Source organism: Zeugodacus cucurbitae, chromosome 3 (assembly GCF_028554725.1).
Source record: "Zeugodacus cucurbitae isolate PBARC_wt_2022May chromosome 3, idZeuCucr1.2, whole genome shotgun sequence".
Classification (NCBI taxonomy): Eukaryota; Metazoa; Arthropoda; class Insecta; order Diptera; family Tephritidae; genus Zeugodacus; species Zeugodacus cucurbitae.
In genome coordinates this window covers 15,555,750-15,682,444 of record NC_071668.1, presented here as the reverse complement: position 1 = coordinate 15,682,444, position 126,695 = coordinate 15,555,750, and the positions used below count along the sequence as shown (strand labels likewise).

The window sequence follows — 126,695 nt, the reverse complement described above, 5'->3', positions numbered from 1 at the left end:
AAGTTAGGTGAAGTTATGACCGGTATTTTAGGCACGGAGACATATTATTAAAAGAAAGATATTCCCTCCGAATTTCTTCAAAATATCTGAGAGGCTTACCTATATCTATACCTATCTTCAAAGTTCTGGTCTGTGGGAAGTAGGCGTGGTTGTGATCCGATTTGGACTACTTTCACAACACATCATTTCGAAGCTAAGAAGATATTATAAGCCGAATTTCATTGAAATTGGTCGAGTAGTTCCTGAGGTATAGTTTGTAACCCATAAGTGGGCGGAACCACGCCCATTTAAAATTTTGTGTACCATTTTGAGTTCAGCTTTTCTAAATCACCTTTATAATAAAATTTAAGGTTTCTGGTGGCTTTCCTTACTGAATTAAAGTATTTTTAGTAGTTTTCAACATAACCTTTGTATGGGAGGTGGGTGTGGTTATGATCCGAGTTACTTCATTTTTGGAATGTATAAGGGAGTACCGAAAAGAAACGACTCTAGAAAGTTTCCTTGATATAGCTTTTGTAGTTTGCGAGATATGTACAAAAACTTATTAGGGGGAGTAGTAAAATTACATCCACATATGCCCCTTCATAGTGCGATCCTTCATATAAAATTTTACTTCAATAGCTTAATTTATGGCTGAGATAACTCATAAATATAATAATAACTCAGCTTTATATATGTTTTCGGTTATTGCCATTTTGTGGGCGTGGCAGTGGTCCGATGACGCCCATCTACGAACTTAACCTTCTTATGGTGCCAAGAAATACATCTTCCAAGTTTCATCAAGATATCTCAATATTTACTGAAGTTACAGCTTGCACGGACGGACGGACAGACAGATATCCGATTTTGAACTTTACCTGTCACCCTGATCATTTTGATATATATAACTCTATATCTAACTCGTTGTGGACAAAACTATAATACTCTCTTAGCAACTTTGTTGCGAGAGTATAAATAGTTTAGACTCCCTAGAGAAAGGTCAAACAAATTAGGCAGTTCTTAAAGGTTATGTACAATGTTAAAATGAGCAGAAAATAATCTATAACTATAGTGTGTCTCTTTTATTAAGAACAGATTACTTTTTAAATAAATATTTTTAGACATAATTAATAATTTATATAATTAATTTATTTAATTCAATAATTTTTTGAATGTTTATGCCGCCCTGAATTGACGGAAATTGGAAAACAATACTTTTCCTTAAGGCTATTTCATTGGATTTCTGTCGGAAATGTCAAATTTCGCCGTTCGAAACTATCGTACGACTATACAATATTAAGGGGTTAGGGGCAGTCAGAGACACAAAAAAAATGAGAATTTTCAGTACTTTTTTGCTATTAAATCATGTTATTTTACAAAAGTAATAATATGGCATTATTACAATATGTTTTGACTTGAAGTCACGAAATTAAAAAAAAAATGTATAATTTTCAAAATTACAGCTGTTTGTGTTGACCTAGTTCAAAAAAAGTTCCTTGCGGTGACAACCATAAGTCCTTGGAGATTCTTCTAAAATCAATCGGATACATAATGACGGCGTCAGGCAATTTTTTTCTAGATTTTCGGACAAAAATCAACACTTAATAAAATGAAATTTTTGTAATACAAAAAGAACTTCAACGCATTTAAAGTTTCACACTAGCATTTTGGAGTGCCCGAGCGCACATTGTCATTTGTCAAATAAAGGTGTACCATTTCCTACAGGGCAGATTTTAACTAACGCATCCTCTGCTCGTTTACCGAAACAGCACATATTAACTGTCTATTTTGTATAATGTATGTAGATAAAAATGTATTATTATCTAATCTACTAATTAAAATGTGTCATTAACCCTTAGGTGAGTTCGAAGGGTTATTTATATAAATTAAAAAAAATTAAGACGAGTTGAGTTTTAGTAAAAATTAATTGTTTTTAGCCTATATATTATACATGACGAGATTATTTTGTGTTCTCTGGATCGTAGATACTAGAGAATCTAAAATTAAATCAACTGTCTATTAAACATGCTATTTACTAACCGGAGTGAGTCTATTATTTCGATGGATGCTTGATATTTAAGAACTGGCATACAAATTAATCTTCTATGGGTTCGAACCGAGATACATATATACTCTCAAGTATAAAGTGGCATATTTATTTTAATTTTCAATTTGTCTAAATTTAATAATTTCGTTTTATGAGTTGTAAAAGGTTAGTTTGTTTATTAAGAGCACGAATAAATCTCCCACAATATATTCTATAAAGCGTTATAGCAATAATGGACACCACCTACCTAATATATGTCTCCAATTCTTGTTTGTTTTCGAGTTTTATCAGTCAGACAAGGTATAAAATATACGAAACAGCTTGTCAACACACTTAGCTAAGGGTTAAGTCAAATGATATGACCTGCCGAAGTAGACGGTAATTTACTATAAACACCTATGGGAATAGGTGGTAATGAATTTAGGGACCAGTGGGATGTTTTACAACCATTTTATATAGTACAAAGGCGTCTTAATTTACATTTATTTTTAAGCGTGTATGTAATGACATCTCCTACACCGTAAGGTCCTTTATATCAAAATTTAGCAAATAATTACGCATTTAATTTGAATAAGGTGGATTAGTAGGAATTTTTATTATAGATTATATAATTATAAAATGAAAGACAAGTCAGTGTATTGTGGGTTGATCTCCTGGACTAAAAGTTGAAAATTATAGAAAAGTTTCGATCATCCCACTTCGGAATTGAAAAAGGTTTTTTTTTAAATAAATTAGTTATACGGAGCTTAAAGCTTGGAGGAATCTTGAATTTGTCGGAGAACAACAAAACTTATATTCGAAATAGAAGAAAGAGATCGAACAAATCGAATTTTTAAAATGTTTAAGGTCCGTTATTTTGGAAGATTCCTTTAGTTGTAAAATTAATGTTAAACTGCTTTAGAAGAAATTTTCAATACAGGAAAAATTAGACTATCAGAAGGAATACACTGTCTCATACCATATTCAGTAGGTCTTATAGAGCAACCACGAAACCACAACGTACATTTTGATGCACATAAATCAAATTAGTGCCGAAAAAGCTTTGCGGCCACTTGTAGGTCGAAGCAAAAATGAAAAAGAACAACAACCGAAACCGGCATTACTTTTCAAAGAGATTTTAATATGGTAATTATCCCCAACCACGACTAAACGCACTCCAACACCGAAAGCTTCGTCGCATTCCACCGAGGGGAGCGCGCCTTCAAATTGCCAATATAAAAACAGAAAATATAAACCACTCAATAGCCCGCAAACTATTGAAAGGCAATATTGTAGTAGCTGACGCTTAGATTGGAGACGCGCTTTCCACCCTGCATTTGCATTGTTGTGTTTTTTATGCTGTTGTCTACTATTAGGCGAACCCAAAAATAAAATAAAACTGGGTGTGTTTACAAACACTTTTGTACTTTTCGCTGTCGTTGTGTTTTGTTGCTGTTCTTTCCTGGTTTTAGAAAAATGCTTTGAATGTTAAAACATCCCCAAAGTTCAAGAATGAGTTACATTACAGATGATGGGGAATTTGGTTTAGAAAAAAAAAACAACAAAATAAAAACAATTTTCAGACACTCAACATTGAATTCCATTACATTAGGTATTGGCCACATTTGCATTCCATATTTGATATTTAAAGATTCATAATTTTTGGTTAGTTTGTCTTCAATGAGGGATGTTTTTTTGGATTGCTTTTATTACTATTATATATTCCTATAAAAAATCTTATAGGTACTTGGGTTGTGAACGCTTTTTTTTACATTTTATGGATCTAATAAAGCCTTTTGAGCCTTCTAAAAGAAAAATTGAGTGTTTGTGGCTTCCACTTCGGTAAGTGGACTTTACGACGAATAATTCCACCAGCTCTCATTTGGCTCAAGGGTCGATATATACAATTATAAATTTTAAATTTTGAAAACCGCTACTGTTACTAATTTTGGAGTTGTCTACGAGATACGCCGTGTTCTCAGTTTTTCAAATAATGAAAATAAGTCTAATGGATCTTATATTGAGACCTGTCACTTGATATTACCATGATTTGACTTTTGACTTTGATCATAAATGAAAATGAGGCTACCACAAGATATTAATTCAGTTAATTGAACTAGAAGTAAAAACATTTTCGTTTCGTTTAACATCAGAAATAAATTGATGGAAGAATTTGGAAGCAGGGTTTAAGGTAAGACCTGAAGAAAATAAAATAATGAAACATTCAGAATTAAAATATCGAATTTTGAATGTTTCATAATTTAAAGATTAAATTCTGAAAGTAACAGCTTTATCCTTATTATCTCACCGCGGAATGTCTTCTCAGAAAAAATCTTTTACGACGAATTTTTACCTCAGAGAGAGCGGGATGACACAAGAAAGTAAGATATTGAGGGAACTCACTTTGATGACTAATTTGGCAAGGTATCCGGTCAATATGATGCAAATTTCTTCAAAGTAAATCCGTAACATAGATAATATAGTACGTGATCGTTGTAAAAAAACTCCATTCTTTCTTAATAGTAAATGCTTTTATCTCCCTCAGTGCCGATGGAAAGCAGAGGGAACATAAATTGTCTCAAATATTGACTAATTAAATAAAAACTTAAGTTCACATAACATTGGGTTTATATTGACTCTTCAGAAAAACATGCTTAGGAATTTATAAAGGCATTTAAGGATTAAAAATCTCATACATACATACATACATACATATATTAGTAGATATAAAAAATATGCTGTGAACGCTTTTACATAAAAACTAGCAAATATCGCGTATAGACGCTTTCTAGAGACAATGCCAACATTACGCTGCAGCTTTTTTGTTGTTGTTGTTGCAAAAGTAAATTGGAAAAATTCCACGCTCTATGCTGGCAAATTATTTCTAATGCCACCAACAATGTGTAATTAATATTTTATGTTCTTCCTGCAATTATGCTGCGACTAAAACTAAGCATTTACACCCCGTCACAAACGCAAGCGGCAAACGCCCCACCCACTTCCGTTCGACCGACCGACCGACCGCCTGACTGCACACCCGCACACCCGCACGCCCTTCACCTATTTATGCGCCGCTCCAGTTTAAGTAAAAGTGCAATTAAATGCGAATACGTAAAAGAATCCGAGAGCGCAAGCAAAGGAATGTCACTATTACTATTTGTCGCTTGCGTTATTATGATGATGTCCTGCGTCCTGCGATGTTGTTTGCCACGCATAATGGAGACCCATATATAGTTTTTTCGCTCATAAATTTGCACATTCCACACTTGTTGACTTGTTTTATAATATGTATGTATGTAATATAAATCGTTGGTACTAAAATACTCGTTGTACTACATGCCACAACTATAATTGTACATACGAGTCAATGAAGTGTGAATGTGCGTGACTTAGAAATGTATGAAAATGTGTGTGTATGTCTGTGTTTGTACTTGTAATAAAAGAATTCAAGTATGTCGCCAACACTTTATGAATGATCTCCCATGGTTGGGGATACTCTACATACATACATATATAGGGCATGATGCATCCTTACACATATATACCATAAACATACATAAATGGTATATATATACTGTGTAAAATCAAATATGAAAATTCAAAATGTTGTGTGTATGTATGACGAGCTATTTGTTTTCAAAGTTCAAAGTGGTATGAGTTTATATTTGTAAATTGAAAAGTGAGTTCAAGGATATTTTCATATCGTTAACAAAAATTCAACTATTATATGTAGGTACCCCATTTTCGTAAACGAGTGTATTATTTGCATGGGTGACAGCCAGCAACAAATCTGCGATATCAAATGTCAAAAGTTCCCGGTTTTCTTTTTCTGTTCTTGATATCAGACCAATCAACCGAGTCGACAAATTACGGCAGTAGGTCATTAAAATCCACTTTTTTAAGACCTGTCCAATTCATATCAGATTTGACTGTTCCTTTTCCAATACCATTCGTTTAAGTCCAAACAACAGTTCTATAATAATTTTACAAATATGTCTATTTACAAAAATTTGTATACTCTCGCAACAAATGTTGCTAAAGAGAGTATTATAGTTTTGTTCACATAACGGTTGTTTGTAACACCCAAAACTAAACGAGTTAGATATAGGGTTATATATACCAAAGTGATCAAGGTGAAGTTCAAATCCGAATGTCTGTCTGTCCGTCCGTCCGTCCGTCTGTGCAAGCTGTAACTTGAGTAAAAATTAAGATATCTTGATGAAACTAGGTACACTTATTTCTTGGCTCCATAGGAAGGTTGCTTTCGAAAATGAGCAAAATCGGCCACTGGCACGCCCGCAAAATGGCGAAAACCGAAAACAGTGTCATAACTAAGCCATAAATAAAGCTATGGAAACAAAATTTGGTATGAAAGATCGCACTATGAAGGGGCATATTTGGATGTAATTTTTTTGGGGATGTGGGCGTGGCCCCGCCCCTTACTAAGTTTTTTATACATATCTCGCAAGCCAATAGGGCTATATAAACCAAACTTTCTGAAGTCGTTTTTTTAGCCACTTTCTAATACAGTCCAAAATTGAAAGAAATCGGATCATAACCACGCCCACCTCCCATACAAAAGTTGGGTTGAAAATTACTAAAAGTGGGTTAACTCACTAACGAAAAACGTCAGAAACACCAAATTTCACATAAGAAATTGCAGATGAAAGCTGCACTCAGATTTTTTTTACAAAATGGAAAATGGGCGTGGCGTCGCCCACTTATGGGTCAAAAACCATATCTCAGGAACTACTCGACCGATTTCAATGAAACTTGGTTTGTAATAGTTTCCTTACATCCCAATGATATGTTGTAAAACTAGGCCAAATCGCTTCACAACCACGCCTACTTCCTATATACCAGAACTTTGAAGACAATCTGAATCGTTTACTTTTCAATGTATGAAGTAAGTACTAGTGAGGATATCGGTGCAGAACTTTGCACAAATACTATGTTAATAGTGTGGCAGCCCCATTCTAAAAATCGCCGAAATCGGACCATAGGTTTTTAAGGCCCCATATATCGAACACGAGGACCTCGGTGCTTCTAACCTAATATTATGGTTTCCAACTTTCAATGGACTTTATACAATATATATGACGAATATGTCGGTCAAATTGTGTGTGTATATTACATAATATAAATAAAGTTAAATAATAAATTGCGAGAGTATAAAATGTTCGGTTACACCCGAACTTAGCCCTTCCTTACTTGTTATACATATTTTGGTAAATAGACATCTATCTCCATTTGACCTTTGCGTTTCAATGCACTCCAAGTTCCATCCATTCTCCATTTCCTTGATCTAAGCATGTCAAAATAGGTCTTAAGCCAAGTTTGAAAGAGCCTATTTAACTTAATGCCGGAAAGTCAGAACCTACCTTAAAAGAATTCACTGTTTCTGAGCTAACTTCTCTAACCAAATGAATTCATGAAATGCGGTCCAGTTTTACTTAGGGTTTCCGAGTCAAAAGCGAACTAACCATTGTCTTTACTAACCTTGACCTTATAACTTCATTCACCAAATGGGTTCAAGTCCTTTTCAGCTTGGGTATTCCAAGACGAAAGAAGTTTCTTCTTTTTTAGACAACCTATCTATTGAAGTTCTTCCAAGAAAAATGAAAAAATGAAGTATTTTTGAGTAAAAATAATGCCAACCGTTCTCTAACACAAGTTGTTCCCAGTAGTATTTATCCCGACCTTTACTGTGACCCTAACGATCTATCACTTTATTATAAAAAAAATAGGTGTTTCCATTTATAGGAAATAATTTATGTTAAATGAGGACTACGATGTTAAGATCGAACATTTTTCAGGACCCCTGAAACAATATTAACGGTATTTCAGTAGAACTTAATTCAATCGAAGGCAGCGGCCTAGAAATTATGGGAACGTCTAAAAAGAACCATATCATAATAATAACCTAAGACTTCAGATTTAAAACCATGAGATGGGTGTATCTCTATATTGACCTAAGGCCAAGAACTTCCAAATAAAAATTTCGAATTCGGGGTCTATGTTTGCAAAATATTTTAGCGCTAGGGAACACTGGAGTCGAATTATTATAAAAAACCGAAGCTATGTAGTGGAACAATGTTCACTGTTACGATGTTGATGATGGATGGCTAATGGAAGCTGCTTTAAAGGTAGACCAAGTGCTGTGGAGTGGTAGAACGCACATCCAAGCATTATTCAATGAAAACTAACATAAAAATCTCTTTCTAGCTAGTGAAACAGAGTAAATTTTGGCTGCAGAACTTATGAAGCTCAAGTGCCTGTGGCGCTTCAGTTCAAAAATCTTGCCAAATCTTGATAAAAAAGAGTCACCTTCTTATTCATAGAAAGTGTGTGATGAGTGGCCACTGCTGTGTTATTGTTACAACGAAAAAACAACCGTTATCGAATGCATACTTATGACAAATGTGAATTTATGACTTTGATATCTACACAGCAAATCCTTCAATAAGCAAAACAGATAAATAGATTTGAACTAACAGGATATGATTGACTCACCGCATGAAAAAATGATAAGGGCGGCGGTGATTGCAGATGAAGACAAAACAACAAATGAATATCAGAATATCAGCGATTAGCTGTGTGGGGGGAAGGCGTAGGCGACGAAATACACGCAGAGCAGCAGCAGCAACAATGCCGGCAACAACACACACCGCTGCTAGACAGACACCACAGTGGAGCGATGTGATGACGTGACGCGCGGCGCAGCAACAACAACAACAACAACAACAGCAATACCGGCAGCAACAGCAACTATAGTGAAGAGATAGTGCGCGAGGGTGGTTGATAGCCCAACCACCGGCTGCTGCTGACAGCCACGCACGGCACGAGTCGCGCTGACTGACTCTGACTCTCGCCGCTGATATTAGCTAGTTGTGACGTCGCCTACAATATAGCGCGCTTGGACAGACACACACTTTGGAGTAAGCGACGCGTTTCAGTTGAGCGAAATATACCACAAAGAAATGTTGGCTGTGCGGCGGCAACATCATTTCGCTACGAACAGCGCTGGTGTACGGAAGTAAACGCGAATAAATACGGATACATGCCTTTCGGTGGCGATTATAACGGCATAAATGACATTGCGGATACGCGTAAAGTACGGGTTTGGTGAAATTGGTATTTTTTTGAATACTAAATTTTTTTTGTGGGTGTAAGTTAAAAATTATAAAAAAATTCAAAAGATAAATTTCAATTGGAAATTCAGTGTTTTAATTTAAACTGAGTGTTTGTGTGATATTTATAATATTATAAAATATTTTTACTAAACGAAACCGCAATATTGAAGCAAAAATTTTTTCATAAATATGGACATTGAATTGAAAAACTGCAATGTCAAATTAATTGTGATGTTTTTGGAAGGAATCATGTTGTGTATTATATAAATATCAAAATTAACAAAAATATAAAAATCCTAAAACATGCTTAACAATTAAGAACCAGTGAATGGTAAAAAAATTAAAAAATATATTGAAAACTGTTGAAACGAAAATCTAATAAAAAATAAAAAAAAATTTTAACACGTTTTGCAAACAAAAAACAGAAAAAAGGTAAATGACAATGAATAATTATTAAATAAATAATTATAAAAGTTAGCAAAAATTCTATACTTTTAATTTACATATAATATCGAATGCAATTTGTTAATAAAAATACAATAAATAATAGAAAATAATGAACTTAAAAAAGTACTTATTAAGGAATTTGAAATAATGTTCATGGTTTAAAAAAAATCAACTTTATTAAAAGAAGATGAAAATAAATGATAAAAAAATTCTGCTTATTGTATTTTACCGTTAATTGAAAATCTTTAATTTTTTTAGAAAAAAAATGTAATTGAAAGTAGCTGATCTATATTTGAAAGATATTTTCGCATATTTATATCATATTTTATTTTATCGCATTTATTTTTATTCTTTAAAAAAAAAACAAAAACTGTTAATTGGTCGATCACAATAATTTTCCCAAAAAAAAGTTATCAGAACACCTAAAAGAAGATATGTCTCAAGGTGAAAATGTTTTCGTCTAGCCTAAAAGTTATCTTTCAAGGCGCAAATGCCATATTTTTAATAAAGTTACTTTAATTAGTCATTAGATATCAAATAAAAAGGTTTATTCAATTAAAATTCTTAAGAACTAATTCTAAGTTCATTTTTATCTCATTAATAATAGAATAATAGAACTTGGTTTAAACTTGATTACAATTACTAATTCAAATAAATTAAATTAATTCTCATTACATTTAATTGAGTTGTCAATAAAAAATAATTTAATTGTATTTTTGTAATTTTTCTGGAATACAAGCTTGACAATATGTAAAATAAAAAAATTAAAATATATATATATATATAATATATAATAAAACATTTATATTAAAACTATAACCAAAGCAGACCGAAAGCATAGCTTCATTTAAAGTAAGAAAAATTAAATTTATTAAATGTGAAAAATTCTCAGTATATGTATCTCTCTACAATGCTGCCCTTTAGTGTTAAGAGATTAGGTGGGTTTCAAAGGTTGAAAAAAAGCGTATTTTTACAATGTTTTTTTTTACATATGCTATACAATAAGAGTACTCACAAGTTGTCATAAAGTTAAAAATGCGATTTTTGTGAGCACCACGTTATAATTTGTGATAAATTTGAAAAAAAAAAACTGTTTGACTTAAAGGCAAAAAAATTCAATATACAACGAACAGAACACATAGCGCACTAAGTCGTAATTGTGTAAATTTATTTTGTATTTTTTCAATAAAAAAAATTTTAAACAAGTGTAGAAGTTTTAAACTTTATGATTTTTCGACACTTTCCGACAACTTGTGAGTACCCCAATCATATATTTCTTTTCAATAATTCAGTACCTCAAAGATACGTATTTAGACAGTATTTTGTAAAATTTTTATATACAAATTCCCAAAACTCAGTGCCCTATCTCCCTGGAAGTCAAAAAAAAAAATAAAATAAAATGATTTTGCCGTGGACAGCATAACTCATTATTGATTAACCTGAAATCAATAAACCAAAAATATTTCGATAGTACATGGATAAATCTAGTTAATGACCGAATAAAAAAAATATATGTATATAAAAATATGAATTTTTGAGATTTTTTAACAAAAAAAACTAACTTTTTTGGTCAAATTTCCGACGTTTGTAATAAAAATAAAAAAATCCTTCCTTCATTAACTAGATTACGTTATTTGGAAGATATGTGCAAAATTTGAACAAAACCATTTCATAACTTTTCAAGAAATCGTGTTCACCGACTTAAAAAAATGGAATTTAATTTGAAATAATCGCGTTTAAAGTTGTAAATTGAAATTAACGTGGCCTGATGGGTGGAACTTTGAAGGGTCTATCTTTTAGAATTTTACTCGGATGGATTTGAAATTTTGTAGAATATTTTAAACATAATACATTTGTTTGAAAATTTGGAACCCACATAACCCCTTAATGCAAATTGTCAAACCTACCCCAATTTTGAATTTAACAATTAATACAAATAAAAAATCATGTGACCTAGTCTTCATATGTCAACTAGTGTTACAAACTGCTTAGGAATTAGTCGTGGATAATTTTTAGATAATCAGTTCCTGACAGCATGTGATTCTATTTCAAAATAAAGCGCAATCCCAACCCAACCAATATAGCCATTGCAGTATAGAACCTAGTGGGATATGTTTCGTTAGTTCGTTTCAATCCCTTGGGCAATTGACAAAACGAAATATTTTTAATAGCATATTTCGGGAAATAAGGTCTAAATTGATATTAGTTATTTACGCAGGACGTCTAGACTTATGTGACAAACGGGATGTAATTCAAAATAATCTAAATGGTCAGACACACTTCGACCATTCTTCAGGACGAAACGCCATTCGATATTCCACAAATTAAAAAAATACTCATGAAAATTCGAGTATGACAATGTGGTTCAAGTTTAATATTTATTAAAAAACATATTTTTCGAAAAAAAAGTTGCAAATAAAACCCTATATCCAATGCTCTTGCGTCGTGACCTTTCCTAAAAAGAAAGCTACTACTCAAATTTTGCAAGAAAAGAACTTAATCAAGTTAATTGAGGTTACGTATACGCCGCAAAAGCCCAATTGTATAGTTTCACAAAATTCCCAAAGCGCAACCGAACGCACTTCAATGGAATTCGTTGCGAAATAATTAGTTATTGCCACAGCTAAACACTCGCGCTTTTTTATTGCACTTACGCTGAGAAGCCTTGGGAGTCGTAATTATTTTGGACAAATTCATGAAAGCAATAATTAACTGGTTAAAATTACTAAAAAACAACAACAAACACACACTGAGGTACAACAAACAACAATGCGTTGACAAGTTAAGACCGAATCAGTATGCAGGAAAACGTTTGAAATTTCCAAATAAATAGTTAGAATTTAGCTATCCTGCGGGCAGGACGTGTCGGACTTGACGTCTACCAGCAATTGAAGAGGCGTAACGGCGGGGCACACCTCAAAAGTGGACGAAAGTGGATATTGGTGGTAAAGAACGCAGAGACAGTCAGCTGAGCGTACAACTGTGTGTGTGTGTGTATGTATATATGTGATTAAAAAGTATGGAAGTTATACTAGAAGTGGTGAAGTGACCATTTGCACCATTTGTCCAACACTTAGCCACGTTTCAAGCGGTCAAGCGTTGAGTGTATAACATACAATGAAACAAAAAAACGCTTCTAACTTAAAATACTTTAATGCATTACATTCCCGTTATTCTCGTACATACATATGTATACCCTCGTAGATACATACAAACACTGAAATTTGAAGTACAATAAACCTGAGAAGCGCCTGCGAAAGAGAAACGAAATTAAATAGCGCAATAAAAACAAAAGCGCCTGTGAAGTAAAGCACTAGTTGCTATGTGAAGCGTTACAATGTTAATGCTTAGCAGTGCGATGTGCTGGTATTTTTGATTCTTATGGAGAATTGCAATTTTTTTTACTACCACACAGCGGGTTTAATGAAATTATCAACGCGCAAAAGCGTTCACAGTTGGCATTTGGTGCTAAGGATAATTCAATAACGCAGTAATCTGGCAATTTCAGCGTTTCGGGACTAGTGTGGGCGAGGTTTTCGGGATCCCGATTTCTTCGGGATTATTATTATTTTTAAATAAATAACATTTTGCGAGTATATACCAAATTTTTTTTGTAAAAAAATTTCGGAATCCCGATAAATGGGTTTCGGAATTAGTGGGCGAGGTTTTCGGAAACCCGATTTTTTTCGGGATTATTATTATTTTTAAATAAATAGTATTTTGCAAGTATATACCTAAATTTTGTAGTAAAAAAATTTCGGAATCCCGAAATATGGGTTTCGGAATAAGTGGGTGAGGTTTTCGGGATCTCGATTTTTTCGAGCTTTATTATTATTTTTAAATAAATAGCATTTTGCAAGTATATACCTAAATTTTTTAGTAAAAAAATTTCGGAATCCCGAAATATGGGTTTCGGAACTAGTGGGTGAGGTTTTCAGAATCCCGATTTTTTCGGTATTATTATTAAATTTAAATAAATAGCATTTTTGCAAGTATATACATAAATTTTTTAGCAAAAAATTTTACGAATCCCGAAATATGTGTTTCGGAATTAGCGGGTGAGGTTTTCGGGAAACCGACTTTTTCGATATTTTTCTATTTTCAGCAAAATAATAATTTGCAAGTATTGACTAAAATTTTTTGGTATAAAATTTTTCGGGATCTCGACATACTTAGGGATATACTCGTATGTTTGTATAACAATATAGCAATAAACATGAAAATTTCATTCGTAGAAGTATAAGTATGCAACTGTGTCATTGCAGTTAGCAGTTGCATTGTAGTTTAGCCGCTACGTGTTTGCGCGCCTTAAAGTGTGCTACAAAATATTGTTGCAAACAACTTTTTAGTATTAGCTTTTGTTGTTAGACACTACGAATATCACTCAATTTGTTGGCCAGACTTTTGTATGATTTTATGGTGTGTGTAATACGGTGTACTTGAAGTAATAATACCGTTACAATGTGTTAATTTTATAGTGCAGCATTAGGTGGCGAGTATTAACTGCTAGCTTTAAATGTTAGATTAGTCGATTTTAATAGGGGATTAATGCCGGTATTTAAGGAGTATTCATTGACATTTTAGGGATAATCATAATAGCTTAGTAGTAATAAAGACGTTAAAATGATATGTGTGGCATATATGAGTTTCTCACAATTTCTATTATACTTATAATGATTTTTATATAAATTATATTCACTTACCACTTTCAAAATTCTGCAAGAATAATAAAGAAGAAAATTTATTAGAATATTTTTTAAATATAATTAGATAAAGAGTAGTAAAGTAGTAAAGTTATAGATTAACAAGAAAAAACTTTAACTTCGGTTGTACCGAAGCTAATATACCCTTGAATGGTGCATTTCTTTTAGTAACTATGTGTTTAAGCAAATCTAAAGACGTAAGAAAAAGTAAGTAAAAAAAGGAAAACATTTTACTAATTCTTTTTAGCCGGGTTGTTTGCTAGAAACATTAAGGTTATATAGTTAACCGATCTGAACAATTTCTTCGGAGATTATATTATTACCTTAAGCAGTAATCCATGCCAAATTTCGTGAAGATACCACGTCAAATGCGAAAATTTTCCATACAAGCCATTGATACCGATCGTTTGGTTTGTATGGCAGCTATATGCTATAGTGAACCGATCTGAACAATTTTTTCGGAGATTAAATTATTTCTATGCGCAATAACTGACACCAAATTTCGTGAAGATATGTAGTAAAATGCGGAAGTTTTCCATAAAAGCCCTTGATTTCGATCGTTCAGTTTGTATGGCAGCTATATGATATAGTGGTCCGATATCGGCAGTTCCGACAAATGAGCAGCTTCTTGAAAAGAAAATAACATCTGCAAAATTTCAAAACGATATCTTAAAAATATATACAGACAGACAGACGGACGGACATGGCTAAATTGACTCAATTCAACATACTGATCATTTATATATATACTTTATAGAGCCTCCTACGCTTTCTTCTGGGTGTTACAAACTTCGTGACAAACTTAATATACCCTGTTCAGGTTATAATAATATTTTTTGGTTCCCACATGAAGAATGAGAGTACCTAAGATGGTAAAGAGAAAAGCTATTTTAACTGATCCTATACAGAGTTCTCAATCAAAAGAAGTCTTCTCCGCCATTTAATAACGGTCCGGGTACAAAAACTTGCTCCTTTGGGAATATTTCAGATATGACAAAGCTAAAGCAGTGGAATTCTTGTTTTGTTTTTAATTGTTCATGGAACCAGTATTATTAACGTTATTCGACAATTTCCCTCTAGTTCGAGTAAAGATCACCACAGAAACCAACAACAACTTATGATTTTTTAACTCACATATTCGGATTAAATACTAATAAATAATTTATCCAAAATTCATATATGTACATTTCAATCCTTCCTCGTAATTTCGGCAAATAGTAACGCTGATGTATTCTTTAAAGCTCTAGAACACAAAGATACTTAAAAAAATAATACCTAAAATCTTATAATACGATTTCACGTTTCATATTCTACTTTTTGTGTCACAAAAGATATTTTTGTGTACTTTTGCGAGTTTTTTAGCGCGTGTCATAACATGATTGAATGATACGTAATTATTGAGTTACCTGTCAATAGTCAGATACTTATAAGCTATATAGGTAGGTAGATAGGTAGGTGCATACATACAGACATATGACAAATTGGTGTATGTGGGTGGGTATAAAGTCCACACTGGTCTTTTAAACTGGTCTATTTATTATTTTAACTTAACCACAAACATATTTATATTTTTTTAAAATAGTCAGATGTAAGTCAGTGATATATTGGCAATAGTAACATATATATTTATGTCGATTCAAATTCATTTATGTATGTATGTAAGAATATATCGATTTAGCATTTCTTAAAAATAAATAAAAAACTACAACTTCATATTCACAAACTCTTCTTCAGTGGCCTTCCAATTTAATTGAACACTACAAAACAATATCACAAAGTCGGCGAAAGTTCACAATGCGAGAATTTTTTCAAGTTTTTCTTTCATTATGTACTCTTATTGTTTACTATGTTGTATTGGTTTGCTTCGGTGCGATCGCAATCTATGCTAGAATTAATGATTGTACAGTGACAATATGTTGTAATCTTTTCGAACGCAATTTAACGGTTATTGTTGTTGTTTTTTTGTGAATAATTGCTTCAAAGGCTTAAGTGCTAATGCAATTTTAATTGAACAGCTCGTTTGTTAAATAGATATTGTCTCCAAATTGTGTTGTTTTTCTTGTCTTTCAAAGTGCTTAAAAGATTTATCACAATATTTGAGTTTCAGAAAGGAAGTAAATTTGCAATAAAGAATTTTTGCAATGAAAGTTATAAAAATTTTTTTAATAAAAAAAAAAAATTAGTTTTTTTTGAGGTTTTATTCGGCTTTTACTCAAAATTTGACACAGAATAATATGAAAATATGTAATTTATTAATAAAAGTTAAATATAATTATAATTAAACAGAAAGTATGCAAAATATTTCCTTCGATAGATTATCTTTAACCCTCTCATGACCGAATTAAAATTTGACGGAGATAACAATTGTTTTAGGATAGATACATATATATTAGCCTTAACTCAAATATGAAGTGATAAAAAATTCAAAACACGCAAAACCCGCTGGTAAAAAAAATTAAAAAAACGAGAATTAGAAGTACAATGTTGCCTATAGGCATGAAAGGGTTAAAGAGTATCATTAGCTAATTGTCAATTATTCCTACTTCTTTCGTGAGGTATTTTAGAAACGACTTACGAAATATGTAATTTGATTTTTTTTTTTTATTTTTACTAATCGTAATTTTCAATACAGACTATGAGACCTTTCATAGATCTCAAGATCTACATCATAAAAAGTTAAACTAACAACATTTGTCTATAACACTATGCGGCAAACCCGATTTTTTCTGGGGATTGTACCAAGCTAAATTTTTCCAGGAGATTGTGTCATAAGTAAAAAAAAATGTATTCTCCGATTTTCGAAGTTATCCTCCAAAATCGAAATATTTGGATTCAATGTTCGAAAAAAGGGCTTTTTAAATTAATAATTATTATTTACAGGATATAGTTCTAAAAATTCAAAATATAGTTAAAATCAAAATTGTTTACTTAATTTAATCGTGTTCCCTTAAGCTTTTTAAGGGTCAAAGTTTGATCTTCGGAAAAAATAAAAAATTATATATCGAAAAATAAATATCGTCTGTCATATAAGCTTGACGAAAAAGTTATATACACTAAGTAGTCCTGTAATTAATACACTTCTGGAAAAAATTAAGGGATCAAAAATAAATTCAAAATTTTTGGGCGAATTTCACTTTACGGCCTCAACTTCGAAAGAAATGGAAAATTAAAAAAAAAATTCGGCGACAACCTTTTGTCAATGCGAATATTGTTGCACGAAACTTCCCCAATCGCAGACAACTTGTTCCTTAACTTGTTTTTTTTTTTTTTAAATTTAAGCTTTTTCGGAAGCAAAAATGTGGAAAAAGATAGGAAAAATGATTTTTTTCTCATTTTGTTAAATTATGAGCTTTTCAGAGCAAAAAACGTGATCGTTTAATTTTTTCAAAAATTTGATCGAGTGAAACAATAAAACGGCTGGCTTGATTAATTTGATTTTTGTGGACATATTGAACTGTAAAAGGCACACTTAACATTAGTGGTTTCCTCAATATTTTTGATCTAGCGCTCGATTTTCCAAAAAACCACCAAAAGCCCTTTTTTTGTTAAATTTTCAAATTCATGTGACAATAAGAAAAACATATTTTTTCGGAAAAGCAATGACTAGTCGTTAATGAGAATTCATTCAAGTTCTTGAAACCCAACTTTAACTTTCTGTGCGATAATTAGTTGCTGAGATATCGCTAATCAAAGACCAAAAGATCCTTTTCCATTTGAAGACCGATATCTCGGAGAGAAGTGGACGTATCGAGGTGTTTAAAAAACCAAATTAAAGCTAAATGAACAAAGTATCCGATCCTTATGGATCTGAATTTTTACACGCCCGTAGACCAAAAAAAAATTTTGAAAAATTTTTTGTTGCTGGTTTTTTTACGCTTACTCAAAAACCGCAGAGGTTAAACATTTTTAAAGTTCTTTAATTTCCTTCTTTACCTCTCCTCGTCTTTCTTGAACGACCATTTCTTTCGAAGTTAAAGCCTGTTGAAATTTGCCCAAAAATTTGGAATTTTTTTTTATCCCTTAATTTTTTCCAGTAGTGTAATATTCTGTAATTAATCATATTTTTTTCAAACTTCGAATCCGAATATTTCGATTTTGGAAGCTAACTTCGAAAACCGTAGAATGTAATTTTTGTACTTATAACACCTCCCGGAAAAAATTAGTTTGGTCCAATGCCCACCCAAGTGTTGGACAGTGTAATCATAGGTTTTGCATAACCTCTCACTACTAGAAACATACGAAGCGTGTTCAAACATATCGGGAATTTTAAAATTTTTAATAGTAATTTTTTTCTTCTGTGATATAAATGCGCCTGAAGTACGATTAAATTTTCTGCTATATTCATTGCTTTCTTTGGCGATTTAGGTTGGTTAAAAGCTCACAACATTAATGTAAACGAATGAAAAAATATTTTTTTATAGTGAAAATTCCCATTATTTTTTGAACACACCACGTATACTTAAATATACTGCTAAGAATTTGTCAAAATTTTGCATTATTCTCCACATGGTTTCTACAAAAACCAAATTTTGCTATGTTTTATTGAAGACACTTAATAATTCACACATTCACTTTATTTATCAGCTTCACTATGTAAACAAACAAACAATTAGCTACATACATGAGTACAGCGGATACATTTGCACCTAGTGTACATACCAACATAAGAAGGTACATGACCTTCTGGAATCTTTACAATGCTGTGAATGAATATTGACAACTACAGCATAGAATAGAGGAAGTGATAAGTGTGTGAGTGAATAATAACAAAACAATTTTGTAGAACAATTTGCAAGACACACTAAAAACTAATAGAAAGCAAATAACCAACAACAACAACAACTAATTGATAAAAGTAACATATAGACATATATGTATATGTATATGTATATGTGTGTATGCTTAAGACATGTACGCTTGTAATTGAAATGCAAACAAATTAACAATCGACACATACAAGAATAGCAAGTGCAAAAACAAAAAAAGATGAATACAACAACAACCATAAATAACTACATAAAAGCAATCATGTGCGATATTTAAAAACCAATAAGTCAGCGTTAAGAAAACATAAACAAAAACATAATAAAAATAAATAGAAAAACAAATACAAATAAACAAAACAATCAACAACAACAACAAGCAAACGTTATTAACAATAACAATTACAACAACTACATGTATTCTTGTGTGTCATGTGCACATACTCATATGTGGAAGTAACGCTTTAAAACACTATTCTGTACTGTGAAAGCACGAGAGCGGCATATGTAGTTGACAAAGTGACAGTGTGACAACAAGTGATAAGCAAAGAACGGAAAGAAAAGAGCAAAACAACACAGCGGTAAACATTCCTTTAGCTACCCTGCAGGGTTGCGGCTAATCGTACACCTACTCCGTTATAGACACACACACACACACACACACTCGCATACTCAGTGATCCAACATGCCGGTTCCTGTGAATTACCGTTGCAGATTATGTGCCGACAGTCTAATTGCGGTTATTGTGGTTCTGCGGCTGCTGCTCTTCCTGACTCGTGTCGGTCATGGCACCTGTCAAGGTGAGTATTTGTTGTTGTTGGAATACTATTTTTCATTTATTGTAAGATCAATGTATTATATGTAGTTCACAAGACGGTGGGAAGGCGTATGCGTGTAAGCATAGGTAGATATTTATTTGTAAATATGTAGATATGTACATGTGCATTTGTATGTTTTTATGAGCATGTGTCATTTTATGATTCCATTGTCAATCATGACAAGTTGTCATAACATTCCGACGCAGGTAATTCCCAAATAACATATTTATTTACAATTGAGACTTTATGTGAACACATATAATATTTGTAAGGAGATTATGTGAGTTAAAAAAATAAGAAGTTGTTGTTGTTATTACAAAATTTTTCATAAGTTTTTCTGTGAATTGATCGGGCTAGATAGGGTTCGAATTGGACCTCGAGCCTTGTTGGAGGTTAGATTAGGAACATCAAGATTGGGATTATCTTGCATACCATAAGTAGTTATGGTGGTGATCAGAAACTAGACTGAATCTTGTTCTCAAAGAAATAGTCAGCGCAATCTAATATACGATCACTCGTCACTCGTGGGAGATCAACTTTGAGTTGTAACAACAAACTTTTTCTTGCCAACGAGAAAAAAGTTCCTTGAGTTCAGATGATAACAGATCTCTTGAGGATCAAAACTTGGACTTATTAAATAGGCCCTATGCTGATTTGTATTTTGTTTTGGGTATATGGTATGGTTAGGTTAGTTTAGGTTAATGGGCTGATCCACTAGATCTCACTTAGACAGCTACAATCGCCATTTCTTTGTGAAATCCCACAGACCTTAAAACATCGACAAACGCTTAACAAATTTGTTAAGCCGGTTAATATCTAAACGAGCCAGTTCATCTGGTTGGTCGCAACAGTTCTGGCAAAATATGATCAGCGAAGCAGAAAGTGTCTAGCTGTTTCAATCTCGTCTTCCTCCATGCAACATCTTACATCCTGATGAATGTTTTGTCTCACGGCAAGTGAGCCCATTGTCCCTGAAAAAAAGGAAAGGAAAAGAAAGGAAAGGAAAAAGGAAAGGAAAGGAAAGGAAAGGAAAGGAAAGGAAAGGAAAGGAAAGGAAAGGAAAGGAAAGGAAAGGAAAGGAAAGGAAAGGAAAAAGGAAAGGAAAGGAAAGGAAAGGAAAGGAAAGGAAAGGAAAGGAAAGGAAAAAGGAAAGGAAAGGAAAGGAAAGGAAAGGAAAGGAAAGGAAAGGAAAGGAAAGGAAAGGAAAGGAAAGGAAAGGAAAGGAAAGGAAAGGAAAGGAAAGGAAAAGAGAGGAAAGGAAATGAGGAGGATTTGACTACTACTATATACCAATTGTAAGAGTATATGAACGAACCTTGGTTAACTAATCTATTATCAGCAAAATGCTTTCTCTGCCGATACTAGTGTTTTTGATCTTTTCGTAGTCTATCTGAACTATACCAACGATAAAATCATATCTGCATAGTTACTTTCCTAGTACTTTTACCATTTAAACACAAAATTTAAAGAATAAAAATATATATGTATTTTTGAGGTGTGTGCAACTTCATTTGCGCTGAAATATTTTAAATGACATGTAATCATCATCAGCTTGATAACAGCTACGTCATAGGCGTGTACAACTTAGCACGTTAACAGCTGCGTCACAACGCAGAGACTCTGCTGCATGGCGACATTGTGGGGTGTACCACGAAATATAGTTGCAATGCATGGTGGTAAAGCGGCATACGATACATACTTATATGCCTCAATGAATATGAAGAATGTCTATCTTCTGCATGTCACTCACTTCTAACAACACAAGCATACATACTGTACATACTCAGCGCTAAATTTCCCTAAGTTACCTTGTCTTTGCATATTATGAGCTGGGTTTATTTATCTATTTTGGTTTTTTTATTATTCTTGTTTAGTTGCACACACCCTCCGGCGTATTCAATTTCACCTTTCTATTAGGGGTTGTCCATTTTGTACGTTTTGATGAAAGGTCAGTCATAAAATTACAAAAAAGAAAGCAAATAATAAAGAAAATAAAATTAAATTTCATGAAAACCGCACAACATTAGAAAAGCGAACACTGAAGGCCTAGTCAAGCGATGAAATTTGTGTTTCTCTTCATGCGCATATTGCTCAAAACGTAATTGCATTTACTGTTTGAAAAACAAAAGTCCTCATTGACCATATTTTTTCCTACCATATGACTTTTGGCTTAGGGAAAGGGCCTAACAGAGCGCTCAAACCACTCTCACAATTTGTTTAAGCCAAAAGAATTCATTGCCTTGGAAGATTATTTGAGATTCGTAAATATGAATATAGTGGCTTCTTTGCTTAATTGAGAAGTTCTGTTAAAATTGATTGAAAGCGACCCGGAAAACCGCTGAGTAACGAGTATCGAGTGATTCCGATATTTAAAAATAGCGTTCGAATTTCGAATTTTTAAAAACCGACACCGGATTTGAAATCAGAAATCATTAGAAAACCCCCGAGTAGCGAGTTTCAAGCGAATCCGATGAAGTTTTAAAAACGCTGTTCGCCATATTGATTATCTGGGGTTATGTTTTGACTGATCTGATGGGGTTAAGCGGGATTCAGCGACCCCAAAAACATAAGGCACACATAGTAAGACCCCCAGGTCATGAGAAACAATTTTTTTTTTGTGGATGTGTATCTCTTATTTTAATGTACTATGATTGCCATATCTTCTTCGAGATGAGATCGTTACTTGGAATAAAATATTGATGACTATGATACTCTAATTATAATTTTAGAAGCTATAGGATTTCAGATTGATTTGTTCCCTTTTCAGTTTACACAGTTATATAAGCGGTGTGTTAAAAAAATAATAGGAATTTTCGTTTTTAGATTCATTGGTATTGCTGAGAGAACTAAGATGGTCATAATACTTCAAATATTAGGCGATTTCAACACTTATTCTTATATGGACTCTAATTCTGACTCGAGTTCTCGACTTATTAGTAGACTAAGTCTTGTTAAAGTACCAAAATCATAAAAAGGGTAAAAGGTAAAGCCACAATATTATAAAACAATTGATGTGCTCAATAAAATTATCATTAAAAGCTAAAAATTTGGTGAAGAGTTGAGACTTCAGGCTTCGTTCACTAATATTAAGCAACGGTTTACATTCCTATCAAAAAATTACATTCGATATAATGATATTAGTTGGTCAAAACATAATATGTTGCTAGAGAAACATGCCTTAATTGTTATGACATGAAAAATTAAGCTTGATCTTCGGAATAGAGCTCGAAAGAAACTTTGGTTGTGGTATCATGCCGATTTTCATGTAGGGACCATAATCTCCATCGACCATATCCTGATTCTAGGAGCTGGATAGCTCCAAAACATATAAAATTTTTCTGGTTTTCGGATACTAAATAGCTATTTAAAAGAATAATTTCTATCGGACGCAATATTATCTCCATTAGTTCAGTTGAAAGTTTAAATTAAATAATAATTTCAAAAAAAATATATATTACTTTTTTCCCACAGTTCATTTAATTCATCTGTCTTTAAATTAAATACAAAAAAAAAAAAAAATAAACGAAATATATAGGTAAATTTAAAAAAATTTTTGTCAGTCCACAACAACGCGCACCAAAAGTCATGTTAACCTTTTGACCTGACATAATAGCAAACAAAGCAATTGATTGATTTTTGAATTACAAAAACAAATTGGCAATCAATTTAATTTTGCCATGTGTGTGTAGAACATACATACATATGTACACAAGCAAGTTTATGGGCACCTCAGTCTCTGCCGTCTGCCGTTTAAATTTTTTGTTTTTAGTAATTTTTTTTCAGACTACAATTAAAGGTCTTTGCCGATTTACGTTGAAGAACAAAGAATATAAAGAAATTAATTAAAAATGCAATGGTGGATATGCGATCGACAAAAAAAAATTGCGAATATAAAAACACAAAAGCAAAACAACAACAACAAAGTAATATATAGAAAAAAAAAATGCAAACAGCTGCAAATTTAATTCATTCGTCATTATTTATTTGGCGATAGTGGAGGCGTTTGCCAGAGTGGTGATTACCACGACGATTAATTGGCAGCATGTTTACCTATTTATTTTCAACACACACACACACACATACAGTTATATATGACTCTGCGAATTTCCGTTTGTGGCTATATTTGTGTGCACGCGCCTTGCAGGTGTGTTTGTGTATGCGGGTGTGCAAGCGCGCTATAGTAATGCTTAATGTATTTACTTTGGGAGCAATCAACTGCATTTGCGTTTTCCCAACTAATCCTTAGTGCTAATATCAATGCTCTTTCATACGTGATAAGATAATGTTGTTATGCTTCTACATACATACATACACTAATAGATTCATACATATATATACATATATTTTAGTATGAAAATGCAAGTCGCTTTTTATACTATTTACCCCGAAATATGAAGATAGCATTTAAATCAATTATTTTATTTATTTACCATATACGTACATATGTATGTATCTAATTATAATTATAAATGCATATAAATGAGTATGAAAAATCTGTTCCATCACTGTTATCGATGATAGACGATTCGTCATAATTATAATAAAAAGTCGAAACCTAATTCTATTGATATACCATAAACGTGATATGTTCAAAAAATGATGGGAAATGGAAAATTTAATATTTCACTGGCTTGGAGAGTTCAATTGTATACCTTTTTTACGTTTATACTATATATAGTATATTGATATACATGCCCCTGAAATAAGATATTTCAGTTGTCAGCTGTATTCATTGCTAATGTTGCCTGTAGCAACCGTTACGTTTAAGACGTGTTTTTATCAGCTTGGCGATTTTCGTTTCTTAAGGGGTTATATACAGTTAGAATTTTCAAAAAATCGATTTTTTTTTATTTCATTTTCTTAATGAACATATATTTAAGAATACACATAGAAAATTTCATATCGTTCCGGTGAATATTTTCAAAGTTACAATCAAATTTGAAAAGGCGTTTCAGAGTGCTCGGAAGTACAAGGTCCAAACTTTAAACGCGTTTTTCTCAAAATGGTGTTTTCAAAGTCGGTGACCAACATTACTCGAAAACGGCTAGACCGATTAGTCTCAAATTTTAACACGACCTTCTTAAATATATTTTTTAGTAATTAATCGAAGATTTTTTCTCTCCTATAAATATTTTTTTTTTATAAACAATTTAAGGCCGCAATTTTGGTGAAGAATCGATTTTTTTTTTGAGAAACCGCCATTTTGTCAAAAAATTTTATATTGCTTATTCCTTCGATTAATTACTAAATTTAACATTATTTTAACGAAATCTGTTTGGTTTTTTAATTTCATATGATTCAGTTCCGAGATATAGTGGTCACCGCAAAACGTCTTTTTTGAGAGGAGCTCCTGGAGATCAGCTGTAGCTCTTTTTCAAATAAATATTTTACTAGTACTAAGTCTTAAAATACAGTTAAAAGATACCATAATATGTGTATAAATTTTAGGATCAATAAATTAAAAAGTTTTCTCAGAAAAAATTCTGGAAAATTCACTTTTTTCCGGCCGTCTAACTGTATATAACCCCTTAAAAGATCACACTTCCTTCCAAAAACAATCCTGTAACGCTGCCCCAGCCTACATATTCCCCAGGCATGCCTCTATGTAATTTTGCCTTATTTCCCAAATTAAAGACAATCTTAAAGGGCCTTTGTTTTACAAGCATACGAGAAATGGCTGAAAGAGCTAAAGGCCATTCCAAAAATCGAGTTTGAGAAGTGTTTCGACGATTGTAAGAAGCGAAAAAAACCAAAAATTCCTGTTAGTTTTTGAACACACCTCGTATATCTAACTCGATGATCATAAAGTTTGTTCACACTCAGTATATGGATCAAGAGACGTTACAGAGTTTAGCTTTATATTATAAATTATAATTTTATGAATAGGGAAATTGTCCAGTACGCGTAAAGAGTGTTAGAAACGCTGAAAATACCCATAAGGAACGGGCGTGTGTTTCTTTAGTGTTATTGATAATGTCGCTCCGTTTGCGCTAATGATCCAATTTTTAAGATAACTTTTTTAAAGATATAAAATGGATGGTAAATATTAGTCGCGAATTAGTAAAATCGTATTTTATATAAATATTACTGAATATAAATATTGTGATGTTTTACTGATATTTTAGAATTTTTTTTCTACGACCAGTAAATAGATAGAAACTTAAGTTTATTATCTTTTATTAACATATATTTCGACAATATAAATATAAATTTTCAGCTAAAAATATTATGTCAAACATGAGAAAAAATGGGCTCGCATTTCTCCACAATTAGGGCTGATTGGCTTATCGGAAACAAAAAAAGTTAGCTGACTATAATCTATAGGCCTAAATGCATGGAACGCACTACATTAAGTGAATATATCAAAATATGTACTTTTGTTAGATATTTGAAAAAAAGACAATTTTGCGTATTTTTTAGGTTTTTGTTAATTTTTAAATTATCATAGTTTTTGGAATTTTTAAATAGTAATAAAGCGTTCCATGCGTTTAGATGTGCTAAGTATACCCAACAAATTTCAATTTATTCGTTCAAGCCGTTTTTGAGTTACGATGCAGGAAAGTTTGAGAAACACAGGCTTGAGAAAAACTCGTTTACAGTTTCCAGTTGTTAACTGAGCGATTTGAACAGCTCCTTCTTCTAACTGCTGTATCTTTCAAACAAATTTCAAAAAATCACTTTACTACCGTATTCTAGACATATTAAGAAAGCAATTTATGATTAAAAAAAAATTTTTTTTAGCCCATCACAAGGGGTGACCCTCTTAATGAATAATCAGATAGAGGATAGAATGAATAATCTAAGAGGAAAATAACAGAGCAACAGCGTTCTTTTGCAACTTAGACTCGACGCAGATCTTCTAAAAGGGTAATACTCGAACGAGAGATCGATAATGAGTTCTTAGACCAACAATCAATAGCAGAGATAAGAAGAAGACACAAAATCAAACCAATAAAAAATGATTGGCGGCAAAGTTGTATGGTCAAAGAGCTGAACGAAATAATTTAAGTGTGAAAAATATTTATGATGTCTCTTATGCATACAATGTACATATGTACACTTACATTTACAAGCTTCTTCTTATTTTTAAACGACGCTCATAAAGTAGTCTCTATATTTGTTCTTAACGAAATTCAATTATTATTATTCGCTTGACATTTGCCGCAAGTGACGCACACTGCAGACGTCCAACACTTACGACCTTTGTTTACATTGCAGCAAAATCAGAAATATGTAAAAAATACAAGAAAAACGAAAATAAAACACATTCGATTGACACAAGCAAAGTCATACAATCACACATACCCATTTATTTGTAAATTTATTAAGCTGTGCGGCGTGTGGTGTGTGTGCATTGATAGCAACAATCAGCGCCAATGTTGTCGCTTCCTTGTCTGCAATATATTGACGACGCGTCGACATTGCAACCCACACACACACAGACATATTTATATGCACGGCAGTAAGCACAGCAACATTGTCCTTTGATTATCCTTCACTCTTTCACCTTTTGCCTATTTGCCTAGGCAGTAAGTAGTAGTAGTCTATGTTGGTCTTTACCACCCGCCCAACGGATATGCTTTGACTTTCCTGTCTAACGGTGTTTAAATGGAGTTGTTGATTTTAGTTAGTACTCCGTAGGACTTGTGGTTGCACATTGTTGTTGTTGTATGTGTCTGACTTGTGGGAATTTTATGTTTATCACTTTATTATGTAATAATTGCTTACAATTGGTTAAACGGCTACAATAACAAATATGTTAGGCGTTGCATAATTGAAATGCAAATAATGCCGAGTAGAAGAAGAAAGCATTGCATTTCATACATACAAACATGTATATATACACACCTACATATAGATAGCTGCACAGAGAAAGAGATAGAGTGAAAGAAAGAGATCTAAGGCCAACAAATGATTTGTGCCAAGTGTGTAGCTTTAAATCAAACAATGCAATTAGCTTTTGTGCAACAAAATTTATAGTACTCGTCTATAGCAATGGACTCTACAAGTTACGTATGATTAATGAACCTCTTTCGAAAGCAGACAACAACATCAAAGGTAATTTATTAGAGATAACATTTAAGATTGGAAAATTATGAGCAATTGAGCACTACATACACTTTTTACTGTTATGGATCATAAAACATCGCAAGGAAAATTATTCAGAACGAATTGTGCTCTTAGGTGTCTGAGAAATGAAATTCAAAATTGGAAGAGAGAGTTCTGTAAGAATTATGATATTTTTGAATATGCATAACATTTCGTAATCAATCGATGAAATTTTCCGGTATGCAAAGAACTAATGTGACAGCATTCCCAGGTGTTTAATCGTAATCAATCTCCCATATGTGGTGATCATCTTGGACCTATATACCGAAAAAACAAGAACCGTCGAATAGAAGGTTTCATATAACAGAAATAAAAGACTTGGTTTAATTGTTGTTCAGAGTATAAGCAGACATTACTTTCAGTATTTATATAAAATCACATTTCGAGTTTTGATAGATGAGCCGAATTTATGACATCCGCAATAAGGCGATCTTCGATATATTGCTTTCAATAAATAGATGGCGCTGCAAGCGACACATGAAGTTAATAATGATCAAGGTACCATGATTTTTGTAAGAGCTTTTATTTAGTTCTGCTCTGCAAAGGACCAACAAAGTGCGTTTGGTATGTTATGGAGTCAACACGCACTAAATGATAGTTGTATCCTTAACGGATTCAGATATTGGAGAATTTAGTACCTATTCAGAGCACTCTATAACTCAAAAACTCGTAAGAACTCTGCTTAATTTTTTTTAGGTTATTTTTTGAAAAAAAATAGTGGAATTTGACCTCGAATTAATTTAATCAAATTTAAGGTTGTAAACATTTTCTTGCGTTCGAGAACATCTGAGTTTTATTATCGAGTATAATGATGGAGGTTTGAATTTGTAAACCTAGGCATATCCAAAATGCACTGTTCTAAAGGAGGAAGTTCTTATTATATTTCGTTCGATGCCTTTATGTATGGCCAACGCTTCCATAAGTCCAGTCGCTGAACCCAATTTTCGAAGGTTTTCAAGTATAAATCGGCCGATACTGCTGCAATTTCACGTTCGATATTCGTACGAAGTTTATCAATCGTCGCTGGCTTGTTGGAATAGACCATATACTTGACGTAGCACCACAGGAAATAGTCTAACGACGTCAAATCGCAAGTTCGAGGCGGTCGATTGACTGGATGATTTCGTGAGATAACACGTTCACCAAACTTGTGGCGTCGTCCTATGGGAACTAATGAGCCGATCATAAATTGGACGTAGCGCTCTTAAAGTTGAGGACACTGATTCCGAATTTCGTAAATATTAATAATTTCGACTAATTGTTGGATCGTATATCTTTCATTGATGAAATGGCAAACCTTACCGAAAAGAAATTTAAAAAGAGAAAAATATGAGGCGTTTGTTGTCTCCATCGGTTTACTTTTGTAGCGTCCCTACTGAAAAATCTTTTATGTAGATAGATGCTTTATTTTCCTATTGTCAACATATTTCAACTATACAGCTGGAAATTAAATGAATTAGGCGAAGAAATATAAGCAAACTATGAAATTCTCGGGGTTTGAGGGATCTTTGGGATGTTTCGAACCACTTGTGGTGTAATTCTTGAAAAATGGACTTTCTGATGATCAAAAAATGCCGATGTAGGTCGTTTCGCACAATTTGGATATTGGTGAAAAAGTGATTTCGAATGATGAGTGACTTTTTTTATTGTTTGGGGTATTACGGTATACCATTACGTTGAACCACTCAAACCTAACCTCACAATAATTAATAAATATGTATTTTATTAAAAATGTTACCAAAAAGAGGTCGAATTTTACTATATACATATATCATATACTTGTGTATATCTTGTAAACAACGGCACCTGTATGTAAATATTTCCACTATAACTAACCAAATTCGTTATGACACCTATTCAATCAGTTGCTTTGAAATAACCTAAAAAAGAGCTGAGAGGTCGTAAATATTGAACCTGCGCTTATCTATCAAAACTAATTGATACTTTATATATAAATCAATCATGTACATTTGTATGAGTGTGAACAAAATAGCTAATTAGCAACAACAAAGTATATCGTATGAATGGAAAGGGGTGTGTTCTACACTAAGATTCCGTTTGCAAGGGCGCCGTTTGATTTTATAAATATAAATTATAAACTTACGTTAAATTTAACTGCCACCAATGCTATTTTTAAAAAGCCCACCAACGCAAATCAACCACATATGACGGCAGAAAAAAAAAACAATTGAATTCTAAAATTTAAAAAATTTCGCAGTCAAACCAGCCTTTGATCTTCAATGTTGTCTGTGTTTATAATAAAATTCGAATTGTTTGCGTATTGAAAAATTAATATAGAAAGTGCGACCAACATGCCACATTGAAGCGTGCCACTAAATCAGAAAGTTCATTAAAATTGTACGAAATTGGAATATTTGGCATTGTTGTTGAGCAAAAATTGTGCAAAAATATCAAATATGAATTTTAAAAATTTTTATAGCACATTAAAAAGCGGAAAGAAAAATGCAGAGCTGCGATAATTTTTTTTAGCACAAACACTCATTGAAATATACATATACATACATCTATTCATGAATACATTGTATTAAACTCTGTTGTGTATGCCAAATTGTAATAAAAATTCTTTGCACAGCAGCAAAGATCTTTATATTGCTGTGTACATTGTAGTATTGAGTATATTTACATACAAACAGTCGATTGTTTATTGAAAAATTTAATTTTAATTCAATTAAAATGTAAATTGATACTAAATACACGAAATAGTCTGCACTGTTTACAAACAATTATTTTGCCCAATAATAATACCGTTAGAACGCTTTTAATTAGGCCACAAGATAGTTAATGAACAACTCACTAACCACTATGCGCAAGCTAAATGACCTAATGGCAGGTTGTGACTGACTAATTGATATTAAAAGCGGTGAATAAACACATATACATGTATATAAATAAACAGTATATCCCTTATATCATATCCTATATATGTATAGGTAGAAATATTATATGTACAGCCAGTAGAAAATGTGTGGCAATGAAGATGGAAGATGATAAAATATCTTTAAAAATTATTTCGATGTATTTATAAGGACTCGATTCACCAGACCTTATAAATATATCGAAATAACAAGTGACTGGTATAAATATTATAATCTGGCATAAATTCAAAATATATGTTCCCAACTCTTTGGGAACGGAACTATTTTTGGGATTAAAAACTAGTTCGAAAACTGCATTTGTTGAGGATAAAACTGAAGACTGACCAAAGAGTCCATAGAGTTATCTCACAAATGACGGCATTAGATATTTCACAATTATTTCTTTTAAAGCCAATGCATTTCAAATACTGAAAGTGAGCTGCAGATATTATAGACGATATATAAGTATGCTCTAAATCTCAGTTCGGAACTGCAATTTGACCAACTATGACTTCATGGAATGGAGAACCGATTCTATGAAAATTTTTAAGCTATTCGTGAGATACCATATAATCAGCCAAATCAAAGAATCTTTTTAACAGTTAGACGCGATCGTTATGTGAACTAAATGGCACTTAAAAACCTGAAATCACTAGTCTACAGAGCTCACATTAAACCTAAAGGAAGAAATCTAAGTTTTGTTTACTTTTCCTGACCAAAAGAACATGAAATTCGAGACAATACGAACATAATTATAAAAAAATAATTAAGTAAGGGTATTAAATATGAAATTTCACAAATATTTTGACTTAATTGTAAATCCTTTTACGCAAAATTATATCTAATATTACTCATTTACTCATTAACTCCAAATTCCACACTAGGTTTGTTCTAAAAATAACGGTAATTTTCGTTCTTTGAATAAAACATTTATTCACTTGTCATTAATGTTGTCCGCCTTTAAAATAGTACCTATTCGTTATTTTAAATTTATGCCAGCGCATCTTCCAAGCGTGGAAACACCTCTCAAACTCTATTTTTGGGATAGCCTTTAGCTCTTTCAGCGATTTTTCGTATGCTTGTTTTTATTTTTGGAAATAGTAAATTTACAATTCCCGTTATTTTTTGAACACACCTCGTTTGAGCACCCGTAAATGCCAGTACTTCTTCCAATCCTCGAAACTCTTCTCAAACTCGATTTTTTGGGGTAGCCTTTAGCTCTTTCAGCGATTTTTCGCATGCTTGTTAAATTAAGAATCTTTACAGTTCTATTAACTTTTGGAAAATTTAAAATTTTACAATTCCCGTTATTTTTTGAACACACCTCGTAAACTACGCAGTAAAAACCACCTTACTCCAATACATTTTTAATTAAGTAACACATATTAAATGCATGCATATATATGTAAATATAATTTGCACATTGCACCTGAACTTGTTAGGTGAAAACTAATTTGTTGCTTTTATACACACTAATGACAGTTTTAATAGTTAGAATGACATAACTGTCAACACAGCGTAAGCAAACAGTTGTTAAACACTAATTAAAGGATGCGCAAACAACAACAAATGGGTGTGTTCATGTGCCTTTAAGCGTCTAATTGAAACACTTAATGACATGAGAAAGTACTAATTGAATGCGAAGAAATTGATTTGTGTGTGATGATAGCGAATTACAAGCTTTTTATTGAACATTTCCAGGGAAAATTATACAGGAGAACAAAAACTATAAAATGAAACGTATTTTTTTTGCCTTTGATCTCTTGAATGCCAAAAATCTATTCAATAAAAATACAATTTAATACAAAAAAAAATCCAACAAAGATAATAAAAATCATAACAAATAGAATTTAATAAAAATGCAAATTGCAATCCTGCTGACCTCACCTAACCACCTTGCGAATTTCACAATTTACTGAAATGCCTTACATTTATACAACAACTAAAAAATCAGCATTTACTCAGCATTGCTGATGACTCATTTTGGGATTACGTTGAAAGTTTTCACTGTCACAGATCTGCAGACGCGATTTAATAAAAAAAGAAAGAAAACTTTCACGTCGCTACACTGAAGGATTTTATTTTCATTTTTATTTCGAAACGATTAAATTGTATTTTTTGTTGTTGTTGTGCGTTAGATTGTTTTCCTTTTCAGTTGTCTGCCAAAAACTGTGCTGCTGCCAAAAAAGTTGTAAGCGAAAGAGGAGCGAAAAAGCAATAAAAACGTAAAGACGTCTCGTGGCATTCATATTGCGTATATTTCTGTGTATGTGTGTGTATGTGCAATATATGCGGCAGACAAATTTTGGATACAGCAACTGTTGAATCACTGCCTGATACATGCATTGTACATATAAACATATGTATGTAGGTGTTGCTGTGCGAAAACAAAAATGAAAATATGAAACTTTGGAAAATCCGCTCACTTTGGAAATGTCACTCATACCACCCGGTGCGTCAATGCGATCAAAGTGACGCTTGCAGCGCACACACATGTTGGTTTGTTTGTACTAGTAGATTGTACATCCGTTGCAATAAATGCTTAAATGTTTATTGCTTATATATTTAAAAATATTTTTTTTGTTGTTGTTACTTTTCCGATACAAATATTTATTTTTTGATATTTTTCATTTCCGACCATTTCAGTACCTCTCTTTCTCTCTCTCTGAAAAATGTTGTTGTGTTTAAACATTTGTACTCAAGTTTTTGTTTATTTATTTTATATTTTTTGGCAAGCGGAAGCACTATGCGTCCGAGCGTTGTGTGTATACGCGTTAAAGGACAGTGAAAACGTTTAGCATGATAAATGGCTGTCATTGCTGTCGTACGTATAATTTATTTATTTTATTTTAAAGTAATAAACGAAAGTGGTTTTGTGTTGAGTGATTTATACAACTTGTTGTTGTTTTGGAGTATATGAAAATGTCAGAGAAATTTCAAGTTGAATTCTATGTTGATTGTCAAGTAATTTCTTTTATGATTTATTGGTTTTATGGAAAACTATTTGAAATGTTTGAATTTTTAGACACTCAGTCAAAATCATTGTGGCATATTAACATTAAAAAATTATATTTAATTTTTTCATAGACGTATTTCACGGTGAACTTATTAATATTTTGTTTGCTTTTGAAGAGGAATTTTTATTAGGGTTGCCATGGAACAAAGAAATATTATTAATGACTGATTAATAAAACTAATAGCCTTCCTACACAGCCAAATTAATTGATCAATTAAAATTTCAATTGAGAAACCAATTTTTGCCCTTCGCACTGCCGGCTACTCGATAATCGATCAGCTTTTTTTTGTTTTTGCTTTTCATAAGAAGTTGGTAAGTTTCATCAGCTGATTGTCATTTTATTGTTTATATCCAGCCGCATCTACCAACTCGCATACAGATTTGCAATTACATATTCCTTTTTTGTCGCAGGTTGCAATGAATATTAAACTCGATTATAATTCGATTAAAAATGTATGTAGAAAAATTAGATTTTTATTTTGTATGGTGAATCGATCTAAATCAGTGCTTTAATCGATCAATAAGTCGTTTAATTGATCAATTAGCTCCAGTGCGAAAAGTCTATAAGATCACTTCCACTAATTTACATAATTTTGGCATAATGAAAATATCTGCGGGTAAAGTTATATTTCAGAATTTTTTGAAAATACCGTTACATAAGAAATATTGAAAATATTGAAATATTGCTCATTTCATCTATATGAAATCTATATGAATCTTAACAGGGCTTATTTACGGAAAAGATTTGTTACTCTATTAAGACTTATTAATCGTGTCATCCACGGACATAAAAAAATCGTAAATCAAGCTAATATACAAAACTGTTAAAATCTCTCTCGATCTTATTTCTATCGACCATATTTAAAGACTGAGAATACAATAAGGAAGTAAGACAATGTAAACCTAAAGATAAGAGACAAAAATCTCTCCCAAAGTTATATACATATTTCGAATTCTCCAAACTGAGTAGAGGTCTACATTCCAGTCGACACAAATGTTAAAGTTGAAGTATGTGACTAAAAGAGGCTCGAATGAGTTTTGGTTCAAAATTGCCTTTAGCAAGGTTGGATGAGTTATAGATGCTTATTAGACTTAACAAGCCATAATGTTAGTATTGACACTAGGAAAGGGTAAATTCGGATGTTATTTTTCGGAAAAAGCCCCTACTAAGTTTTTTCAACATATGCATTGTGTAAACTACTAAAGCTATATCAACCAAACTCTGTATGATGGAGGAAATCGGATTATAACCATGCCTACTTCCCCATACAAAGGTTATGTTGAAAACTACTAAAAATGCTTTAATTCAGCAAGGAAAAATACCAGAAACCTTAAATTTCATTGTAGAGATGGATGAAAGGACGGCTGCATTCAAATGTCTATAAAAAAATTTAAATCCGTCCACGTCCACTAATGGGTGAAAGACCATATCCCAGAAACTGCTCGACCGTTTTTAACGAAAGTCGATTCGAACCATTCTTCTTGGCAACCCAATTCTACTATAATTTTAAAATAGGCGAAATCGAATCACAACCACGCCTACTTTCCATATACCACAATTCTGAAGATTCGTTCACTTTACAATGAATAAGTTAAGCATCGGTGAATATCAGAAAAAACTATGCGTGAATACTTTGTTTCTAGTGTGGCATATCCCGCATTAAATCATTGAAATCGGACTATAATTTTTCAAAGTGCCAACTATCGAACATGAGGACCTCGAAGTTTGGGTTAGTTTTTTATTGAAAATATGGGTAAATCTCTCAGATATTCTAAAGAAATTCAAAGGAAATATGTTCCTTCTAACAGTGTCCAGGAATTTTCCAAGTACTATATAATGATTTTTGTTTTCTATTGGACTTTAATCCGTATATGTGGGTCAAATTGTGTGTTCTCATAATAAAATTAAATAAATAAATTGCTAGACTATATAATGATCGGTTGCAACCGAATTCTACTTGTTAATCTAAATATTACTACGAATTGTTCTCGAAGTCTATTTATAAGTCCTTGAAGACTAACTCATTTGTAAAATAAATAATAAAAACTCGAATATAAAGATGATTTTTATCAATGCACAATGTAAGGTTAGATGAGTGAAAGTTTATAAATCTGGCCTTTCAGTTAGGCATTTTTGCTCAAAAATTTAGAGAGCAAGTAGTGTAAAAGTTTTGACTGATAAATATTGATTTCTATAAGATTAAATATTGCAATATCCCTTCTAGTAGATCAATTTTGTGAAATAGTGAGACAAATACCATGTTAATCTCTCACTTCAGTGTAGATGTATTTATTTATCCCTGCTTTTTCAAACATAAATGTCATATTTATAGATTGTTTATCGCTTTTCCTCTACACTTCTTTTCCCATATGTTTTATTGGAAGTCATGCAGCATAATCGCCTTACAGTTTGTTTATGTGATAAAGTATGAAATGACGTAAATACTGCAATTTATGACAGTTAGTTTTGAGGTAAATAATAATATATAAAGAACTGTGTGTGGTTCGGCATGTGAACTCTTTCTGTTTTTAGCAAAACAGTTTGGCAAAAGAATGGAATGTGTGTGTGTGTATTTTAGCAACTCACTGACGTCTGAGATTTTATTGCGAATATCTATTGTTATTTGATAAATACGAAGATATATAATATAATATACAAATACATAAATATATATGAGGTGTGTTCAAAAAATTACGGGAATTTTGAATTTTTGAAAAAAAAAATTAATATTGTCGCATTCAAAATAGTCACCAGAATACATACTTCTCAAATTCGATTTTTGGAATAGCCATTTATAACACATACTTTTTTTTTGACAATTGGACTTTTTGAAAATGTGAAATTTTAAAATTCCCGTTATTTTTTGAACACACCTCGTTTATTCGTATTTGACATACTTACTATGTAAGTAAGTTATACGTATGCTAATCGCTTTCTATATTTATCATGCGATATTGATTTTTTACCATATTTTTATCTAAATACTTGATTCATATAAACATATATAGTACATATATAGTATATTTACATTAGTTTTTACGCTTTGTTGTAATCAATATTATTTATTAGTTTAATAAATAGGTTTAATTAAATTGTGAGTGCAATAATGAGCGCGCAAGAGTATGAGTGATATGAATGCATTGTTGCGAATGGGGAGCGATTATTAAGTGGCAAGGGCAGTAGAGTTGGGGGAATCACAAAACCTATACATACATATAAGTATGTGAATACATCGTTAACTGCATTACAACAACAACAAAATGTCGTATATAAACGCTTTCCCAAAGCCTAATGTCTGATGCGCATTGTTTTTCACTCAACCATCAAATTATGCAAACATTCGCAGCGTAAATGAAATATTAATAAAATATACATACATATATGTACGTAAATATGAATGTATGTATGTGTGTTTGAAGGTAAATATAACGTTTTTTTATGGCATACATATGTATGTACTTCACATGCTGGTATTATAATTTTGCCAAGCATAAAATACAAATATGTCCAGTAAGGAGCGTGCCGGTGAAGCCCCCAGTTGAATTGGCAGCAACATAACTCGCTGATAAATATTATATGAGCGCGCACATAAGTATGCTATATTTTAAGCACATGCGCTTAATATGGTTGTATGTTTGTGTGTGTTTGTTACCATTTTTATTATTATGGAGGGTGTGATATTACTAACGATTGTAAACACATTCATAGTCATATTTGTATTTATCTTTAAATATCTACATATTTATATGTAAATATGTATATACATGTGTCTATAGATAGTACGTATGCGTGTGTCATATAGTAAAACAAAGCTGTCGTCACAGTGTCGCCGTTTAGAGGAATGCGCTTAACGCCAGTCGGGACAATTGCTGCAGCTACGAATAATATGTACCCAGTAAACCAAAACTTGCGGGATTACAAAAAAATCACTCATTATAAAAAATTTAATGAAAATGTCACTCAGCCACTTATGAAGAAATTTTAAAAAATACGTGGTGTGTTCAAAAAATAACAGGAATTGAAAAATTATATTCACCCTTATTGTAAACTTCATGTGAAACGATATTCCGAATGAAAAAACTCACACATTTCTGTTTTTTGTATGAAGAATTTTTATTTCCACACGAAAGAAAATTTCGTATCATGAATTTCGTGTGAATTAAAATTTACATTCGAATTTCGGCATTGTGTCACAAATAATTTTGTTTTGATTTTTTGATTACTCGTATTGGAACAATCAATGAAGATTCCGTTCATAAAGCCAATTACGCGACTGTTTTAGCACAAAAGCATAAATTTTCCACCTAAAAATTTTCAGTGCTGGCCCGACTTACATCCCCACCACGGAAAAATATATATATTTAAAGAGATAATTTAATAAAATAACTTGAACGGACGTACATTGGCCCCATGATATCCAGGGAATCATATTACTAATCCAAAATGCATGCACTTTCTCCTTATTTTCTATGTAAAAGCTGTTTACTATATCAGGATTTTCTACTAAAAACTTCAACTGTGTTTTGTTAATGGCTGTTTCCAACAAGAGGAGGAATACACTTAGTCTATAAGGATATCTCTTTAGAAAGTCAGAAAAAAAAACCTAATAGATATTAAGGCTCGAAAAAATGCAGTGAACCTACTACAAATCTGCATATTTTTTTTACTTCTAAATTCGCTTATTCGACAGGATAAAGTTTTTAATGGGTCAATGACCCATTAAGTACCAGAAGTATTACTGAGGGCGAAGAGGGCGCCCTAGACATCTTACGATTTGCCTTGGGCCAGAAGGATCTTGTGACTGACCAGCTTTTATCCAGCTCAGTTGAAGCCCAACTGTCCAGTAGACAGTAGATCACAAGGGCGTAGTTGGTGCTCGTATTTATTCGCTTTCTACTGTGGTTAGACTTACGTGCCTAGCCTTGAAAGGTCATTAGCCTTACCTTATTACCTAGGATATTAAATCCAGTGCTATTTTGATAGCAGCCAGTTGCGCTTTAAAAACACTAAAATAATCGTGAAGCATTTTGAAGCATCCACCACAAAAGAATCCCGCTGAATATTAATTTAACTTTGGGTTCATATAGCCAAAGAACTACTTAATATACGTAGATCTTAGTTCATATTAAAAAAGTTTTTAAAATTAATTAAATTGTTAATATTGATACTTGTTCCCAACAATTTATTTTGTGAACAAATTTTGCTGTTTCACATGAACAAAATTACATTTACAATAAGGGAAAATTTCCGAAGATGTGAGATTTTCCCCATGTGAAATACATGATACGAAAAACAAAAATTTATTAGTTTTTTCATTGGAAATGTCGTATGCTAGTTCTTTGGATATATGAAACCATAGTGAAATTATTATTCGGTATGATCCTCGTGCGGTGGAGGGCGCTTCAAAAGTCTTCAAGACTATTTTAGCGTTTTTAAAGTGCAAGGGGCTGCCTTAAAGGTAGCAGCAAATCTACTGCTTCGAAGTGTAGCGTCCTTTAGATTAATGACAATTCAGGAAATTTTAGGACTACACATGTCAGTCTTATCGACAGGAGAATGGAAACAAGTAGGAGCACTACCTATCCTATTGTGATTTTCTACTGAACAATTGGGCTTCAACTGAGCTGCACAAACGCTAGTCAGTATCAAGATCCTTCTGACCCAAGGAAAATCTCGACATTTTACGAGTTCTCGAAATCTTGGAAGCTCTTTGTCCTCAGTAATATTTTTTTCTTAGTTGAAGGGGTTATTGTCCCTATAAAAATTGGAACCAGGCGCTAGCTGCAGAAGTTGCCTGGAAGAAGATGAGGTGGAAACATATCAACACTTCCATATGGAATGATAATTTATGCTTTACAACAGTCTCGTAATTGGCTTTATAAACGGAATCTTCATATTTAGCCCCAATACGAATCATCAAAAAACCAAAACAAAAATATTTGTGACAGAATATCGAATTTATGTTTTAATTCACACGAAATTCATGATACGAAATTTTCTTTCGTGTGGAAATAAAAATTCATGGGAATGCTTTATTCACCTGAAGTTTACAATAGGGCTGATTATTAACGGCGAAAACAGTAATTTAGTCGAAGAAAGCAATATTTAAAAAGAAATATAACTCAAAATTAAAAATTCCCGTTATTTTTTTAACATATCACATATAATCGATATTTTGAGAAAAAGTATTATTAATGATACTATATATTTTTTTTTTTGAAAATATCTCATAACCGATATTTTGAAAAATAGTAATTCAGTCGAAGAAATCAAAATTTTTATAAAAAAAAACTCAAAACTAACAAGTAAGGAAGGGCTAAGTTCGAGTGTAACTGAACATTTTATACTCTCGCAATTTATTTATTTAACTTTATTTATATTATATAATACACAATTTGACCCACATATTCGTCATATATATTGTATAAAGTCCATTGAAAGTTGGAAACCCTAATATTAGGCTAGAAGTACCGAGGTCCTCATGTTCGATATATGGGGCCTTGACAACCTATGGTTCGATTTCGGTGATTTTTAGAATGGGGCTGCCACACTATAAACGTAGTATTTGTGCAAAGTTCTGCACCGATATCTTCACTAGTGCTTACTTTATATATTGTAAAGTAAACGATTCACGCTGGCTGGGTCATGTTGTTCGAATGGATGAAAGTGCCCCAGCTCTGAAAGTTTTCGATGCAGTACCCGCTGGTGGAAGCCGAGGAAGAGGGAGACCTCCACTCCGGTGGAAGGACCAGGTGGAGAAGGACCTGTCTTCACTTGGTATTACCAATTGGCGCCAAACCGCCAAAAGGAGAGATGCGTGGCGCACTGTTGTGGACTCGGCTATAACCGCGTAGCGGTTTCTACGCCAGTTAAGAAGAAGAACGATTCAGATTGTCTTCAAAGTTCTGGTATGTAGGAAGTAGGCGTGGTTGTGAAGCGATTTGGCCTATTTTCACAACATATCATCGGGATGTATGGAAAATATTACAAACCAAGTTTCATTGAAATCGGTCGAGTAGTTCCTGAGGTATGCGCCCCTATTCCCGTTGTCGTTATCGTTTTAAAAGGACTTAAGAACTCCTATTTGGCATTCCTGTTGGCGTTAACGACATATATCGAAAATAAATTGAGATTCCCCAATTTGAAACGACTACAGCAACGACATAGAAACAGTCGTTTTTTGTCGTTGCTATAATTGTGAGCGACATAGAAACGACGCGGTTGTTTGAAGGAATATTTAAAGTGAAGATGAAAATTCCAAATCGGAAACAGTTTGAAAATTGAATTTCTGAAATGGAAAAATATCCTGCGTATGCCAAGGACTTTAGAAAACGGATAAATCCTTTAAATTTCGATTTTTTGGAAGGATATTTTTTTTCTAAAAAAAAAAAACTAAATCCATTCCACCGCCATCTCGCGTCGGAAATTGTTGGCATTAATGAAATAGCATTTTTATATCTAAGAATATATTTAAGATACGAAAGGTCTTAAAATTCAAAACGAAGAAAAAAATAGTACTCCAACAAGACGAGGAGTTAATAAACAGATACCCAAACCTCCTTTGGCTGGACCACTCGGTAGAGTAGTCGGATTAGCCAGAAGCAAGGAGCATGAGACGCTGGAAGTATAACATATTTTAGAAGAAAGATTGGAGGACGCAGATGTCACATAAAAAATAATTTTTTATATGGGAAAAGAGCGCCTTAAAGTATACTATATAAAATATGTAGACAAATTTCGATAATTTTTCTTAGGCGTTACGATATACTTCAAGAATACCAATTTAGGAACGAAACGACGATAAGAACGACGACGATAAGAACGACGACGACTTAGAAACGACTATTAAAACGACAACGACAACGGGAATAGGGCCGATGGTTTTTGACCCATAAGTGGGCGACGCCCATTTTCCATTTTGTAAAAAAAATCTGAGTGCAGCTTCCATCTGCCATTTCTTATGTGAAATTTAGTGTTTCTGACGTTTTTCGTTAGTGAGTTAACCCACTTTTAGTAAGTGGGCCACGCCCACCTCCCCAAAAAAAATTACATCCAAATATGCCCCTTCATAGTGTGATCCTTCATACCAAATTTTATTTCCATAGCTTTATTTATGGCTTAGTTATGGCACTTTATGTGTTTTCGGTTTTCGCCATTTTGTGGGCGTGGCAGTGGTCCGATTTTTTTTCGAAAGCAACCTTCCTATGGTGCCAAGAAATAAATGTGCCAAGTTTCATCAAGATATCTTAATTTTTACTCAAGTTGCAGCTTGCACAGACGGGCGGACAGACATTCGGATTTGAACCCCACTCTGCACTCTGATCACTTTGGTATATATAGCCCTATATCTAACTCGTTTAGTTTTGGGCGTTACAAACAACCGTTATGTGAACAAAACTATAATACTCTCTAGCAACTTTGTTGCGAGAGTATAAAAATACCCGTTAGAAGAAATCAATCTATTTAACAAAAAAACTCAAAATTAAAAATTCCCGTTATTTTTTTAACAGATCTCATATTACCAATATTTTGAAAAATAGTAATTTAGTCGAAGAAATCAATATATTTAACAAAAAACTCAAAACTAAAAATTCCCGTTATTTTTTAACAGATCTCATATTACCAATATTTTGAAAAAGACCATAAAAAAGGATTTTCACATCATGTCTCATGTCGTATAAGACATTGAAAAAATGTTCAATAAAACTTTTTTAGTTGCTTTTTCAACAAATACTGCTACTATAGTTTACTGGGTATAAAGTTAAATGCTTTCACACACACTTGCGTAGGGCTGAGCGCCTGTAAGTAGACTTTATATTTTCTAACAGGGAATATGTGAAAGTGTGCATTACAAAGTTTTTCATTACAAATACCAAGCAAATATTCTATGCTTAATAAGTGAGCGTTGGAATTCATAATTAAATAGCCCAGCAATTGTACTTTATAATTTAGTCTCTGAAGATTTCTTTGCAACGAAATGGGCAGACTAATGTATAATGAAGTTTTTTTTTTTAATTTAGTACATACTACTGCGCTCTTGTTAAATTTCATGTTAAAATTTTAATATGGTATGATGGCCGGTTATTAAGAATGTTAAATGTGCCATTCCACCGCTAGTACAGTTTCAGTAACCTAAAGGAAATTAAATTTAGAACCGGTTAAGGACTATCATCTCGGTAGCGTAAATAAAATAAATTTTTGGGTAATGATTTGCTGCTACAACAACAACAACAATATCAAATATATACGAGAGAAACATAACCTTAAAATGATTGATGCGATATCAGTTACCATGCTCATACCAAGTAATGTTGATTTCGACACATTCATTTTATTTGACTAACTGTTATTTTTAAAGATTTCGAAACTTCATCAATCAATTTGTCCATTTTGCGAAGAGCCACTTGTACTACACTTCAACTGCCTTTCCTTCTTCGTCAGCATAAAATATTTGATTGTTTATCTTAAGGATTTCATTTGAGTTTTCTTTGGTATTGTTGTTGACACAACGAATGCATTTAGTTTGAAGAGTTCAGAATATCTGTATAGTATATGTATTATGATATATGAAAGAATGAAATCGAAAATTGTTTAGATTGTCGCTATGAATACGATAAGGTTGATAGTGAAGAAGAAATTAGTAACCGAATGTTATGAGGTTGATGACCAGATCGATCAAATGAAAATTGTTGCCAGCAACTTTTTAGATAGCATATAATCATTTATTAACATACTAATTTTGATAACCCCCATATAAAGTAGTGAAAAAGAGAGCAATAAGATCCTCTCAACTGACAAAGCCATATTTTCTAACAATACAAGAACTATCGTCTCAAGAGTATAACCGTAAACTATTTGGGGAAGGGTTTTCATGGAAGAAACACTACAAAAGTAGACCAATAGGAAGAGAAGGAGACCGATATAGATATACGATCCAACAACAAGTCGAAATTATTAATATTTACTACCGAAATTCGGAGTCAGTGGCCTAAACTTTAAGAGCGTTACGTCCTACGTAGCAATGAGGCTTATTTCTGGCTGAATAGCTTCGTCAATAAGCAAAATATGCGTTATTGCTCAGGCAGCAATCCACACGTACTCCTTGAGTCACCATTGCATCCCGAAAAAATTACGGTTTGGTGCGGTTTATGGGCCTGCGGTGTCATTGGACCGTACTTATTCTGTGATGATCAAGACCGGCACCTTAATGTGAATGGGAATCGCTACCACTCAATGTTAACCGAATATTTTTGGCCTGAATTGGATGTTATGGACTTGGACAATATGTGGTTCCAACCGGACGGCACCACAAGCCACGCAGCGAATGTCACAGTCAATTTATTGAAAACTAAGTTTGGTGAACTTGTTATCTCACGAAAAGACCCAGTTAATTGGCCGCCTCGGTCTTGCGATTTGACGCCGGTAGACTATTTCCAGCGTCTGGACTTCTGCCCGTGGTGGTCATGCAAAAGATATCGAATTCCAAACATAATAGCATCGAATTTACTTTCTCAGGAATAAAGAATTTCATTGATATCCCAAACCGTTTTGGTTTTATTTAAAAAAAAGTAGCGCTCTTATTGAAATTCGTTTTATTTCCGTGTTCATGGCGATTCAACTTTAACAAAATTACTGCTGTTGTAGTGACCTCAAAAATGACCCAAATATTTTCCTTGAATACTGTCGAGTTGATAGTTCTTGGCCATATAAAATCGCGATTCCTTACAGTTAAGTAGAATTGATTAAAGAGAAATCTACTAAGAAGCTCGCAGTTAGTATAGCCTTAAGCAGATTAGTACAAAATTGTTCGAGATAATACCATATGTTAGATGTTAAAGACACATTTATACATTATCTAAACAAATTTATTAGTAACATAACTTCATTCCACTTCCAGACCCTGCTGTCTACTTCCCCATGTCGGCGGTGAAACTAAATCTGCCATTTAATGAAAAGTCACAGAGCATATTTTCCAAAATACCAATTGGACGCTTTCAAATATTGCACTTAGGGAAGGGACATAATGACGAAACTACAGAATATCTCTACACTTTGGAGAATAATGAATTGCTGCATGTGAACGGCAGCACTGGAGAGGTCTTCATGAAGAACGACTATCAAACCACACAAAAGAAGACGAAAATTATCTTAACCGCCATACCAAGGAAGGCGCACAAGGCGTTGGGTAAAATACCACAAATGACATTGGAGGTGACGCCACAAGCGGAAGCTGAGTATTGTGCGAATTTGGAGAATGTCTGCTTTTGGGCTGCAGCACAGTATACGATAGTGGAAGATGCCAATGCCGCCGCTAAGGATGCCGAGCAGTTGAGTGCATTCGAACCGTTGCGTGTGGGCACTTTGAATCCGCGTGCTACACGCTATCTCTGCCCCACAATGGATGTGAAATATGCGCTGGCGAGTGGTGGCAAATATTTTACATTAAAAAATAATGAAATCTACACTAAAGTACCGTTGGATTATGAGTACTTCAACACCACGGAGGTGGCGAATTTAGCGGTCACTGTCGACTGTACGATTAAAATGAGCGAAGCAAAAACGGTCGCATTCAATAAGACGCTACATGTGGCACTGCTGGATCGCAATGACAACGGACCGGAGTTACAAAATGAGGACGACTACAATTTCGTGCTGGATAATCCACATTTCAAACAGGTGAGTTTGGGGTAATTTACGCACAGTTTATTAAGCAATGGGTGGTAAGTGGGGCGTTGGAGTTTGACGAAAACTTATCGATTGTTTTTGCTTGTTTGTTGCGGCTTATCACACAATGCTCAAGTTGGTTTGGTCATAAAATGGTTTTTTTTATTTTATTATTTTTGGCTGTTGGTATTATTACTTTTGCTACTTGTTTTCGTCTGCCAGTTGGTCTAACGTCTTTCGTGCATTTTCCACCGCTCTTATTTGGCTTTTATTGCATGATACCGGCAAACTTTTTTGTGGCAAACTAATTCGCATCACGCAACCGGTATTCGTCTTGTCGGGCGACGGCGTCTATGCACGCATTCATTATGACCGTCTGCCGTTCGTCTGGCTTGGTTGGTCGGTTGTCTTCCTTGTAACGCGCCTTCTTTCATTTGTCTAAACTGTCTGCCGGTTTTGGTGGTGGGGGTGGAGCAAACTTAATTTGTGAATTGCCAGTCATTTCCTGCATTAATTCTTGCTTTAAAGCAAATATTACATTCCGTTACATACTAGTCAGTCAGCATTGATTTTATTTTGGTTTCATTAGTGGGATTAAAGTTTGATACGAACATAAAGAAATCAGTTTCTGATTTCTGCCTTCTTGACTGGCGTAGACACCGCTTACGCGGTTATACATCCGAGGCTGTTTCTTCCTTTTCAATGGGGGGTCTTTTTATGTGGTGGGTCCCAAACCCTACGCACAACCGCATAAGCGGGTTTCGCCTTCTCACTTTAGGTCGCCTCCAAACGGATGTCTGTTGGCTACCCAGAGGATACTTGGTCTAAGACCGGAAATCGTGAGCTGCTTGAGCCACATGTAAAAGAATCGTTCCTGGCCACTTCCAAGTGAATGACAGTCAGAAACTTTCCTCACTTACGTGAACTTCTACATATGACTCCATCCTCTGATTTCTGACTACGCAGGATTAAAGATATGAAAACAGAACCCCGTCAGACTTTTATTTCAGAAAATCTGTCTAGTTTTTTTCTTCCAGTTCAAAGAGAAGTCTAAGTCCATTGCGGTTTTGTAAAATAAACCAAATTTGGTGGTAAATATTTAGTCCTCAATAACTATTGTTGTTGTGACAACGTTAAAGATTCTCCAATTCCTCTGAAAGACTTTCCAAAAGAGTTCAGAATCGGGTTAAAAGTTAACCGTGGCAGTTTCGGTATGATTAACCTCAATACCTTGGTACATATTTGTATTAAAAACTGATGCTAGAGTCCAAAGAAAGCAATGGAAATAGCTAACGGTTAAAAATGTTATTCGAAATTTCCGTTATGTCGAATAATTCTGAGGATGGAGGAGGATGGAGTCATATGTAGAAGTGGAGGATGGAGTCATATGTAGAAGTTCACGTAAGTGAGGAAAGTTTCTGACTGCCATTCACTTGGGAGTGGCCAGGAACGATTCTTTTACATGTGGCTCAAGCAGCTCACAACTTCCGGTCTTAGACCAAGTATCCTCTGGGTAGCCAACAGACATCCGTCTGGAAGCGAGCTAAAGTGAGAAGGCGAATCCCGCTTATGCGGTTGTGCGTAGGGCTTGGGACCCACCACATAAAAACGAATAACCAGTGAATAAGAAACACAGGCCTCGGATGAGAAACCCCCCTTTTGATGACGACCACGGCAAACGTATAAAGGACTATGATTTAAGGGCATGCACCTGGAATGTCCGGACCCTTAATTGGGAAGGTGCCTCTGCCCAGCTGGTTGATGTCCTCGTAAGAGTAAAGGCTGACATCACCGCAATCCAGGAAATGCGATGGACGGGACAAGGACGGAAGAAGGTGGGTCCTTGTGACATCTACTACAGCGGCCATATAAAGGAGCGCAAATTCGGTGTGGGATTCGTGGTGGGAGAGAGACTCCGTCGTCGAGTCCTGGCATTCACTCCGGTGGATGAACGTCTAGCCACAATCCGCATCAAAGCGAGGTTCTTCAACATATCGCTGATTTGCGCCCACGCCCCGACGGAAGAGAAGGACGATGTGACCAAAGATACCTTCTATGAGCGCCTAGAACGTACCTATGAGCGCTGCCCCCGCCACGATGTCAAAATCGTGCTTGGCGATTTCAACGCTAGGGTGGGTAAAGAAGGTGTCTTTGGCACAACAGTCGGAAAATTCAGCCTCCATGACGAAACATCACCAAACGGTCTGAGGCTGATCGACTTCGCCGGGGCCCGAAATATGGTCATCTGTAGCACTAGATTCCAGCATAAGAAAATCCATCAAGCTACTTGGCTGTCCCCGGATCGAATCACTCGCAACCAGATCGATCATGTTGTGATAGATGGACGACATGTCTCCAGTGTTTTTGATGTGCGTACGCTTCGTGGTCCCAACATCGACTCGGACCACTATCTTGTAGCAGCTAAGATACGCACCCGCCTCTGTGTAGAAAAGCGCACACGTCAACAAACACAAGGAAGGTTCGACATCGACAAGCTGCAATCACAACCGACAGCCGAACGATTTTCTACTCGACTTGCACTCCTGCTCTCTGAGAGCACTCATCAGCATCTCGGTATAAGGGAGCTGTGGGACGGCATATCAAACTCCTTACGTACAGCTGCAACCGAAACCATTGGCTTTCGGAAAAGCCAAAAAAACAGCTGGTATGATGAGGATTGTCGTCTCGCAGTGGAGAGAAAACAGACTGCCTACCTCGCAATGTTGCGATCGACCGCAACACGAGCGGGATGGGAAAGATACCGAGAGCTGAAGAGGGAAGCGAGACGCATTTGCAGAAAAAGAAAGAAAGAGGCAGAAATGCGTGAGTATGACGAGCTTGACAAGCTGGCCGACAGGGGTAATGCTCGAAAATTTTACGAAAAGATCCGGCGACTAACTGAAGGTTTCAAGACCGGAGCACACTCCTGTAGGACCCCCAGCGGTGATCTAGTGGTTGATGACCAGAGTATACTGTGTTTGTGGAGGGAACACTTCTCCAGCCTGCTGAATGGCAGTGAAAGTACAACACCAGGAGATGGCGAACCCGATTCCCCAATCGACGACGATGGAACAGATGTTCCATTGCCCGACCGTGAAGAAATTAGAATAGCAATTACCCGCTTGAAGAACAACAAGGCGGCGGGGGCCGATGGATTACCGGCCGAGCTATTCAAATACGGCGGCGAAGAGCTGATAAGGTGCATGCATCAGCTTCTTTGCGAAATATGGTCGGAAGAAAGCATGCCCGACGATTGGAATCTCAGTGTACTCTGCCCAATCCACAAAAAGGGAGACCCCACAATCTGCGCCAACTATCGTGGGATAAGCCTCCTTAACATGGCTTATAAGGTTCTATCGAGCGTACTGTGTGAAAGACTAAAGCCCACCGTCAACAAACTGATTGGACCTTATCAGTGTGGCTTTAGACCTGGAAAATCAACAACTGACCAGATATTCACCATGCGCCAAATCTTGGAGAAGACCCGTGAAAAAAGGATCGACACACACCATCTATTTGTCGACTTTAAAGCTGCTTTCGACAGCACGAAAAGGAGCTGCCTTTATGCCGCGATGTCTGAATTTGGTATCCCCGCAAAACTAATACGGCTGTGTAAGTTGACGTTGAGCAACACCAAAAGCTCCGTCAGGATCGGGAAGGACCTCTCCGAGCCGTTCGATACCAAACGAGGTTTCAGACAAGGTGACTCGCTATCGTGCGACTTCTTTAACTTGATGCTGGAGAAAATTATAAGAGCTGCAGAGCTAAATAGAGAAGGTACAATCTTCTACAAGAGTGTACAGCTCCTGGCGTACGCCGATGATATTGATATCATCGGAAACAACACCCGCGCCGTTAGTTCTGCTTTTTCCCGCCTGGATAAGGAAGCGAAGCGAATGGGTCTGGTGGTGAACGAGGACAAGACGAAATATCTCCTGTCATCAAACAAACAGTCAGCGCATTCGCGTCTTGGCTCCCACGTCACTGTTGACAGTCATAACTTTGAAGTTGTAGATAATTTCGTATACCTAGGAACCAACATTAACACCGATAATAATGTCAGCCTTGAAATCCAACGCAGAATCACTCTTGCCAACAGGTGCTACTATGGACTGAGTAGGCAATTGAAAAGTAAAGTCCTCTCTCGACGAACAAAAACTAAACTCTACAAGTCCCTCATCATTCCCGTCCTACTTTATGGTGCAGAAGCGTGGACGGTGTCAACATCCGATGAGACGGCACTAGGAGTTTTCGAGAGAAAGGTTTTGCGGAAGATTTACGGTCCCTTAAACATTGGCAACGGCGAATACCGCAGAAGATGGAATGATGAGCTGTATGTGTTGTTCGACGACATAGACATAGTCCAGCGAATAAAAAGACAGCGGCTACGCTGGCTGGGTCATGTTGTTCGAATGGATGAAAGTGCCCCAGCTCTGAAAGTTTTCGATGCAGTACCCGCTGGTGGAAGCCGAGGAAGAGGGAGACCTCCACTCCGGTGGAAGGACCAGGTGGAGAAGGACCTGTCTTCACTTGGTATTACCAATTGGCGCCAAACCGCCAAAAGGAGAGATGCGTGGCGCACTGTTGTGGACTCGGCTATAACCGCGTAAGCGGTTTCTACGCCAGTTAAGAAGAAGAAGAAGAATAATTCTGAGTTCGGTTGCAACAATCGCTAAACGGATACGATGGTCCGAAATATCAGAGTGTATACGATGTATCTGAAGCTCAATTAAAATGTGTGTTAGAACAGTCCAATTCCTGGCCAATAATGAAATGATGAATCTCTTAGAAATTCATCTCTAAAACATGTTCTTTAGTACAATAGCAGTAATACTCGGTTAGGTTAGGTTAAAGGGTAGATCTCCGCAGCTGCAGAGTACCTCACTTAGACAGATTCGACTGTTCATTGTGACATCCGGATCTCTGAGACCTTTATAATGCGACAAAGCGCTTAGACTCTGTGATAAAGTTCTTAAGTCGGCTAATGTCGATTTCAGTCACTTCACTGGGTTCGCCGAAGATATGTCTACCGAGGTGCTTTAACCTAAGTCTGGCGAATGCTGGAGATTGAAGGAGGAAGTACTTGGATGATTCCTCTTCGCCTTCCTCCAAACAGCTTTGGCAACTTGGGTTCGTAAAACTAAGCCCTTTGATAAAAATCCCACTCTTTTCAGGACGATCCCATTGGCAATAAGATTATATTCACGGACAAGGATTCGCTTACATCCAATACACATTTGACTTATCAGATTTTTAATGATACCAGCGAATTGGTGCGCCCCGATTGCACCGCCTACGAAGCGGATCATACTGGAAAAAGGAAGTCCATATTCAGTTGTCGTAAGTACTGATGAGATAAACTTGAATACAATTGCAAGTTCCCTTCTTAACTTTTTCAGAGATTTTATTTGCGCGCAATGGCATTCTAAGTCAATCATCGTATTGCTTCAGTTTAGTGGCAAGCGACAGTACTGTCAATACGAATACAATAAAAACAGTAAGTTGTTCGTTGATTTTGATTTTAAATATAAAGGTTAACTGAGACATTCCCACAGGCCAAAGCAAACATCTGCCTACGCACCGATCCCAATAAGATACACGAGGCTGATCGTCCGCGCGTCTTGGAGTTGCGTCAACAACGCGGCATGAGCCGACGTCTGACCAACACGGCAGATGAGATATTAACTAGTGGAGATGTAGGTTTCTTGGCCCAGAGTATATTAAGCACATATCCCAAGGACGTCTCCATTCATCGCACAGCCATGGCATATAGTCGTGTAGCACAACCAGAAAACTATCAGAGCTTGATGGAAATGTCAGAGGTGCGTTTCACTATCGCTGAAGATCGTAGTGGTGCTTTTGGCATAACATCGTCAGCGGGAATCGTCTATGTGAAGGATACCACGGCATTGGAGCAATCACCAGAGACAGTTTACTTGTGAGTATTAGGTTGGATCTTAATATGTATCCCAACTTCTTCTAAGATCACTTAAACCAGCATTTAAGTTGGTCCTCCTTTCTGAAAACTGAGCTCTAACTATGAGTCTAAACTCGAAACTCTTCAATTAATAGTTGAGCGTAGGAAGTAAGTAGAAGTAGTAGAGTTCTAACTGAGTCTAACCTCGAGATTCTTCAATTAAAAGTGGAATGTAGGACTTAATTAGGGAGGATTAAGACTATTTAAACCCATCTCCCTTCTCTTGAACTATAAAATTAATTCACATGCTATTTCCCTCGCAGCCTTAACATCACATGGCACGACGCCTACCAACGTTCGTTCGTCGTCAATGTGCATCTCGTCGACGGTCAGGCCAACAATGCAACCTGCGAACATAAGACCAAATCACGCAGTCAAACTTGCGCACAAATTAAATACCCAAAACAATGTACGAAATTTTGTGGACTCGGCACAAATGGTGGCGCCTGTATATGGCGCGGTTCCAATGCGGGTTTCTTCGGACGCAATTACGCATCCTGTGTGCCCGACGCCACATACTGTCCGGACAATATTTGCGATCCATTAGAAGAACTGAATACATTCATTTGTCCACAGGACTGCGTGGGCGCCGGTAAAATTATGGGTCCACACACATCGAATAATAATAAACGCGGCATCTATTCCGCTTCGGGCACTTGCACCTGCGAGGATAACGGCAAATGCTTATGTGCGCCACTCGACGATGAAGAGCCACGTCCGAAGCGCAAACGGAAGAACGAAACCAAGTCGGTGGATGTCAATAAATTTACTAAATTTGGTGGTTTGGATGTCACGCAGACAGCACACAATAATCTAAATGGTGGAACCATCGAGCAGGATGCTATGAGCATACATGTGGCAGGCTTTACATGCGGCAGATCGTGCATTCTACTCGCCATCACATGTCCAATTATACTGATCGTCTTGATTATCTGTTTAATTGCTTCACAACGAAGTCTTAAGCGTCGCACGCGTGGCAAGGAAGCGCTCTCGCAAAAGCCATCAGGTGATTGTGATATACGTAACGGCGATGTACCGTTAATGCAGTTGGAATGCGGTTTGGCTAAATTCGATACAGCCGACTCCAAATGGGAGTTCGAACGCGGAAAGCTACAGCTGGACGTGGTACTCGGTGAGGGTGAGTTCGGCAAAGTGGTTAAGGCTTATGCATCCAATATTGCTGACATACCCGGTGTAACTACGGTGGCCGTGAAGATGCTTAAGAACGGCGCCAATTCGGTCGAATATATGGCATTGCTTTCGGAATTCCAATTGCTACAGGAAGTCTCACATCCAAATGTGATTAAGTTGCTCGGCGCTTGCACGAAAGGCGATACGCCGATGATTATTATTGAGTACGCGAAATATGGCTCGTTGCGCAGTTATTTACGTTTGAGTCGGAAGATCGAGTGTGCGGGTGTGGATTTCACAGACGGTGTAGAACCGATAACTGTGAAGAATATCTTATCGTTTGCCTGGCAGATTTGCAAGGGTATGGCGTACTTGACGGAGATTAAGGTAAGGAATAGAGATATGATATTTAAACTAAAAAATGACGAACAAATACGAATCTCGACTTTCCTTACTTCTAGCTGGTACATCGTGACTTAGCTGCCCGCAATGTCTTACTGGCCGACGGGAAAATCTGCAAAGTATCCGATTTCGGACTGACACGTGATGTCTACGAGGACGATGCGTATTTGAAGCGTTCGCGTGATCGGGTGCCCGTGAAGGTAATTTATGTAGTATGAGCAATTAAAAACAATAGCTAATAAATAACACTTATATTTCCCTTCAAAAGTGGATGGCACCCGAGTCTTTGGCCGATCATGTCTACACGACCAAATCAGATGTGTGGGCTTTTGGAGTGCTCTGTTGGGAATTGATTACGTTGGGCGCATCACCATATCCTGGCATACCACCACAGAATCTCTATCATTTATTGAAAACTGGCTATCGTATGGAGAAGCCGGAAAATTGTTCGGAAGAAATGTGAGTAGAAACAGCAGAATTAAATAAAACTGAAATTTATTAAATCTTTCTATACTCCCAAACACACAGTTACTCCATTGTGCGCACATGTTGGATCGACGATCCGAACTCGCGTCCGTCCTTTAAATATCTGGCCTCACAATTCGAAAAGTTACTCGGCAATAATGCCAAATATATCGAAATGGAATCGAGCGCTATTTCGAATCCCATGTATTGCATCGATGAGGCCAAACTGACCGGCACATCACAACCGGATTTAACTGCATGCCTCGAACAGCAGCTGGGCGAACCCGAGTCGTTGGATCATCTCTGGCAGACACCGAAAATTTGCTATGACACACAAGAATGCCCGAGTAGCCGCGAATTCTCGACAAATTTCAGCATGGAATTTCAACAACCACCACCACCGCCCGGCTATGACGTGCCACGTCCACTTATCGAGGCGGCCACCACTGAGCAGACCTTACGTTATGAAAATGATTTACGTTTCCCCTTAAATATACGTAAATCGGTGTGTAATGCCAGCATCACGTCGAATAGTCAAAATGGCAGCAGAGCCGGTGGTGGTGGTGGTGGCGATGTAGATGGTGATGGCAACAATGCATTGGCGGCACACTATTCGGTGCCAGTGAAACGTGGACGCTCTTACGTGGATATGACAAACAAGACATTCATACCCGATAACTTGGATAGTGATGAATTTGAGAAACATCTCTCGAAAACAATCTCATTTCGATTTTCTAGTCTACTGAATTTGAAGGAACAAGATTTGGGCGCGGTTTAAGACTATACAAGAGTACTAGATGTGTATTTGTAAGGCTTGAGGGGTACAGGGACGGTTTTTTATTTAGAAATTTGTTTACTTATAGCATCTAATAATGTATATGTGTATGTAAAGTAAATTGTTGATTAGTTTTAGTTCATGAATTTATAAAATTAGTTAAATTATTTGTGTTTAAGGAATTTGGAGGTGTTAGAGGTGGAGAGGCTAATTTTTTATAAGAAATCTCGATGTATAAATGTTTAAGTGTGTATGTGTGTGTGTGTATTTATAATGACTTTAAATTAGGTTTGGCCGTATTAGTTGCCAAAGAGAATACTCTGGTAGTAAAATTTAAATATATTTTTTTAAATAATTTCTAGCAATTTTAAGCGTAAATGCCAAAAAAATTTAAAAAAAATATAAAAATATTTTTTTTATTATACAAATATTTTTTTTAAATTTGTATATAATTTTTTTTAATATATAAATATTTTTGTTTAAATATATAAATAATTTTTTTTAAATATATTTATTTTTTTATTAAACTTTAGCTAAAAATAATAATTTTTTTAACTATTGTAAATTATTGCACAAATAAATGATTATTTGCAACTTTTTATAATATAGTATAATTAAATATTTATACTAGCTGTATGTATTAAATTATTTATTATAAAGTATGAATTATAAATATAATTACATACAAATATCTACTAAAACTTATTAAACATTCCTATCGTTAAGCACAAAAAATTATATAAAAAATATATAGCGGGATTTTTACGCAAAAAACGAAAGTCCGGCAAGTCATGATTTATATGCCCTATTTTTATTGATTAAGCTTTCCTATTGTACCTACATTAAAATAAAAGTTATATAAGATAAAATAAAGATATGAGAAATAAAATTAAATTCAATATTTTATTAAAAAGTTAAGTTATGTTCGACTGAATTATGTTATGACCGCAAAAGTAGAAATAGATAGTGAAATGAAGGCCAAAGTCTGGTTGAAAATGCATATCTCGCTTAACGATATAAATATTAGATAAAATACCTGAGCAAGGATAACCCAGAAATAGTTCTGAAGAGTGGGATCTACCAAATGGACTCAAATAGCCAAGCTCTGAAAGTATTCATCTATTCGGGTATCTTAAAATGTGAAGGACCTATCTAGTACGTTTCAATATACAAAGTCCGTATATCTACATATGTAGAAAGAATAAAACACAAGTTACTAAAGCCATTTTAAACTCTTCGCCCATCCGTGCCATGTACAAAAAACCTATATGGGGACGGGGCCACTGCCACTTAAAAATAAATCAAAATATGTCCTTCCTTACCAAATTTTACCTTCATTGCTTTATTCATGGATTAGTTTTGACACATTTTAGGTTTTCGGTTTTAGTCATTGTGTGGGCGTGGCAAGGATCCGTTTTTCAAAAGCAACACTAATTTTTACTGCCCAGTTTTTATTCCTTACGTACAGCTGCAACCGAAACCATTGGTTTTCGGAAAAGTCAAAAAAACAGCTGGTATGATGAGGATTGTCGTCTCGCAGTGGAGAGAAAACGGACTGCCTACCTCGCAATGTTGCGATCGACCGCAACACGAGCGGGATGGGAAAGATACCGAGAGCTGAAGAGGGAAGCGAGACGCATTTGAAGACAAAAAAAGAAAGAGGCCGAAATGCGTGAGTATGAAGAGCTTGACAAGCTGGCCGAAAGGGGTAATGCTCGAAAATTTTACGAAAAGATCCGGCGACTAACTGAAGGTTTCAAGATCGGAGCACACTCCTGTAGGACCCCCAGAGGTGATCTAGTTATTGATGACCAGAGTATACTGAGTTTGTGGAGGGAACACTTCTCCAGCCTGCTGAATGGCAGTGAAAGTACAACACCAGATGTTCCATTGCCCGACCGTGAAGAAATTCGAATAGCAATTACCCGCTTGAAGAACAATAAGGCGGCGGGGGCCGATGGATTACCGGCCGAGCTATTCAAATACGGCGGCGAAGAGCTGATAAGGTGCTTGCATCAGCTTCTTTGCAGAATATGGTCGGAAGAAAGCATGCCTGACGATTGGAATCTCAGTGTACTCTGCCCAATACACAAAAAGGGAGACCCCACAATTTGCGCCATTTACCGTGGGATAAGCCTCCTCAACATCACGTATAAGGTTCTGTCGAGCGTATTGTGTGAAAGACTAAAGCCCACCGTCAACAAACTGATTGGACCTTATCAGTGTGGCTTTAGACCTGGAAAATCAACAACTGACCAGATATTCACCATGCGCCAAATTTTGGTGAAGACCAGTGAAAATAGGATCGACACACACCATCTCTTTGTCGACTTTAAAGCTGCTTTCGACAGCACGAAAAGGAGCTGCCTTTATGCCGCGATGTCTGAATTTAGTATCCCCGCAAAACTAATACGGCTGTGTAAGCTGACGTTGAGCAACACCAAAAGCTTCGTCAGGATCGGGAAGGACCTCTCCGAGCCGTTCGATACCAGACGAGGTTTCAGACAAGGTGACTCACTATCGTGCGACTTCTTTAACTTGATGCTGGAAAAAATTATAAGAGCTGCAGAGCTAAATAGAGAAGGTACAATCTTCTATAAGAGTGTACAGCTACGGGCGTACGCCGATGATATCGATATCATTGGAAACAACACCCGCGCCGTTAGTTCTGCTTTTTCCAGACTGGATAAGGAAGCGAAGCGTATGGGTCTGGTGATGAACGAGGACAAGACGAAATATCTCCTGTCGTCAAACAAATAGTCAGCGCATTCGCGTCTTGGCTCCCACGTCACTGTTGACAGTCATAACTTTGAAGTTGTAGATAATTTCGTCTACCTGGGAACCAGCATTAACAGGCACTAGGAGTTTTCGAGAGAAAGGTTTTGCGGAAGATTTATGGTCCCTTAAGAATTGGCAACGGCGAATACCGCAGACGATGGAACGATGAGCTGTATGTGTTATTCGACGACATAGACATAGTCGCTTTCGCTGATCGCTTTGATATATATAACTCTATAACTAACTCGTTAAGTTTTAGAACTCACAAACAACCGTTGTGTGAACTAGATATAGTACTCTCTTAGCAACTTTGTTGCAAGGGTATAAAAATCATAATTATTGAAATTAAAGGGGTACTGATAATTATTTGGACCAACCTAAATCAAACTTTTTTGTAAATAAATAATGAAGGGTAAACCGAATAACATTTTTTTCAATTAACCATTAGTCCCGTTTTAATTTAATAATTTTAATAATATTTTAATAATTTGAGTTTTTTAATAATATTTTAATAATTTTAAGATTTTAAAATATTTTAATAATTTTAAGATTTTAAAATATTTTAATAATGAAATATTTGGCTTTTTCAACTATTCTATAATTCCAATTCACCATAACCACCCTGTGTTCTTAATATCTCTCCAAATATTTTTAATTTTTTATTTCAACCCCCAATCAGACAGCTGTTAGCAAAGCATGTATGAAAAGGTTCTTTTCGTACTTGGCTGATACCAGGAGCGGCAACCAACAATAGACAACAACATAAAAAGTCTAATAAAAATTAGTTAAAATGACTATTTTAACGCGTATCATTACCTCAAACTTGCCTAAACGCTTTGGTGCACTTAAAACATTGCAACAGGTGAGTAAATAGTAAAATACTATCAAAAAATCATACAACAAACCCAACACTAGGTTATGTAATTTTTTATGTTATCAATATTAATTAATTTGCTTTTCAATGAAAAATTACAGGTTGGCTATTGTACGCATCTGAAATATGCTGAACACAAAGCGATTGAGAGAATACGTAATATTGGTATTTCGGCACACATAGACAGCGGTAAAACTACGCTTACCGAACGTATACTCTTCTACACCGGTCGCATTGCACAGATGCATGAGGTGCGCGGCAAGGACAATGTTGGTGCTACTATGGACTCTATGGAATTGGAGCGTCAACGTGGTATAACTATACAATCGGCAGCCACTTACACAATATGGAAAGATTACAACATCAATATCATTGATACACCCGGTCACGTGGATTTCACAGTGGAAGTGGAACGTGCATTACGTGTTTTGGACGGTGCTGTGCTGGTGCTATGCGCTGTGGGTGGTGTGCAGAGTCAAACTTTGACTGTGAATAGACAAATGAAGCGTTACAATGTGCCGTGCTTGGCTTTCATTAACAAATTGGATCGTACGGGTGCTAACCCATATCGTGTGCTATCGCATATGCGTTCAAAAATGAATCATAATGCCGCTTTCATACAGTTGCCAATCGGTGTGGAAAGCAACTGCAAGGGTATCATCGATTTGGTAACTGAGAAAGCTATCTACTTTGAAGGCACACACGGTATGGAGCTGCGTTATGATGAGATACCGCAAGATATGCGTGCAGAATCGGTGGATCGGCGACAAGAGCTTATCGAACATCTTTCGAATGTAGACGAAACACTAGGTGAACTATTTCTGGAGGAAAAAACACCAACTGAGGCGGATATAAAGGTGCGTAGTCTTACATTTATGATTTGTGTGTTGTTGAGTAAAATATATTTACTTTTCTAGAGCGCTATACGCCGTACGTGCATTAAACGTACATTCACGCCTGTTATGGTGGGCACTGCATTGAAAAACAAAGGTGTGCAACCCTTGCTAGATGGTGTGCTCGATTACCTCCCCAACCCTGGTGAAGTTGAAAATGTTGCTTTCATTGAGAAAGAAGGCGAAGAACCCGAGAAAGTCATACTCAATCCCGCACGCGATGGCAAAGATCCGTTCATCAGTTTGGCATTTAAATTGGAAGCTGGTCGTTTCGGTCAACTAACCTATTTGCGTTGCTACCAAGGCAAACTGCAAAAGGGTGATAACATCTACAATGCACGTACCAATAAGAAAGTGCGTGTAGCACGTTTGGTGCGTTTACACTCGAATAATATGGAGGATGTGAATGAAGTTTATGCTGGTGACATTTTTGCGCTATTTGGTGTAGATTGCGCTTCTGGTGACACATTTACCACCGATCCTAAAGGTAACATTTCCATGGAGTCAATTTTTGTGCCCGAACCGGTTGTATCCATGGCTATCAAGCCGAATAATGCCAAAGATCGCGATAATTTCGCTAAGGCTGTGGCGCGTTTCACAAAAGAGGATCCGACATTCCACTTTTTCTATGACCCCGATGTGAAAGAAACACTCGTATCGGGAATGGGTGAGTGCATAATTTTTGCAGCCAAAAGTATCTATATTAATATATATGCCACACGTAGGCGAATTACATTTGGAAATTTACGCTCAACGTATGGAACGTGAATACGGTTGTCCCGTAACACTGGGCAAGCCAAAGGTCGCATTCCGTGAAACACTTGTGAACGCCTGCGAATTCGACTATCTACACAAGAAACAATCTGGCGGTTCTGGACAATATGCGCGTATCATTGGCGTTATGGAACCATTGCCTGCCGATCAAAATACGGTGCTTGAATTCATTGATGACACTATGGGTACAAATGTACCCAAACAATTTGTGCCTGGTGTTGAGAAGGGTTTCCGTGAAATGGCCGAACGTGGTATGCTCTCGGGACACAAATTGTCGGGCATACGTTTCCGTCTGCAAGATGGTGGTCATCACATAGTGGATTCAAGTGAATTGGCATTCATGTTGGCGGCGCATGGTGCTGTAAAAGATGTCTTCCAAAGTGGCGCATGGCAAATTTTAGAACCCATTATGATGGTGGAGGTGACAGCACCAGAGGAGTTCCAAGGTGCGGTCATGGGACAATTGAGCAAACGTCATGGTATTATTACGGGTACTGATGGTGCTGAGGGTTGGTTTACCGTATACGCGGAGGTACCACTAAACGATATGTTCGGTTATGCTGGTGAATTGCGGTAAGATGTTTGAAATTTTAATTTTGAAACGATAACTTTAATAAATTTTGTATTCATTAATGTACAGTTCGAGTACACAAGGCAAAGGCGAGTTCACCATGGAATACTCGCGTTATTCGCCATGTCTACCAGATGTGCAAGAACAATTGGTGCGTCAATATCAAGAATCACAAGGTTTAGGACAGGACAAGAAGAAAAAGAAGAACTAAGAGCTTCATTGGTGTAATTTAAATATTAATTAAATTAAAAGTAATTTGTAAGAGCATATAGCTATTTGTGCCGTAATAGTTACTACTGTGTCAACTACACAGTTTGAACGATCATTGTCTAATTAGGTTTTTTTGTTTAAATCATTATTTAAAATATATAGACGAAATGTTAATTTTTATACAACTGTGATACAGATAATAAAAAGTGACAACAGTAAGCCATGGATGTGTGGCTGAAAAACACTGAGAAAATTTTGTTGCTATTTTATTTTAAAGCTCATATTTTAGAGGTTTTTGTTGTATTTTTTAGTGACTATTTTCAAATATATTGTAAATGTTATAAATATTTTATTTAGTTCAGAGGCTACATATTGAAAAACCGAATACTTGATCAAAAATATGTCACTGACAGCTTGATGTTCACAAATGCATTTAGGGTTGCCAACAAAAAGTATCTTGGCATATTAATTTTTGCATTAAAATTCGACATATTTAATTTTCGTTGACTATATTAACTATATTTAATCGAAATCAATGAAGAGTTACCAATAATCCTAAACAACAACGGAAATAATAATGCAAATAAGCACATTATCAAAATTTACCCCGATTTACTGCTTGCATGATTTCGTGAACAGCCCTATTATCTCATTTTTTTAATTTTCCTGACTATATGGCAACACTGCCACATATTTTCTGCACTTCTCTTTGCTTATCACAAATTTTATATTTTTACGGGCGTTGATTCAATTTTTTATCGCTTTTGCGTCGAGAAGTTTTTGTCAAAACGCGTCTGCTACAGCATATAATTAAATCGTTGACTACTTCAACGATTTCACAACGCCTTTCAACTTCAGCTGTGCAATTAGCAAATCAAAAAGCAATGGTTATCCAACACAATGTTAAGGGTTATGAGGAGTTCACCAAATTGGTAGAGGAATTGGAATCGAATGCCGATGGACAACCGATTCATGTGCTCTTCAGCGGTGGCAAGGATGAGAATGGACAGAGCTGGTGTCCTTATTGTGTGAAAGGTAAGTTGTTGTTGTTGTGCGCTAATGTTGTCTAAATGTTATATGCTTTAATATGTACTTTAAAACTAACTTCCAGCTGAGCCGGTTGTGCATGATGCACTCCCCAAAGCTGCAGAAAAATCGCATTTTATTCACGTGGATGTTGGCGAGCGTGCATAGTAAGTACTTGTGAAATGTATATATATGTATGTATATGTAAAATAAGTTGTTGAAAAACGTTAAGTCATGCTTATTTATCATAATTCATTTTTGTGATTATCTCTTCTGTGTTTGAGATAATAAGCACCCCAAGTGTTTAGCTACACTTTAAGCATATTTATTACAAGTATACGTAAAATGAGGTCAATTAAATTCTTATTATATTAACAAACCACTAAATTACAAACTAACTACATGCTGCAACATGGTATGTGCTGCTTAAACATTACTTTTTTGTATCCCTTTATATGTGTGACAATCTAATATCTCAACTGATTAAATATTTATGGTCTGATAATTGGCAAAACGTCTAACTAACATTATTAAATAATTAATCACAGTCTCGTCTCTTTCAAAACAACCATTACTTGTATTAACAAATTTGTTAAGCTAAGTGTTGTTGCTTTAGCAAATAACTAAGTTTTATGGCAAAATAATGCTTTCATTTTAGTTGGAAGGATCCGAATTGTCCTTTCCGCACTGATCCCAGACTTAAAATGGTTTGGGTGCCTACACTGATGCGCTGGAAAACACCATTACGCATTGACAGTGAGAATGTTACCAAGAAAGAACTTGTAGATATGATCTTCGATGAGCCAGTCGAACAAAATTAGCTTTTACATATAAAATATGATGTTGCCAAAAACCGAGCGAACAAAAATTCAATTTACGTTGTTTGAAGAATTTAACTTCTTAAGCAAAAAAATGTTTAAAATGTGATTAATATACTATATATATATGAAGTATTAGTGGAAGGCAATTTATATGTAAAATATTTTAATAATAAAGCATAATTGTTTATTACACAAGTGGTGTGATTTCTAACGCTAAAACAAGTGTTTCGGTGTTTAATCATAAATGAAAGCATTATTTGAAGTGTATGTATTCTGGATGTTTACAAAAATTTTTGTATAAAAAACATTTGCTTCCCCATACTTGATAAACTCTACCAAAGAGAGTGTTTTGCGTACCGTTTTAGTCGGGTCAACTTAACTGAAACGAACCCGTACTAATATACGGCTAAGTACTGTTAACTCAACAGCATTCCTTCCAACACATTTTATGGCGTAAATTTTGCACCCCAACAACAACAACTCACTTTAGTATAAACCATTAAACTATGATAAAAATTAACCAACGATGATGCGTGATTTTTTTTATCAACTCATACAGTTTCAAAATTACTACTTTTTTACTAAAATTGATATGCAGCTTACCTTATCAAGTAGAGATGCTTGATTTGCCTGCTTATCAGCTTGTCATAAACACTTCTATTTCTTATTCTTACTGCTTAGCATTGTAGATTTTCGATTTTGCTTGCTTGTTTAACACTAAACCTTTAAACACTGATTTTTTGTTTTTGTAAACACTAATTTTCATTCACTAATTTTTCCTTATTTTTTTTCTAAATTTTCACTTCCAGCTGGAAGGACTTGAATTGCCCATTCCGCAAGGATCCCAACACACATTTGATATTTTTACCAACACTATTGCGTTGGAAATCGCCACAACGCTTGGATGGTGAACGTGTCAGCAATAAGGATCTAGTGGAAATGATATTCGAGGATGAGGATTAATTATTTAGCCAGTGTTTCGTGTAAATTTTTGCAAATAATACGCGTCAAATGTATACTTACTTGCAAATTGATATTAAATTTGCATGGCGTTAATATGTATGATTGCTTGTGTCGAACGCGATATTTAATATAAATTATATATATTTACGTAAAAATTTAATTAACTATTTTGGAATGTTTTATTTGACTTTCACCGATTAATTCACGTGTGTGTGCGTTGCATAAATTAATAATTACTTTTATATTTTTTAATTTCCACCATTACTACATGTATGTTGGTCAATTGTGTGCGCGCATTTGGTGTTAACAACTTATGGAAACGATGATAGTATTGCACAAGACTCGCCAAAGCAAGTTGTAACAACTGAGAGCCTGTTAAAAGTGATGGGAATGAGAGTAATACTTCGCGATTCAACTCCTCCAGTGACTTCTTCCAATTCGCGGAGAAGCTAGCGACTAATGCAAGACTGCGGCGCTCTTGCTTGCGCAGCTCATCCATTTGTTCCTTTTCGAAGTAGTGCTCACACTCTTTCACGAATTGTATAATGCCACCAAAGTGTGGCGCTAAGATTTCTTCAACATACTCAGCGCTGCGTGCATTCAGCTGTTCACGAAATGATTCAGCTTCTTTCGAGTTGTCGCGTGTATGCTCCATGAGTACACCAAGCACCAGATCGTAATTGTTTATGAGATAGATCAATTGTTCTTTGCGTGTGGGAAATATGGCGGCCATACGAAGTATAAAGCATTCTACCTCATTCTGTAGTTCGAGTAATAAACGGCTGACCAGCTCGTTGGGGAAATGCTCCGAAATGCCTACAATAGCAGCGGAAAATTCAGCATAGCGACGCGTGATCTGTGGGGGAGATAATAAATATATGTTTTTGTGAGTTATAATGTCAATAAAATATTTTTTGGCTACACTCACATAATGAGGACCCATTTCCTTGCTAAATTTCGTGGGATCACAATCACGTATGCTTTGTATATTCAAACGGAACACATGATCAAAACGTGGCCAAATGGCAGCTTGGAGTGAGTCCCAGTACTTATCCAAAGCGGGTACGCAGCGTTTGTGACACATTAGTTGATAACGGAATATTAATTGTATGCAAAGAAACATTGCTATGGTGTCGAAGCAGTCCTGTATATTGGTCTCTAAATTTTTCTGAATTTATTAAAAGTTATTTACATTAGAAATTAATTATAAAAAATTTTAAATATTTATACTTACAATCATTAAAGTTAGCGTCTTGCCCATAATCTGATTGAAGAGATCTTGCGCTTGCGTGCCACGCACCATAAAGAATTCCGTAACAAATAAATACTCACGACAAGCATTGTCCACGAGCGCATATTGTTCGGAACGGAATAACGCTTCGAATGTGTACTGAAAAAATACAATAATAAAATAATAAAATAAAGGAAAATTTAATAATAAATATATTTTACACACCCTATTCTTCAACTGCGCATGCGGCACGATTATAGGCGCTTCCAATTGTTGATTTAAGATTTCGCCACGTTTGCCAATGGTAAAAATTGTGCTTTTATGTTTTAGACTAGTTGTTTTGGAGAATAAACCTTTGGAGACATTATCCTCTATACCCATAAGATCATCTTTAGTGCAAGATTCCTCAAATTTCAAACTAGTCAAACGTGAGGAGTAACTCTGCAAATATGTTTGTATAGAAATCAGAAAAATAAAATATATAATTTTTACATAAATACCTTAAAATAGCTATAATAGATTTTACTCATCGTATCGATGTACTCGCTGCAAATCTCTTGCGCCACTTGTCGCTCATTCGACAATATGAATTCGAAAAAGAATTTATGCTTCAGCATAGCATTTTGTGGTATTTGATAATTGGTCATTGGTTTGCGGAATTTGTAGATTTGCTCTAGCAAATAGTTTCTTATTTTGGACATTGCCTTCAAGCGCAGTTTATGCAAAACATCACTAACATCACCCGTCGATTTGGACTCTTTGAAACTCAACTCTTTTACAAGCGAAAGTTTATGATTCAGCACATTCAATTGTGTACCAAAGTCTTTTTCCGTCACTGGTGTTTCCATTATAATTGCGATCATCTCCTCCGATACAGCCATATCCTCGATGAATTGTGATAGCTGCGCCTTCACCGATTGTCGATTTGTTAGCTGCACCGACATTGCCACCGACTTTTTCTGCAGCTGCGTTATTTCACTGCTTATATTGCTGAGTACACTTTGGAAATTCATTAGCATCGTTTCCATGCGCTCCAACACATCATCACATTCACCAATCTGATTGTGTAGACTTGCTATATTTTGCGATTCCGCAATGTAGTCTTCAATAGATTTGTTTTCCACATCTTTGAATTCCTTCTCAATTTGACGCGAATACTGGCGTAGGTCTGTGGTATTCTTGAGTATTTCACGCACTTCTTCATTGTCCAACTGTTCGGTTATATTGGACTCTGTCGCAGTCATGCTCATATATTTAACAAATTTTCAATGAATTTGTGTGCGCGATTTTGTTTTTATTATTAGAAATTTGTTTATTATCACAAATTGTACAATTTTACAGCTTTTGCTGCATTCCAATCAGAATTTGTCAGAAACTAACAGCTGTTTGTCAGTGCAGTTGAACAGTTAGAAAATATTGCGCAGTAAATTTGTGTGCATGCAGTTGTTTGTATTATATATTCTTTTATAAATGAGTCAATAAACTATTACCAAAGAGAAATGAAAAACAAAAACAAATATTTTATTAAATATAACTCTTATTCACTTTAGAGTTATTAGCGAATTAATAATTTACTCAAAATACAAATATTGGAATGATGTGGCAACTATGTATATCCTCATGTGACAACTTATATGCGGTTATTCCGGTAAATGGAAAAATGAATATAAAACGTTATTAAAATTTTATGGAATTTGTAAAATGGTTAAAAGTTTGTATGTGCATATATATACAACTATATAGACGATAATTATGAAAATTGCGTACATTTATGTTTGTATGCACGTAAAAATATTAGTAATTGACTATCAGTAGAATAACAACAACACAGTCAAATACCTGTTATCTTCTAAACTCCTCAATATACGTGTCTGGACATGTCGTACTCATACACACAGCTCCTTTTAATTATAAGGAAAATGTATGATTTGTGGCACTTAAGCCTCGTTAAATTAAAATGATACATTTTACTTAGAAATTATACAATTTACTGCTAAAATCGAAAACAACTAAGATGTCAGTGAAAAAATGTTAGTGAAAAGAAAAAAGGAGAAAATCTAAAATATGACAAACAAAAATCATAAAATGTAGTATGTTGTAAAAACGCTAATTAAAATAAAAAATATATAAAATTCAATAATTTAAACATTGTAATAAAAAACGAGTCACATGTGCAGCCAAAAATAGAAATTCAAAGTGAATTCAGCAAATATCACATGTGATAATTATGCGTAACGATTTTATATACTTAATAATTAACAACTGCACGTGCTAGTATAATTAAGCTTGAATTACAAAATGTAGTATTTTCCAACTGTTTTCGGCTGGAAGCGGAAATTCAAGTTGTGCGCAATTCATTGAACTCAGTCAAAGTAACAAACAGTTGACAAAAGAGAGTCTTCTGGTCATTTAATGATAGCAGTTACAAAAACATGTGTAGTACTCTACTTACATACATTTGTACATGCATATGTGTATAACGTCACCTTATCTTCTTTCTATTTTAACGTATGAATTATCAATCAAAAAGTGAAATTCCTTTTTATTTACATACGCTTTATGCTGAAAAGAGCAACAACAATATGTAAAAAACGTATTGCTGACGCTTACGTGTATTTGTTTAACTAATTCGTAACTTCATTATATGTAAATATGCATGTAAACAAGTGTATGTTCAGTGCCTTGATGTTCGATGGGGTTGTGAAGCGCAGATTAACTTAAATAAATATGTTGAGATTGCAACGAGTAGCAAATAGTAGCATGTTTAACAAATTTTGAACAATAATAAGATAATTTAACATTAAAGTAAAATGCAAACAACAACGGCACATACAAAAATACGGAAGTTTGGCACAACAAATGCCAACGAAAGTGCACTAAATGAGCAGGCAGGCGCGTGCTTTTTTTATATGGATGTGTGCAGGTGATAAATACTCACGCATACAAACATAGAAATATGTATAAATGTATGTATGTATGACCGTTTCCGACCTACGAGCTTGTATCACCGTACTAACCGCACAGTGGTCAGAATTGTTACTTCTCGTCTTTTGCTTTTACACTTTTTTCGTATTTTAGCACTTTGCTCGAATTTAAATGTGACAACAAAAACGTTTACTAATAAACAGTAACATGCATATGTGTAGTTGTGGTTGTGGTTGAATGTGCGCATAGCGTAGAAATGGTAGCATTTCCAGTCTGCAGTTGCTGGACATTAACATGGTGTGTACATTTTATTTTAATTTATTATTTTGTTTGCTTGTATTTATTTCTCATTTTTCATATTTTCACAAGTGTTAGTTGCAGCCGCTTAAATGGGGTTTAAGAAAGTATGAATATTATATTTAACAAATTTAGTCATAAACGCGAGCGCGGCTTCTTGTAAAATCATTCATGCCTTGGACGGCATACGCAATAGCACGGCGCGCAATTTAACGGATTATTATTATATTGGATTAACGTGGAGAGGATATTTTGCATAGTAAAAAGAATTTAACAAACACTCTTGAATGCTATAGTGCTATAAATAATTTCCGAAGCTGTAGTAGTAGCCGTAGTCGGTTCGTGTTTTAAATTTACCGTTATTATTTGGACGTGCATTGGTGTCTCTACGTGCAGTAGTAAAAATCGTGAAAAATGCGTTTTGAAATCTATGCGTTGATAATATTTGGATTATTCTACTTCTCGGAAGGTACGAATCAAGCGAATTTACTCAAAAAATTAAGTGAACTGTGAAATAAAAAGTGAACATTAAAAATGTATTTATATGTGAAAGATGTGATGAAAAACGTTAAGGATTGTATCAAAAAAGGATATCAATATTTTTAATTGAAATTAAAGTTATAAAAAGTGCTTTACATAGTGAAGTGACTGCAAATTATATGGCAAAATACCATACATATTAGACGAAACAGAACCTGTGACTGCGAGTGAATTATCAAAGACATTAGACATTTCTTTCGCAATATTTAAAGTGAAATTGTGAATTATAAATTATATTTTGAAGGACTTAAACATACTTAGATAAAATAAATAAAATAAAGGACTTTGGTTTGAATAAAAAAAAAATTGAAACCGCCCATTTATGTGTCTAAATATTATAGATTGCCAATTAAGTAGACTCCGCCAAAGTTTTTTCATCTAAATATTTCCTTGAACTCCAACATCCATTTAAAATTCCTACCATTCCTACACCAACCTTTCATGGAGCTCACAGCTCCACAATATTAAATTTTCATCCAATTTTTTTGCGAAAATAACTCTCACTAAATACACTTTATTCTCTCTATTCGGTAGGCAAGCCATGTCCGGAAAAGACGCGTCCACACAAAACGCGCTGCGAAGCGTACTACAAATGCTTTGAGCTATCTTCCAAACGCCATGTTTGGGTTCCCGAAAAATGTGAATCCGGTCTGATATATGAACATAATCTTGGATTATGTGTATTACCCGATGATGATTGGGAATGTACACTAGGAGTTGGTACAGGAGGTGACAAAGTAGCGGCTAAGCTGGCAACGAAAGCTGATTCAAGTCCAAGCCACAAACCAATAGCACTAACAAACAAGTTGAAAAATACAGAACTACATATTATAAATAATAAGCATGAAGAAGATGATGATGAGACTGATGCTGCAATATCCTCATTGAAAGAAATACACCACGACAATGATATGGAAGTTATAAGCCAAAGTAATATAAGCAGTGAAGAAGAGAGGGAGACTTTTCGCGATGATATTGAAATAGAGTCCAGTGGTGATGGTGTTGGTGAACTAATGGAAATGGATGGTTTTCTGCAAGTGGAAAATCGTGAAGCAGATGAACACGAAGGTGTTGAGCAACCTAACGAAGATGATGAAAACGAAATAAAACCCGAGACAGTGACGAAAAAGTCTAAAATTGATCCGAAATTAACAGCACACTTGCAGCGTTTATCACAATTGATTGATGGACTGAAAACTCAATATCAGAAAGAAGATGAGGAACAAACGGAATTACGACCCGATCAGTTAAATGCTTTTCTGGCACATTTTAATATACAAAACAAATTTAATTTGATTAAACCTAGCTTTGAGGCGAATTCGAAAGAAAAAATAGATACAACAACAACTACTGAGGCGCCAGAGTCCACTACACAATATCTCAAATATGCGTCCAAGAATAAGACACTCTTGCAAGAACATTTAGATAATAAACTTAAACCGGAAACAAAAGTTGTACTCACCAATGCGCTGCCGAAACGTTACGATAACACAGGTTATTCGAATTCGCAAATTGTCGTAAATCGTCCAGAAGGTTCGGTGCTCTTCACATTGCCGCATTATGGTAATGAGCACTCCGATTATGGTCACAATTCACCGAAAATATCTGAGGAAACATTAAAAACTGTATTGGAATTATCGAAACAAATGATCGCCACACAAAACGTACCGAAAATAATACCAAATGCAGGTTATTATGCGCAGCCACTAATACAACCGCTCTTCTTACCCGCTTCAGCATTTCAAACGCAGACGCAGGGGAATCCTTTTGCGGCATACTTTGGTGGCAATAACAATAAAAATCAGCAAGTGGATTACGATGAAAACGATAACAAGTTTGGTCAATTCACAGGCACTTACAATAATCAGCTGACAGCACATAAACAGCTACTACGTCCAGCCAGTAGTTATAGCAAACCCGGTAATACTATCATACACAACAATGTCATACCGGTGCATCTGATGTCCACGAATTCGGGTGAAAAAGAAATTGTCGACAGCTACGGCCAGAGTTTAGGACTTTATCCACCACTTAACAATGAAAATCATAACAGTTATCAAAGCCACTACGGCAACACACATAATTTTGTAGATAATAAATATCTAGCTAGCCTCACCACCGAGCGGCCACAAATTTCCACCACACCAGCGCCCAGCTATGCTGCGCAATATGTACCATCATATGCCACAGAATTGGGTGCGACCACCACACGGCCCAATGAGTATCAACCCACAGCGCCAACACTCACCGAATACTTTTCACCGAGTCCACATTTGAATGAGAACAACGTTAACAAACTGTTTCAAACCAACGACCGCTATCCGACCGTACAATACGATGATCTACCACGTCCGTTAAGTTTAGGACGACCGTCACTCTTTGCGCCACACATCGACACACATAAAATTAAGTTACGTCCAAATGGTAATAAATTCGAAAGCATGGAGATCGAACCGGACGATTATAATGACAATCATGCGCGTCCACTGCCACAATTGTTCACTTACAACTATGACAATGATAAAACGGATCAATATGAGGAGCCGCTATACAGTAGCGCTGGCACAAGTGGCAATAAACACATCTATATGCCACGTCCGTCGGCGGGCGCTGCGGCTACACGTCCCACTTATACAAATGCGGCAAATAAGTTGAAACCTTACAATACACACACGTCCGCTTCGTTTGCTGATGGCACACAACTAGTGAATATGGGTGGTAATTTCGTTAGTTACGATGTCTTCCAAAACACCATACTACCGCTACTTGGACACACGCAAACGCTCAATGAATTAAATAATGTTGAAGTAATCACTTGCACCACCGGCGTACGTCAACCGAACACCACCGATTGTACGCGTTATTATGTGTGTAGCAAAAAGGATGGGAAAGTGCTCTCCTACTCGTGTCCACCATACACCGCTTTCAATGCACAATCGCGCATATGCGACGCACAAACGTATGCTGTATGCACGCCAGATGCGATAATCGGTAGTTACACGGTGTCAGAGAATAAACGTTTGCAATTGGAAGCGTACAAAGCGCTGCAAGATGCCAAGCGTCGGCAAGAGCAAGCGCTCAAAGCACAAAATCTGGTGAATTTACTGCAAAAATATGGTGGACAAACGCAAGCGTCGATGGCGGTAGATGCCAACGACGAGGGGCCGGCTGATGATAGCGATGAGAAGCATATACTAGATTCGTATGTGCAGCAAGCGGCCGCAATGAATGTCTACAGCACAACGCCCAAGCCGACGGCGGCGGCGCCTGTAAAGAAACGTAAATACTATTGCAAAGAAGGTGATAAGATTGCGGATCAAACCTCGGCTAGTAATTACTTTGTGTGCTATAAGAATGCGCAGGGTATGATGAAAGGCCACAAGATGGCTTGCACGAAGAATTTGATTTTCTGCTCGAAGAATTCCATGTGCACGCTAGCGAGTAAATGCGCGTAATGAAGCTAATAAAGCGGTAAAACTGACAAGTCATTGCAAGCAAGAAGGAAGTGGCGAAATGTAATAACGTTGATTTTGGTGGGCGAATGCGTAACGGAAACGGAATAATGCAAAAGGAACTGAGTGCGCAGGCAAATGTCAAAAGTGAGGAAGTTGGTGTTGCCAGTGTTTTTGTTTTTTATAACGATGTTTCTAATAAGTCGAAATCTTGTGGATTTTATTGCTTATTTTTTGCGTATTTTTGCAACACTGAAATTGTCTTTTTTACCTTTTTTACGAGTGTTAAAGGATTTAAAATACATTAGTGTTGAAAAGCGCAGAAAAAATTGTAAAAATATTTGATAAGTATGCAAATTTGAAAAAAATAATAATAATTATGCAAATTTGTAAAAATATTTATTTAATTGTGGAAATTTTGTTACAAATATTTCATAATTATGAAACTTTGTAAAAATATTTAATTAATTAAGAAAATTTTTAAAAATATTAAAATGCAAATTTTGTAAGAATATTTAATAATGATGCAAATTCGTAAAAAATATTTAATCAAATAATTAAGAAAATTTTGAAAAATATTTAATAATTATGCAAATTTGTAAAATAATACGGAAATCATGTTTAAGTTTGCATAAATTTCATATATCCTTAAAGGAAAACCAAACAAAACTACTATTTTGCCAAATTTATTTATTACACATTAGCTTATAGACTATTTATTAAATTATTTAAAAATATTTATTTAAATAAATTATATATTATATTAAGAGCGACAAATTTTGTACTTGTTTGTTCAACGAAATGTACTTAATACATATTTATAAAATATTTGTACATACATAAATAAAGTAAAAGCAAAAAAAAAAAAAAACTGCGAAACATATAACTAAAAAGAAATTTGTTTTATATTTTAATGGTGTTTAGTAGATTTCTTTTCGCTTTTCATACGTGTAGTATAAACTGACCCAATGAACCCTTAAACTAGTTTGTCACACTAACCAAGTAAGTACTTTCCTTCTCCGTCGTTACTAAGATTAAATATAAACACCGGACATTTCATATACATATATAAATATTATATGGACACAAATTAAACAAATAATTTCATTTCTTGCTACCACTACTCTACTTGTACATCATATGTATGTATATTGACAACTCGTTACATTTTTGGAGGCAGCACATACCGGTTTATAGCCATGTCGACGAGGTCATAAAATAAATAAGGAACAAAACAAAGTAAAGGCAAAATTAAAAAAAAAAAAAAATCATTATGCTTGGAAAAGAAATTAGAAAAAGAGATAAAATGTTTAAGAGACAACAAGAAATGCAAAAAAAAAACAAAAAATACAACAGTAGTAAACTGCTATGATTTATGTGTATGTATGTATGTTAAATTTCACTTTTTATTATCAAGTACGCATATCTCATTTCGGTACATTAATGCGCGTACATGAATGCACGTTTTAAGCTTTAATGAAATTATACAATGTGTGAAATGTTTGCACTTACAAAATTCTCACTTCCAGATGTCTATTGAAATGCTGTATTTGGCGGCTATCAGCACTCACTCACTCTTGTGTAGCAATAAAAGTCGTAATAGTTAATAGTTATGTACATATCGCTCATTTACTTAAATAGTGTCACAACTCAAAAAACACGATTTTTGAGTTGAGTATGCAGAAATGTGCGCAATTTCAGTGTCCATATTGTATAAAAATTTCATTCCGATGCGTAGAGAAATAAACCGTGAAATAAGAATGTGCCGTTATTAAACTTATTTTTTAACTACAATAACGACACTTCTCAGTTGTGCCAGAATTAGGCATGGATTTTTATCTGAAAGAGAGACATATTTTGTGTTACAACACATATGTATTGTCATAGAGTGAATTTGGTTTTCTTTTCAGAAAGGACGACATATTTCGTATTACAATGATATTGGTGAAAAGTAATTAAATTTTTCGTATTGATTTTTTTTCAACAAAAACGACACATTTGACTTATGACGGCGAAATTGATTTATATTTTTCACAAATAACGACACAATTCAAGATGGGCCACGTTTATGTCCAAGAAAAAGCATTAGTACACTCTATTTGGTCCATTTATGCTCAACATTGTATTTAATATATTACAGGCCACTAGATTTGTCAATAAACAGTTGGAAATTTTCTATATTTGCTAAATAAGAGACAATTAAAAACTTTAAATCGCTCTCCTGAAAAATCGAGCGATATGTACTTAAGAAAATGAAATAATACCGACTTATGTTATTTTTAAAAATATTTTTATTACAGAAAACATTTTTTAAATATTTGAGTCGAAAGTATTTTACCTACAAACAATTTTACAAATATTTTGCGTTTAAATTGCACATTTTTTGCACACTAAAATATAATTAAATTAATTTTCACACTTGTTAAGCGATTATGCAATTTATTTTAATTACTTTCATATTTATACACTAACTAACCAAGTAAATAAGTTAAAACTCAACTTGCAATCACATTTCCCTAGTTACAATATTGCGCAATATATTTTCAATTGTACACAATCCTTTTATATTGTTAACAAGTGGCAGCACCACCCTTAGCACACAAGCGAACGTACCGAAAAGGAAATAATTCACTAGTTCCTTGTTTCCGTTATACGCACATATGCAGTTGCGCCGGCATTTTGAATAGTCATCGCGTCATTTGCGAATTCGTCGTGGTTTTTCCATTTTTATAACAAATTAAACATTGCTAATGCTAGAAAAGTGCATGCAAAGTGTTGTTGGAAGTGTAGTGCATAGTTTAAAGTTGAAATATTAATAAGAAGTTGCAGTATAACGTGTAAAAATGTGTGTGAAAATCTTGCTGGCATTTCAGTGTAAAAGGTGTATGAGAGCAAAGAAAATTGTGCGTAATTGGGGCAATTATTATATTATAAAAGCGTTTGTTAATAAATAAATGTGCGGTGTGTGTGTTTTTAAGTGTTTTAAGTCATTGCGCTCTTAAATCTAATCCAATAATGTAAATCAAAGCAAAGTGCAATTGGCAAATTGTGCCAGAGGAGCCCCAATATGGCGGCTACAGCATTCGTGTCTATTAATACGTGTGTGCATATGTTTACATGAATGCATGTGTAAGTGAAAGGTGTTATGTTTGTTGATGAAAAAGGATGATTCAAATAAATGTGAAATATGTTAAATGTATTAAAGTAAAATATAAAATAATTGGTAAAAAATGCGATTAAGTTTAATAGTAAAATAGTGTTAAATGGTTAAATATGCCAAATTCAAATATGTTATACATACATATAAAAGCAAAAAATTTAAGTAAAAATTGCGTTTAAGCAAATACTAATCGTTTAATAGTGAGATATGTTATATTTATTGTTATAAAAAGGCAAAAGGCCAGTTGTAAAAATGCATTGAAGCGAATCGATTTATTAAAATAGTGTAATATATTAAATCTTTTATTAAAAAAGGCGAAGCCAGTTGTAAAAAATGCATTTAAGAAAATTTAAATCATTTAAAAGTTAATATATATTTTTTTATTAAATTTTTCAAGCAAAAAGGTCAAGTAAGAAGTAAAAAAATGTGTTTAAGTTTTCAAGGGTTTCAAATTCAAGTCGTTTAAACGTGAAATATGTTATATTTATTAGGCAAAGCCAGTTGTAAAAAATGCATTTAAGCAAATTCAGTTCTTTAATATACAGTTGATCTCCTTTTTGCACGGTTAACTGGGACAGTAAATTACTCGTGTAAAAAAAAACCGTGCAAAAAAAATCAAATTTTTATATAAAACTCACTAATGGGACCAATTTAAGAAAAAAATCGTGCAAAAAATAGAAAACGTGTAAAAAAGATCTAATTTTATACATGAAATTCTATCTATTCGTACAGTGAGAATTTTCACTGTTTTTGTTGTTATAGACTTTTCTGGTATTATATGTATGTACATATTACTGTTAGAAGGAACAAACAACAACTATTCTAGGAATGGTAAAAAAATAATAATTTTCAAAGTTCCGTCATTAATCGCTGTGTCTTCTTTTTTCTTACTCTTCATACAACTTCATTTATTTGTTTAAGTATTGAAATTGTTGCAACCTTTTCACTGACTTTCGAATCTAAGATTTGTAATTGATTTGTGAAGTATTGACGGATGGAATTTTGATTTTATTGCAAAAAAGTATACAATTAAAATAAAAAATCCGTGTAAAAAAAATAAAACCGTGTAAAAATGGTAACTGGAAAGTGTTCAAAAACACCGTGTAAAAAAAACCGTGTAAAAAGGAGATCAACTGTATTTAAATCAAAAATGTAAAGTAAAAGTGAAAATTGCATTTAAGCAAATTCAAATCGTTTAATAGTTATTATTACAAAAAAGGCAAAAGGCCAGTTGTAAGAAATGCTTTTAAGCAAATTCAATTCTTTTGATGATGTGATATCTTACTTTACCTTAAAAAAGAAAAATTCGTATGTGAAATGTTATAACCAAATATTAATATTAAAATAATTCAATAATAATAATTATTAAAGCAAAAAGGTTTTTTTACCTTAAAAAAGAAAAAAATCATATGTGAAATATTATAACCAAATATTAAATATTAAAATAATCCAATAATAATTTAAATTACTAATTGCTAGTACCAACACCTCCTTCGCTTTGCTGAAAATTAGAACCTTGAGCGTATATTGACGACAGGTAAGGTGAGTACAATTTAATATTAATATTTTCATTTAACTTTTTAGCTTGATTTTTAATTACCAATTTGTATTGTAAAAACTAAACATATTTATTTACTGATTTCGCGCATAGATTTGAATGTACATATATACGTTATTTTGGCATTTCCTCAATAAGTTTGACATTTTTCACTGAACATTTTCTAAATTAGATAACATAGATATTATAATAATTAAAATATTAAAGTTTTTAAAGTAAATTAAACTTTGCAGATAATTAAAAATTTACTGGAAATGTATTTTTGTTGTCTATCAAATATGGCAACAAAATATGTTTTCTTATTGATATTTTTATCACCACAAGAAAATCAGCGTGTTGTATTTGTAAGAAATTTAATTTAACTATGTGTTGAATTAAAAAAAATATATTTTCATTAACGCGTACATTTTTGTAGAAAGTGAAGTGTTTAAATATATATTTATAAGACCAAATATCGTAATTGATTTGGAAGTAAATATTAGTTCAGCGTTGTTGATATAACTGTAACATACATAATTGCGTGTTATTGTAAGAAATGGACTTATACATACACACATCAATTTCTTATGGTAAACACTTCTCAATAAAAATATTTATGTTGTTCCAACAACATTAGCAAACGAAACGTGATCATATAGTTAGCTATTCAAGTGTGGCATCAAACATATTGTGCATACTTCTATCTATGAGTTGACACACGACCAAACAGTTAGCCACACGACCACTATATACTGTATCGACACAAATATATTTGCATACATATTTGGTGGTTTTGCTGTTAGTAATAAGTAAAAAAGTCCTAATTTGTTGTTTAACAATTTTTACTAAATTTAATATTTTCATCAAATATACAACTGAAATGTTTATATAAAACATATTTGCATTTACACACATTACTATTTGCTTAAATGTTGTTTGAAGTTGAAGTGAAATTTTCTTTTACTACAAAGTCAAAGTTTTTCTCTTTGACACAGGTCGGTTTTATTTTATTTTACTTTATATTTTTTTCGTTTATTTGTTTTATGGGTATTTAGTATAATTACATGTGTATAAAGTCGCTCACCTTAGATATAATAAAAAAAATGTGTTGTCGTCGTGAGTTTTCTGTTCGTATCCATACATACATACATCTTTGCACCTCTGTATGTAAAAATAATTTGAGTTATGCGTTCCATTGAAGGGCGTGAAAGGGTGTTTAAAAAGTGAAATTAACTTTTTTTCCAAGATTTGACTTGGGCAAATTTTTACGAAAAATTTTAAAGTAAACAACACGAGTTGAAATAGTCAAAAAGTATTCAAATAGCATTTTATATATGTGCCGCTGTTAAAAAAAAATTAAATTCGTCATCTACAAAAATTTGAGGAAAATCAAAAATTGAATAAAAAAAAAATATTGTCTGTTAAAAACCACCTAACGCCGCACCTTGTATAAACTGCAACACTAAGCAGCCGCATTTTTCGGCTATTAGTAGCTACTTACAACTACTAGTGTATGTGCAACCTTTCTTTGAGTCTACTCACTCACTTGCTGCCACAGTTGGGTCGCCTAATTTATGTGCAGGTTTTACTTTCAAGTGTTATGACCTAACACATATTAAGTTGGCCAGTGTGTTTGCTCGTTTTTTTTTTTTTTTGCTTAAATCGCCAAATCAAAATAAACAAACATACAAACATTTGTTGTTTTAGGTTAAGCTTGACAATCTCAAATACGAGTATTATATGATAATATGTACTTTTCCAACATTTTTCACCTGGTGGTTTATTTTGAATGCGTTACTTTTTTTTGTTTTCCTTAATAATAATAAAAGTGACAGTGTTGATCACATAATGTTATGATCTGCTGAGTGACTCGTATGAGCAGCATCAGTCGCAGCAGCCATAAAATGTTTGCAAACACTTTCTTTTTCACTTCCGTTTATTAATTAACTATTTCATAATCGTTATGACAACAACAACAACAATAATAATGTTAATTATTATAATATATAACAGCACGAATGAACTTTTTCAAGGAGGTTGTGATAATGATACCAGCTGCTGCGCTCCCTCGATGACTGATCACTCAATTAGAAGTGAATAAAAGATACGCACGTGTTTAGCAAATAACACTTTTTATTTGCAGAGTTATGCGCATGTTCAGGCATTTTAACTTGACTGACAATGTTTCTCTTTTAATTTGTCAATTGTACTGAATGGCAATGTATGTTCGATTTACACAAATACCGTGAATATACTACAATATAGCTATTGATTGTGCTAAATGTATTTGGCCCCCTTTTTGTACCCTAATTTGTGACTCACGCGTAAAACTCTCACTTGCGCTGCCATACATGTGGGTACATAGCATTTTGTACCCGAGATAGTGACATATGTATACTATCAATATATTGAGACGATGGAGTTCTAGCGATTTCTAAATCTTGTTAGATCGGCACTAGTAAATATTCTAACTGTGCACTTTCATGTACAGTTCTGTTTGAAAAATATGCAAGTAGAATATTGATTAGTGATATATTAAATCTTGAATATGACGTTAAGAAGAGAAGAGGAGAGGAGTATTTCGATGGATAGATTAGTGTCATATTAATTCAATTATTGCAAGCATGACTGTATATTTGTAGATATACGTGTGGTGTTCAAAAAATTACGGTAATTGCAAACCTTAATCATTAATGGATTTGGAGAGTCCAATTGTCAAACTTTTTATACACTCTTTCTACAAAGTTGCTAAGAGAGTATTATTGTATTGTTCACATAACGGTTGTTTGTAAGCCATAAAACTAAACGAGTTATATATAGGGTTATATACGGACCATTGCCACCTCCACATAGTGGTGAACACCGAAAACATATAAAATGTCATAATTAAGCAATAAATAAAGTTATAAAAGTATAATGTGGTACAAATGATCGCACTAGGAAGGGCATATTTTTTTGGAAAGTGGGCGTGTCTCGCCCTCTAATAAGATTTTTTGTACATATCTCGTAAACTACTAATGCCAAACTTTCTGCAGTCATGTCCCTTACGTATCCCATTACTCACCATGAAATGGGTAAATTCGGATAATAAGCACGCCCACCTCCCATACAAAGGTTATGTTGAAAATTACTAAAAGTGCGTTAACTTAGTAAGGAAAAACACCGTAAAAATTAAATTTTACGGAAGAAATGGCAATTGAAGCTTCAGTAAGATTAAAAAAATGGAAAATGGGTGTGGAGTCGCCATAAAAATGGGTCTACACCATATCTCAGAAACTACTCGACCGATTGCAATGAAATTCGGTAAGTAATATTTTCTTGATAACACAAACGAAAGGCGATCGGTTCTCAACCATGGTTACTCCCATATAAGGAAATTTTGAATTCCATTTGCTTCATTCACTTTAAAATATATACATTAGGAACCAATGTAGATAGCGGAATAAAACTTTGCACAAATACTGTATTTGAGCTGTGGCATCACTTGTCGAAATCGGACTATAACATTTGAAGGCCTCGCATATCGAACATGAAGAACTCAGTTCCTAAGTGTAATTGTTTTTCGAAAATATCGGTAAAACGCTCAGTAATTTTATTGTAATACAGAGGGAATCATTTTCTTCTGATAGTGTGTCTCTGTACCGAAAATTGTTAAAATCGAGTTTTAGGTTTTCAAAAATACGGTAGGCTTTATTCCGAATATATCAGTTAATATGTTAGATATCTTAGCAAAATTAAGTGAACGTAGAATCTTGGATATATTGTAGCTTGTTGGTGAAAATGAGTGAAATCGGTTCAGGAATTACCTCAGCCCTCATATACTTTATTTGATGAATTTTGTTATTCTAGTGGCCTTTATGCCAAATAAATGGGAGAGTATAAAATATTCCGTTACACCCGAACTTAACCCTTCCTTCCTTCTTTATTATCTAATTCGTAAGCACTATAGGAAGCGATATTGATAAACTCGTGGGAGTGTTTCCTAAGTCGCACATTGATTTTTTAGATTTATAAAAAATCTATACTTACCTTTGACGATAGGGAGACATTCTAAACCTAAACTTTTTACAGGGTTTAATGGACCATTTATATAATATTTTTATATATTGAGGCGACTTTTTCATCGAGAAAAGAAAACGCTATAAGCTAATAAACATTTTTTGCTCTTCAGACATTTTTTGTCGAGGGAAATTTAAATTTACAAAATAAGAAAAAAATGCCATTTCTTTTCATTATATTTCATTTATTTAAGTTCAGTTTGTGGATTTTATTTACTTTTTTCGCACTATAATTTAATTTTGCAACAACTACATATGTATGTATAATAAATACAATCGCACATTATCGCAAATGCATTCAACATTGTAACCAACTACTTAAATAACTTAAAATATGAAATTATATATATGTAAAAATCATTACTAATTCGATCGTTAAATTATCCAGGATTTCTATATAATTTCGCTACATCTATTACTTTGTATTAATAGCCTTACAAAAGCTTCTAGTATAATAAGAATATATAACAAAACAATAATTAGAATTTTGGAAAATATTTTTTGGATTTTTTTCAGCGTACAGCAATGTATGGACTAAGATTAAACGCATGGTGGAGCGAATTGTGAATGTTTAGAGAAAAAATACAATTTTTCAAATCAAAATTTTCATTTTATTTTCTTTTTACTAATTTGCTTTTCGCCACACTATGCGCTTAACCTTAATCGCATGCTGATTGATATTTAATTTTGATTGCTATTAAATATGCAACTTTCTTCTTTTTTTCTCTCCTCAATAGCTTTAGCTTTTTCTCTGATAAATACGTTCCGTGTGTCTGACATTCTTAGTTTTTGTACTTAAAAACGAACCTTTTGATAAATATTTTTTTATTTCAAAACTCTCACCTGCAATACTCAACAGTGAAAATTTCATTAGCTTTTTAGCATGCAGTTGAAATTTTCGTAGGATTTTTAGGATTTTCTATTCACTTGATTTTTTTAAATTACAAATATCACAATACTTGATGATGATATCGGTCTTTTCTTATTACTTATTGCTTTTCTAGTTATTTATTTAACTTATTTACTCTAAATATATGTATGTATTGCATTTCAATAAGAATTTCGAAAGGTAAATAAATTTTTGCGCTTTGATTACATCAATACACACCATATTCGCATTTGAATTCACCACACTTATTGTGTGTCTATTATAACAATTCGTTAAAGGAACACAATTATTTAGATAAGTGTTTAACAACTACTTTCATACATACATACATACATACGTATATGTATGTAGTATCTGACTAGTTACATATTGTATGTAGCTCTAACGGATACTGATTGGGGACAGTATGACAGAGGCGAGCTTAAACCATACCAAAACCTTCACTGCCCTCACTTATAGCCAGTAGAAGTGCCTTCTCGAATTGTTCGTAACTCTCGTAGTCGGGCAGGCAGAGCTGATTGAAGCTTTAAAATATAAAAAGGTGACAAAAATAAAAAAAAATTACAAAAAGAAAGAAGTTAATCAAATTTGTTTCAACTCACCACGTGTGCGCTGTCGGTAGATTACCGAATGTCGGCGCTGCAGTTATTTGAAATTGTGGATTCAATTCCTGAAAACCGCCTGGTGGCAATTGGGAACAGCCTGTAGTGAATTGCAGCAAGCGTGCCATTTCGGTTTGACTAAAGTTGCTAACAGCCGCCCAGAACCAAGCCAAGACACGTCGAAATTCAGCAGAATTCCCATTAATGATATGATGCGCCTTGAAGTCGGCTATCGAGTACTCGCCGGTGCCGCACATTAGCAGCTGTAATTGTTTAAAAGCGATTTTTGAATCTTACTCTAGATTGCTTTTTCATACAAACTCACCTCTAATTCGTTCTCATCGAAAATACTTAGTAAATTGTCCGGTATAATACCATTTAGCCCCTTCAGAAATGCATCTACTTCTTCTTTAACATTACTACAGAGCCGTTGTTGCGCCAAAGCGTCGAGATATTGATTCTTTGTCGCATTCGATACGCGCACCTTTGAGCCATTTGGCGTTAGCTCAACGGTTTTACTCAATTGCCCACTCGCATCGTAGACTTCTTCGACGAAATACAATTCTAATGAATCGGTTGCATCTAAATCTGTATCTAAAATATATTTGATTTTGGATAGATACAAATCGGGATCGTCCTGCTCGAAGTACTACAATGTGCGAGAGTTAATTGCATGAAATTCAGTTAAAATGCTGCAAACTCACCTTATAGTGCACACGCAAACCGATGAGTTGCGCCAGAAATGATCTTGTGAAACGCGCTCGCACCAACTGCCGATAAGTGCCGCCCAGTGCGCTTTCATACAGACATTTACCCACAATCTTGCCGGCGAATTCGAAATGTTTCAGTTTGAGATGTGACGGTCGATTAGGATTTGGATGTACCAGCGCCTGATGTTTATCATGAAATGTGCAGAAGAGACCACCACGTGGATCGAACAGTGCGCTGCAAACCAATTCGAACCACTCACGTCGCAAGCCACCCCAATCTATGCCTAATTGAAAGATAAAGAGAGAAAAAAGTTTGTGTTTTTAGAGGTTGACAAACGAAAGCACATTACTTACCTTGCTCCCCCTGAAACGTAACCTCAAAGTTGCCACACCAGTCCGATACGGAGAAACCTTTAGTGGCTTTCATGCTGCTCTCTAGTATCTTCTCCCGATTCACTTTCAAAGCAAGCTTTTCATGATAGTAGCTCGCATGAAATTTTCGCACTTCATGGTAGAAAAAGTCCTGTTTATCCTTAAACGTCTCCGAACCACCAATATTCTTTAGTAAAAAGTGTGTAAAGGTTGCCGCAATGATATTACGATCACGTGATGCTAATTCGATTTTCGGCTGTGCGCCATCATCAATTATAAACACCGGTCCATGCGGCTGTGTGGCCATTGTGGGCAAAAAATGAAATTTAGTCGAGGGGCACAGCCGGAATGTCGCAATGCGTTTGGGTATAAATTTGAGTATCATCTCTTTGATGGTAACCTGAAAAATGAGCGAATTCTACATTTGAAAATTGACGCTGCCACACGGAGCACATGCCACTGTAAACACTCACTTGTTTGGGTCCGACATAGCAGAGCACTTTACGTGGTTTACTCTTTGGTGCGCCGTAGATGCTCAATAATTTGGCTTCATAGCAAATATTATGTTTACGTGAGGCGATATTTTTATGCACGAGCGTAGTGTCACTGCCTGTTAGGAGGTGCGAGGAGTATTGGAAGTGAAAATAAATAGAAAAAGTTTGGTTAATTCGAAGCGTGTCGACAATTTGACCTTTAAAAAGTTCAACAAGCATTTATGTATATACGCCTGAGTGTATATCTTAGTATATTATTTCCGTGTTTGCAAGTAATTCGCACGTGTGCGAAATGTGAATGTGAAGAACGAAATATGTGAAAACACCGTTAGTGTGTACAGGAACTCACCACTCAGCACGATGATGTCAAAATCACCGTTTGGCAGCTTCTGTTCAAGGTAGCTTATGACGGCACGCAGACATATTGGCTCCGGGAATAGCGCCGTCACGGCAACACGTGTATTCACGCGGTCATAGGTGAAGGCGATGGCGTGATGTAGTTTTTCAATGGGTTCACCATTCAAATCGAAAATCTCCACACGATAGCCCTGCACGAAGTAAAATGATTTATTACAAAATGTTTCCAACGCCCACACCCTGTTTTAGGTTATTACATTTTCGGAAACTTACCTTTACTGGATCATCGTTTTCATCGAAATTGCAAGCATTACCGAATTCATCACGCGGTTCAATATGCAACATTGTCGGCGTACCGGCACAACATATCACTGTGCTGGCTGGACGTATGAAGCGCGAGCGACGCGCATCAATCGGTCCGGGTACAAATGTTTTGGTGAATGGTGAACCAGAAATGTGACTGGCACCGATAAGTACCGAGATTTTATACTGCCCCGCTGTACGTACAGTGAATTTCACTTCGGCGATATTCGCATTATTCGGATCTGTTGAGGAGCCTAGCTCGCTAATTGTGACAACCTTACGTGTACCTTCGGTGACTTCGACAAAAAACTGATCTGTATCACAGATGGGATAAGGCTGACCGTTACGTTGAAAAAAACGCACAACAAAGCACATAGTGCCCCCGACTGCCGCTGGATCCTTCCAGTCCCATTGCACTTTGCAATTGGCAGGTAATAAATATTTGCCAGTCACATATTGTAGTAAGGAATGACGTGCTTCCGGCGCCAGTGATGGCTGTGTCATGGCGGCCAATGTGACAAGACCGGCCACCGAAACGGATACCACTAACATGCCACCCCATGTCCAGGCATCTTGATGTTGACTCGATTTCACAACTGTAGACCACAATTGTGCTTTAAGTGCATCCAGCTGTGCCTTGGATGTGGGTAGATTTTGTCGTGCTTGCGACCATAATTGCCAATCTTTGCCGAGTATTTTAGTTGCACGTGAATCCTCCAACCAGTAGACATCTTCGAGTGATGCTACTTCGACGGTTAGTAGACGCTGATAGTGATGTTGTAGGCGATGGTCACGTAACCATTCGCGTAAAATGAGTTTTTGTTGTAAATGTAATGCGGCGCGTTGTAAGCGTTGTTCATCGCCTGGTGGCAATTCGGGTAGACGCTCCGGATCACCACAACTGGACAAGGAGGATATGCCTGCAAAGAAAGGAGAGAGAAGACAGGTTAGGTTTTCTAAGTTCACTAAGAAGCGTGATAGGTGAGTTTCTCAAAAGTCAAGAATAATCAATCAGAGAGTTGTAAATAGTCCTATTTTCTCTGAAGCAATTTAGTTTTGACATCAGCTACCCTCTTTATATTGAATTTGGTCCGACGCTCCAGAAAAGTGACGAAGGCATGCTTGGTTTTCTAGAGTGTCCGTGGTATGAGGGCCGAGTCCTTTGTTTCTTCTTTAAAGTGCAGATAAGTCAATCTGATGGTGGTAAATAGTCCTAGTTTCTCTGTTGGAATGTAGTTTTGGCAGCAGTCATCCTAAATGTCTTAAATTTGGCCCGACCCTCCACTTACTGATTGACAACAAGAGTACATATCTTAGCTAAGTGACACGAAGACCCACTAAGAAGTCTACGCTATAACCGAAAACGCTGAAAACACTTAACGACAGCGTAATTTTGCAAATTCACAGCTTATGCAAATCGCTTTCCATTTGTGTTCCTTTCCCATAATCGCTATAATATTCAACTTTTATTGCACATATCACCTACCCAATAAAACTTTCACGCCTTTTTTATTACCGTTTAATTTCAAAATTATGCCTAACTTTACTCAAAATTTATCAGCAGCGCCATCCATCAATCAAAAACAATTTTCAGAGTCATGAAAATAAATAAAAGCACTACTATACAACCTTCTGCTGCCATTCTGTCGCAAATAAAATGTCACTTGATACGTACAACAACAAGCAGTACTTGCCAAATTAGCATGAGTAAATTGTGCTAAAATTGTCGTTGAATATTGACAGTGACATTTCCCAAAACCTCCCCAATTGCCAATCAATTTGCTTTTGCTGTTTACTTACGACGTAGTAGTAACTACGAAATATACCGCTATTTTTATGCCGCTACCAATTCAAATTTACCGTCAACGTTTTCGACTTGTATATATGTATACTACTAGTACAAGTAAGAAGTGAGAGTATAAAGTAGCCGAGAGTAAGGTAATAAAAACTAAGTGAGGTAATTGTATACTTATTTGCTTATAAGTAAAAATAAAAAAGTCGCGGCGCGTTTTATCGCAGACGCCGATCTTCTCTTGTATTTGGCCAAAAGCCGAAAGGTGAAACTTTGCAATGGTCACCGAGGACAAGGTCGAGGTGCGCGTTATGCAGTAAACGCATTTGTATGTGTGTGGCGTGTTAATGCAAAAGGCAAACGGCGAAATTGTCGAAAGTGCCTCGTAAGAGAAATTATAAATAGTTAAATGGGTGTTTTGATGACCTCATAGCTCCCTTTTGCGTGGATTAAAAAATATATGTAGGATATTTAAAATATATAAAGGGTTTTTCAATAAGAGCGCTACAAAAGTTTTAATTAAAACAAAAACGGTTTGGGATATCATTGAAATTATTTATTTCTGTGAAAGTACATTCGATGCCATTATGTGTGTATGGAACTCGATTTCTTTTGCATGGTCACTATGGGCACTCTTGTCGAAGTCCAGACGCTGAACACAAATTTCGAAGGTTTTTAAGCATAAAATGCTGCAATTTCACGTTCGATATTCGTACGAAGATAATCAATCGTGGCTAGCTTAGCATAGACCATAGACTTGACGTATCCCCACAGGAAATAGTCTAACGGCGTCAAATCACACGACCGAGGCAACCAATTTACTGGGCCATTTCTTGAGATAACACGTTCACCAAACTTGGTTTTCATTAAATCGATTGTGACATTCGCTGAGTGGCTTTTGGCGCCGTCCTTTTGGAATCACATATTGTCCAAGTCCATACCATCCAATTCGGACCAAAAATATTTTCGGTTCTTATTGGGCGGTAGCGATTCTCATTTACAGTAACGTGCCGGTCATGATCATCACGGAAGAAGTAGGGCCTAATGACGCCGCCGGACCATAAATCCCCCAAACCGTATTTTTTTCGGAATGCATTGGAGACTCATGGAATACGTGTGGATTGTAATGCATTTTTTGCTTATTGACGAAGCCATTCACCCAATGAGCCTCATCGCTGAAGATGATTTTTCGATGAAAATCCGATCATTTTCAAGTTTTTGTTCAGCCCTATTCACGAACATAAAACGATTCTGGTGGTCTAGCGGCTTCAGTTCTTGCATCAATTTGGTCTTGTATGGATGTATGTAAGTCAAAATCTTTTCGCAAAGTTCGCAACAACGACGTCACAGAGACGTCCAAAGCTTGAGAATGTGCCGTCCCATTTCGATCTTGCTCAATTGGTACGCTAGCTGCAGCAATATTCTCGGCACTACGGATACTTCTTTGTCTCATAGACACGGAAACACCTGTGGATTAAAATTTTTCCACTGGACGCTCAATTGTTGATCTGACAGGACAATTATGAAATTGGACATAAATTGGACGTAGCGCTCTTAAAGCAGATGCCACTGACTTCGAATTTCGGTAGTATATTTTAATAATTTCGACTGATTATTGGATTGTATATCTTTCCATGATGAAACGGTAAATCTTACTGAAGAGAATATCAAAAGAGCGGGAAATTATATAGCGTCGTTTGCTGTCCCTATCGGTCTACTTTTGCAGCGTCCTTTTGAAAAATACTTTTAAAGCTCTTCTTCAGAAAATGATGAACATTAAGCTTTCTTTGATTTAATTAGAGTTGGCAGAGAAATTCACTCAACCTATCAGAGCATACGGGCTCCAAATTCAAGATACTCACAGATTCTATAATAATATAATTCCTACCGAAGTATATTGGGGTCAGTTTTCAGGCTTGGCTTTTAAGACTCAACCGACTTAAAGCTATATGAAACTGAATTCATAAACAACTAAGGGACATGTTTATAAATGAAATGTAGCTCTCTCTCTCCGCCACTATTTAATACCAAGTATTTTTAGGACTGTTTCAGCTTATATGTGTAATCACGCGAAATTTAACTCTAACAGAGCATCTAATTTTTTTGGGAAATGATGCGGATTTGAAATTCTTTGCGCATATAAAAATCCTGGTCCATTTTGATTACGAAAGCTTGTATTTAAATCTGTAAGCTTAGTAATTTTACGAACATTTATATAAACAAGCATTGTGTGTATTTTTTTGGCGATAAATATATGAAAATAAAATGTCTGTCGTGTCAGCGAAACATTTTTCAAACATACATATAATAATATACCCAAATAAATAAATATATAGTATAATAGCAAAAACTATTGTTACATGTACATATACATACATACATCCATACACTCTTGTGTTTGTAATTGCCCTGAAGTAGCAACTACCGGTCCACCATAGTTTTTGTTGTTATTATATTCGTCGTTATAATAGCCAACTTGCGTGTCTTGAATTTTCAATGAGCAATAGTCTACTTTTAGGCAAATGAGCAGGTAAAATACAAATACAACAGAAAAACGAAGCGTTTCCGCTAATTTTTCGTTTCATTTGCTCGAGAATGTATAAAAAGGCAATAGTTTGCCATTAGAGCATTTGGAATAAAAGGAGTGTGTGGGTATACCTACATGAACAAAATTTTTGTAATTAATTAATTACAAGCAAATTGTAGCTTATTGAATTAAATTAAGTCCTAAATAAATGGGATAGTCAAATGATTCTGTTTTTAGTATTTATTCATTGGTTAGTTAGTAGGTAAAATTATGCTTTTGAAATAAGATCATTAAAAATGTTAGGTATAGTGAAGATAAGAGTAATCCAAATTCTACCGAATTTAATAATTTTTTTACTACCAGTATATTACTCTGGTGTAAGAAGAATAACACTAAAATAGTATAAATAGTACAAGAATAATACGATAATGATAACGATATTCGCCAGACAAGATACCGTGTAACTTTTTGTATTTTTCAAAAATAAAGTGAAACTTTAAGGGACGTTTTACAAGCATACGAGAAATTGCCGAAAGAGCTAAAGATTATCCCAACAAGTAAGGAATGGCTAAGTTATGCTCTCGCAATTTATTCATGTAATTTTATTAAGATAACACACAATTTGACCCATATATACGGCATAAAGTCGAATAGAATAACGAAGATCATAGTATACGAGGACTTAGGTAATTCCTGAACTGATTTCACAAATTTTCACCACCAAAGTACAGCATTTCCAAAACTATGTTTGTGATTGGCGTTGAACCGTTTAGCCGGTTATAGCCAAATCGATGAGAGCGCGCCACTTGTCTCTTTCCTTCGCAGTTCGTATTGATAATTCGTATATAAGGTATATGGGAGCTACGGGAAGTTATGACCCGATTTTAAACATTTTTGGAACAGAGGCGCACTATTAGAAGAAAAATATTCTCTCTGAAGTAAATTGAAATATCTGAGAGATTTACCGGTGAAAAATTACACTAAGGCATTGAGTTCTTCATATTCGATATCCTTGGCATTGAAAACTTATAGTCCGAGTTCGCCAATTTTTCCACAAGTGTTGCCACAGCTTAAATACTGTATTTATGTAACGTTTTATTCCGCTATATTCATTGGTTCCTAATGTACATATATGTATATTATAAAGAAAAAAGGAATCACATGGAATTCCAAATTGAGTTACATGGGAAGTAGGCGTGGTTGTGAACCGATTTCACCCATATTTCGTCCGTGTCATCAAGGTTTCAAGAAAATATTATATACTGAATTTCATTGAAATCGGTCGAGTAGATGAATTAAAAAAGTTTTTTAAACGCTAATTCCCGTTATTTTTTGAACACACTTCGTATATATTGATTAATGGTAATTGCTATATTAAAATCATTAAGAGGTCAAAAGCACCGGGAAAGGCATGACATACAGTGCAGAAGAACGCATATTTGAATTCTCGCAAAGTCGTCTGATTTATCTGTTCAATACTTTATAAGTGAATGAATGATACGCGAATAAGTCTACATATATATGCATGTATGTATGTATGTCAGTATGTATAAACTTTGTGAGTTATATCCCTTAAGTCTTAAGTGATGGATTGTTGGAAAAACAAAGTACCACACACGTACGTACGAAAAAGTGTTTTTCAAATTCTTTCATAAACATATGCGCATACATACACACATGAAAATGTATACAAATATATACATTTTAACAACCTAAATAAATATATGTATGTACGTATTTGTTTGCGTTTATACATATCTATACATAGATTACTTTTTCCCCTTAGTCCTTTTATTGATTTCCTTTGTATACAAACAAAGAAAGTAATTTTTCATACAATGACATACGGAGCTTGAAAATGACAACAGTAAAACGAAAGTTAGAAGAAAGAAAGCATGCAAAACCAAATCACTTGTCTATATTTATTTACTTATCACAACACAATGATGTGTGTGGGTGGCGGGCATAAAGGATACAAGACGTAAGAAACGCCACAGCAATTCAAACACGTTTACGTTAATATTTATATACGTACACGTATGTGTGCTAAATATTTGCGTTTTTTCGCTTTTATTTACCATTTTGCGTCTTTGCTTGAGTGCACAACAATAAAATTGCCACACTTTGATTGCTGGGCAAATAGAAAGATTGGCAGAATGCAGATAGACAATTTCGATGAGTATTCTACGTATAAGGAAAGTGTTTTGTAAGAACAGTGTAATTAGTTTGTAGATTGTTTTGAAATATTTGTTAGATTTCCTGTATTAAAACTCGATTACTTTTTTTTGAAAGTGGGGGTCAAATAGGATCCTAATCACGAATCTCGGATGTTAATAGCTTACTATACTTCATATTGAGGTCCAAGCTGCATTTGAACCAGGTTTTGAGTTCCTTAGAACATTCATCAAACTATGTTTCCTCAATCGCCTGAATTTTAGTTATTCGCAGAGTAAAAACTCTAACGTTCTACGGATCTTACATGGTATAGTTATGGACATATATTCAGGGTTAATGCCCAGTGATGATTCCGCCCTTAATATAGTGAGGTCTCTCATCCAAAAGTGAAGTTGTAGTATTGATGTTGTTTCAAGCCTTCAGGTGCTTAACTAGCACCTATGTTTTAAAGCACGTTTGAGGCTAGTAAACGGTTCTGGATAGTTTACTGTGCCTCTGATGGAAACTGCAGACCAACTCGTCTACTTTTTCAATACTTTCCATAGTTATATAACTGGCTACTGCGTACATCTGTATTTTAAGACTTATGTATTTGAGACAGTTAAATGGACCTGCGTAGTTTACTGGGCCCTTGATGTAAAATGACAGCACCTGACCGTACCAACTCCTGCACTTTTCTATTGCTTTCTATAGCTATATGATATGGTGGTACCGGTAACATCTGTTTATTAAGACATATTTGAGGCAGTTAAATGGTCCTGGATAGTTTACCGTGCCTCTGATGGAGACAACAGGACATCGGTTACTAAAAGTGATTATATTAGTTAAAGCCCTTACACGACCTGAAAGCCGGGTTCTCATAGAAGAAAACAACTTTTTGACAAGTTATTACTGCCGATGGACTTCGATCCATTTTTAATTGTTATTGCCGCAACTGAGAAATTTCCTGGTCCAAGTTTTCTTATAGGATACAGTACGATAACGTGTCCATTACAGCTTTGCATCTGACACCGATTATAAATACTTGGCTTGATGTCAAATAAATGCTATCTTCATATCCTTTGCCATTGAAAAGTGATGCATTTTTTATAGATTTTCATCACATGAATAATGCAAAATATTTATAGTTTACTGCAATGATTTTCTTCACAGCAAAAGGCGAGGAAAATGCTGCACTAATTATTCAGTAACACCTCAAATGAAAATAAATTCATATGCAAGTATTAAATATTTACATTTCCATATACATATGTGCTAGTATATTCATACATATATATCAATGGAGGCCAAAAATACAAAGTCAACACTAGTATTCAGAAGAGGTAAGGCGGGCAGTGCCGCCGACATACAAGTGGCGCATTTTGCATATTTAATAGGCGTATATCATAACATCATAGCCCGACAAGTGCAATTTACATACAACACTTTGGCATAATAAATATTTATATATATACATACATATGCATTTGTTTATGTATGAGCATTTATGCAAAAGTATGTGTGAACTGTTCGACAAGAAATAATAATTCCCAGAAGAGCAATTTGCTCTAGACATACAAGAAACCGTAGAATTTAATTTTTGAAGACTTAAAGAGTATTTATGAGTTTTTGGGATTCATATAGAAAAATACCTTCTTCAATACAAATTCTGATAAAATATGGTAAGGTTGTTCAAAAATACGTACTCACCAAAAAATTTTAAAATTTCTTAATAAAAAGTGTGGCATTTGTCCCTTTTGTAATCTCATATAATGCTGAGAGTATGTGCATCTATCAGATTATGTAATATCACAAAACATTGCAATGCTTGCAAATATCTTTTTTATATAGATGTGAATTGTTTGCTCTCCATTTTTGGCATTGAATTGCATTAAATGACTGCATCATTGTCATCAGATTTCCTCTGAGCAACAATATACATTTTCTTGGCAATTGTCAATAAAGGACAAATAATGATTATTATCTTCTCACATAATGAGTTTATATTTTTCGTTTTTTCCTTTTCTTGATTTCGGTTTGCATTTTTATTCCACTTTATGTAATTGTAACGGTAAACCACAGTTGAAGGTGTAGAGGGTATGTCTTTCATAGTCATAGAATCTGTTAAACAATATTTTAAGGTCTGGGACTATAATTCTCTTCATTATTGAGAAAAATATATGCTTCTGATACCGAACTGTATACGGGGTGTGTTCAAAAAATTACTGGAATTCTAAAACTTGAAATTTTAAGACTATAACTATGCTCATTATTGAGGACAATTCTATGCTTTTGATTCCGAACAGTATACGAAGCGTGTTCACAAAATGGCGGGAATTCTAAAATTTAAAATTGCAAGAAGTCCAATTTGTTAAAATTTATATGGCAAATATCTCCCTTCCGCGTTTTTGCTCTTTCTTCAATGCTTTATGAAAAGTGTTCATTGATCGGATTTAGTTAAAATATACGACGTTTCGTTCAGTAATCTGTTTCCATTTAGACGACAACTTTATAATACCACCCTCGTAGAAGCCCACCTCCTTACTTGCGAAGAACTCAGACAGCCCCTTTTCACAAGCCTCTTTTGAGTTCAACTTTACACCACCAAGGGCGTTCGCCATGGACAGGAACAGGTGGTAATCACTTGGCGCTATGTCCGGGCTACATGGTGGATGCGATAAAACCTCCCATTGTAGCTCCTGTAGCTTCTGAAGAGTCATCAACGAAGTATGTGGTCTGGCGATATCCTGGTGGAACATTACACCCTTCCTGTTGGCTAATTCTGGACGCTTCTGGGCGATCGCCTGTTTCAAGCGGTCTAGTAGATGGTAGAATTCAGCGCCTGGCCATATGGGAGCAACTCATAGTGGATGATGCTCTTCCAATCCCACCAAACACACAGCAAAACCTTCCTGGCCGTCAATCCCGCCTTGGCCACCGTTTTCACTGGCCTTCGACCACGACCGTTTTCGCATGATATTGTCGTATGTGATCCAATTTTCGTTGCCAGCCACTATCTGCTTCAAAAATGGGACGAGTTCGTTCCGTTTCAGCAGCATATCGCTGGCGTTCATTCGATCCAGAAGGTTTTTTTGGGTCAAATCATACGGCACCCAAACATCAAGCTTTTTCTCTCCGCTCTCCTGGGCGATATCATGCGAGATGCCACATGCCGGTCTAAATCGATGTTTTCAATGATTTGATTCGTCGTCACAGGTCTTCCATTGGCTGACTTATCGATGGTGTCGTTTTCACCCGCTCTGAATCGTCGAAACCATTCGAAGTGATAGAGTATCATCCCCTAAAACACTATTAATTTCAGGGAACGTTCCTCGAGCGGATTTGCCTTTAACAATGGAAAGTTCTAAAATAGTTCGAATTTCGGTGTTAGTGAACGCGATGTTTACATGTCTATAACTGTTGAACGCAATATCCATTTTGTAGGTTATGTCAAGACCTTTCGAAGATGTATAGTAGATGTATAGCTCCTGAAGTATGATATAATTTGTTACTGGGCGATTTTCGTTTGTAATGATCTCACATTTCGTTGCTTGTACGTAAATTCTTGCCTAAAAACAATGGTGTAACGATGACAAAGCCTCCAAATAAAAGATAATCATACGAGGAATAGTTGAAAGAGTAAAATGCTTTCCTAAAAATCGACTTTGAGAAGTATTTTTTTCAAAAATAGAAATTCCCGTTATTTTTTGAACTCACTTCGTATGTTTATATTTGGCATAAGTATGAGCTAGAAAATAAATGTCATATACAAATTGGGTACTTGTCATCATATAGTCATCGGGGTACGATAAAATCATTATTACTTTTTTCCCAATTCAACTTTTAAAAATATCTGACTCCCCCAAAAATTTTTATTTCGATTCGTTGAAGGAACTTCAAGGCGGAAAAATCTCCCATTTGAAAACCAAATTAACATTATGTGGCAACAGAAAATCGCATTCCACGCCGTAATGACTGCCATGCGGTAAACGAGTAACGTTAAGTCAACCAAAGCCAAAATACTAAAAACACAGAGAAACAAACAGATGTAACTGTATTTGTATGGGTACGAGTATAACTGCAGTGAATTGTACGACCTAGCTGAGAATTACACCGCTGTATGTGTGAATTTGCATAGCTTGAGCGCCTTAATTGCTGCAAAGCGTTTGTTTTTTTTTGTCTTCTTCAAATGCAACCCTTCACTCGCAACGAAATAACGTGAAATATATACGTACAGCACGAGGTGCGCTTGTGAATGGAAATCAGCAAATCTTTCATTCATACGCAGCGTTTACTGTATGTATGCCTGCATGTTAACCATTTTGTAGGCCCTAAAGTATGCAATGAATTGCATAATGCTTATGGCTTTGACCCAAATTGCAATTACAAACACACACATACATAGTACTCTGCCCACATACAAATATTTATGTTCCTAAGCATACATATAGTTATATATATATATCTTTGTATGTGTGCACTTATCTGCCTACATTGGGCTTTTGCCACGTGTGCACTTTCCATCGCCATCAGCCGCATTGTGGGCGAATTTAAACTGGCAGTCAGCAGCAGCAGCAACCGTCAGCATGTAAGCTGCTTTGGGCGCAATTTCATGCCAAAAAATATGAAAACGAAAATGAGTTGGTTGGCTGAGATTTTTCGCCAGCATTTTATTTTGCTCGTAACAATTTGCAGGAAAAAAACTAGCATTTTTCATTCCATTCAGCAATGCATATTCAGGCAGACAAGGTTAGTGTGTCTTGAACAGATTTTTCTTTAGTGCAAAAACAAGAAAAAACACAAAAATTACAAAGAATGTGTTTTCACTGATTCGCTTTGCTTTCTGCTGCGCGTCTTTAACTTTAGAGCTTAGCCTTGACAATGAGTAATAGTAAAAACTTGGCTTTTCTCAACTTTTGTGTTTTTGGCAGAAAGAAGATTTGAATTCATAACAACAACTAGGTAAGGTGTTCTTTTCATACTCAAGGGAGTGTGAAACTTTTAATCGAAAATCAGTGAAAATTTATATTACCTTTATTGTTGGTATTTGTATTTTGTAAGAATGAGGGAATCGAACTAAAAACTAAATTTCAAAGCGTAAAGTCAAAACGCATTCCGAGATATCGTGGTAGGTAACGGTATATAACGGTATGGGAAATGCAAATCTGACAATTACTCCTTCGTCGTTTTCGAAAAAGTTATGTCTAAGCTCGACGAAAGCTACATTATTCGGCTGAATAAGCTTTATCGAGCTGTTTTCAGATTTAAAGAACCCGAATATGTGATATACATACATACATATTTTTATTCACCTACTCTTTGAAATATTCCTGACAAAGAAGTATAAAAGCTTTCGGTATTCTTCAAATCAAGTTTCATCCCAAGAAAAATAAAAAAAAATGCATATCATCTCAACTAATATTGAAAGTATTCTAGTCCTTACAAGGTATGTGCAAAAAATAACGGGAATTTTAAAATTTCCAATTGTCACTAAGTGCGTAATATCGAATGGGCACTATTTGATGGCGTCAATGTAGACGAATGAATAATTATTTTTTTCTAAAAACAAAAATTTCCGTTATTTTTTGAAGGCATTGTTGATTTCAACTCATTGTCGAGTTTCCGAAAATCGAATCTTCATCTTTTTTCTAATATTCTTTTAATGAAAATCTCTCTTAATAATTCGACCCAACTGTCTCTCCCTTTATTATCTATTAAGTCTGTAACTTTGCTTCCGCCGTTTTCCAATAGATGTCTCTAGGGTCAAGCACTGGTCGATTAAATCGATTTTTTTATATCGATCTTGGACATTTGTGTCAACATTAACCCAACAGAATATTTTAGAGATCTGTTTGCATCCCAAACTTATTCTCAACTGAAAATACCACTTTTTGAGCCGAATTTTCGACATTTGCGGGAAATTTTGCTTTTCTTTTTTAATTCCAAGAAAAGTGCGGTTGAGGCTCATCGACATTTGTAACCGTTTTTATACAAAAAAACGGCGGAAGCAAAGTTGTAGACTTAATATGTTTTTATAAGAAAGACTTCTTTAGTGAAAGCTTCTGTGTTTCAGTTCAATTTTAAATAATTTTCAAAGTCAGGGTCCACAAAAACCGATCTGAGAGTGATAATTATAAAAATAGACTTCATGATCTATATGTAATATCATTTTTCATGTCCAGAATGTGAAAAGAAAAGTTTTAAAGCTTACAAAGAGCTTTTTTTTCTTATTATTTTCACAGTTATTCCCAAATTTACTACTACTTTTAATAATTCTACGAACTCGTCCATTCAACATTAGTATATGACATTCGTATAGTTCGCTTTTCAACCCATTATCAACTCACTTCAACTCTGCTAAAAATAGTTTTACGAACTCACCTGATGACGATGACTGCGAATGACGCATTGTTGTGGCCATTGCAATGGAATTAATTTCCGATTCCGGTGACCACATCTTGTTGTCTCTTCGTATTTAGTGTGTGAGTTTTATTATTATTGCACTTTTAGTATTTTTGAACACGTGGTTTTATCGATTAGATTAGTTTTGCTTTGTAGAGCTTTGATTGAACTTCATGTATTGCTAGGTACAGTATGTATATAGGTGTGAGTTAAATATTTAATAATTTGTACCATATTTTTAGTGTTTTTACGTTTAAAATGTTTGAAATTAAATTGTCGCGGATTTTTTTTTTTTTGAAGTTTTAATTAGAGTTTAGTTATTTTATTTTAATATCAAAAAGTCACTTTTTGACAAACGTTCACTTTCGAGAAAGGACGGACTAAATGATTAACTGAAATTTATTAGTAAATTTACTACAGTTAAATCATATATATGTCAATATATATTGTTGATGGACCGGGTTTAACATCATCAAAGAGATGTAGATTAACACCCTGTCTAGTATTTATGCTTTACCCAATATTTGTCTGATCATCATTCTATAAAACCCATATCTCATTCACTTCATCGGTGATCTCTTTTGCCCAATATTCCAGTTGAATTCAAAATATTTATAGTCAACTCATTAATGTGGTATAACCATTATACCTTATTGAACTGGTATAAGTTTTACACCAGTCTGTATGATTTATACCAGTTTTTGTTGGTGTAGCAAATATTTTCTTATTGAATTTTAATGGTCTGCATGCATGTCACTAAACTGGTATAAATACTATGTCAGTCTACGCGATTTATACCAGTTGTTGTTCGATTTGCCACTCTCCAAAGTTGTGCAAATCAGAAATTGCTATTATTTTCATGCAGAGTTCTTCGCAATGAGAATAATTATACCAATTTTTAACAGACCTCAGATACCATCTTAATTTACATGGAATTCGAGTTCTTAAGCCAATTTTTAAGATAAGCCCAGTTGTATATCACGAAAATCAGCAGTTGTTATGTGCCATTTTCGATAACTGAAAACCCAAACAACCACTTACTATCTGTTCAGTATATATTCGTATATAAGTTAGTGTCAATGTCACCACCATGAGCAATTAAATTAACGGGTAGCAAGCACTAGAGCTAAGAAAAACTGCTGTAATAACAATAACAATAGCAATATAAAAGCAGTGTAAATGACACCAGCTACGAAGCTGCTGCTGATGCTGACAAAGGCAATAATGAAATTGTTTTAGTGGCCACAGCAAAAATTCTATGTGGGAGAGACTGCTAAAGTTTTGCACACAAAGTCAACAATGGTGAGGGCAGCGAGAGTCGTAGGAATGTACTAAATCTGTATGAGTAAAAGGACATGCAGTCGCGTTGACAGTGTGACCATATGTATGTATATGGTTTGATATTGCAACAACAATTTAAGGATATATGTATATATATGTACACACATAAATACTCGAGTAAATGTGCCAAATAGTGGTTAACAACAGTGAATGTCACTCGCACAGCACAATAAACAGCATTGTCTCACAAGTGTCATTTTAAGACCAAAAAAAAAATACATATAGTCGGTGATTGTCAATGTGAGTCCATGAAGTAGCAGAGTAGACTTGCTGACTCGTCGCATATAATAAAGGGGTTTTCAATAAGAGCACTACAAAAGTATTTTTTTAAACGTGGAACCCGATTTCTTTTTCAAAGCCATCCTGAACCCAATTTTCAACGGTTTTTAAGCATAAATAGACCGATGCGGCTGAAATTTCACGTTCGATATTCGAACGAAGTTCATCAATTGTCGCTGGCTTGTTGGCATAGCCCATAGGCTTGAGGTAGTCCCATAGGAAATAGTCTAACGGCGTCAAATCGCACGACCGAGGCGGCCAATTGACTGGGCCATTTCGTGAGATAACACGTTCACCAAACTTGGTTTTCATTAAGGCAGTAGTCTGCTTTACAGGCTTCAAAAAATCGATTTTTTTGTTTTGTTTTAAATCTCTTCCAAAACTATCCAAGAATATGTCTTTAAAATTCCAGAGGCCAATTCGACATATTTTCGAAGATAGAGCAGTTTTTGTGGTCGAGCGTCGAGCAGGTGCGAATGATCAGGCAGAATTCAGCAAAAAGAATATATGTCCGATCGAAAAAAACCAAAGTGATCTAGCTTCACTATTAAATTATCTTCTATTTGAACTAAAAAAGTTGGACAAAAGTATTATTTAAACTACTTGTTTTGCAACTTAAAGGCAAAAGTCTCTTTCAAAAAAAAAATTGCTAAAAAACGCTTTTTTTCGACTTCTAAAGCAGACTACTGCCTTAAATCGATTGTGACATTCGCTGTGTGGCTTGTGGCGCCGTCTTGTTGAAATCACATATTGTCCAAGTCCATACCATCCAATTCGGCCCAAAAATATTCAATTATCATTGAGCGATTCCCATTTACAGTAACGTGCCGGTCTGCATCATCACGGAAAAAGTACGACCCAGTGATGCCGCCACCAAACCGTAATTTTTTTGGGATGCAATTGTAACTCAAGGAGTACGTGTGGTCTGCTGCCAGAAATTGAACCTCCTTGCTACGTAGAACTAGCGATCTTAAAGTTGAGTCCACTGACTCCGAATTTCTGGAGTAAATTTCAATAATTTCAACTTGCTGTTGGGTCGTATATCTTTCCGTGATGAAATGGCACTTACTGAAGAGAAATGTCAAAAGAGCGGGAAAAAACATGGCGCTGTCCTTACCGGTCTACATTTGTAACATTCCTATTGAAAAACCTTTTAGGTCCAGCATAATCTGTAGTTTATCATATATTCAATGGTCAAAATTGTTGTATAAGTTCGAAGAGAGAATCTAAATGATAAAATGATTATCCTCCGTGCCGATATGATCAAAATCTGTAAGTTAGTGAGCCCCAGCTTAGTATAATTAAGAGCTCTCAGAACAAGGTTATGTCGATAAAATTGGGCCCGGATCCAATACAATTTATAGCGAAAAAGGCTCTCGATCGCATCATATTCTTTACTTAGCGTTTAAGACCCTAAAACTGTGCTTGTTGTTGTTGTAACGATGTGAACCAAATTGTAGTGGGAAATTCAAGGAAAGTAGAATACATCACCATTTCAATACCCATCTCTTCGAACTAATTCAGTCCAATCACACCTAATTTTTGGCATAATTTCCAAATAAATAAAAAAAAAACCGAAAATAGCAGCAAAAGCTTTTGAAATATACAATATAAGCCACAATCCAATCATAATTTCCTCATTGTTTCATACATTTCACACCGATGACAAGGCAGTCGGGATTGAGATATACCACAAATAACTTCACATTAATTTGACTACTTCAAAAAATTCAGAGAGCGACAAAATTAAATGAAATAAAAAAGAAAATTAAAACATAACAAACTCGCAACTGTCATGCCAACCACACGCGCATAGCGCCGTCTACTGTCACGTCCAGCGCGCCAAGCAGGCAGTAGATACACTTATAACCTAATCATGAAATTATTTATTTATGTTGCTCTCATTGTAATGACGCTACTTCAGTTCCACACACAACACAACACATTCCGTATATAGCTTTGGTTCGAGCGTTGTCCTTGTGCTTTTGACAACACACTACCATCTCGTGATGTAGCGTTATTTAAGCTTATGCGCCTATAAATATGCTATGCTTACGTACTATAGTATACCGAGCGCCGTGCAGCCATGTCTGACAGCCTGTTCGCGTTGTTCGTTAGTGAACTTGTCATACATTCTCCTACAAGCTGTGCTGGTCATGAGCGTTTACATTATACAACAACCAACATTGTTGTCATGTTGCTGCCTGTTCTTCTACACCCAACTACATGACATTTTCACTGCCAGCAACACACCATTTTATGTCCATACATGTAAATATTTAAGTGCTGTCATATACGATATATAGGTAGATATATGTATGTGGCCCAACTGCAGCTGATATTTTATAAAGTGGCTATAATAGAAAGGCTCATTATGAGCCAAGTGCAGCACAGTGGCTGCTGGTCTTTGGCTGTTGTTGCTGTGCATAAAGATGCGGGCCATGTTGTCGGCTTCTTGATTCTTTGGTTATTGTGTGCGCTTGTAGCTTTTAGCCGCCAAAAATATTGAGTGACTTTTTTTACTGCTGAAAAATTGGTAGAATACAGCCTTTTATTTTTGTTGAGAAATGCATAGGAAGTTTTTTTTTAAGAAATAAAAAAGTTCATGTAATAATATGAAGGTTCTACATAACTCTATTATAAACCCCCAATTACAAGTAACCAGTTCTAAAATAACTATCAAAAAACTTATGAACCGATGTCAGACTTAGTAGAGATTTGTTAATGTTTTCAATCCGAATATTATGTTTTCAGAAAAGATCTCTGCTTCGAGGTAGTTAATTACGTCATCTGGACATAGAATAATTCTCGGATCAGGGTTTGCTAATACAAATAAATTTTATTTGAAAAACTATAAATTTTTTTAAGAAATCATCAGGATAAACTTTCGAAAGCTTTTTCTCATCTAGCACCCATAACGTCTTTCTCTGGTGTACGTCTTCTTAAGACATAAAGACACTTTTGCGAAGTTTTTTTTTTATCAAAAATCATGTGAAGGTTTGACAATAACCTTCAAGAACCCACAGTTCAGATATCCTGGCTTTTATTCATTTTATTCTTCGAAGCTTTTTCATATAAAAAATCAGGTTTTGCAATGGTTTTCGAGAACCCACAGTACCGAGCTTCTGGATTTGCCTCGAATGCAATTTTAACACATCGAATTACTATTTATTACGCACACAATATCATGGGCCAACACGCCGATATAGATCATTCCTAGCACAGTCAGGTCCTCGACACTGAACGAACTATGATTTTTATTAGACCCAGAACAGGTCAGCATTCCAAAAAATTATTTGGAAAAAAATTTTTAACGCTAAAACAACAACAACAACTTATGATGACAGTGATGAAAAGCTTTTCTTTTAACCTAGATGAAACATTAATACTAGAGGGTACTACGAATAAGGTTAATAGTAAGGGGTTAGTCTAAAATATCTTTAATTTTTACCTTATTCAATGTGAATAGTGTTAAAATAATAGAAGGAGTATAAGAACTCTCATTCATTCTTGAACTATCTCTGTCCATTTTCTTTGGTTTCCATTTGAGTCAAGTATATAAACTTAGCTGTTCCATCACCTCCTTGCGAAGAATTCAAAATTATTTTATATGTGTACTCGTGGGCTATTCATTATTATTACAAAGTTTTGAGGAATTTCAACAAGCTCTGATTACTAATTTTCCAACACCTTGTGAGCATTGAACGAAACAATTTGTAATGACCTTTTGACTTTGACTCTATCCTTTATGGTTTGCTGTCAAGTAAAAAAGACAATTTCGCTATTTATAACGGGAAAATCAATTTCAAAGCAATGTGGGCACTTCATTCGTGTTATTACAAAGCTATGTCCGCTAGCTCGAATTCTAAGCTACAGACATATGTACGAATATATTAATAAACACACACAATGGTCTGCGAAACTACAGACCAACTCGCAGGTAACCAAATATTATATTTGTTTGTCTTTTGTATTACTTGGCTAAAGTTGTTCGACTACTTGAAAATGAGTATCCAAAATATACAAGCACCCGTATGTGGCCATATTTATGTCCTTATGCAGATAGCAACATAGTTTGTAATGTACAATTATTGTCGCCTAAGTACTACAAATTTCCGGAAGCCACAACTAAGAAGGGCAATTTCCACTTAACTGCCTAAAATATTGTTTAATATAGTGGATAGTGCATACATATGTACAAATATACCACTTAGTAGGACTAGTTTCTGAATATTTATATTTCGGAGAAATTGGCGCGCATGCTCGGTAATTTCAGGCTACTACTAATGTAGATTTACCTGCATATAATAAATGGTATTTGATTACAAGGGATTTGTGTAGTAATTACACGAATTGAAAGGCTGTTTCTAGAAATAATTTCTGCTAAGTGAGGTTAAGTTCAGTTAATTTATTTTATATAGGTTAGTAAAATGAAAGGTGAGAATGATATACACCTCGTTGGAAATGGAAAGGCTTATAGTATAAGAATCAGTCCACGGATTAATGTTTCAGTTTTTTTCAAGAAGGGATGTCTTCTGCTTCTGAGATGTTCCTGCTTATAAGGGTTTCCAAAGCCGTTATGTACATCGTACAGCTTCATCATTTTAACTGATGCATTATTCGTCAAGCACAGAGGGTTTAAAGCCCAAATATATATCTTGTCTTGTTTCATTTTAATGGTTGTCTTTACTTCTTTGATATTAATGGTACTCAAAACATACTCGTTCTAAGTTCGAGCTCAGTTTAAATTTAATTTGGTTTCGAGGCTGAGTTTCTCTTCTGAAGTCACGAATATCCCGATTCCTCTTGGACAGCTTCAACACGGGTCCTCTGTGATGCTAAAAAAACACCTAGGTGTAGATCAAGGAATCCTAATGTATAGAGGAAGCGCTCTGAGGCTATGACAAATTGATTGAGACAGTTAATATCTATTCCAGCTGAAGATATGGCATTCAATATGCTTCAAACTATTTATTTGTTCTTATCTCTTAAAGAGGTTTGTCTTAAATATCGTAGAGATCTAAAAGGCCTAAGGCCGTAGAGCAGATCCCAGAGATATTTCTAGTCGAATAAGTCTATGACTACATTTATGTAGATTGGTCTTTGCCACATGCCCCTCAGTCACAGATCTTAACACAATGGTTTATACTGTTACAATAATACAACAAATACTTCTTCGAACAGCTCAATAATAGCTGTTGGTTCGGCGTTTTATTATGAAAAATCGCTTTCCTAGTAATTTGAGAGAGAAAGAGAGTTTGCATTAGCCTTTAATTGCACTCCGACTAATTGTAAACTGCAATTTCCCGTTATAAAACAATGAAAGAACTTCAATTTCAATGCAAACTTAAATACCCATTGTAAATGCTCCAGAGCAAATAGAGAGTGCATTAGGTTAATAACGCGCTATGATTGAATGTATGGTAGTGCAACCGAGCTTATATCCAACTACATTTATACATAGCATATAGTAAATACTCGTATGTATTGCATTTGCACCTGAAAATAGGTCAAGGTTTAAAAGTGCCTATGCGTGCACGACAGTCTACATACATATACATATGTACTAGTACATATCTATACAATTATTTTTTCATGCAGCAACAGTTCCGGAAATTGCTGCAAAAAGCAAAAGTTTCTTCACCAACTACACAGCAGCAGCTAACGATAAAAATCACAGTATTTGCAAGAATAATGAGAACTAAGTGGCCATATGGTGCTCTCCTATCTACGTGCAGATAATATTATTATTATTTATAGCTAGAAGTTTTTCATAATATTCGTTTCTTGCGTTAGAATATTAATATTTAATGTGTTGAAAATATGAATTTAAAAGTTTCCATACTAGCTGGCAACTCTAAATGTGCTTTAGAGGATAAACTGATTCTGACAAATTTTTGAAATGTATTATTCGATTTTTTTATTATTATTTGTCTCAAGGAAGCTTATGAAAAGGTTATATAAAGAGTTTTTAAATCAAATAGAAACGGTTTGGGATATCAATGAAACTCTTTAATCCTTGACTCGATTTCTTTTGCATGGCCACAACGAGAACGCTTGCAGAAGGCCAGACGCTGAACCCAATTTTCGACGGTTTTCAAGCATAAATAAAACCGATACTGCTGCAATTTTACGTTCGATATTAGTACGAAGTTCTCCAATCATCGCTGGCTTGTTGGCATAGATCATAGACTTGACACAGCTCCACAGAAAATAGTCTAACGATTTCTAATCGCACGACCGAGACAGCCAATTGACTGTGCCATTTCGTGAGATAACACGTTCACCAAACTTGGTTTTCAATAAATCGATTTTAACATTCGCTGTGGGGCTTGTGTCGCCGACCTGTTGGAACCACATATTGTCCAAGTCCATTTCATCCAATTCGGTTATTATTGATCGGTTCACAATAACGTGCCGGTCTTGATCATCACGATAGAAGTACGGTCTAGGGACGCCACCGGCCCATAAATCGCACCAAACCGTAATTTTTTCGGGATTCAATGGTGACTCATGGAGTACGAGTGGATTGCTGACTGACTAATAACGCATATTTTGCTTATTGACGAAGCCATACAACCAGAAACGAGCCTTATCATAAATTGGGCATAGCGCTCTTAAAGTTGAGACACTGACTCCGAATTTTGGTAGTAAATTTTAATAATTTCGACTCATTGTTGGATGGTATATCTTTCCTTAACTGAAGAGAAGTGTAAAAAGAGCGGGAAAAAAACTGGCGTAATTTACCGTCCCTATCGGTTTACTTTTGTAGAGTCCCTTTTGAAAAACCCTTTATTTCAAATATCAAATTAAATACTGTAACTATATTTTAAGATTTTTCAGAAGAAAAATTGACATCATTGTTAGGCCTAAGAAATGAACAATTTCGACAGGGTTCTACTATAGGAAAATGACTGTTAGATGAATAGGCTTGATTGAACACATAAAGAAATAGTTAGTATCATGCGGGGATAAATGAATGTGTATATAATTTCATCTGCGGACCTCTACACTCCTTTTCGAGCTTAGAGAATAGAAATCAACTGCACAAAGATCTTTTATAACTACTTTTTATACACTAAAAAGCGTTTTCTTATGTACAAATCAATTTACATACATACATATATCTTTGGCATATATGGATGTACATACGATACATACATAAGTACATATATTCGCTGTATCAAATACATACATATGTACATGTTATGTCAATAGTAAATCCCGAAAATCTGGGTTGAACCACTGCAAGAGCTGTGTCCTAGTAGCGCTCGAAATGAGGTCAACTTTTTAAGGACACTTGATGCTAGAGGAAAAGCCAGGCGAGAAGGAAGGGGCTAATATAAAGTGTAATGCCAATAAATATTAATTGCCACAATCACTCTTTGGCGCTTTTAATCGCTAAAATGCTATCAGAGCTTTCAAACCAATTTATAAAATCATACACACATTTATACAAATCATATTAGCTATAGTTATTATCCTACGCTTGACGCCTAAAAGCATGCGAACGCGTGTTATTATAGTTAACCAACACATGTAGCGCGCAATTCCTTTGTTAATTTTCAATTAATAACAAAAAAATGGCGCCGTCACTGATGCATAAACATCGTTTCATTGTATTGGTATGTAGTATTTGTGGGCGCGTGCCTACAAGTATGCTACGTTTATTTTATATTTTGTTGTTCGCTTTCATTGAAAAGAAAAACACATACATTCTAAGCGCTCCCATATGAACCATCACCAGCACCATCAACAGTGTGCGCCAAGTTGTCACATTCACTCATTCGCTCACTTGCCCGCATTTGCAGCGCGCAGAATTAATGCGTGAGCAGCGATATGGAAAATTAATTTTTAAAAGGATCAATTGTGAAAAGTGAGTGAAGTGAACTTCTTCATATCAGCAGCATTTTGAAGCGTCGATTGGTGGCACGCATCATTTGCCAGGCGACACACATGCACACATACATATTTGTACAGACAATGGTGTGCGGAGGTATAATATATTGTACATACATGTATTTTGTTATATTTCTGTGTGCGTGTCTATAGTAAGCTTACAAAAATATGTGTTTGAATGCATGCGTGTCAGCGAAAAGGTTACTTATACGCAATGGAGCGTTAACACGTGTTCATAATTTATTGTTGGCCACAAAACAGATGATGTTTTTTTATAATATTTCAATTCAATTGGTTGAAAATTAGCAAATACCAACCAATGTATGTGTAGACGAAGTGAATTAAGAAAATAAAAATTATTGGAAATAGAATATATTTGTTGTTAACTTATTTTGACATTTAAAGAGAAATTTAAAGGAAAGAGAGGTATTCCTAACTTTTTTATTTTGAAAATTCATAAAAAAGTATACATATTTTAGTATAAAAAAAATCTATTGAATATACCAAATAAATAAATTAAATACTTAAAAAATATGTTCTCAATAAAAAAAAATAAAATATATAAATAACAAAAACAAAAAAAATTTAATTGAATAAAAAAGCAAATAAAGAAAATAAATAAAAATAAATTTAATTTTGCTAATTTTTTTTTTGACAAAGAAATTATTTGTTTTACCAAAAAATTATAAAAAAAATTTTATTATATTAGATCTACAACTTTGCTTCCGCTGTTTTTTGTAAATTTAAGGCCTTTTTTATAAAAATGGTTACAAATGCCGACGAGCCTCAGCCGCACTTTTCTTGGAATTAAAAAAGAAAAGCACAATTTATCGCAAATGTCGAGAATTCGGCTCAAAAAATGATATTTTCAGTTAAGAATAAGTTTGGGATGCAAACAGATCTCAACAAATATTTTGCTGGGTTAATGTTGACATAAATGTCCAAGATCGATATAAAACGATTTAATCAATTTAATCGACCAGTGCTTGACCCTAGAGACATTCCCGCAAACGTCGAGAATTCGGCTCAAAAAGTGATATTTTCAGTTGAGAATAAGTTTGGGATCCAAACAGATCTCTACAAATATTTTGTTGTGTTAATGTTGACACAAATGTCCAAGATCGATATAAAACAATTTAATCGATTTAATCGACCAGTGCTTGACCCTAGAGACATCTATTGGAAAACGGCGGAAGCAAAGTTGTAGACCTAATATATACTACAAAATTAAATTAAAAATATGTTTTTAATAAATAAAACATAAATATTAAAAAAATAATATTATAATAGTATTTATATATATATACGAAATAAAGATTCTCAGAAAAAAATACTAATATTTGGTTTGAATAAAAATTTAAATATATTTATTGAATTAAATCAGTAAAAATAAATTAGTAACATAAAAACTGTAAATATTAAATTAGAAAAAAATAAAAATATATAATTTTCAATTGAAAAGTAAAATACATATATTAGCAAATTTCCAATAAATTTAATAATTTTATAATTAAATATAATTTTGTATGTAAGATAATTTATTTTACATTATATTAATATAATTTTTACATATATATTACATTACAAAAAAATTTTAAATAAAAAATAATATTAAAGCATCATTCAATCTGAATCATAGTACTATAACCCATAAAAATTATTATGATTCAAAACTTGTCTCAAATTGTAAAATATCGGCTCACAAAGTTATAAATTTTCACTGCTCACAATTAATTCATTACAGGCGCACCAGACAAATGTCAAGTCTCAAGGAAAGCAATAAATATAACAAAAAACCCTTTGGCAGTACACATATGTATTTACATACATATATACAAGTATATATGTTTTTCAGTAAATAGGTTAAATTAAGCAACCACATAACTTCATAGCACTTTTTCTTGTGAAAATAAACACATATACACGACATTTATTTAACAACAATAACAACTACAGCACAAACGAACAACACCATATCATATTATTTTGTATTGAATTTCTTTCAATATTTCCGTAGAAACACAATATTCACATAAATTTCCTGTATTTTAAACAATTGTATGTATGTTTTTATAAATGTATATATGTACAAGAAAAGTAACACAAGTCAACGTACAAACACACAAGTTAGGGAAGAAGCGGCAGTACGAACAACGCGCCACGAAAGAAAAATTACAACTGAACTCAAAAGGACTTTGGCCATTGATTTTATATGCACTCAGCAAAAGTTACGCTAAGGATAACGTGTACAGTGAGAGAAAAATAGAGAGCACAAGCACGCCAATTCGAGAGCGCCAAATGTCAGTAGTGAGCTTTTTGGGAGCTAAGTTGTTTAAAAAATATTAAGTTGGATTTAAAAATGCCATTTGGCGCTCGCTGACTTCAATTATAGAATAGCCAATGTTCGTTGTTTACGTTTAGAGGGGATAGGGAGGAGTTCATATTAATTAAGTATTTTTATTTCAATGTGTCCTAAAAGGAAAATCTCCATTTGTAGTGAGGAGAGTGTTGAAGTAATGGTTTTTTAATGAGTACAGGATTCAAATTCATGAGACATTTTTATTCCATTTTTTTATATTTCATGATTATTTCGTTACTAAAAAATTAGCAAAAGCTCTTTCCATAATAGTATTTCGTTAAATTTTCGGTTCCGTCCGAACTTTGCAGGTCTTATAAAAATGTTCTACATTTTAAATTTACTTTCTATTTGAAACAGAAAAAATAATTTTAAACAGAAAAAATAATTTTAAGTTTTTTTCTGTTTGTAATCCCAATCTCTTTAACCCAAAAATTTCCCACTGGGTTATCATCGAAATTTTACGTACACAAAAAGCTTCTTATTGCATTGCATTAAGCCAGCCAGTCAGCCGGCCACTTGAATGTCGTTGTTTCGCTGTTGAAGCTCATTAAATTTGCATTTTCAGCCGTTGGTTAGTTGATTAATTGTCGAAGTTTGAGATTTTCGCTACTCTTCTTTGCGTCCGAAGTATGCGTAATTAGCGAAGCGAAGAGTAGCTTGGCGGGTCGTTGGTTACCGAAGACGATGCTGCTAATAATTCTGTGTGACTGTTACTTATTTAATTTATGCAATATGGGAGTTTGTGTGTGCATTTTGAAGAAACGCAAAATCACACAAAAGAAAAAGCAAAGTTCATTAGTGAAAAAGAAAGAAAGAGGGGCGGTGGTGTATTGAGATTAATAATGAGGTTATACAGTAATATTGAGGAGAGTGGTACTCAAGTGGTTTAGATATGCAAAAGTAATTGCAAAGACAGTTACAAGGAATTAATTCTGAATGAGATCTAATTTTATAAAAAAATTATTTCATTATTTTTTATCATTTTATGTAAAAAATATATTTTTATAAATATTTAAAATAATTTTTATAAATATTTATAATTATAATAAAAAAACATTTAGAAAATTTTAGAAATTTGTAGAAAATTTATTGAAATAAAAAAAAAATAAAAAGTTCCTTAAATTTCATTTAAAATATTAAATGTTTGAATTTAATAAAAAATCAGTTAAACATTTTTTTTATCACTTAATAAACGAAATTTTGTTTAATAATTTTATTCAAAATTGATTGCAAAGAAAGTTAAAAATAATTATCCTAAACGAGAATTAATTTTATAAAATAAAAAATATTTATTTAATATTATAAATTTAAAGTGGAAAAGAATATTTGAAATATATCTTTAATACTTGTTTAAATTAAAAACAAAATAATTTTAATATATTAAAAAAATGAAATTAAATTTATTTAAACTGTAAAAATATTTTTTTAAATAACCCTTAAAAATTTCGTTATTTATAAAATTTTTTTAATAATTTTTAAAATAAAAAAAAATAATTAAAAAAAAATTTTTAAATTTATTTATTTATTTTAAAATTAAATTTTTTTATCAATTTAAAGTGGTAAAATATTTTAGAAATATATTTTTAATATACACATTTTTATGTATTTAAAAAAAATTAAAATTTATAAAAAAGTTTTAATTGAATTTAATTTTTTTTTAACTGTAAAAATTATTTTTAAATATTTTTTTAATAAAAATAAAATGTAGTTATATTTTTTAATAACAAAAAATTCAAAATTACATTAAATTTCAATAAGATATAAGCTTTAAGAATGTAATAAAAAAAATATAACATTTAATAATTTTTTAGCATTTTATAAACGAAAAATGTTCAATAAACATTTTTTAATTAATATTTTTTTAATTTTTAATTATAATACATTAAATTTTATCAAAAATATATACTATTCGAAATAATATTTTCAAAATTTCAATAATATTTTTTTTTATTACAGTTGATCTCCTTTTTGCACGGTTAACTGGGACAGTAAATTACTCGTGTAAAAAAAAACCGTGCAAAAAAATCAAATTTTTATATAAAACTCACTATTGGGACCAATTTAAGAAAAAAATCGTGCAAAAAATAGAAAACGTGTAAAAAAGATCTAATTTTACATGAAAATCTATCTATTCGTACAGTGAGAATTTACACTGTTGTTGTTGTTATAGACTTTTCTGGTATTATACATATGTATGTACATATTACTGGTAGAAGGAACAAACAATAACTATTCTGGGAATGGTAAAAAATAATACATTTCAAAGTTCCGTCATTAATCGCTGTGTCTTCTTTTTTCCTACTTCTTCATACAGCTTCATTTATTTGTTTACGTATTGAAATTGTTGCAACCTTTTCAATGGCTTTCGAATCTAAGATTTGTATTTTTTAGTTTAAACCTAATTTAGAATTTATTAAATTCTATTAACAGCAATGGATTTGTGTATGGAATTTTGATTTTATTGCAAAAAAGTATACAATTAAAATAAAAAATCCGTGTAAAAAAAGTAAAATCGTGTAAAATTGGTATCTTGAAAGTGTTCAAAAACACCGTGTAAAAAAAAAACCGTGCAAGAAAAAACCGTGTAAAAAGGAGATCAACTGTATTTTGGTATACTGTTGACAAATGTATATCTTAATAAATCACTTAAAAGCGATATGGCAACTTTTTGCTTGTCTCTCATTTACAAACTGTCATTCATTCGCTTGCTGTCAAGTGATAACTTATGCTAACGGTAAATATGTGGTTCCATGGTGTAATGGTTAGCACTCAGGACTCTGAATCCTGCGATCCGAGTTCAAATCTCGGTGGAACCTAAGAAAAGTTTTTTTTTTATTTTTTTATTATTTTAAATATGATTTTTATTTATTCATTAGTGATTTAATGCATAAAATTTTTTCCATTTTTTAATTATTTTCATATATAAATAAAGTCATACTTTGGTTTATATTATATAATAGATGTATATGTGTTTTAGAACTTATTTCTTAATTTGATCTGCATGACTTCATAGTGTTTGGCCCATAAGAAAACAGTCTTTTGGGAGTGCCTAATTAAAATTCTATTAATCATGCGTGCGCCAATGTCATTAAGAAAGGCATACCTAGCAGAAAGCGTGTCTATACATGAGTATAGATATACATATATAGTTATTACATAACTTTGAAGATATGAATATTCAATAAGAGATTAGATTAAAATTTCCTAGTTAATACAAAGGAATTCTGGAAATAAAATGTGTTAAAAATGGTAATCATGTCTCATGGGCTTACATTGTATACATATTTCATATATAGTATAAAGACATATTTGACTATATCCGGCGATTATAGTTTATATAAATAGCATACTTTTTATATAATTTTTTCAAAGATTTTAAATTTATCAATGCTTAAATTCTGTGTTTCGTGCAGTTTTTTCTTGTTTTTTTGATGAGTTTTATCTCAGAAAGGTTCTCATTTTATATAATTTCTGATTTTCTGGAACTGAAATAATTTATTTTCATGTTAATTAAGACGAATTACATACAATTTATATAGAAAATTTAAAAAAAAAATTTTACTCTAAAAAAATATTAAAAAAAAAATTAAAATTAATACAAATTAATGATTTTAATTTTTTTTTACGTTTAATGAATAAAATTTTTCTCATTTAAAATTCTCAAAGCAACACATTGTACAATTTATAAACATTCCAACTAATATGGCAACGCTGCCAGATTATTTTAACTGAGAGCGTGTATGAGAATTCATCGCTCAATTGCAAAAGCGCATACGAAATAAAGTAAACGCGAAAATTGCCAATAAAGTAAACTGAAAACAAATTTGCAAAGCAAAATAGAAGCGAAAATACGGAAAGGGGGCGAAAAGAGCGCGGTGAACAAGGTGAACAATAAACAAAACAATATGCAGTTCCGATTCCCACACACACCCACCCATCGAAACAGAAACAAAAAAAAAAACAAAAGCAACTCACCTTTGTCCCGGAAGAGCTGCTTATACTGCGACAACTGCTGTTGCTCCAACCATTCATCGACGGTGGTGGGATCATTAGGCGCTGCAATGTCCGCATACAACCATGTTGGATAGGTGGTCCATAGCAGTAGCACTAATTTCAGCAACGAAACGGTGAACATCGAGGTTAGGACAAGGGCGACAAGTAACTTCATTAGACGTTTTGACATAACTGTATATGAAGAAAGAAGGAAATCGACTGCTGCACACACCACACAATAATGATAAATGCACTTTTATTATACACAAATCACATACTCGTTTATGTGCATACTTTGCACCTGATAGTGCACCGCAATTAAATTTTAATGCAACTCAAGTGTGTGAGCAACTCAAGCTAGTCGACCACTCGGTGCATCACAGTCTCAGTCACATTACTACAAATGTGTTGCTCGCCGTTTCACGGTGCTCCAGCTGTGCTGCTTATATTTTCAGTTATAATTATAGGTTTTTGTATGAAAATGCAAAAACAAATACGTATAATTTGCATATGTAGAATTTGTGTTTCTTTCTGAATTTCTTTTCATCAATTTCACTTGCGAATTCACTGGCAAAGCCAGCGAAACACTTCACTCACGCACAACTCACAGAAGCTACTGAAATCGGGGAAGTGAATGCCTATTTTATTTTTTTTATCTGTCACATACACGATTCGTACGTCTGCTCTTGCTCATTTCCTATACTTATGAACTGTGTGGGTGGGTGACTTTTGGTCAACATTGAATTAGCACAAGTTGGGAAGTGGGCGGGTGGTGGTGCTGCAGCTCGAATCAAAACAAAACCAAAAGGCACATTGTCATGTGCGGTTTGAGGAGAGGAAGCAAAAAAAGAGCGAAGCTGAAAAATCACAACAAGTCAAACGTCAACTCGAACTGTCAACTTATTAACTTTTGATTACTCGCACTACATTTGTGTTGTTGCTTTTTACTAAGCCATTCAACAAGTAATTTATATTGATAAATTATTTATGAATTTAATATTATTTTTAAAGCGAATTTTTATCGCTTAAAACTATATAATTTTATTGAAAATAAATCATATTTAAAATAAATTTGTAATAATGTTTGTTATTGAAGTAAATGTTTATGGAAATATTGCTGAAAGCTCTCAAGAGTTTATTTTTAGCATAAACAGTGTTGCGGTCTTATCGGTAATTACCCGCGGCCAGTTATGCGACTATATTAATTGAAAAATAATAAAATTTAAATAAGCTTGATAAAATAAATACAATAAGGAATTAAAATTTTTCCATTAAAATAATTAAATTATTTATCTAAAAATATAGAAAAATATAAAATAATTTTTTAGATAAATTAATCAAACATAATGAGGAACTCAATAACAAAAAACAAATTTAAATAAATTATTTTAGAAATGGAAGAAATATTTAAATTTTAGAAAAAAAAAAATAAGAATAAGAAATTGTAATTATAATATAATACAAATTTTAAATTATATAAAATTATAAATTAAAAATAAATTACTCAAAAATATTATATTTGGAAAAATATATTAATTATGAAAAAATAATAAAACGAAAAAAATTTTATGAAATGAAATATGAATTAAAATGTAAAAAAATTAAATTGACATATGATAGATTAGATTGACTAACTTTATATGCCATATTTATACAAATACAGTTGAGCTTCCATAACTCGAATTTCGATAACTCGAAGTTATCCATAACTCGAACTCTTGATTTGGCAATAGAAGTCATAATTTTATACAAATTACCTTCCATTACTCGAAGTCTTTCTAAATCGAAGTTTTTTTTATGAATTATGATGATTCGAGTTAGGAAAGTTCAACAGTATATGCAAAGTCGTAAAAAAATATTATATTTATTGGCTTTTAATTTCTATTCGTTGTTAAAAAGTTCGGAGAAATATAAATCTTGGTTGCGCTAAAAATCGGAATCCAGTTTTTCTCATACTCTAAATGAAATCTCCCTTAAGTTCTAAACAAATGTAGTTGTTAACAACACTGGCAACATTTAGCAAAGACACATACCTTAAAACCCGTTGTGGTGCCATTTTTCTGTTAAACTTCATGATTGTAAGCAAAATGTAAGCAAGCTGGCAACTTCGTTACTTATTTACTTAACAAATGCGTAATTAGTTTTACAAGCAAATTTATGTTACTTCAATTTATTTATAAGAAGGTACGACAAGAGTGATAAATTAATGTTTTTTTGCATTCATTATCTTCATGTTCAAATAAAAAAAAAAAATATTAACATTTGGATATTAATTATTTAAGAAGGTTCCACCGAGATTTGAACTCGGGTCGCAGGATTCAGAGTCCTGAGTGCTAACCACTACACCATGGAACCGCGGTGAAGGTCGTTGGCCAAAATAGCAAGCGTAATTTTTTGGTTGACAGATTGAAGATGTTATTGGTTGAAAAAAATAAAGCAAATAATTAAAAAAAATATATATATTAAAAATGATATTTAAAGAGTAAGAAAAATCTAAATTATGTTGCTTAAGCAGATATGACTTACATATCGTCCCCTCAATATAACAATAGCACATAATTTTTTTTGGATTTTGAGAAAATCGAGTTTAAAGTTTTTGTCAAATCAGAAATGAAGGAAATTTTTGAACATGAAATTATACACCATTTTCCAATGACATTTTGACCCACTTTGTGGAAGTAGAATTTGACGAAATTTTGACCAGACATATAATCAATGATGGACATTCTAAATATGCAATAAAAAAATAATGGCGTATGAACACATACGCTATTGTTATATTGAGGGGACGATATCATGGTACTTTTCGTAAACCGGCGTTGCTTATGGACTTTCAGCTAGAGCTTGGTTGAAGCTAAGTTCATATTCGTTGACCTACCTTGCTTTGTAGACATAAGAAAAAAGTAAATTTATATTTAAAAGAAATTAATTGCTTATACTATGTAACAATTTTCTACAAGTAATACCATTGATTCCTGCATTCATATTAAAATTATTTAAAGATAGAGTGAGTTTTTATTTTATTCAATTGATTTTTTTAAGAATTTAACTAAGACGAAAATTATTGTGCTTCTGTTTTTTATATTAAAATATGTGAATAAAGCCCTGATCTCAAGGTTCCACCGAGATTTGAACTCGGGTCGCAGGATTCAGAGTCCTGAGTGCTAACCACTACACCATGGAACCTGTTAAGTATCGCATCTGCCTTCAGTCTTCCAAATTTTGTATTGAAATAAATTTACCTTATAATTATATGTTCTTACCTAATAATTATATGTTCGACATGAATTTATAAAGGCTTATTCGCCTAGCCGGCTTAAGCCAACAGTATGAAATTCTTACGTTGAATGAAATTCTTACATTAACAATTGAATTTAAAGTTCGGTTGTTTTCAATATAATACCAAACATTGTCATATTAAGGTTAAGTTATAATAATATGTTAAGTTGCCATTCTTTGTGGGTCTAAGTCCATATGTTTGGTATAAAAAATATAAAAGAGATTGCATTTTAAGGAGATGGAGATGCATATGAAATGTACTCGATTTGTATGAAAATACTCGATTATAGAACTTAGAACGGAAAATACATATATGCAAATATATATACATCGAATGAAATATTTTGTTTAAATTACATATTCAAGTGGAACGATTCGTAATCGTATTTTAAAAACAACCTAGCTTGCCAGAAACCTTTATCAACCTTCTAAGGTTTCCTCCTTAGGTTTGCTTCAGACAGGGTGACTCACTATCGTGCGACTTCTTCAATCTATTGCTGGAAAAAATAATACGAGCTGCAGAACTAAATAGAGAGGGTACAATCTTCTACAAGAGTGTACAGCTCCTGGCGTATGCCGATGATATTGATATCATCGGAAGCAACAACCGCGCCGTTTGTTCTGCGTTTTCCAGACTAGATAAAGAAGCGAAGCGTATGGGTCTGGTGGTGAATGAGGACAAGACGAAATATCTCCTGTCATCAAACAAACAGTCGGCGCACTCGCGTCTTGGCTCCCACGTCACTGTTGACAGTCATAACTTTGAAGTTGTAGATAATTTCGTTTATCTGGGAACCAGCATTAACAACACCAACAATGTCAGCCTTGAAATCCAACGCAGAATCACTCTTGCCAACAGGTGCTACTTTGGACTGAGTAGGCAATTGAAAAGTAAAGTCCTCTCTCGACGAACCAAAATCAAACTCTATAAGTCGCTCATTATTCCCGTCCTGATGTATGGCGCTGAAGCGTGGACGATGACAACATCCGATGAGACGACTCTTGGGGTTTTCGAGAGAAAGGTTTTGCGCAAGATTTTTGGTCCTCTAAACATTGGCAACGGCGAATACCGCAGGCGATGGAACGATGAGCTGTACGATTTATACGACGACATTGACATAGTTCAGCGAATAAAAAGACAGCGGCTACGCTGGCTAGGTCATGTTGTACGGATGGAAGAAAACACTCCAGCTCTGAAAGTATTCGATGCAGTACCCGCTGGAGGAAGCCGCGGAAGAGGACGACCTCCACTCCGGTGGAAAGACCAAGTGCAAAGTGACCTGGCTTCACTTGGTGTTTCCAATTGGCGCCAAAAAGCAAAAAGGAGGAATGAGTGGCGCGCTCTGAGTGGCTCGCTTAAAGCGGTTCCTACGCCAAATATATATATATATATAAGGTTTCCTCCTAATTGAGTAATTCTGTTATAAAACTAAAGCGCATCGTTTCCAAAACCTAAAAGCCCTTATAAACTAAATCTGGTGTATAACAAGTAAGGAAAGGCTAAGTTCGGGTGCAACCGAACAATTTATACTCTCGCAATTTATTGAAGAAATTTTATTAAGATAACACACAAATTTACCTATAAATTCGGCATAAAGTTTAATATAGTTAGTATATTCCAATATAGTGTTTGAGGGCTGAGGTAATTCCTGAACCGATTTCATTCATTTTCACCAGCAAGGTACACTATATCCAAGACTATACACTCACTTAATTTCGCTAAGATATCTCACATATTAACCAATACATATATGAAGATTAAAGCCCACCGTATTTTTTAAAAACCTATAATTAGGTATATGGGAGCTAGGAGATGTTATTATCCGATTTTAATAATTTTTGGAACCGAGACACACTATTAGAATAAACAATTTCCTCTGAATTACATTAAATTCTCAGAGAGATTAATACATATTTTCGGTTAAAATTTACCCTTAGGCGCGGAGTTCAACATGTTCGATAACAGGGGCCTTGAAAAGTTATTGTCCGTTTTCGACAATTTTTTCTAAAGTGAAGCCAGAGATGATATGTACTATTTGTGTAAAGTTTTATTCCGCTATTTTCATTGGTTCATTATGTATACATTATAAAGTGAAGGAATCAGATGGAATTCAAAATTTAGTTATATGGGAAGTAGTCGTGGTTATGAACCGATTCCATCCATTTTTCACATGTGTCATCAGGGTGTCAAGAAGGTATTATGTACCGAATTTCATTGAAATCGGTCGAGTAGTTCCTGAGATATGGTTTTATACCCATAAGTGGGCGAAGCCACGCCCATTTCCCATTTTGTAAAAAAAATTTGAATGTAGCTTCCTTCTGCTATTTTTTCTGTAAAATTTAGTGTTTCTGACGTTTCTCGTTAGTGAGTTAACCCACTTTTAGTAATTTTCAACTTAACCTTTGTATGGGAGGGGGGCGTGGTTATTATCCGATTTCTTTCGTTTTTGGACTGTATAAGGAAACGGCTAAAGGAAGAAAGTTTGGTTTATATAGCTTTTTGGGGGCGGGGTTACGCTCACTTTTCGAGCCTATGTTCCAAATTCTATTTTCATAACTTTATTTATGGCTTAGTTATGACACTTTATAGGTTTTTGGTTTTCGTCATTTTGTGGGCGTGGCAATTTTCCGATTTTGCCCATTTTCGAAAGCAACCTCCTCAGGGTGCCAAGGAATACGTGGTCCAAGTTTTGTAAGATATCTCAATTTTTACTCAAGTTATCCGTTGCACGGACGGACGGACGGACAGACAGACATCCTGATATCAACTCGTCGCGTATCCTGATCATTTTGATATATATAAACCTATATCTAACTCGTTTAGTTTTATGACTTACAAACAACCGTTATGTGAACAAAACTATAATACTCTCTTAGCAACTTTTGTTGCGAGAGTATAAAAAAGACACTAAAGTTCGTTTGACAACGTCATTGTATATCGGCATTAGACTTTTATATTAAGATATATTTTTAAGTATCACATCCCCCATTGTAGTTGAATTTATTATTTTTTTCATGTCATCATGATAATAAACGTAACATTTGGATAAATCAAACAAAACAAATGATACTGTACATTAAAAATAAATCAGGTATATTCACATTAGTAGGTTCCACCGAGATTTGAACTCGGGTCGCAGGATTCAGAGTCCTGAGTGCTAACCACTACACCATGGAACCGTCGAACACCCTTGGGTTTGGACACTTGTCATTTAGCTTTGTCGGAAGGATATTTCTTCATAATTCAAAATTCATTTTTCTGAGTTCAAAGTAGTAGACTGCAATTTTAAGAGTTATCACAAAAAAAAAAAGGTTTAATATATACTAGATGCATAGCGCCCTAACTGTGGAGTAGAAACGTCCACCTCTTATATATCGGTTATGTTTGAAACTACCACAAAAATGTCGGCGAAAACATTAAGATTAACGATAGGGATAGGACTCTTACATATGGATAAATTTTAAAATATAATTATGAGTGTGGCAACGCCTATTTTCAGGTGAAATTTCAGACCTTACAAACTACTCGACCGATTTGAACCAATTTTTTTTTCAATTCTTCTTATTTTGTCCTCTTGTAGATATTTAAAGCTCAATGGTGTCATTTGGACGTCTTTAGCACATTTACTTTTCTGATAGCCATTTCTCCCGACTTTGGCCCTTGCTTATAACATTACTTATTTTTTGACAATAAACATCGTTGTAAATATGTTTGCAATATTTTTTGTATTCAAATTTTTTCTTTAACAATTTCATATAAGGACATATTTGTTGTCATGAGAGGTATTGAGTCTTCAAATAACAAACAAACAACAGCAAAACTTAAATCAAGACTAAAACTAATTAAAATTTGCCAAAGTGCATTATCCAAAATCCATTATCCCTGGTCCATTAACAATTGAGCAATTAGTCCTATAGTCCATCCGCCAACGTGTGTGTGGAAGCTTTGCTCTAAGTGAATTAATAATAGCAAACGAGTATATTGTAACTCTAGTGGGGAAAATGCAACTGCATCGAGGCGAGCCGAGCTGAGCCGCCGCTTGAACGCCTCAGTATCAGTACGATTACTCGTATAATCCTTTCTATAATTTCCGTATGAATTTCGCTAATCCCACAGCTCACTTACGCTCACTTACATAGTACATAGTTGTAGTTGTAGTTGTACGCATTCACTCCACACCACACCACACATACACACAAGGACTGGTGAACTAAGCACTTCCATGCTCCCTTTAACCGTAGTATGGGTAACCAGAGTAGGCGTACGAGTAGGGTGAGGCATAGCCGCTATAGTAGAATTGTGGTGCTGGTACTGGTGCTGGTGCTGGAGCTGGATGAGGGCTGGCCACTGGCAGTGGTGCTGGACGTGCAACGGGTGATGGACCGGCGGCAGCGAAGGCGAAGAGGGCAGCGAAAAGGACAACGAACTGTAAGTAAACGAATGGAAAGAGGAGAATGGATATTAGTAATACTCGCCAGTTGTACTAAGATAATTGTTCCATTCGCGGATTATTGAATTGCTAAGTGGCGGAGGATTAAATGCTTATGTAACACACTGTTGTAATTTAATGCGAGAGCAAAAACAAAAAAAAAAAAATAGTTATACTATTATCCTCAACTATTTACTTACAAGCTTGAACATTTTGTTAGTTAGTTGTTTGCGTTTGGTTTGCTCTTAGCGGAATGCTGGTTGTTTTGTGAATGTCTTTTACCAGCAAATCGCTGCTCTATTTATATGCACGATTTTGCCGGCTCACAGTTGCGCTAGCGCGCCAATTCAAATAGAACATACACCTACATATACTTACTTACATATATGCATATATCGTAAAAGATTTGTATACAAAATAGTTATTTGAAACTATTGGCGTTTCATTAGCATTCAGTTGGTGTATTTTTTTTAATTTCTTTATAGATTTTCGTATATTCATTTAACATTCTTTTTACGTATAAGTAGAACTCTTTTTTATGAGCAGTTTGAGATGTTTGTTTTGAACTGCTTTTAATTTTATTTTTTCCTAATCATTTTGCAGAAATGTATTTATTATAATTTAATTTGTTTAATTGAGATTTTTACAAATATGTTTAAAATATTTAAACAGTTTATTTATTATTTTCCGTTATTGTTTTAATATTTTGAAATTATGTTGCAAGTTTAGATCTTTTAACGGTTGTTAGTGTTATCTTAAAATAATAGCAATAAAGATAAGATTTTATATTTTCTAAAATAATCAATAATAATGTATGTTCAGACGAAATTAGTTTCAGACATCTGATTGTTCATCCAGCTATCCTTTCTAGTGATCATTTGAGTTCAATTGGATGACATTTTTGAAAACTGGTAATCACGTTTCTTACAAGAAGCTTTAAATTATCAACACTCTTTTGAAAATTGTGCGTGCTCTTTCCTCTAATAAGTTTAATGAAGATCTCTCATAAAAATGCGAAAAAATATATCTCATTTCAGTACTATTGTTTGAAAATAGGAAAAGCCTTGATCAATAATCATGAGAATAATGTCGGAAATAGTGTCCCCGTAATAATTTTCGACATGGTTGAACCACCAAATGTTTTTTTCAACATTTCCAACGTTTTGGCACAGAAATTTCATTTCAGAAACACAAAATTTCACACAAACTAATTATAATTTGTTAACTACCTAAACTTAAAAAGGTATTTCCGCTCCATGTAACAGACAATTTATGATGACGGGAGAATATTTCATACATTAAAATAACAGTAATTAAGCTCTTTACTTTAGTTATTAGGTACCGATGAAGTTGATCTTTGTTCCTCTTGTCGGAAAAAATTTTGTTTAGTACCAAAAAAATTAAATATCGGTTCTTAACTGCCTCAGGACTCCATATATGGAATAAATGTACAGCTTGAAATATTAAACAATACTGTTTCGCCAAACTTAATGTTATTCGATACTGATGAAGACAAAATCGGTGTACGTAGTAGTATCACTGAAATTATGCTAGAATTCTTCACATATCATAGTGGGACTAGACATAAAAATGCCTCAAATCGATTTTCATTTACTCAATTGGCTATGAAGTAGAAATTTGAGATATTAAGAAGATGTCTACATGATCCTAAGTAGACATTAAGATATACAACAACGTAATCTGAGTCTCAAAAATAGTTCATATTTGAGACCTTCTTCTTTATGCTCGAATTCCGTTTGCTTAATTGGTTATAAATTAGATATTTGAGATATTAAATATATATCTTCATGACCTAACAACAACCTAATCTGAGACCCATACTCTATGATATATTTCATTAGCTTTTATTTCTTGCGGTTTGCGGGTGTATTCATATTAAGGGTGTCATTCCATGTGATGAGCTCAAAAAAATGTTTATCATACATTTCTATCTTAACATGTCTAGATACGATAGTAAAGTGATTTTCAAAAATTCGAAGCCGTTTTAAAGATACAGCTGTTAGAAGACGGAGTTGTCTGAAGCGCTCAGTTTTCAGCTGGTTTTTCAAACTTTCCTTCATCGTATCTCAAAAACGCTGTAATTCATGTTCTACACAATATTTTTAGCTTAAAATTTATATTTATACTGTCGGCATATATGTTAATAAATGATAATAATATGATAAGGCTCTATCTATTTACTGGTCGTAGAAAAAAACATTCTAAAAAATCACTAAAAAACAGACTTAAGATATACTGAGAAAATGATTTTATTTTAAATGTGTATTTAACAATCTTCTTAGATACTTTATTTTATTATTTGCAATTAAATTAATTTTTATTCATTATTTTGTTTCTTTCACAAATTACTTTATGGACATCCATTTTTTTATTTTTTCATTTTGCTTATAAATAGTTTTTTATATACAATATTTACTTCCTTTCTCTGTGCTATCGGCTTTTTTCTACTACCAAAAATATTAGCTACGAAATTCCTTAAACAACTATTAAGAAATCAACGCAGTTGACAATTCGTATTAAAGCAACAACAATAAACAATTTCGCTGTTGACCTTCACTCACATTCGACATGGCGCTGCCAGCTGCCCAAGCAGCCCAGTCGCCGTTCGTGCATTATTGAGTATTATCCCGCACCTTCTTCTATACAGTCTTCTATGTACTTAAGAAAAATGTATACTAAAATTCAAAAATATAAATAAACTTTTAAAATTTACTTACTTTTCTATACACGTAACCACCACCCACGCACACACACACACTGTAGACTACGAGCAAAACAAAAATTAGAGAAATAAAATTTTAGAACCAAAACAAAATAAGAAAGAAAAGCAAAAGTGGAAAAAAGCGACGTCTCATGCATGACAATTGCAAAAGGGGCTTAGAAATTGTTGAAATTCAGTGGAGAAAAAAATAAGTAAATACAATATGTATGTATATATATATTTCATCGATATGTATGTATGTATGCGATTTATTTAACTGAAAGCGCTACAAAAAGTAATCGAAATATTTATAATTCCATACAGCTGCCTGTTTTTTGAATGAAATTCTAATTGCCATTTAATGAGTTAGCCGCTAAATAAATAAGCTGCTCTTTTTACATGAAAAAATATAATAAAAATAACTTAAAAAACCTAATGAGCAACATTTATGTTTAAATAAGAGCAGGGATCTTTCAAAATAAACAAAAACAGAAATAGAGCACTAAATTTAAATTTTTAAAATTTATACATTTTAAATAAAAAATTACGTTATCTATAACACCTTAGCTCATTCGCGTGCTAGTCATGTTTTCTCAAGTGCTTTTTTATATTCTTCAAAATTTTAGAATATTTCCTTTTGCATTAGAATTAATTTTGGAACAACAAATGTATTCATATGAACTGCTGGAATTACCAGCTGGTCGCAGGCGAAGACATATCCGGCATTAAATGATATATTGCTCGAAATTCAAGTGCTTTAAAAATAAATTTGCTTTAAAATATTGAAAAATAAATTTTGAGTCACCCATCAACTATTTTGGTAAAAATAGTTTTGAGTCACCGACTATTTCGGTAAACATTGGTCCTCTAGAGAATAACTACTACACAGTTTATATTGATCATAACCTAATTTTTATACTCTCGCAACCTGTTGCACAGAGTATTATAGTTTTGTTCACATAACGGTTGTTTGTGTCACCAAGAAATAAAAGAGTTAGATATGGGGTTATATATATATATATAAATGATCAGGATGACGAGTGGATTTGAAATCCGGATGTCTGTCCGTCCGTCTGTCCGTGCAAGCGATAACTTGAGTAAAAATTAAGATATCTTAATGAAACTTGGAACACACATTCCTTGGCACCCTGAGGAGGTTGCTTTCAAAAATGGGCAAAATCGGTCCACTGCCACGCCCACAAAAACCGAAAACCTATACAGTGTCATAACTAAGCCATAAATAAAGTTATGAAAATAAAATTTGGAATATAGGATCGCATTAGGGAGGGGCACATTTGTATGTAATTTTTTTTGAAAAGTGGGCGTGACCCCGCCCCAAAATAGATTATTTGTATATATTTCGCAAACCAATAAAGCTATATAAACTAAACTTTCTGTAGTCGATTCTTTTACGTACCCCACCACACCCCATGAAAATAGTTGAAATCGGATAGTAACCACGCTTACCTCCCATACAAAGGTTAGGTTGAAAATTACTAAAAGTGGGTTAACTCACTAACGAAAAACGTCAGAAACACTAAATTTCACATAAGAAATGGCAGATGAAAGCTGCACTCAAAATGGAATATGGGCGTGGCGTCGGCCACTTATGGGTCAAAAACCATATCTCAGGAACTACTCGACCGATTTCAATGAAATTTGGTTTGTAATAGTTTCCTTACCTCCCAATAATATGTTGTGAAAATTGGCCAAATCGCTTCACAACCACGCTCACTTCCTATATACCAGAACTTTGAAGACGATCTGAATCGTTTACTTTACAATATATAAAGTAAGCACTAGTGAAGATATCGATGCAGAACTTTGCACAAATACTATGTTTATAGTGTGGCAGCCTCATTCTAAAAATCGCCAAAATCGGACCATAAGTTTTCAAGGCCCCATATATCGAACATTAGGACCTCGGTGCTTCTAACCTAATATTATGGTTTCCAACTTTCAATGGACTTTATACAATATATATGACGAATATGTGGGTCAAATTGTGTATTATATAATATTAATTAAGTTAAATAAATAAATTGCGAGAGTATAAAATGTTCGGATACGCCCGAACTTAGCCCTTCCTTACTTGTTTTAATGATAATTTTAAGAAATATAAAAGCCTTTGCCTCGAAATGTAATAGATAGATAGGCTTGTTCGATGGTAAGGCATCATAATGCACTTCAAAATACTTCTTTAAGCACCTCTAACCTTTTAAGGAGGCTTGAGAAAACATTCCCGAACTGTTTAGTTTAATACTTTACCTTACTAGTATCCCAAAATTTCTTCCTAAAAGCTCTTTCGACTCAGACGGAATACACTTTTACCAACGGTGGTTCTAAACCTTTTTCTGGAACAGTTTTGAAAGCAAATATGCATTCTCTCATGGATCTCTTCTGTTTTCGATGCAAAAATGTCGCAGTTGGCTTTTGGAGGAAATCAGAGTCTTAAGCGACTGAAGATCTTCAGATTGGATTTGAATATCCAAAATGTCCAGTTCATGTTCACCGTCTACCTAAAAATATAAGCTCTCGGGATGTTCTCAGTTAACATTTCTGCTCCATCGTTCGTCTGTTGATACTGGTAGAGTTAAATTGGCAAGGTTTTGAAAAAGCTTACTGTAGGAGCAGACCACAAATGGTTACTGAAACCCTACACAGAGTTGATCTTGTGTTTTTACTATATTCTGGACCTATAATTTGTAAAATAGGAAAAAGTGAAAAATCCTCTGTATTGGAAAATATAAGGGAGTATCGAAACGGAAAAATTAAATTTTGTGAAATTTTCCATGAGAAAGTTCTTATTTTCGAAGAAAGCCGCATTTTGTGCAAAAAAAAAGCTTAAAATTTCCGGAAATTATAATATTTACTTTTTCCGTGTCCTCTTGATATAATTCTTATTTATTCAAAAGCAGACCCAAAAAGTGGATCTGGCTCACTTTCTTCTAAACATCTATTCCTTACTAACTAAATATGTTCATTATACTAAAGTAATGCTAGATAAATTCGAAAGAGAGAAGGATTGCAGGTTAGACATTCATCCATTGCCCAGTAAATTGGTTAATGATCTTAAAATGTGAAATTGTCATAATTAAAAAAAAATCTTAAAAAATGATACAAATATAAAGTAATTCCAGTATTCTAAGTACCAAAACTCAAAAGTCACACTTATTGCGCCGTTAAAATTTAAAACAAAAATTTTTTTCTCACTGCATGCCGAACAAGTTTCTTAACAATTAGAGCTTATAAATAGATGATAAATATCTCAACACTTATTTATAATAACTGAAATTCTTTGATACACTTTTTCTAAATATCCAAAAAAAATATTTGTGTCAAATATATAACAATGATATGACAGATTTCGATTAGAAATTATTGTCACGACAAGCT

The 126,695-nt window shown here is 34.2% G+C and overlaps 7 protein-coding genes, 1 long non-coding RNA gene and 4 other non-coding genes across 17 annotated transcripts; 6 read left to right on the top strand and 6 right to left on the bottom strand.

Annotated features, from left to right (window-relative positions):
- The first annotated feature begins 8,971 nt into the window (after positions 1-8,971).
- Positions 8,972-54,663, top strand: LOC105218371 (proto-oncogene tyrosine-protein kinase receptor Ret). The gene is made up of 10 exons (XM_054227304.1): positions 8,972-9,570; positions 18,873-19,851; positions 44,769-45,547; positions 50,710-50,875; positions 50,935-51,032; positions 51,091-51,473; positions 51,776-53,030; positions 53,105-53,245; positions 53,314-53,504; positions 53,574-54,663. Exons 2-10 carry the CDS (start codon positions 19,737-19,739, stop codon positions 54,286-54,288), a joined length of 3,843 nt encoding a protein of 1,280 aa, XP_054083279.1. The 5' UTR covers positions 8,972-9,570; positions 18,873-19,736; the 3' UTR covers positions 54,289-54,663.
- Positions 54,664-57,750: 3,087 nt separating this feature from the next.
- LOC105218370 (elongation factor G, mitochondrial) lies at positions 57,751-60,638 on the top strand. Its single transcript, XM_011193912.3, has 5 exons — positions 57,751-57,925; positions 58,039-58,794; positions 58,855-59,497; positions 59,556-60,177; positions 60,245-60,638. The coding sequence occupies exons 1-5, from the start codon at positions 57,854-57,856 to the stop codon at positions 60,384-60,386; spliced, it is 2,235 nt and encodes a 744-aa protein (XP_011192214.2). The 5' UTR covers positions 57,751-57,853; the 3' UTR covers positions 60,387-60,638.
- Positions 60,639-61,077: 439 nt separating this feature from the next.
- On the top strand, positions 61,078-63,355 carry LOC105218368 (thioredoxin domain-containing protein 17). Of its 2 annotated transcripts, none has more exons than XM_011193909.3 (3): positions 61,078-61,420; positions 61,497-61,578; positions 62,070-62,427. In XM_011193909.3, exons 1-3 carry the CDS (start codon positions 61,270-61,272, stop codon positions 62,230-62,232), a joined length of 396 nt encoding a protein of 131 aa, XP_011192211.1. In that variant the 5' UTR covers positions 61,078-61,269; the 3' UTR covers positions 62,233-62,427. The 2 variants fall into 2 exon arrangements, with proteins under 2 accessions (XP_011192211.1, XP_011192212.1); XM_011193910.3 differs by lacking the exon at positions 62,070-62,427 and adding an exon at positions 63,042-63,355 and having other exon boundaries at positions 61,082-61,420.
- LOC105218369 (vacuolar protein sorting-associated protein 52 homolog) lies at positions 63,339-65,833 on the bottom strand. The gene is made up of 5 exons (XM_054226621.1): positions 64,927-65,833; positions 64,652-64,867; positions 64,430-64,585; positions 64,124-64,363; positions 63,339-64,051 (listed from the first exon to the last, which is right to left on the bottom strand). The coding sequence occupies exons 1-5, from the start codon at positions 65,674-65,676 to the stop codon at positions 63,422-63,424; spliced, it is 1,992 nt and encodes a 663-aa protein (XP_054082596.1). The 5' UTR covers positions 65,677-65,833; the 3' UTR covers positions 63,339-63,421.
- A 1,931-nt stretch (positions 65,834-67,764) lies between these two features.
- On the top strand, positions 67,765-71,890 carry LOC105218366 (uncharacterized). Its single transcript, XM_011193908.3, has 2 exons — positions 67,765-68,117; positions 68,723-71,890. The coding sequence occupies exons 1-2, from the start codon at positions 68,063-68,065 to the stop codon at positions 71,641-71,643; spliced, it is 2,976 nt and encodes a 991-aa protein (XP_011192210.2). The 5' UTR covers positions 67,765-68,062; the 3' UTR covers positions 71,644-71,890.
- A 1,670-nt stretch (positions 71,891-73,560) lies between these two features.
- Positions 73,561-75,401, top strand: LOC128920123 (uncharacterized). Its single transcript, XR_008470254.1, has 2 exons — positions 73,561-73,762; positions 75,331-75,401. It is a non-coding gene; the product is annotated as an uncharacterized LOC128920123 (long non-coding RNA).
- A 5,177-nt stretch (positions 75,402-80,578) lies between these two features.
- LOC105218365 (apoptosis-resistant E3 ubiquitin protein ligase 1) lies at positions 80,579-113,833 on the bottom strand. Of its 4 annotated transcripts, XM_054226847.1 has the most exons (10): positions 113,147-113,833; positions 112,851-113,060; positions 84,093-85,042; positions 83,812-84,010; positions 83,442-83,578; positions 82,951-83,386; positions 82,591-82,880; positions 82,212-82,535; positions 81,887-82,149; positions 80,579-81,808 (listed from the first exon to the last, which is right to left on the bottom strand). In XM_054226847.1, exons 2-10 carry the CDS (start codon positions 113,056-113,058, stop codon positions 81,706-81,708), a joined length of 2,910 nt encoding a protein of 969 aa, XP_054082822.1. In that variant the 5' UTR covers positions 113,059-113,060; positions 113,147-113,833; the 3' UTR covers positions 80,579-81,705. The 4 variants fall into 4 exon arrangements, with proteins under 4 accessions (XP_054082822.1, XP_011192207.2, XP_011192208.2 ...); XM_011193905.3 differs by having other exon boundaries at positions 112,851-113,832; XM_011193906.3 differs by having other exon boundaries at positions 82,951-83,368; positions 112,851-113,831.
- Trnaq-cug (transfer RNA glutamine (anticodon CUG)) lies at positions 111,620-111,691 on the top strand. Its single transcript has one exon. It is a non-coding gene; the product is annotated as a tRNA-Gln (tRNA).
- Positions 113,834-115,151: 1,318 nt separating the features above from the next.
- Positions 115,152-115,223, bottom strand: Trnaq-cug (transfer RNA glutamine (anticodon CUG)). The gene has a single exon. It is a non-coding gene; the product is annotated as a tRNA-Gln (tRNA).
- A 759-nt stretch (positions 115,224-115,982) lies between these two features.
- Positions 115,983-116,054, bottom strand: Trnaq-cug (transfer RNA glutamine (anticodon CUG)). Its single transcript has one exon. It is a non-coding gene; the product is annotated as a tRNA-Gln (tRNA).
- Positions 116,055-119,255: 3,201 nt separating this feature from the next.
- Trnaq-cug (transfer RNA glutamine (anticodon CUG)) lies at positions 119,256-119,327 on the bottom strand. The gene has a single exon. It is a non-coding gene; the product is annotated as a tRNA-Gln (tRNA).
- Positions 119,328-119,854: 527 nt separating this feature from the next.
- On the bottom strand, positions 119,855-120,929 carry LOC105218362 (neuropeptide-like 4). Of its 2 annotated transcripts, XM_054227627.1 has the most exons (3): positions 120,778-120,929; positions 120,348-120,574; positions 119,855-120,191 (listed from the first exon to the last, which is right to left on the bottom strand). In XM_054227627.1, exons 1-2 carry the CDS (start codon positions 120,787-120,789, stop codon positions 120,380-120,382), a joined length of 207 nt encoding a protein of 68 aa, XP_054083602.1. In that variant the 5' UTR covers positions 120,790-120,929; the 3' UTR covers positions 119,855-120,191; positions 120,348-120,379. The 2 variants fall into 2 exon arrangements, with proteins under 2 accessions (XP_054083602.1, XP_054083601.1); XM_054227626.1 differs by having other exon boundaries at positions 119,855-120,574.
- Positions 120,930-126,695: the final 5,766 nt, after the last annotated feature.

Coding starts and splice junctions, on each gene's coding strand:
- LOC105218371 (XM_054227304.1), top strand. CDS start 19,737: ATGCCGGTTCCTGTGAATTACCGTTGCAGATTATGTGCCGACAGTCTA. Junction 50,876..50,934: donor GAAGTCCATATTCAGTTGTC/GTAAGTACTGAT, acceptor TAACTTTTTCAG/AGATTTTATTTGCGCGCAAT. Junction 51,474..51,775: donor TCACCAGAGACAGTTTACTT/GTGAGTATTAGG, acceptor TTTCCCTCGCAG/CCTTAACATCACATGGCACG.
- LOC105218370 (XM_011193912.3), top strand. CDS start 57,854: ATGACTATTTTAACGCGTATCATTACCTCAAACTTGCCTAAACGCTTT. Junction 57,926..58,038: donor CACTTAAAACATTGCAACAG/GTGAGTAAATAG, acceptor GAAAAATTACAG/GTTGGCTATTGTACGCATCT. Junction 58,795..58,854: donor CAACTGAGGCGGATATAAAG/GTGCGTAGTCTT, acceptor TTACTTTTCTAG/AGCGCTATACGCCGTACGTG.
- LOC105218368 (XM_011193909.3), top strand. CDS start 61,270: ATGGTTATCCAACACAATGTTAAGGGTTATGAGGAGTTCACCAAATTG. Junction 61,421..61,496: donor GTGTCCTTATTGTGTGAAAG/GTAAGTTGTTGT, acceptor ACTAACTTCCAG/CTGAGCCGGTTGTGCATGAT. Junction 61,579..62,069: donor GATGTTGGCGAGCGTGCATA/GTAAGTACTTGT, acceptor CTTTCATTTTAG/TTGGAAGGATCCGAATTGTC.
- LOC105218369 (XM_054226621.1), bottom strand. CDS start 65,676: ATGAGCATGACTGCGACAGAGTCCAATATAACCGAACAGTTGGACAAT. Junction 64,586..64,651: donor ATGCGCAGTTGAAGAATAGG/GTGTGTAAAATA, acceptor GTATTTTTTCAG/TACACATTCGAAGCGTTATT. Junction 64,364..64,429: donor AGACGCTAACTTTAATGATT/GTAAGTATAAAT, acceptor TAATAAATTCAG/AAAAATTTAGAGACCAATAT.
- LOC105218366 (XM_011193908.3), top strand. CDS start 68,063: ATGCGTTTTGAAATCTATGCGTTGATAATATTTGGATTATTCTACTTC. Junction 68,118..68,722: donor ATTATTCTACTTCTCGGAAG/GTACGAATCAAG, acceptor TCTATTCGGTAG/GCAAGCCATGTCCGGAAAAG.
- LOC105218365 (XM_054226847.1), bottom strand. CDS start 113,058: ATGTCAAAACGTCTAATGAAGTTACTTGTCGCCCTTGTCCTAACCTCG. Junction 85,043..112,850: donor GCAGCTCTTCCGGGACAAAG/GTGAGTTGCTTT, acceptor CTTTCTTTGCAG/GCATATCCTCCTTGTCCAGT. Junction 82,881..82,950: donor TACGTTTCAGGGGGAGCAAG/GTAAGTAATGTG, acceptor TCTTTCAATTAG/GCATAGATTGGGGTGGCTTG.